Here is a 144,179-nt window from a genome sequence, read left to right on the forward strand (position 1 = left end):
GCAGAAACCGTCCATATTGTGCCTTTATCTGCACAAACCGGAGTGTGCTCTGAATAAGATAAGATAAGATGGTACTTTATTGATCTCACAGATCATCAGAATCATTCACAAATCTCTTATCAGTATGATGATTACGCTTAATCTTTCATGAAATATCGAAGGTTTTCATACCTAGACCAAGGCATTCAACTATTTCACGCCTTTCATCAGCAGAAAGACCCTTTTTCTTTCCCATATTGCTTCAAAATGATGATCTGCATAATAAAGTGGAACACCCTTTTTCAGTAGTTTTTCCCTTAACTGGGCTTAACCTGAAAAGGAATCATCCCAGGTCTCTGAGATTAATGTCAGTGATTCATAGAGCCCCAAGACACGATACCATCCATGGGTTTCATTATTATTGTTTTTTTTTTTACCTTTTTGACACAAAAATCCAATTTGCATAATAATTTGGAACGCAGTGTATATACATATAAGTTACAGCACAAAGCTCAACATGAAAGAATGATGCCAGGGAATCAAGCGAATGTATGAATAAAATAAAAAAAAGCATCTGGCTCTTTCCCACAGGTTGAAAAGGGGAGAAGAGATACAGTGGAGGAGTGGATAATTCATTACAAAAAGGGGAAGTATTATGTGAGGTCATTCACAAAACAGTCGTGGGAATGTTTCTGGTCAAACACCAAGCAACAGATACAGCCCAGTATGAGCTTTGGCCTTTATTCGTATTACTGTATTTTGAAGATTAAACCTAAATCAATATTTTGATTTTAACAGACTTAAACAACGTACACAAGTTGCAAAAAAGAGCTGCACAAAATTATGAAAATATTGGAGAAAATAAAAAAATATGAGTATGCAGTAAATGTCAGACTCTGTGAGGGACATCAGAAAACAACCTTCTGGAGAGAGCTCTTACAGCAAGAGTACGTTTTGTATCAAGCACAGCAGATAACATGAACTCAAGGCTTCTCCCTTTATCTGAAGTTCAAAACAACACCAGGAGCACTTGAGCAGTGAAGGACATTGCAATTACAGTGTTGAGACTCTGGGCCCAAAGGGAGTAACGGGACAGGCTCTCCGTCCAGTGTGAAAGCAACTGTTCATACGTGGGCTTCGTAACTTCACCCGAGCAGGAAGAAGACCTCAAGCTCCCTGTCGTACAAGTTAACTCTCCTGTTTGGGCTATCTGTCAGGGTATATAAACTACAATAGTATACCACTACCACTAGTACAACCCGTTTTTATCCTACTGATTTTACACCACACAAGGTCACCAAAGTCTGCAGAAGTGGAAAAATACCACCACCATCATCTGCTGACAATAAAACACGACCTAATAGATCCATTACATGACACAATACACAAGAGCGCTGATGTTTTGTCTGGAGAGGGGGCATGGCTGACCTTTATATCCAATTATTTCAAGTCACTGCAGATTTTACTTAGATCCAGATTTACAAAATAACACAGATTAGTTCTATAATTGCATTTTACTGGGCAAACTGGCTGGCATGGTATTTTTTATCCAAAGTGAAGTAAAAAAGGGAATTTCTTCAGGGCATTACACATCAATAAGGCCATTTAACTAACATTCAAAACACTCCTCACTGCAAGACAGTCCCAGGTTAGATGAGGAACTCTAGCTCAATGTCTGCAGATGGGTTCCCCAGTGGCACAGAGGGATGGGTCAAATGCAGAGGACAAATAACGTGTGCCTTACCTTATCTCACTTACAGCAGGCGGCAGACAATATTCAGCGGTGAAACAACACAAAAGGGGAGGCAGTGAAATGTACTTATTATCGTAATGTCCTTATCATTTTACTTTCCAATTAGAAGGTAAAACTCTGCTAAAACGTTAGAGAAATTTTGAGAGAAAGATAAAAGGAAATGCAGACTGGGCAAAAATAAACCGGACTAGGTAACAAGGCGAGAAGAAAAAAAAAAAAGACCACATCTCATGAGAAGACAGTCTCTTGATTATGACATGAGCGGGCAAATGGGATTCTTCATCAGAATAGTTTGAATGCAAATCTCCAATCAGCCCTCTCATCAAGTGGCTCTTTGACTAGCGCCTGGTAAAAAAAATAAAAATGCTGACATAATATTCAAGAGTCTGTGGAAACCTAAGAGGAAGGGGAGGATCATGCCTGAGACTGCAGCTGTTGCCACTGTCTGCGACAACAAAATGGAGGATTAAGAGTTGTTAACAGGAGCAGCTGACACGGCTAAACATCAACACTGCACATGATATGGATATTTATACTGTTGTCCGTGTTTAAGTGTGTGGCACTTTGGGATGGTCTATCCCAGGACATAATATGCTAGTGTTACAACTGTGTTATCGAACATTTTATAACTCATGAAAATACGCTGAATAAAATAATTAGCTTCAGTCAATGACAAAAGAGCATGTTGAACAGCTGCAGTATCCAGCGTATTGTAAGAGCCGGTAAGAAGATCACCCCTCTGCCCTCCATTCAGGACATTTACTCCACCCGTCTCACCTGCAAAGCACATCTCTTCAGTGTGCTTGTCCTTCTGCCTCCACCTGCATTCACTAAGACACTAAACTTGTTTTATCATGCAGCTCAGCCCTCTGCCTACTGTCAATGAAGGGTGGTGATCATCGCTAAAACAGAGTTGGCAGTAACCTGACCCCATGTCACCTGGCTGCCTCCGGACGGTGGCAAAAGCCGATTGGAAGGGGCACATTGTGGTTTGCTGCGTGAGCGCCATTCTGTCCGCGAGAGCTTAACGTGCACGCAACATCAGCACTTTCTCGCTCAGTGACAACATACGTTAGTGATCCACAGAAGCACGAGCGTCACGTTCGTCTCGACAGGATGGCGGAATGGGATACATGGCACAAATATGAGAGGGACAGCAATATCTGTGATGAAAAAAAATGCACAAAACCAAGGCATGAACTACAGAATAATGGTAAAAATGCAACTTGGGCCTGACTGAAAATGATTTGTTGTGCATCGTACGTCCTTTGAAGGATGGGAGAAATGCGGATGACTGAGTATGGTTCAATAACACTGCCAAACAAGGCCTAGACCAGAAACAAGATTCAAACCAAACCAGAATGTGAAAACAGGCATGAAGCCCGCGTACAACAGTTTGAGGACCACCGGCAAACGGGGTCTCCTGCCAGACTGTGAATGCTCCGGGGGGGTCTGTGGCAGTGTGTGCAGCAAACTGGCACTTTTCCATTGCGTCTTTTCCCCCCACGTGGCTTGTCACTCAAAACTGTCGCCATGGCGATGAGCTCAGCTTCTCTGGGTCTGCTGTGGTCACACACTCACACACCGCAGCGAGGAGCGGCAAAGCGAAGGCAAAAGACACATGCCAACACAACCTTTACCTCTTCAGTTCACATGCTAATTGGTCTGCATGAATGTTACTGGTTTGGACATAAAATGCATCACAGGAGAGGAAGGGGGGGGGGGGGGGGGGCTGCACTTAAAGGGCAACTGCCACTTCATCTTGAGGGTACCAAGGGGCGCATAAAATGCCACATGGAGCGCACCACAAATAACTGTGATAATGATATCCAATGGCATCTCAGCATCTCTGTGTTAAGCGCAATAAGCTGGCCAGCCAATCAGGCGGGCAGCTCATTAATATTGAGTGTGAGGGAATTTATCTTGCATGCTGTAAAACACAGATGGAAATACGTGACGCTTTGATTTGAAATTGGACATAATTGGCTGAGGAAATGTTATCCAGATTGCAATTTAGTTCGTAATCTTTACAATTTGAATCGCAGTTGTTACAAACTAGCAAGTGGAAGTGCTTCAAAAGTTTGGCTTGAATAATATAGGCAAAGGCTATATCTCCAGCCACATTTGGCAACAAGTTACAGACTGTTGTCTTACTGTGACATTTGGGGCTTCCTTTGTGGTCACTCGCAGGTAGGTCCACGAACTGTACCCGGTGTCCCGACATGTCCTGGTCCTGCGATGGGTCAGAGGCGCACACACACACAGAGTCGGCTGTATCGGAGAACAGTTAGATGGATGTTCGAAACTCTCTCCCAACTTCTCAAATCGACGCGCGTAATCAGCCAACCGGAGGCGGGCGGGTCTCAAGCGTTCTGCACGTGCTCTGCCTTCACTGACCCTCCGTTCCGTGTGTCATTGACTTCCCGAGTGCTCCTCCAGCTGCTGACTGCGTGCCAGTACTGCGGTGGTGAAGCTGCCCCCCCCCCTTCGCATCACATGCCCTCTGACCCTCACGTCTCATTGTATAGCGTCAGGATGAAGCGCGTGCACCCAGAGTAGCCACGTTTTTTTCTGTGACAACATACGAAAGAGAGAGGGGAAAAGTTTTGCCCATGTCCTCATGACTGCAGAGTGACGTCATCTCCATCATTCTATTGGGACAAATGCGCTCTACTGTTAAATTAGCCTGGGTTCAGTGTTCAGAAAGACAGTCATAGGGGGGAAACGCGTGCGCCCACCGTAATGCACCATATGTCACAGGCTTTTGATACATCAGTTCTACAACCTTTCAAGTAATATTGCTGTTTCAAAGGCAGTCAGACGCGCCTGAACTTTTGAAGCATTCTGTGGCGCCCCCTAATGGACTCAAATTAGGGAGAGACACTGCAGGCAAAACTGAACTCTTCATTTATTTATTTAGGCCATTTAATTTTTTAGATTTTGGGTCAGTTTGCTCTCTTAACATAGGCCAGTAGACTTTCACCAGGAAAAAGAATAAATTGCTCAATCTTTTCAATAAGGTGTGTGTTGCACTGACTGAATGTGCCTCTTTAGATTTATAAAAATGTAAGGGTCATTTTTTGTCGAAATGCACATATAGCGACAACACTTTGCAGCCATGTTAAACCAGTTATATTCAGAGACTAATAAACAAGGTGTCATCAAAACCAAATTAGGCCCCCAGGATAAGTTTGCCCACCTGTGCATTACACTCTATTTACACTTTCCCAGTATTTGTAAGTGATAGTGAATGACACATTGGTGCTCCAAACAGTAAATACCTGGATAAATACACACAAAAACGTTGCTTATGGTTTTGCAATTTTCCTCTACAGCATTTTTTTTTTTTTTTTTCATTTCATTCAAACATTTATCCCAGCTTGTCAAATCCTCGAACACATTTCTTCTTGGCTTGCTTCACATCTCATTCGCACAGTTTTCAGACGCTTTCTCAAAACAACTCGATGTTTTGCAATTACTTTTAGGATGGGAACAGCGCTATTGTTGAGGGTAGACGGTTTACAGGCCCCAAAGTGTATAAAATAATTAGGCTATTACAAGTCCCAGACACACAAATGAAACTACAGACTAATATGGTCATTTCATTCAAGACTGTGAAATCCTGTCTGAAAATATATGTAAAGAGCATGAGGGAAACTCCAGGCAGAATAGTTTAGTGTGAGCTTAGTCAGGAGCAAATAAGGCTAAACTAAGTAAACTGAACTATGCTGTAGGCGCCAGTTTCTGTTTCTTATAAATTCCTGACACAGTACATGAGACTAGTCAGTTGAGGGCGTGTGTGTGTGACTGCCTGATGAACTTAATGAAGGAAGTAAAAAGACAACCACATGTACGAATCACACATTGAACATGATCATTTTCCTTAAAAGTTTAATTTTGAAGCATTCACTCAAAGCAATTAACTAAATGAACAAAATACATTTGTGCAAAAGAAATGAGATCGGCATGTGGCACAAAAATCAAAGTTGCATATATCTTTTGCAAAGGCCTACAGTGTAGACAACATAAATATTTGGTCTGCCGACAAGAGAAAATAAATAATGAACAGCCCACAATGTAACAGACTATAAGAACGCAATCACCCCGTCAGACAATAGCCACTATTCTGGCCATGTTGTTTAGTAAAAAAAACAAAGTAAGTGCACTGCACATCCTTTTTGTATTCATAGAAATCTTATAAAAAAAAACTTATAGAAACTAAATCAGTGGTTCTGCTCTCTACAGTAAACTCTCATCATAACTTCATTTGGCACTGTCCCCATTCTGTTCAATGTACATTTTGGACAGGGAAACTGCCATAGACTTGGCCAGCTCCTCGTCTCGTTTCCTCTGCATCTGTGAGTGCTTGCACCACTCTTCATACTCTGGGTTGGGAACACACTTGTCCAGAAGAGCATCGTAATGACCATTGCAAAGCCAACTCAGCCAGATCTCCGGTTTGGAAGCATCCTCCTCTCCCAGATAATGCAGCATGGTGGAGACTGTGGGGCTCTCCAGGCTTCCCCCTGTGGTCAGCTGGATGTTTACGTTCAACATCTGGCTCATGGCCAGGAGCTCTGGGTATCCCGCCCAGGCTCCGTCCTGTGCTGCATTGATGAGAAACTCACCCACATCACCTTCTATGATGGGGTTAAACTCATCAAGGTGGTCCGCGATGTGGTGCACTGTCTGCTCTCTCAGTTCACTGTGCTTGGCCTGTTCTCCGTACACAGACTTACACACTGCTCTGTACAGGCAGTTTCCATCTGGTATGATGTGGTACCTGAACTTGTTGTGCTCTTCCAGATACTTGTTCTGGCAGTCTACCTCTGCTAGGTACCGCTGCACTTTACTGTTAATGTCCCCTTTCTGTGAGGAAGCTTCCTGTAGCACACTCAGCTCAAACTCCCCTTGGTCTTCCCCAGTTTGGTCCGGGTCACCGATCACCTGCTTTTGGGCTTTCTCAGATCTATCGGCCCTTGAGGTCACTGGCTCCTCTTCAGATGACACCCATCCATTGCTCCTACATGGTGCAGCAGTCTCACTGTCAGCTGCTCTACAGGCATGAACTTCCTCCTTTCGGGATTGACACACATTGGAATTAAAAATGTTGTTCATATCAAGCTCTGAGCACTCAGCTGAGAGCTGGTCTGCTCTGTTTCTCATATGATCTATAAGTTCCAGTACGTCACAGTCTCTGTAGTTAGTGCTGTCATTGTGCTGGACAACACCAGGAGACGGGGACTTGGCTTTAGATTCCCTCACAATATGGACAGGCACAGACCTCTCGACTCCATCAGGTCTCCGTATTAAGATCTCCGCAGTGGACGTGAAGTAAAAAGGCCTCATGGATGGAGCTTCAAAAGACGAGAAAGCAGGCATTTTGGCGGAAGACGCGCCCTCCTGGAGCAGTTCTCCGTTGGTCGCTGAACTTGAGGCTGGTTCTGGATATCCACTCGGGTCAACTTCAGAGGAAGAGGAAGTATTCCCAATCTGACGACCAGGCGCTGTTCTTAAAGTTATTGTAACTTTGCGAGTCGACTTTGGGTAGTGTGTCAGCACACTGTTGTACAACTGCATTTTGTAGCACTCCTTTATAGCGAACGCCTCCGCTGGGCTGTTACAGAACGATGACAACACCATCTAAAAATACACGGTATGTCACAGACAACAGTAAAGTTGTGGAAGCGTCTCCATGGTCCAGTGTCCCTTACCGATGACCCACACGAGCGCACGGTCCGCTTTAGCCTTCGTGCGTCATTTGCAGTCGGGGTGCCTCCCTAATTTTAGACTTAGGACGGTAACAGGACGCTTCACAACTGTCAAGAAACATAAACAAATTAAAACAGCTTCCGATGAGGAAGTCTTCTTTCAAAATAAGATGTGTACATGTTGCGCTTTAGAGACAACTTTGTAGCAGTGCAGGTACGGCTGTTTATCAACGACGTAACTAACAAGGTAATTACACTTGGCTGCTTTTAGGCCGTCAGTAGATTAGGCTATTTCACTACAGGGCTTATTTATCAAACCAAAATAATTATGATTGTCATTGATTAATCCTACTCATATTCTGCTATGTGCTGATGACTATATGCAAAAAGGCATGTTTTTTTTTTAATAGCTTCTAGTTACGGCTCTACGGCTTGGGAGGAATATTAGGCTGTGCCCTATCAGGTGATGTCCAGTGTGTGAGATTATGTACGGTTACGCACAGAGGATTCAGAGGACAGAGTCAGTGACACTTTTAGATATGAGCTCACTAAACAGCTGTGGCACAAATCCCTATGATAAACAGTCTGTTCATAGTTATGTATGTGATAGGATCAGACATATAGCATACTGGCCAGTTTAAGCCTAAATTGTTTTAAGGATAAAGTTAACAATATTGTATTTGAAGGTTGACAAAATTATCATTGTGAATAAACGCGGGTTATTAAAAGTGAGTAAAGGGTTTACTTACGCTGGGCAAACTGGGCTCTAGATATTATTGTGGAATATACCGAGTATGTTTTTGTTGCAATTTACGTCAGCCTCCAGCAGAGGGACACCAAGCGTTTTGTGTGGCCAAGAGAGAGTGCTGATTTCAGGTGAAGTATCGCAGCCAGACACAGGGGGGCGACATTTAGTCATCGGCGGAGGCATGGATGCCGTCTGGAACAAATGTATGCAAAGAGACGGCGCTACAGCAGCTGTCGCAAGGCTGTGCACGGCATACTAATGAAGACATTGATCGTTTCTCTTTGCCGTATACTTTTGTCTTGAGTAACCTGCGCTGGTGCAACCATGATGCGTAAAACAAGTCTTTACGCATGGTCCAGATTGCTTTCGGATAATTGGGCGCTTTCAACGTCTGTTAAAACAGGCAATAACATTAAGTCGCCAAGAGCGCGTTGTGTTAATAAAGAAAAAAAGTCCATAGCCTAAATAGTAGTCGATTGTTCTAGGGTATGAACGGGACGCAGTTGTTGGCTATAAACGTAACCAGATTGTAATAAGAGAAGAAGAAGCATTGGTGTCGCCTTAAAAAAGTTGAACTAGTGCTTTAAATTGGATTAGCGACGGTGCGTAATGGAAAGGATCAACTTTAGAGCCTTTAAATGTAGCGCCTGTAGCGATTGGTTACAATGTTGTTTTTGTCCGCAGCCATCGGGGCAGCCTGTTGTTTGTTTTCATTCCGACAGCGCGCCAAAACGGTTAGCTAAGTGTGCGTCCGAGCCCCCTACCGAACCATTTCTGCTTCCTTAGGTCTCTATTCGGGAGGCGTGCTACGGTTAAATCTCGTACCTATAGGCTACTGTATCCATGTCAGTGCTGCGGCCATGCTGATGTCAGATTTTTTTTTTCTTTTTTTTTTTCTTTCCCTGTGCCCTCCGCCGCGCTGGTGGGAGGATCTCTGTGCGTTGAGTCACGCAGCTGTCAAAGATAGCTGTCACCCAGTTTCAGGATCAAACACACAGTCAATGAGAAAAGGGCTCTGAGCCGAGGAGACGCACAGGGCTCAGGTAAAACCCCCCTCCTGTGTCCAGCGAGAAACGTCCCAGGGAAACAGGGGAAAAGGACACTTTGGATGAATACGGATTTTCGAATATTCGGATACACTTTGGGGGGGAAAGAAAGAAAACACTGCAATACAACACGAGACGGTTTTTTTTGCGCGTTCCAAAAGTGGGGATTTTCTTTTTTTTTTTTTAAACGGATATGAAGTCGAAAAAAGGTAAGATCGTGATTTTGATTACAACTTCTAACTGTAATGAAATCAAGATGAACGTAATGGGAGAAAAAAAACGACCCAAGAAAGCGATTTCCCCACATATGCAAGCCATGCAGTCTATTGTTTCCTTTCCAGACATGACAGGGGGCTTTCTGCCATGTGCTGGCGCGGGGCTAAACCGTCGAGAAAACAAGTTTAAAAATGTATTGGGCCAAACTTCAGACGTGTAAAAAAATCCATATTTGACACATTTTGGTTATTGTCAATCACACGGTTGTGTTTTCGAGAGTGAATGATGCCAGCTTGGTGTAAACTATAGAGTCAAAGTTCATTCTAAAAAGCTCACGGTTGTTCGCCAAAACTGATATTGTGCGTAAAGGGAGACATTTGAGGTCGAGTTGATGGAAGTTTGTGTCTGACGAGTTTTGGCTTTTGATGAGTCGCATAGTTTGTAAACGTTACACAGTTTCGGTTGCATTTCAAGCCTATGTGTGTATTCCGTGGCTTTGTTTGGCGTTTTGAAAAAACACTTCCCCGCGTCGTGGAAATGCGTCGAGGTCCAAACATAGGCTAACGTTCATCACCCTGACCTCATTGTGGGAAGTTGCCTGTTCGCCTTGTTACATTCGCGGACCTCGTGGTGCTCGGGCGCACACAATAGATCGCTCCTTACAAGTTGTTCAAACTGGGCGAAAAAACGTCGCGTATGTCACTCGCGGCGGCCCCCTTCTCCTACAACCGCGACGGCTGACGTTTCGGGGTGACTTTGCTCCAAAAAAAAGCAAAGATAGAATTTACGGAGATAAAACTTTTGAATCGCGCACAAAGAAGCACGCAGCCCCGGATTCTTTTGTTTAGTCTGGAGACGCTGATTTGCAACAGGTCTCCCCTCCCCCTTTCCCCTCTTCAGCCTACGTAATTACCTCATCCTGTGGGCTGTAGGAACTTTCGGACTCGTTTCCCACCACTGTTCATCTGATCTGAGTTTTATACAGTGAATCAACATTTCTGCCACCACCACGTATACAACTGCTTTGCATCCTGCGCGCTTCTTACTGTAAATTGGTGACGTGTGCAGCAAAAAGAATTACTCATCAGCAAGTCAATTTATGTTAAGTGGCAGTGGTAGTAACAGTAGTAGTAGTAATAGAAGTACTTGACATGAATGTGTAGTTTTTTCCCCCATTGCATGTCAGTGTTAAAGCTCTGGTGACATCAAAGGCTAATCTGCTGTGATCTTGATAACTTTGATTAGACATGCCTTAAACTTAAAAAGGTAGTCTGTAATCTCTGTAAACACGCTGTTGCTTCTTCAAAACAAAAATCCCCCCCCCTTTTCAGCTTGACTTCTTTTGTGGTTACCCCGGTGTGCTCAAGTTATTCAAGCATGCAAGGTGTGCTGTGCTCCAGACTTGGCCTGTATTTGTCCAGGCAGGTTTTATAACTGACACAGCATCAGACTAGCCTTTGTAATGCCCCCCTCCCGTCCACGTCCCTTCCTCTCCAACTCCCTCCCTCTTGTTCTCCTTTTATGAATCACATGGCTGGACTTGACAGCTTGCTTCTGACACATCAGCTGCCTCCTAGACGGATTGTGTTTGGTGAACGGCTTTGACAACAGGGCATGTGTCATAAAAGGCTCTTTATTTTTCCTTTTCATTGTCTCATGCACTGTGTTCCCCTCTTGTACACAGGCCTGATGATGTTGTCAGGGAGTGAGACAGACGATGAAGACAGCGTGGATGCTCCTCTGGATCTGTCATCCAGCGGAAGCAGTGCAAAGAGGAAACGCAGGGGCAATCTGCCCAAGGAGTCTGTGCAGATCCTCCGGGACTGGCTGTACGAGCACCGCTACAACGCCTACCCCTCTGAGCAGGAGAAAGCCCTCCTGTCCAAGCAGACTCAACTGTCCACTCTGCAGGTGAGAGCCAGAGCAAAACACATGAGCTTTATCAGAGGAAAACTCAGGAAGACTTGACTCATTTCCTGTCTCTATTATAAACTCAATATGACACACAAACAGTTGAAGGTCATCCAAAGCAGTGCTGTGTTGCAACATACAAGTATGAGACACCATGAGTAAAGTTTGTGCTGCTCAGGGCTCGGCGCACAGCACAGGCGCAGGAATTTCCCTCCCTCCAGCCCCTCTCCGTCCCAGCTGTCTGGGAACAATGCAGAGTCATTTACATAGAGGCTGAGCCAGTTACAACTAGCCTGCAGGAGGGAGCGAGAGAAGACAGGGCCTGATTACTTTGCTGACAAAGGAGATTACTTTTGTTTTAAATATTTAACCACACTATTAAGCCCTTTTTAAATCAAAGCTAATATGCACCTAATGAGCTTTGATGTTAGACTCACTTGTAGTAAACAGTTAATGATAAAGTTATGCAGCCTCTGGCCTCACCTCTTTGTTGGATAGGTGGCTTTTATTTTTGATTTCTCTATTGAAAAGCCAGGTGCAGGCTGCACCTGGAGATAAGTGTACCAGCAGACTGTGTAAACCGCAGTGCAAATGCAGAACAGTAGTGAGCATGTGTTTGTGTTTTGCAGGTGTGTAACTGGTTCATTAATGCACGGCGGCGACTTCTTCCGGAGATGCTGCGGAAAGACGGCAAAGATCCCAACCAATTCACAATATCCAGAAAAGGAAGCAAAGGAGGAGATGGCTTTTCTGATAGTTCGCAGTCTCCCAAACACAGCAGCCCTGCATCCTCTATAGATGAGAGCTACGACAAGAGAGCACTGCACCCCTCCAGCTTCGAACTGGCTGTGCCCAGTGTCCTGAGGAAGGCCATGTCACCAGCCACACCCCCTCCCACCTCAACGCCCCCTTCCCCGGTGCTCCTGCCCACACGGCCATCTGTCATCTGTCACACCACTGTCACTGGCAGCCCCACTATGGCAGCAGTGAACTGTGAGCGTGCTGCAGAGCTGCTGCAGTCTGTACAGGCCCAGGCACTGCTCCGGTGCCGTGACGAAGGGCCTGTCCCAGCAGCCACCACCATCCTCAGCAGCACCAGCATGGAGGGCAATATGAGCCCCCGCAGCGGGCTCTTCAACACCCCTCCCCCCACACCCCCAGACCTCACACAGGACTTCAGCGGCTTCCAGCTCCTTGTGGATGTGGCTCTCAAAAGGGCTGCAGAGATGGAGCTGCAAGCCAAACAGCTGGTTTCTTAAAGGGACACAGGGAGAGAAGGACAGGACTGACTGTGTCTCCATTGTCGAACTCTGTGGAGTTCGCTGACTCTTCTGCACGTAACAGAACAAAACCACATGAAAGCCTGATCATTTCTATTTTTGGTATACCAATCAAATTGAGGATGTTTTTTTATTGAAAAAAGAAAACTGTATCAAGGTGCCTTGGCTGTAAGATGTTTGTTTGTTCATTTCATAGACATTTGTATGTATTGACATGTGTATCTTTGCACAGGGACCAAAAATGTTATCAGAAAATGCTGCCTGTCTGGAGTCTTTCCATGTATCTGTATGTTGTTTTACAGAGCAAAGCAAGAGCTAGACTCAGCCCTTACCCACTGAAAGACCAACAGGGATTGTTTGTTCCACATGTTTACCGTTACATTTCAGAGACTGGTTCATGATTGGTCTGCCTGGTGCCTTTGCACACTAAGGCAGAAAAAGGTCATCTCAGTGTCTTAAAACATACTTTGCTCTTGGCATCAATGACAAAGTTATTCACTACTGTAGAAGATGTTATGTGTTTCATGAGTATAAGTATAGTTTTGATTTTGTACTTTACTTTTAGCTGTTTTAAAAAGAAAGAAAACTCTATCCTTTTTTTTACTCTTTTTTTTGTTTTTTTCCTTCTCCCCAATGGGGTATATTTCAGATGACCAATGTAGCAGGTTCTTAGTGTGAGCCTTCATGCCATCAACTCAGCGAACTAAATGGCCAGTGAATAAAACATTAACACTACAGATGTCTCTCCTGATGGAGACAGCATTTTGAAATCACCAAAAAGCAATTACCTGTATTATAGGACCATGTGTATAGTCAATGTGACACAATGCCCAATGATGTGATTTCATTTCATACTGTGCAATGTTTGTGGCAAGTTGGGGTCACATGGGATTCAAATAAAGTTTTGTTTTTTCTAAAACTGGAACTTTATTTTTTTTCTATACCACTGTAAAAAAAAAATACTGCTTTAAAGTATGTTTCAGTATACATACATGCATGTATGAATTACTAGAAGCTAAGTGTAAATAATAGAATTTTTAAGGTTCCAGGATATCTTTTACACTCTTTGAATTGAAATGCGCAAACTTCAATGATACTGTAATTGGTATAAAACTGTCATTATGAATCAGAAAATGTTTGGTTCAAATTATGTGAAGCAGTACTGAATCCCAGAAATAGTATGGCATCCAAGTCTTTCCACAGGCACAGAGACATTCCTGTGTGCAGGCGGTTTACAACGGCTCCTCCCCATTAGCATAATCCTGCATAAATTAACACAGGCAAATGGCAGACGTCAACAGTTTTCTCTCTTGCACCTTTTATGCGTGCGCGTCTGCCTCAGTGTGCGTAATGCGGGCAGCTTACAACAACCCAGTCTACTCATAGCTCATTTGAGGAAGGAACAACAGCTGCATTCCCCCCCCCCCCTGCTTCCTTTGAGGAGAAAAAGAAAAAAAGTTGCTCTAATTGAAAAGGAAGTTATCCAAAATGTGTGCACGAAAATCATTTCACCCTTTGTTTTGGTAAAAGAAAAGAAACAATAAACCCCTCACAATATATAGAGGGGTGTGAACGCTCCCTGAACCCACAGTATTTACTGGTGTACCTAATAATGTGGCCGCTGAGAGCTGAAGCCACCGCATTCCTCGGTCTGCTTTCTGGCATGCCCACCTTTTGGTTGCTTGTCAAAAAGTCGTTCCCTCCTCAGCAGCGCGTAATGACCAATAAGGATCTCACCGAGCCCCCCCCCCCCCCCCCCGGGCACTGGGGTTCTGCGGCCCACCATGCTAGAGCAATGTGGTCCTTGTAAAAGAAAGACAGTCCCACCCCCTCCTCCTCCTCCTCCCCCCCTTTAGTGAACCCTGGTCTGTGAGGTCAGCATGCCTCTAGTCACAATATGACTGATGAACGAATGACGAATCATCCGGCAGATCTTTGTGTAGGCCAAACAGGAGAGAGCGATAGAGGGAGAAGAGGAGGCTGAGCCAGGGCCTAGAAGTGCCGTCTAATTATGGGGACCCAGCCCTGCGGAAGGAACATGCCCCAAAAGCACACACCGCGCCGGCCTTGTAATCTGCTTAATTATATTCCAATTGGAAACACATGCCGGGGAAACAAACACAACACATGTATGGCAATGGTATATTTGTTTTAATGCTGATAAGAGCTCGTACACGTGCCATAACATCAACGGTGTAGTAACAGTACTTACAAAAAAAAAAATATGTATTATCTGCTTAACATGTAAATTCATTGGGCTTTTTAGTTTACATTTAAATAGGGAAACATTCATTTATATACAAATATTCATCTGTTTGTAATTCTACATCACAAGCTTTAGAATAGCCAGGAGGGTCATTCGGGTTTTGCGCAACCCTGTAACTCTGGTATCCAACTCCCTGCTATATCAGGAGCGTCATACTGATATGTCGATATAATAAACATAAATAATAAATTATCTTATTTGACAGACAATATTTCAGTACAATTTTGTAAAGTGTAAAATACTAAAATATCAATCTAGATAAATGGCATTTCAGGTTGAACTTCAGCTGAGTAAGTCTCTCTAAAATAGTCAATACCAACAAAGGACATTGAGATTACTTTGTCATGTTCCTCCACAGAGAATAAAAACAGCGTTCAAAAGGGACCAACAGTGGGAGTACAGTATATTATTGAGATATCTGATGGCACAAAGCTTCGACTGGCTCTAGATTGTCTCCACATTCAAGCAGCGGACAGAAATACCTTGTTACATTTGTGATGGTGTACTCGTGGACACTACTGTATTGAACGTCCATTGCGGTTATGGCCAGTCTTGGCGACGGCGGGGTGGGGGGCGGGGTGTTTGGGGTTATGTACAGGTAGAGGCAACGCCATATAGGTCACACACGGTCACATAACTTCTCGCACTCACACGTACACAAACAAACACGCTTCGTCCCCTGAGACTGCTGTTGTGCTCGACTATCGTATTAGAAATTAAGGCGGATCACTGGAACAGAAAGGACAAAGAAGTGCAAACATAAATAAGTCCAACAGAAGCACAGTATAAGGGCCATGTTGTCAGTGCATATTAATAATCCTAATCACAATGTCAATGAACAGTCATTGTGTTCATATCCATTAAGTTAAAGTCACACTGCGGAACATTGCAGGTCCAATGTCGCTACAAGAGAAGCTGAACTGCTGGAAAACTCACATCAAACTCAGACCAGCTGGACACCGGCAATAACACTTTGTCGACGGGTTTTCAAAATGAAAAAAGGACCTAAACCGTTTGTTTGGCTACCTGTAAACAATGCAAAGCAGCAGCATTTCCATGGAGACGAGCTTGGGATGTCCCGCACCCAGTTAAGTTACGAGTCAGGTCTGAGGCGAGGCGTGCCCGCTTACAGTATAGACGCATGTTTTATCTGGTATTTTTCATGAACGAAAACACATAGAATAAAATAAAAGGCTTACTAAATTCTACCTATTGTGTGAAATGTTACGCAGTGTGGCCTTGAATACAAAAGTGTATATATTATTATGACCAGTGAATTGCTTCATTTGGAGGCAGAGATAGTGCACACACAGTGAGGAGAATATAGTCCCTTCATACTCATACCACCTTGCTAGTCAACATGGCAACAGAATATGATACACTTCTTATACTGTAGCAAGTATGTTTGCCAGTAACAATTAAAGTAACATGAGGAGTGTCTGGTTACGCCAATAATGGACAAAACATTAGTGTTGGCATTCCATGATGTCAGAGTGTCCTGTACAAGTTGCTCAGTTTAAAAAATGGTGTTTTGTTTACAGTGTGTTGATAGAGCTACCGCATTGAGACGTCTAGGACTGTTCAGACCTAGGGAGAATGGGAAGCACTCTGGAGATGAATACTTCAATCACATGCACTCTTCTCTGGCCGGCACTCACAGAGATTAGGTTTGGGAGAGTTTCAAACACTGATTCTTTACGCAAACTGCACTCCAAATGCCAATGCAGGCTTATGAGTCACTCACCTGAAGGAGCGGAGTCCGACCCCTGACCTTTCCTACAAGCATGTCCTTCATAGGCCTAGTTTTAAACAGAAACCCATTTGTTCCTGTGATTGACACAATCATTTCCTTGTCTACTACCATAATTTCACTAAGAGTATGACAAGCTGCTATCTGCCAACTTAAGAGGTCAGTAACATTTCTGAAACTTTCATAAATATTACATAGAATAAATAGTTAATCCAAAGGACTGCCTCTGTGGATGTGTTCTGGCCATAAGCAGTCTGTGCATGTTGCATGTACTGTGTAAACACATGCAAGTTGCTCCCACCATTTCCCTCATGAACATCGAAACAACATGTGTCACACTGTGCTACAAGTTGCTTGGGAATATGAAGTCACTTAAAAGGGCCTTTATAACAGAGTATATCTTTGGGTGTGGGGCATCCAAAGACAGAAGGGAGTGCTACATCAATGCTGGGAAATAAATACTTAGGTGCTGTATAATTATATAAAAGAATATGGTACATACTGCAAATGTACATAATTGTTCAAATGACTTTCATGGTTTAAGAATCCACAGTGTCTGTAATCTGTAAAATGATGACAGTGCTAGCACCCTCCCCTTGTCAGAGCTACTCTGAGCATGTGTGGACAGTGTGTAATGAGGATACATGGATATAGTCTCATAGTCTGGTTTGAGCCTCAGGGATATAGATCTCAATACTGTCTGCACTTTCCGTGGCAGAACTCTGCCGGACTGAAGCAGCTCGTTTGGCAGCTAGCAGGCGTTTGCGAGCCTCCAGGCGCTGACGCTCAGAGCTTTCCAGAGAGCGGTCCCTAGCAAGGGCAGGGTGGCCCTTCGGGGGCTTCTTTGGCACAGGAGGGGGCATCCTTCTCTCCTGGATGGAATCATAAATAGTCTTAATGACACACCACAGACTCCATAATGGCAAGCTGCATACACAGTAAGGACACAGTGGCAGCCGCTGTGTACAGACGATAAGTGCTTTTAGCCGTCGCTGGCATTACATCAGAGCATGCAATTCTGAATGGCGTTATGGTGGCAGCCATTTGTGTGGGGTTAGCGAACACGTGGAGGCCTTGGTGTGACCACAGCAGATGGACAGACCTCAACGATGCATGGCAGGTACAGAAGCTTCTCACAAGCAGCTCACTGTCAGACAGACAAACACACAGATACAGTGGTGACGTCAGCAGGCAACATGAAAACAGCTAAAGCATGCCAAAGCCATGAACCTAAAAGATTCACAACATCTTTTATATACAACTATGAGAGCTGATAGCATGCAGATTAGTAAAGCATTCCAAAAACAACACCAGATGAAACTTTGTCATATTCATTTGCCATGTGTGTCTGCACCTGGACTTCCGGGGGACTCAGAGGTTTCCAGTTGTTGGCTTTAAGTTGGTGGAGCTCGTCAAACTTCAGGCTAATGTTCTCAATAGAGAGTTGGAGCATGTCCCAGAAACCTGCCAGGTCCTGGGAGATGGGCCGCGGGTTTGCATTGGGGTTCTATTATACACACATGTACATGGACACACACAAGCACACAATGATAAGAACTATGTTCCTGTTGCATGAAATAAAAAATCAAAACATATCAAAGCTCTGTTATTACATCTACTGAGCAGAAAATGAAAAAGAAGCAATGGAGAATTACTGAACTAGTCGATGTGACACATAGAATGTAAGCACCGTATGAAATAATAACATTATGTAGCAAATATTTGTAAGTGTCAATCAGCCATGCACATCTGAAACACATCTGAAAGTTCACTACCTTAATAAACTATCAAGAATATTATGAAAAGTTATTCCGGTATCTCATCTAATTTAATTTGTGTAGTAAAATATACTCTGAGCTTGTAATACTATCTTTTAATATCCATGCCCCATAATGGCTAGTAACGTGTAACTCCGTGTAAATTGCATAGTTAACAATAGAGCTTCTCCTACTTCTACTCCAGTCAGCAGTGCAGATACAGGCTGCTCTGGTGCATAGTAAATGAGCGGCGGGCCTCTGTCAGGATGATTTGTGCAGGATGATGTCAGTGTGTGAGCGGAGGGGGGCGTATGGGGGGGTGGGGGGGGGAACATGCAGAGGATGAGGTGACACATACCAGATTCTCTTCACACAGCTCCCGGAACTGCTGGAACTTCTGGGACATAAGCAGCTGGGCACTCCCCACTGCACTGCGGATCTTCCCCAGGACTGCAGACAGACACATGCATGATACACACACAGGCACACCCCCACACAGCGTTCACAACAAGGTTAGTCAGAGCGCCGCATCGAGCAGACGTGTTGATCCAATCAGAGAGCGGCTGAGGGAGGGAACAGCCGCAAGTGCAACAGCGCGCTAGGAGTGTTTATTACTATTGTACTTCATTATCAACATCGTCTCATGAAAGCTGTGTGAGCAGTTTGAATTCTTATCCAACAGTAATATAAAACAAGGTCAGGCGTAGTGTTTCAATGCTAATTGTTGCCAGAAGAGTGCGATCAAACATTTGCTGCATAACATAATTCCTCAGCAGAACGCTATTGGCTCATGGGTCCCAACGGAGCGCACCTGTCAGCACATACATTTCTCTATGTGAAGAGAATGGGATGAGAAAGTGGAGGGGGCGGGTGGTGGTGGAGGGGTGATGAATCTGCTCTACAGACACAAAGTCCCGCAGCCCTTCAGGACGTGTGCATGCTTTGCACAGTAGCGTGGGATCAGGGAAAACCTGACCTTGAGACGGTGCCCCTGCTCTGAACAGTATGTGAAAGCAACTATTGTCTGAACCCATAACAGATTCCCCTGGCAATCTGGTAATAATAATAATAAAATTGTCTTCTCTATTGACATACGATGAGGCGAAATTAACCTGAAAACATACCACTTACTTCATGCTACACATGCAATAATGTGCCATGTGTGACTAAATACTTGCACTGTACATGTTACTGTAGTCCCTCTCGACCTCTGCTTGTGAGTGACGGTATTTTGACATGTGTAGGGTATTCACCGCGGGCTGTATAAACTGGGTGAAGATCAAATAGCTGCCTTGAAGGAGTGTTTGTGCGAGCTCATTACAGCATGTGTCTAGAGGACAGATGTGTGGCTGCGCCCAGCACTGCCTTATTGATAAGTATGCTCGGTATGTCTGTGGAGGCCAGACGGCCCGGCGCAGGAACAAGCAGCTATTGTAGTTCCGTGCCCAAGATGCCACCCGAAAAAGACTGCGTTTATATGGTCCTGTATTACGCATTATTTAAACTTTGTAAACGGTATGTCACATGTAAACTGTAAATACTGAAGGGAGAACATACCAAAGTTAGGACTGATTTCTGAGCACACGAAATGCCAATGCTATAGTCTGGCACGTAGGGTGAGTGAAACAGTTTTGAAACAATAAGGGCTAGCTGTAAGTAATATGTTTAGTAAAGGAAGCAATTTATCAATGCAATGATAAGAATCTATGAGTAGAAAAAAAATCAGCTTTGCATCATGTGGATACTTAAACATGAAAACCAAAGCATTTTTCCACTCACTCTCATCAGGAAGCTCAACCTCGGTCTCATCCTGCTCCATCTGCCGGCACCAGCCCTCCATGCGCTCCGTCTCGGCCTGCAGCAGCTTCAGGAACCAGCGTCCGTCACGTGGGTAAACCGAGCGGCTGACGGCCTCCAGGTCCTGCGTGTCCGGCTCGGCCACACTGTCCATCCAGGGGTCGGGCGGGGGCAGGATGGAGGGGTCGAAGCCCGCCTCGCCGTAGTCGTCAGCCGCACAGGCGTGGTAGTGGTTGCCCGAGCCCTGGATGCTGACGGTGGAGGTTGCGGAGTCGCGGGAGTGCTGGCGCGGCATGGTTGCACAGTAACGCGGCAGGAGCACGTCCGGGCCGTCCGCGGGGTCATCCAGGTCTGCTTGCACCGCAGTGGTCACGCTGTTGGACCGCGTCAACCGCCGGTAACTGGTAGGAAAACACAAACAGAAGATATTTCATTCTCTTTCATTAGGGCTAGGATAGGAGCAGCAGCAGGGCCTGAAGCGGGTCAGTTAGTTACAAAGTGTAACTGACGTACGCATCTGTTTGGGTAATGTAATGTATTACATAACGTGGGGGTGTGTTTTCTATCGACTACATGTGCATTTATACACTATATAAATAAAGCAGATGTCAAAGTATTGATATTACATTTGTGATAAATCTTTTTCAAAATTCACATAGCACTGTGAGGAGACTGTGAAAAACATGGACGTAGCATTGCTATTAACTGCTGGACCCTATTAGGAAATGGGCTCCGGAGGTTCCTTTTTGTATTAAACTTTCCATTTAAACCTTTTTGCCTCTTTTTGAGTCGTTATTGAACACAGGCTAGTCATTCTTTGCACTACTGCGTCTTATTCTTTATAGTTTTGCTATTTCTATTTTCATATTCACTCTATACTAAAAAAAGGAGCTGGCTCAAAAAAAAACAACAACTTATTGACACATTTCAAACCACATGGAAATCATCAGAAACAGAAAGACCCAGAAAGACTGAACACTATGCTTCTGACATAAAACAACTCAGTAATCACAGATAAAGACGGGATGGTTTTCAGCGAGGAACTTGTTGTTGTGCGTTTTGTCACCTGCTTCATTCAGGAGCAGTGGAGTGTGCCCTCATCTGCTGTGCACGCTTGTTATTGCCCTGTGCACACGCATGCACACACACACACACCTGGCTACAGCGGGGCGTGTCCTATTTGGCCCAAAGGGGTTGTCCTGCTGCCCAACGGTTCGTGCCAAGTCTCTCCACACATTTGTAGCAGCAGACCCAGACATTTGGCCGTGTACTGAGGAGCTTCCAAGCACCCAAGTGATGAATGGTCGCTGGAGAGTGTGTGTTACAGATACTACCAGAGAAAGAAGTGGGGACTGGAATAATAACCCCTGACCGATGAGAGACCTAAATACTACAGGGGTATGATTTATTAAAACATTCAAAAGTGCATCAACTTACCGCCCACATTATCAAACTAACACGTTCCACTAAGGGAGAGGAAATGTACGTTAAAAAAAAACCAAATGATCGAGACCTGCCAGCAGAACGACAGACACAATAGCAGCACACTAGGCTGAGCTTTACTCCTACATGACTTTACTCCAGATGCTGAATGTTGTGAATTTCCCTCCTCCTCCCTCCCCTCCTGTCCATCTCTCCCGCTGCATGAAGAGAGTGAGAACAAGGGATTGGCCCGGACAGATCAAACATACTGAGGGCTTTGTGTGTACATACGAGCAGCCGGTAAGTGTTTGAGTGTGTGTAAAGAGCAGTTAAAAAGTAACTCCTCCGCGCAGGTGTTCACATCTAATGACCTCAGCGTGCTTTGGAGCAGCGGGCCGACTGCTTCCTGCAGGGGCAGAGGCGGGCAAGGCCAAACAGCCCCAGACAGACAGGCAGACATATATCAAAGGCCCCCAGAACAAGAAGAGGCATTACCATAAGAAAGCATTTGAGTGAGGACGGCGTGTAGAGGACATGTTCAAAGACAGGTATCTTGTACATATTAGATCCGTGTAACATACTGTACGTGAGAGGTAATAAATCACTGCAGCCTTATACATAAGCGCAGGCTAACACCTGACACTCTGCTGACAAGCTTCAAATAAAACTACAAAAAGAGCAACTGATCTCATCTTGGTACAATCAATGAGACCCAAATATAAAATAATAATTTATTTCTATGATGTTTTAAGTTATGTAACTTTATTACAGAACAAGAACACATTGTCCTTTTTTTTTTTTAAAGCTGGCAGTGCATATGGTTAAGTCACCAGATGCCCACGTTTGCCTGTGACTACAAAGCCACATGGTGACCACACACTCCATGGTTTTCCAAAAAGCTATCGCACATGGAAACTATGCGCTACTAGTGTTACACTCTCAGCATACATCCATTACAGCTGGGCTTCTTATGTTTAATAGCACAGTGAGGTTATGTCCAGTCACTGCTATGTACAGTATAAACAGACTTTTTCCCTCCACTCATAAAGTCACTGGGGTTGAGCAGAGTGTGGGGGGGTGGTGGCTTCAAATGGACTGAAGTCGTTTGAATCTGGCACTCTCACTGTCTGGGAATCTGACGCCGCGACCTCCTGCGTACGCGGACAAACACTTGATGCGCTGGTCGGTAAACAAACGGATCGCGCGGCAACAGAGACTCATTTATATCTTCAAATATTAACCAGCGTATGAACGAAACTACAGTGTTTTCTACATCCATCCACAGCTTACGAAAAGGTGTCTCCGGCCGAGAGTTAATATTTGGCTTGGCGACTCGCGGAATGCGGAGCTTGGTCAATCAGCTGAAACCTCTTCCTCCTCCTCCTCCTCCGGCAGAAAGTCCCTCATACTCCCTGACCTAACTCTGTGTCAAAAAAAGTGTCTCAAGTGCTTTGATCCAAAATAATGTTTCTGTGGATTCCTGAAGCGTGCCTTGGCTACAGCGAGAACACACCGACCGCGCTGAATCCATCCACTTCCCTCACCCAACAGAAGGCCGGTGTTTTCAGACCGAGAGAGAGCAGACAAAGGGACCATAAATGCCTTCTTGTACCGATAAGACTGGCCTGATGCACTGCGCTGAATGCAACAACATGCAACAAGTCTATTCGATTACACCTGAATGACAGAAAAACACTTTAAGCTCACATGTTTGAAATACAGGCCTAAAGTATGGCCCACATTGTCAGTCGGAGGAAGACGTTACAGAGTCTTTCAAAACCTTACGACTCCTCCTGCTCCTGTTTATTCCCCTCCTACACAGAGGCTGAATCACAATGACTGGGGCAACAGATGGCTGTCAACTCACCCCTCCGCCATTCCAGCCCCGAAGCACCGCATCCTCTGGCCCCAGCTGTCACTTGGGGCCCCCGTGGCTAAAGGGGGCTCTGACGCCACCCCTGTCCAGAGCAGTAGGGGCAGCTGCAGTCGCCAGTAGGCAAGTTGGAGCACAAAGAATGGGCGATACTTACTCCGCTGCACACAAACCCTCGCTCTGTTTGCACACCAGCCCTTTCAATCGCCTCCTGAATCATCTGGCCGCACTTATCCGGTTTCACTTTTAGAACCTGCCACCCTTCTTCCTATTATTCATTTTCTATTGTGGGGTATTTCTGTCTATCACCTCGACAGCAGAAGTTTGTGTGGCGCTGAATCATCTTCACAAAGAGGAATAGTAGCAGAAGTGTGACTGAGGCATAGGCAATTACTGAGAAAAATGGGCGAGATGGTGAGAATACCGTAAATGTGTGTGTTTATATTTCTTACAGTACATTGATATTACATTGAAGTAGCAATAGTTTTCTTCTCTTTCACTTTTCCTCCAAACGTTTCCTTCAAACAACAAACACTTCCGCCAGATAACTCAATGAAATAACTACATCTCCTATTTAGTCTTTAAAACTTGGATGCCTTTGTTTCGAGGCCAATAAATACCTTATCCTTTGAGCTTTGCTACTTCTGGGCTGGTGCTGCCTTTTGATTTCTCCAAAACTGCACAAAACTGCCTTTCTTGCCAAAGAATTTATCACAAACTATGAGCGAGTCCTTTGTAATGCCTGGCTAATCTACCTAAATGGGTCACAGGTGTAGCAAGGAACAGAGTAATACAAAGTACTGCAACTGCCGCCCCAAAATGAATTCATTTATAACATGATTTTACCATCTCTCATCCTCCACTTGAATTCCGATGGACTGGAATTTGGACTGCTCCTCAGTCGGCCCTTCTTCCTCAGGATCCACCTTAAAAAAAAAAAAAAAAAAAAACAGTATTGTTGTGATCTCCTTGACACACATAGTTTTCTAACAAAGGACAGTGCTTTCGTCTGAATAAATACAAAAAAACCTATAGAGCAGGGGTGTCCAAAGTGTGGTCTGCGGGCCAAACATGGTCAGTCAAGGAGTTTGATTTGGCCCTCTTAAGAAATGATTTTTGTGTCTACTTTGATTTTTGATTTGTGCACTAAACAGGCTGTCTAGACCAGCCAATAGTTAGAAAGAAGTACAAACTTGCCTGTCCTCCTTTTATATATATATATTAAATAAAAATCTTTATTTTCAGTATAAATCTAATGAATCTCTGTGCTGCCAAAATGTGTGGCCTTTGACCCTTTATCATGCTTTTCATTTTGGCAAAAGGTTTGAGCGCTCCTGCAGTACTATGTGCTAAATTTTGCAATCCATTTTTCCTTTAAGTTCCACTGCCCCACTCACCTGTATCCCTATGGAGAGGCACTTCCGGAGGGCGTCCCGTTGTGCCTTGGTATCAGCGGTGACGGAGGTGGTGGCGGTGGCAGTGATGGTGATGCTGTTGGTCACGTGCTGGCTTGCGGGGCCGTGCACCTGGGCGTTAGCTGCCTCTATGGCTGCCGTTAGGGCCTTCATGCTGTCGATGCTCTCGGTGGAGTTGGACAGGCCTGGCTGGGAGCTGATGCCCGTCCTGGCCCCCGTGCCCCCCTCCATGTAGGCGTCCTGGGCCGACTCGGTGCTGCTCTGGGCAGTTATGGAGATGAAGGGTTTGGACGGGGTAATCCGTGGCGGGACGGGGGGAGGCGTCTTCTTGTACGTGGTGATGCATGATGACACTGAAAGAAGAGGGGCAGGAGGATGTAGTGTCAAAAGTATATTTGCACATGTTTACGGAGCACACGTGAGCAAATGTGAATATTGCATAACAAAGAAGAGAAGTGAGTGCAAGTGAAAGGTTTATTTAGTTTGTTTTCAATTTTACAAGTACACATAACTTAAATGGTGTTACTCACAAACATTGGTGCAATCAGTTAACACTATAGACAGAGCTTCTTGAAGGGGCTGGAGTCACAGTATATTCAATAAATGACAATTACAAACTGTACTGTATAAAATGTAATGCCTCCTGATGAAACTTACGGTATACTGTATATCCAAGCTTGAAATTGGAGCAGTAACGTTCATAAGAAAAGTACAAATGCTTCAGACTTCTAATGGGTCGAGCAGTTGTGATAGCTTTGATGAATAACAGAATAAGTGCAATGAAAATAAGAACTGTGTGTAAATATGAATGAGTAGGCAATTTAGCATCATCTGAAGTGACTGTATGATTTGTTCCTGACAGTTGATGTCTTGCTTTACACTTAAGCACGGGAGTCAAAATGACCAATAGATTAGGGCCAACTTTAACGAATCACAGCCTTGTCTAGTAATAGGATTAGTATGTCAGCCAGTTGACCCACTGATCTAGATGGATAAGCCTGTCTATGCTTCTACTGTACACACGCTGAACCATTCCTTTGCTTTAAAAATAGCTGTGTGACTTCCTACGTGTTTAATTGGATAACGTTGCTTCAGACCAGTGCAGTTGTAAGCTTGCATTCACAAGAAGTGGTTGCTCATGGAAAAACCCAACAGGCCATTGGTCAGCCTAAAGATAGAAACAAAAACAAGTACAGCTCCTAACTACATTATGCCTTGGAATCTTCTTCCTGGCCCGGTGCTAATGTCAAAACTAGGTCGCTATGAGAGCACTGTGGAAAAAAAAAAAGTAGGACAGAGGGTTTCCTGGATGCTTTTAATCCCACCAAAAGACAAACATCCTACCGACGGGATGGCTGCTCTGTGTGTGGCACAGGCAGGCTAAGGTTGCCACACCCAGTTGGGGTAGCCATGTCTAAAACTATTATAGCGGGACTTTGTTTGCTTTGTGCCTCGCCATCTCAGTGACAGGTCTTCACACACTCAAGGCAGAGTGAGCCGTGACTTCATCCGCGGCAGAGTCATCCTCGGCGGATCTCTCCGCCCCTCCGTCCCACCCACGCTCCGCCCCCTCTGAGGCGCTCCTGGATGATCATAGGAGAGATTCTTCTGTCAGGTTTTGACAAGAGATGGAAAGTTCGGAGACAGGATGACTTTTATGTTTGGGAGATGAGATCACAGTGTTTAGCGGTGGTAAGCGGAGCCACATGAAAGACGAGTGAGAAAAAGGTTTAGTGTTTCCTGCAAATGCAGTAGTCATTAAAATATACTGTAAACGCAGGGATCTGAGCCAAATTATTCATATCAACATTTCAGGATTTTAAATAAAAAATGATGCACTGATGATGAGTTCTGTGTGTATTGTACACACATTATACCGTTTTGTTTTGATTATTTTTTTAATACAATATTGCAGTGGTCAATCACTTTTGCTCTTGATGGGCACCAGGGAGGATAGCAGCTCTCATGCAAGTGTGAGTGAAGGTTCTCTATTGAATACTAATAGTATGCCTTTTTTTTATATTATTGAATTTAACCTTCAATTAAATAAAAAGAACAATTATTTACAAACATGAAGTGGAAGTAGGTCATCATCATTTATGACCCGGGGTAGTAAACCATCTACTTTTCATAGATGTAAAGATGGATCCACAGACCTGCTTGGGACTGGGGAGGGGTGGGGGCATCCTTCAGAAAACCTACGTTTAATTACAAATCACTGCACACTAGAGAGAGAAGGTTATTTGCCGCGGTGACCTCTAAAGGAAAAAGCTGCAATGAAAGAAGTAGAACCCTAAAAGGTTACAGAGTACAGAGCCAAAGTAACACACATGTATAAAAGACAGGGAGTGAGGGTGAGGTCCCGGCCTATCAGTCGTGGAGGTTCAAAGGCTCGAATGTCAGCCCTTTCAAGGCTTCTATCCCCCGAAGTCATCTAAAAGTCACAAAGTGTGTTTGTGCATGAGAAATGGAGACTGCATTTGTCTGTGTGTGCATATCCCCCAAGTCCCAGAGCAGGCTCCAAGTACAGAGGATTTTCATCCGCTCAATGAAGCTACATATGAAACGGGAGACGCCATGCCGGGTCCCACCTAGCTGTCACTGAGAGAGCTCAGAGTACCAGGGTTTTGAATGGCGAGACAGGTTAAGTAAACACATCAAGAGTCCGAACATGCCTAAGTGCACACACACACCGCAACGCAGACATGCACACGCAGGCACCGAGGTCACACAAATAACATTGACACAAGCCAGCGCAATGATCCCACCTCTCCACATCAATGCACACCACACACTTCCTGCCACTGATATGTGCCGCATCAATCAGGCTGGAGCTGACAGTGACCCAGCCCAGCTCATACACAAAAGATCTAACATTATAACAAGGACAAGTATCGAATTTAATCCTGTTTTAAAGTGATTGGTGCAGAAAGCTGGTGTGTCTGTTTTTAGTATCCATAGAGAAGTAATAAAACATGAAGCTCACATGGCAGCGTGAGACACCTCAGCAGCCTTAGACCTCCCACACAGACAGTCAAGGACGCTGCGTTTGACAGAAGCAAGAATGTGACGCACATTCACCAGCCTCTTCAGGAGGAATGAGAGCTGTTGAGCAGGCGGACATAACATAACTGCACTGATACAATCTCAATTACCAAACACATAACGCAGTTAAACTCTGTCTGCACTAGTTTAAAAGCAGACCATATGTGGACACTGTCATTGTGAATAACAAAAACTGCGGGGGCCAAAGCCTTCTTTCGACAAATCCTTAAAAGTCCCATGCTGACAGGTTGGTGTGAATACCAGTTCCTCTGACTGAGCACTCCCCCGACCTCTGGGCCAGATTAAATCAAAGAGAGCTCCCTGCCCTCCCCCAAGACAATCTCATTCATTTCTTCAGCCTTTCAAACAAAAACAGAGCTCTGCCTCCCTAAAGCCCTGCTCATATGCGTGTCCTGTTTGTGTGTGAGCCTGCATAGGTGTACTCTGTTTCCTTTATTTAATCACCATGTTCATGCAGCAGACAGACTGAAGGCAGGCAGCTGCCTTCTAATCTCAAATCTGTGTGTCTGTGCGATAGGCCACTTCAAAGAGCAGACGCTTTGACTTAGAGGAGAGCCAACAGGAACGGGCTCCCCCGCGCGGGGGCCAAGGGCATGTCCAGCAGCGTCCAAACAAATACTGAGCAGAGAGGGGCGGGGCGGGGAGCACTGACAGCTGAGCCCAGCTGCACCATGTTTGGATGAGCCTCTGCCAAAGGGAGAGGGAGCAGAGCAGAGTTGCCGACTGGCCCCGTCTGCCCGCTCACTAACACACACAGTTGGAGTCCTTTGTGATAGCGTCACCATGGATACACACAGAAACATCAAGTTTGTGGAGGCTTGGCGCTTGACCAGGAGAAAGCTTCTGTTGGACATTTGTTTACCTTGAAAAGCTTACAGTGCAGCTGCACACCAGTGCACAATAAGTCAGAACAGAGCCATAATAAGCTCTCAAACATCCGGATATGAGTGTGTGGAAAACAATTAGGTGGCTCACAGTAAATAAATATCTGAGTCTTCTTAGCCTAAAGCAGTGCCATTGTGTGGATGAACACTAAACTCTACAAACCAGTTTGCCAGGGACTAATGTTTAAAGGCTTGTCACTTTTTTCTGGGACACCGGCACGAGATGACAATAAAGTGAAACGTTCACACCGGGTGACGTTTCACTGCTGTTGCGAAAACAATATCCAATACAAGGCACATCCCAAACGGCTCAACATGACAGTCGGTAAACAACAAGCATGACTGGACCAACTATTGACTTGGGGGAAATAACACAAGCTCCACTGGCCATAATAAAAGCCTGACACAGTCACAGCTCACACTAGTTTCAGCCACAACAGGCCATGTTCACATCACATACAATAGAGCTTTGAATGTTGTGAGCACTCTGAGTCACCTGAAGTCTCCAACAGAGCCTCATGTCTGTCTGCAGTTCTGAGCCTGCAGAGGTCAGGGGTCAGCCCAGAGGGTTTCTGCTCTCCAGATGCCTCCACTCCTCAGACACAATAGCTCCTGTGTGAGTGCAGCTAGTTAGTGGCCTTTAAAGGGGGTACATATATAGCCTGTGTGAGAGTGTGGCTTTGGATGTGTAGCCTTGATATATTCTAAACAAACAAACCGCAGTAAAAACAAGTAGTCTCCAGGATGTGAGCAGAAAACTGTTAAAGGTGTGCTCAGACCAACACATTATCAACAAAGCAGAGAGCTGAGCGCGGCCTCTTTGACAGAAAGCATGTCAACAGAGGGTGAGTGCTCTCATGGACTAGTGTCTCCTGAATCACCAGATAAGAGACTGTTTACAGCTGTCAGCCGCAGCTTAATCTGGCAGGCAGCTGCTCCCTGTTAGGCAATGCATTCACTTCACTTAACCCACTTTCCTGTGTTCCAAGTTCAAATAGACAGCCTGGTTACCTGCATTCCACTGTTATGGCGTGACGCTCAACTCGCCCTGTCAATCAGTGACAGGCGGGGAGAGGCAGGCTGGGACACTTTCCTTTGTTGGAAAATGATCAGGTTCTCTGCTGGCGTAAACATTTAGGGACTGTCAGTTGCACAGGCTCGATGATTTTGTTTTTGCTTATGCTGGGGAAAACAAGAGGATGTTATTTATTATTGGGTTTGTCCATAATTTCCGAAAATAAAAACATGCATGGCCTGCAAATGACTCAACACAGCTGCACAACTGATCACAATCTAAGTGACAAAACAATGAAATCCCAAACCGAAAAGTCTGCAGTCATTTGTATGAAAGATTCAGCTAATGACAGAATATCCTTGTAGTTCTTATTATAAATCTTGCAAAGATTGTTTCGCAGTTTATATTTCAGTACTGTGGGCTAAGTATTGCATCTAAAGCACACATCGCAGATCCAACACACACAACCCAACACACTAATCTTCAAGACTTTTATACGAGGCTTGTTCATTAGAGCTGCCTTGGTGGGCTGCAGGCTGCTTCTATTGTTCTCCGGTGCTTTTTGCCAAGGCTTTAGTCTGACAGGTCCACCACCACCAGAGGAGACTCATCACTCCTTTGTCTCAGCCAAAGTAGTTGCCTGCGGGGGTTAAAATGGAGCACAGTCACCCAACATGAGGACAGATGAGGGAGGGGGTAAAAGGAGAGACGAGTGAAGAGCCGTTTAGCCTGGGCTCTTTCCTTCAGTTCCTGTACATTCCTGCTGCTTTGCGGGGCATAAACTCCAGCCTTAGCACTAAGGCTAAAGCTAACACGCCCACACATCTCACGCATGCTTTCACTGCACTCATTTCCCACAACTTTGCTCAGCGGCTGACTGACTGAGTGACTGACTGCCGGTGTAGGAGCAGACCAGCTCACTGTGTGCGAGTGACACATCGCATTTGTCGACACTGACAGCATGGGCCGGGGAACAGGCCCGGGGAGCGCATAATTTACGGCACCCTCTCTGACAATATATGTAACTGTCAGTATGATTCAGCTACCACTTGGCCAATGAATCTTTAATCTGTTTCCTCGGTCAGTGGTTCGGAAACTTTACTCACTAAGGACCTCCAAATGCCAACAGATCTCACACCGTGGTCCATAAAAGAACCCTGCCAGGCTTAAACTATAACTAAATCAGGTCTGAAATAGGACTAAACATGACGACAGTAGTTCTAAACAATGACAAACCCCCGGAGATGACAGAAATGTGAATAAAATTGACCACCACGGGAAACAGAGAACCACTGACCCTGGAAAGAAGTGCAAAATGACCACTTCAAAATTGCTTCCCAGGCGAAAAAACACCCACAAAACAGGACAGCAATGTTGCCACCGCACTATCTCCAAGTTGTTCCACCACAGTTGCTTCCTGATAAAAACAAGACACACAAGAACTTCATGTGACTGAGGTCAAAACCGCGTGTAACAGAGGGGGGGTAAAAAAAAACAAAAAACACAACAACACAAACCAAGATAAATGAATAAACACACAATGCCCGTGTCCAGTCCTTGAAGGATCACTGCACATACTGCTATTACCATATAAATGCAACGTGTGGTCAAGAGTTCACCGCTCCACCGCTTTGCAAACAGGAATAGTCAAAGGAGGATTTCCACAATTAATTGCAATCAGAACGACGCTTAAGCGAATTGCATGTTATATCGCTTTCCCACAATACTTGTATGAAAAATTGCCATTAGATATGTATCCAGAGGCAGCACTGAACCCTGGTTAAAGGTTCCCAAAATTGAAATGACTCAACACAAAAATTAGCCCGGAAAATTAGCTTGCACTTTTTACAAGCCCTTCCAGGAATGCCTTAAAACACACAGCTCAAGTGCTTCACAGTCAGACGGTTTTTTTTTTCTTTTCTTCCTCCCCTCCCTCCTTCCTCGCTCCTCGCATTCCTTCCCCATTTTGCCTGTTTGACGTTCTTTGTTCTGACCACTTGCACATGGAGGGGAAAGGAGACACTGGCAAGGCCTTAATCCCGAGCTGGAAGCACGCTAAAGACATCTGTGGCTCGAAGAACCCCAAACGTCAGGCCTGTTTGAAAAAGTCTTCTGTACCACTACACGGGCGCGGAGTGGGTGTGAGCATCTCAGGGCCGGGGCAAATGAGAAAAGAGAGACATAAAGGTAGGAGGTGCAGGACTGGAGTGGGCTTTTGGAAGGTGGGTTGGGGGGGATTTGGAACGAGAACCAGGCTACACTGACGCACTGTCTTTTGTGGTTTCAAGTCCTGACCTCGTGACCCTATACATCCTGTCGGCGGAGGGGGGCGGGCCGAAAGATGAGATGGCAGCTATAGGCACTGTGTATAAGCATCTGTGGAAGGCCAGCTCGGTGCAGGACACTATGTAACAGGGCGCAAAGCTGCAAGAAGGAATCTAAAGACTATAATTTGGAAGCTGACTTGTGCATTACACTAAACCTCGCTTGACAGGGTGGCCACAGTCAAAGATTGCGTCTCCGAATGTGCAGTGATTTAAATGCTCGGTGTACATTTGTCCAGGCTTGGTGAGGACGACAAAAGTTTGAGGCGTTTCTTTGTGCTTCTTGTATGATCATAAATACATTTCTAAATAGCGTTCTTGAGTTCCGTCAGTGGTTGTAAGTGGTTGTACTCTTTCAATAAAACTTCTGTAAAAGTTCTGCGGGCGGCCTGTTTGGACAGACTCGTCCTATAACCGTCCCCTACAATGTGTGTCCCCCTCAGGTGCGACTTTTCACACCGCTCTCTGCTCCGTCTTCCCGTGTGTTTACATCCACTCGGCGCAGATTCTTACAGGGGGGAGGAACAATGGGCCCTGCCACATTCCCACTCTCCTGCTGAGCTCCCGTTTGTCTCCTGCATTCCTTTCCCCATTCATCTCTTTCTCTCGCACCCCTCCTGGACAGAGGGAGAGAGAGAGAGACAGAGGAAAAAAAAAAAAAAGCTCCTGCTACTTTTTAACCGGGGGAGGGGTCCGCAAAACCCTCTGAGTGGAATGATTCCTCCCGAACACAATCCTCAGCCCCCCCTCCTCCCCTTTCCTTTCGTTTTACTTGGTTAGTGAAGCAGCAAAGCTCAAAGAAAGAGGTTAGAATGAGGAGATGCATTCTTTCTCTGGTGCTTGGTGTCTCTCGGTGTGGACTAGGGGGTGAATTGTGGCTTATTTTTAATGACTGGTTTTGAAAAAAAGTGGGAGGGGAGAGGCTGGATGGCTTTTGGGAACATGCACACACATACACACCGTCTGGAGTGACTTGTGCGCATAGACACGCATTAGTGCAGCAGGGACTTTCACCGAGAAACAAGTCTTTAATTTGCAACGGGGCCCGGCCTCCCACACTGTACAGCCCAAACCACCCACTTATAGCTATCCAGTATGCACCATTCCAAAGTTAGGGAAGGGTGGGGGGGATACGTTACTCCCTCGCGTGCAGTGAAAGCAACCTGTCCGAATTTCACATTTCCACCCTCAAAAAATGCACATCATAAACTTACATTTCCGGACAGATTATTCCCCACAAAAGTCAAACTCCTTTCATGTTTTTCATTCCCCCGGGGCTTTGCTCTACGGGCCCAGCCCTGCCCAATGTCAGCACGCAGGAGCCGGAGGATCATCTACAGTCAACACTGAGGAAATCCTTTAGGGCATTTTCTTCTGTTCCCCTTTTTGCTCTCCCTCAAGCCCGAAACACAATCAGGAAGCAGACAAGGGAGACCGCCTACCTGACAGAGCTGCCATAGTGGTTTATAGGCCAAATAAAGCCCAAAATCTAATCGCAATATGAGAGAAGGCTGAATATGCCAGTAGACTCACACTTGTAAAGGTCTAAAGTACAGGGTTAGCAATCTTCGTTAATTATGAATCCCAATGGAAAAAGAATATTGTTTGTTTGTTGACATTACATTGCCTCCATGATAATTGCTGCCTTTGCGATTTGCCAATTGCGACCTTTATAACTGCGATTTTGAGAGAGATGTGTCGCGCAACCCTAGCCCACACTGAAAAGAGGCATCAATTCTGACATTCACCTCAGAAGGTATCACCAAGGGAGGAAAGCAGAAGAGGTAGGAGCAGTTCAGGACAGCAGGGGTGCACTGCCGCAGCCATTCTTTGTGTGTTGTGCTGTGCTCCTGTCAGCTCCTCCCTAAAAGCCCTTCTGAAATCCCCCCCCTCTCTCTCTCTCTCTCAGTCTCTCTCTCTCCCTCTTGTCTTCTCAATGACATTCTGATGCCTCGGCTTCCTGTGTCAAAAGATTTCCAAATGTTGCTCCTTCCTCCATAAAAAAGGGGGCCATAATCAAAGCAGCCCCCCGAGATCAAGCTGGGACCAATTTAGTCACGAGTAAACATACAGTAAACACATAGCAACCGCCGACTTGAGCCCTAAATCCTACGCAGAGCTCCCATTGACTGCTATTGTGGATTAGAGCGTGCACGGGCAGGAAATCGCAGCGAATTCAAACCCCCCAATTCAAGCGCACGGTAAACACAGGTGATTGATACCCATTCCGTGACAATTACAGTCAGAAAAAAAAAATATCAAGCATGTGCCTGCAGGTGAGATGCGAGTATCGCGTTGGACGGACGTGGGATTGGCGCCTTATATAATTAAGTCGGGAGACAGAAGGCGTTTGTGCATCAGCGCGTTTCCCAGACGCTACAGGGTTATGACGACACCTAGTGAAAGTTTTGAGACTGCAACGCATTTTTTTTTCCTGCCTGAATTTCATAGCTTGCATCTTACTCTCTCTCTCAAAAAAAATGACTCATCTTCTTGCCAGTTCGTGCAACCAAAAGTTAATTCGCGAGCTGGGAGGAAATACTTGAACGCAGGGAAAAAACAAACAAAAAACACGTCATGACGCCTGATCTGTCTCTCATCTTCCTAAGAGCAACTTTCATCAAAAATGCTGATTCCTCCGTTCTTAGCGCAAGTGGATAGCGACAGTACAAGTTCCCACTGGCTTGCATTCTCAGACAGTTGTGACAGGATGAAGTAATTACGGCCTGACGCACACGCGCGTACGCATGAACGAACGCGCACGCAAAACAAACGTGCCTCGGATTTATCTCCTTCAGGAAGAGAGGCGATCGCCAAATCATAGTTTTCCCACATGTTGTTCCCGGTCCGGGCGCACGCGCCACACACGTAGCCTTCAGTGACGCTTATACAATGCGCGCCCGCATGGATAGATACAGGCTCCGCTTTTATTTTCTACGGTTCTAGTGTGTCACCGCATGCCTAGACCCAGCCCTTCGCTTCCTGTCAAACACACGCACGCGCGCACACACACACACACACACTCCTGCTGCACGCTATCCCCATCAACTCGCGGGGTGACAACATTACGCAGGGCAGGTGTGCGCAAAAAAAAAAGAAAGAAAGAGAAAAAAGAAAGAAAGAAAAAGATGGACGAGCGAGAAATCGACTCATACACAAGGCGCGAGGCGGGTGCTGTTTCATTTACATCCTCCCCTTTGGATAATAATTCCAGCTGTATCCCCCGTGGTAGCTTTGATCAGATGACACACAGGTGCGGTTCGCATGCACGGGCCGAGATGGGAGCTTTATCTCGGCCCCTGTAATTAGAGCGAGGGTGGGGAGACCGAAGAAGAGAGAGGAGCGTGCGTGTGCGTGCGTGCGTGCTCGACAAAGCCCAGAGACGCATTCCGCGGGCACTGCGTCTTCAAAGGACGTCGTCTGATCCGCTCGTATATACATCAAGCGCGAATGTCAAGTCAGCACTCGAGGCTACAATATCTCTCGCACTTTTGACAGAATCGCTACATCCTGTGGTTTCCGTTCACGATGTTCTCAACACAAGTACCAGTAAAAAAAAAGAGTGAAAAAAGAAAGAAAATGCCTGGAAGTGATCAGCGGGATAATTTTAGAATGTTGCCCCAAATCCTAGACCTACTGCTGCTGAGGGTGAGACATCTGAAAACAATTAGGGTTACAAAACATGAGCGCAGGGCTCCATCTACTGGCGCAAAGCGAGAACCGCAGCTCCTCCACTGGTGGTGTGCGTTCAAAACGTTTGAAAAGACGGAGGGGGCAGGATAGCCATGATATTTTCACGAGTGGGTGGAGTAAATTAACTCTAGTAAAAGTAGAATGAATAAATAAATAAATTAGCCTGCTTGAGTACAGAGTTTGACAGTAAAAGTCTGAGTCGACGCATCATAAAGCAACATGAAAACATGAAAGTTCTGATACATACAAATATACACCGAGAATGAAGACAAAGGAAGTATTTCTTATGATGAGAATCAAGAATGTAACTATTGTGTTTTTATAGCCTATATGTCAACATCAAGCTCTTGGCACTTGCAGGTTTCTTCCCTTCCTGCTCTGAATATTATATTTCTATAGCTCTGGGCACATGGAGACTGTTCATGAGTGTATCGTTACAGCAACTTAAGTAAACAAGGGACACTTTGTAACTGCTCAAGTATTTGTGAGTGTGTCATCAGCTAAGACTTAATATGTTAATAGATTCTGAGGGAATTGAGGATGCTAGAGATTGTTGTCTTCTTGTTGTTGTTGTTGTTGTCTAAATGCAGCAATACTTTAAAAAAAAGAAGAAGAAAAAAAAGCACAAAAACAGAAATAACGTATCCTTGACATTTTACAAAGCTGGATCAGATCAAAATAATCATTTACTTCTCGCATAAATTAAAGTGTGGCGACGTGTTTCTAGCAGCTCGAAACAAATTGGGGCAGCAAATAAAACCAACCAAACAGAAAGCACCTTGTTCTTTCCGTATTACTTTGTTCTCCTTATGCTGACCTTGCCTTTTGGGAACTGCCATTTTGCAAAAACCTTTTATCGCTCTATCGGCTTAAATGCCAATACATTGAAACAGCTGCCACATCTGCTTGTGTAACCGTTCCCCGGAGAAAACACATTTAAAGCGTGCATTTTGAGCAGACTCTGATGGCCTGGAACAATTTGAGAAGGCACCCCTGGGAAACTAATGGAGCCCAGGGGTGGGCAAGGTAAAAACAGCGATGACTTTAAGCTGCGAAAGCTATTACAGGATGAGGACATATGCAGAATATTAAAAAGGCCAAATCAAAGTCCATGGCATCAAATAACGAAAAAGGAAATGTCCTGTGTAATTTGACTTTCTAACAGCCTTTACATGTGGATGTTTAGCTGCAGGTTTAAAGCTATAGCAGCAACAGGATAATGTGCCGGCCCCATTCCTTAATAAATGAATAATGTATAAAGATGAGCCTAAATGATTACAAAGGTAAACATTTTATCATATGGGCACAATTAACTGAATACTACTCTTTTCTTTCTCTAGAAAGAAGGAGACAAGAAGAAGATAATAATAATAATAATAATAATAATAATAATAATAATAATAATAATAATAATAATAATAATAATAATAATAATAATAATAATAATAACACCTGTACATATAGGGCATTTTTTACGATGAAAGCCTTTCACTTTGTACCTGGAAACCATGGATCAACAATCTAGTTGGACTGACGGATAGCACTGTGGGGTTTGGGGAAGGGGTGGGAGTTTTTTTTTCTTTTTTCTGAAGTCTGTTTTTTGAGGTGTTTTAGTCATGTTATGTGTTTGTACATGTAGTTTTTGTCTGAATATTGTGAGATTTATTTCTTTTTGTCTTTTTTTTTGTATTTTTGTCAAACGAAGCATTCAGTAACTTCAATAATGGTTAACCTGTAAAAAAGATTTGCTTCTCAATAAAAAAAAATTTGAATATTTTTACGATGAATTGATTAATCGCTTGGCTGCAAAGGGGGAATGAAAGTTTAATTTTGTCAAACCTTTTCTCACATAAAGCTAGAGTGGTGCAGCTTGAGGACATGAAAATGCAGTAAACTTAAAGTGAACGCTTGCAGGAGGCTCGTAGTGCTAATTCTGCTTCTGATTGGATGACACAGGGAAAGATATATTCATGAAATGTACCATGATACATACCCTAACTTTAAAAACAAAGCAATTGTATGTATTTACCAGAAAACGATGAATCGATTCCTAAAATAGTTAGGACTAGTTGTCAATTTATCGATTACTTGTCTCAGCCCTAAACACATAATTAAAACATTATGATATATAATATAAACTCTTGATTTCAGCACGCGAATGGGGGTAGAGTGACGCAGATGTCCAGGCTGGATCACCCAAAGCTCTGCGTGTACTGTACAAGCCAGAGCATTATGAATCTGGACCGTTCTAGGGCCTAAAAATAGCAGCTGGTAGGTGCACAGGCATCGCTGGCATGCAACAACTCAAGTGTGCATGACTCAAACACAGATGGCTGCTCAGAGATGTGTCATTGCTCTGTCTGTCACACTGTGGGGTGTAATGGAGCCCCCCCCCCCCCCCCCTCCTTCCTCTCTCTCAGCACACACTCCAGTTGTAAATAACGCCGGTGTGATCCTTGCTCCCAGAAAGGCCCAGCAAGTCGCCCCTCTCTGCCCTGTGGTTGCTCTTTCTAATGGGCCCCAAGTATATCTGACCTACATGCAAGGGGGTTAGAGCTGGGATGCTGAGCCAGACTTGTGCTGTGTGATGCTGGGCCACACCTGTCACTGCTGGGACTGACCCCTCAGACATATCATCCACAAATAGACTTGGAGCTGGGCCGGCTGTCAAAACAGTCCGGTAAGCATGAGTGAGACTGAGAAGTCATTAACTCAACGCCAAGTAGCATAAGTGTATATAGGGGATAATTAACACTTCATTGCAGTTGCTTCTAAAGAATAATCCATGACAATACAAAGTAAACCTTATTTATCAAGATCAGGTTGTTTTCCCCAAACTACCCTTTGATTGTGGTGCGTGAATAAGCAAAAAATCCGGGGACAGGCTGTTAATATATATATTTGTAAAGTGCGTCATAATATAAAGCGGACCCCGGTACACACTTCAATGTAAAACTGAAAAATTAAAATGATAAATCGGGAGCATATGTAATTTTGATTGCAGGATCAAATACGACAGAGAGCCTGCTTACCCTCCCCCCTGGGTTCACGTCTCAGGCCAAAACCTTATGTGCGTAATTTTTGTTAGGATTAAAAAACTCCATTCAAGTCTCTAGTTTATTTTGACGGCCGAACAGGCACATTTCCGGTGCGTGCCCTTCGGAGATCGCTGTTGCGCTTGACATGCTCTGTCTGTAAACAAGAACCGTGGCGGTACTCACTGAGGCGAACCAAGTAGTCCCACATGGCGAGCAGCGCGCTGGACACACGCTCTAGTATCGCCATGATAATAATAATGACGTGTCCCGGGACCGATGGCGCGAGTCTCTCCGAGCCTTTTCTCCTTTCACTCTGACGATATGAGATCTTAGGTCAGGATGTGGACGCGCCTCGATCATAACCCCCCGCCCCACAGTGTGCACGGAATAACTCGTTCGACTCTGGATGGGACAGTCCCGTTATAAAAATATAGGCTGGGCTAATTTGTTATGCACTGCGCAGCCTACGTGGCGTAAAACGTACAATTATTTGACTTTTGGACATTTTAATTGTTTATTTCTTGCAAATTCTAAAGTCTTAAGTCCTTAGTAAAGTAGCTCCATGACCTGATCATCTCATAGTAAAAAGTTGCCAACACAAATCTAGAAGAGAATTGTGATATCATTGCATTAAGCGCCCGAATTAATGTGTTAGAACCATTATTCGTTTGCCAGTTTTTTTTCCCTCGTGGGAGAAAAGCAACTACAAAAGCTGATATATAACAAAATACAGCATGTTTTTTCTTTCTACCATTGCTTTAAAATCCCGAATCAAGATCTAATTCCCTGTTTAAGACCTTATGCTTTTAGGCCACATGGCAAACGGTTAAATTAAGAGCCCATAGAAACACAATCAGATTAATTTTAATCACTGTGGTAAAAATACCTCTTGAAAACCTGCCAGTGAAATAGTAAAAGATTGGTGTAATTGGGTCAAGTAGTGGTTCTTCAATCCACCCACTCACACGTTCAGGAGTGTTGTGCGGCTGTGAGCCCCTGGGGGCAGTGTTGTACAGGCTTTGACTCTTTCAGCAGCCTGCATTTGCTCCACATGAAAAATATCCAAGCTGCAGTCCTGATTAATACAGGTTTGAATATATATATAGTTATCAATATGTAAGTTAGTTATTATTATTCTACAAAGAGGCCCAGTAATAGTCCTAGTATAATCAGCCATTCTTTCCAATGCTTAAAATTGGCCACGGATACGTCAACCTGTGACTTTCAGAGAACCATCTGTAGGTGAGCTGCATTGGGGGCCGACCAGCCCAGCAGCGAAATGAGGTCCAAGCATTTGATTATGAAGTGCCTTACTAAGCAAAAGCACAGTGTTTCCGAGGTACAGGAAAACCCCAGGCACTAAATTAAACATTGGGCCAACAACTATTACATGAGCGAGATGAGGAAAGCCGTTTTAGCCAATCTCTCAACACCTCAGTAAGAAGATATGAGAATTTGGAACTGAAAAAACGACAACTGGCCAAGAGAGGAAAAAACGATGGCACACTTCCCAGACATAAGATGCAATCTCTCTGGTAGCTTACTCTGGTAATTGGCCCAAACAAAAAGTTCTTCTATTACATCATAGGAAAACTAAGTTATGTCAAACCAGCGTAGGGAGGGAGTGGATTCAATTTAATATGGTAAATGAATATAGAATAATGTGCAGGAATATGTATGTAAAACAAGTCCACAAAACATGCACTTTTAGAAGGGCTGCTACACTGAGTTCTTTTCTTTTTTTACAAAACCATTTCAACACAAGACAAGATTTGAGGAATGAATGGTCTTTGAGACACAGATCAGTAGGGATGAGTAGTTTTGCTGTATTAGTATCAAATACTTCCTGAACACTTTAGAAACTGACCCTAAGCTGTGTCAATTTAAAAAGCCCTTTACTGTACATGGAGTTAAATCAAGGCGAAGGAGGGAAGGAGACCACCACTTGGCATTCAAAGAGACACCATCAAAGGACAGCTGTTTCCGAGGACTCAAAAGATCATCAATAATAATGAGCCAGGCAGCTCAGTCAGCGGGCAAACAGAAGCTCATAGGTCATACTGGAAGTGTGCCTGGTGTGAGATTTAGGAATTGGAAGGAGAAGTGGCAAAGAGAAGTGCCCGGACAGTTCTTCAAAAGCATCATGCAATATAACTACAACAATATCAAAACTTGGCACTTGGGCTCCTGTAGTGGTTCTCAACTGCATAAAGTGTGATGAAACGCAAGGTTCTGCCCTGAGAGGAATAAATCATTCAGTCAGTTTAGTTATCACATACAATAGTGTGTTCGCTATATTCACCAGTAGTGATCCAGCAGGTTTTTCTGTGGCTTTTTTGCTTACCTTTTTACTGCTTTGGTTAATGTAACTGTACAGATTATGATACCTGCATTCATCAAGCATGGTGGATTATCCCCATCGCCCGATCTCTAAAAGGTGGACCCGGTTAGCAGTGCAATCATGTCACCCAAGGCCAACCACAACCAAAAGCAAGTACTGTATGAAAACACATGTAACATTTTCTATTCACAACCCTATCAATATGTAAAGAAAAGGTTATGTAACATGCTCTGTGTATGATGTGCATTTGATGTCTTTCATGTCCCGACAGCACAGTTGTGTCACAGACCACTCGTCGAAGTACACATCTTCATTATGTGGACATAATAGCCCAGATACTTTTAATGCACCAAGGGTTTAATGTGTGAGCCTTGAAAGCCTTCATTTACTCTGTTTACTTTCATTTCAGGCTATTGGCTCAGCGACGAGCCGCACTCACATTTGTCCAAACAGAGGGAATGAAGAACCAAGATAAATGAACACAAAATGGAGACTGAAATTAACACACTTTTATGTAAATGATGGATTCTTTATAAACTCTTTTCATTATTCTGGGAATGAGCTGTGTGCGAGGTGTAAATATAACCACCCATACCCCATTTGCATATTAGTAGAGAAGATTATCATACCCTGAACAGATTTCTCCCATCAACCCAAGTCCAGGCTCAAGAAGTTCTGTTGAGTCACCCACTGGTTCTGACTGGTTACCCAGAGGTTGCAAAAATGAGAACAGAAACAGACTTCACCAGTGATTTTAAAATGATTGTTTACAGACTTAAGCTATAATTGTGGAAGATACTTACAAATAAACTTTTTTTTTTTTTTCAATCTTGTAAGAAACGGGTCAACACTGAATAACACAAATAAACAACATTGTAATAAAATAAATACAGGAAACATAGCCGAGATAGTACAGTCCTCAAAAGTTGGCACCATTTGACACCTTTGTGGTTAGTAGACTTCCGTTCCCATGTACTGTATTAAAACAGCCTGTTCCGTGATCTGCCTGAGGAGCAGACTTTGAGAAGGCAGTGAGCTATAGGTCAGAGACCACCTGGGATCATTGTCTCTCTAACACTGAGGGATGGATAAAGAAAAGTCCACAAGTTGTTAATTAGAGAAACTCCCCGCAGTGAGCAGTGCAGTGTTAAATCCCTATGCTGTACCCCCACACTCTTCCAGCCTCTATCACACCCTCCTCACAGGTACAGAGGCAGCTAATTAATTACTCTGACTGACGACTCTGTTGAAGATCTAAGGAGGTGACAAATTACACGATGGCCCTTCGATGACAGTAATCCATACATCGCTGCTAACCAGAGTACACTGCTCTGCACACGCTAATACAGTACAGTCGCGCTGCAAAAGGCAATAACGCAGGGATAGGAAGAGGTGAAAAGCTATAGAGAAAGGGATGGACTCATTTGGAAAGAGTGGCTGGACATTGTACAGTCAGATTAGTGATTCTACTATGTCCATTCATCATGTGACCAGCTGAGGCTACATATAAATGGTCACCGCTGAGAGGCTGCTGCTGAGAACATGCACATGCAGGGCTATTATAGAGAATGATGGGAAATGGATTTGCTCTTAATCAAGACCAATTACCGTATATAAAGATAGCCACAGAAAAAAATAGCTTCACCCCTGGAGTTTTAGACAAGGAATGCAATTGCGATCATGAAAAAGAATGAAATATGAGCAGCTAAATTAAAACAAGATCGCATTCCTGATAATGGTTTAAAATAAAGGGTTAGGTTTTATAAACAAGAAGCCATGGAGACAGCATATGTTTGTTCAGTAGATGTTTGAAATGGTGAAATATCTCCCAAAACTTGTGTCTTCGCTGTGCTCGCCTCTCCTCAGGCCTGACTTGCACCTTTTTGCCATCACGTTCCACAGCGAGGCTTTAATTGGGGACAATGTATTACTTCAGTAATTGCAACCACTCAAATGCGATTCTCCACGCAGCCCGAGCAGGCAGCGCTCCTTTCAAAACGAACGACCACAAAGCATTACGCAACTTTCGACAGTTCCTTTGTATTGCCTTTGAAAAATATAACTTGACTCGGTGCCATGTCAGACAGCAGCACTGCAGACCTTTAGTTGGTACAAATTGCTTTAATTTTCTAATGCAAATCCGCTTTGTATTCTTGCTTTCCGCAGACTTCTCTACAGCACGCAGCAGAACGGGGCGACTGTAGCCCGGAAAGTACAGTTTAGACTCCCGCACGGCTGCGCTGATAGATGGGCTTCATTACCTGCTCTTCCGCAGGGGAGACCGCTGCGATTGTCAGCGCCTTGATCGTATCTGTCTCTTTTATGGATCAATAAGTCGCCCCACACAATGGAAACGATCAGCCGGATCCTCTGCTCCCTTTAATTGTGTTGTTAGCCCGACAGTCAATAGCCCTGTAATGAGTAAATACTGCACTGCCGCTTCCTATTATTATCATCTCATTTTAAAACGTGTGGAAGGAGGTAGTCAATTAAAATCCCTTCCCCAAGCAGCGCGACGAATGTTTGTGCCGAGTCACTGCGAAGAACTTTGAATCGAAGTCGCTCCAATTTGCAGTAAAAATGGGCTTAATTAGCTGACTGTAGCATCTCCGCTGATGATTGGGGGGAGATCGCTGTTGTTTAATTGGCATAATTACAAAGAATGTACGAGTAAGCCAGAGCGCGTCATGCCGATGGTGACTCAGATAAGCACAATGTAAGGGAATGAGGGACACGTTTGCGGTAGACGTAGCCGGGGCGGGATGCCAGGACGACTCAGCGTCATGACTGCATGTAGTGACGCTGGGAAGCCAAATGCCCTGCACCAAGAGGCAAACAAGAGGGCTAAAATAAGAGCTTTACTGGCTGAATAAGCTCTGTTCTGCATTCGTCGTGCGCATTTGAGGAAACTGGGTCAGATGGATAATCACGAAGAGGGTTTAGGGTGGAAAAGTGAAACTACGCAGCGGTCAGCGAACCGAGGCCCTCCTGATAACGAGAGGAGAGATTTGGCAAAAAATGTTTTTGGCCAGATGTCAAATAGATTTCCAGATCTGTAAGAGTCTTACATGAGTCGATTTGCAATCCACAGCTAACAATACGTGGGAGCAAGGAGGAGCACTACAAATGTGCATTCAAGTAAAAAAGTAAGTCAAAACATTAAAACTTCAGGACAAACATACTGTAAGTAGTCAGAAATATCCCTTTAGACAACAATTTGGGCGTCTTTTTTGGACATTTACAGTGAATTTAACTTACTAATATTAATACCCCTTAACTTCCAGTGAGGAAAGGAACTGCACGTTGAATGTGCCTCCTCAGTTAGTGCATTTATCATGAAATCAAGAACAATCCTAAAGGGGCCGACCAGCTCTCTCCCCATGATTCTGGCCCAAAACATGACTCCGCCACCTCCTTACTGACGTCACAGCCTTGTTGGAACATTGTGGCCATTCAGCAACCATCCACTACTCCAAGTCTCTGTTGGGTCCTACACCTTGATGTTCTGGAGACTCCAGAGGCACCAGCAGCTTCAAATACCTATTCATCTGATGTGTTTGTCTGGCTGAAACCGTCCTTATTGTGCCTTTATCTGCACAAACCCGGGTGTGTCTGAATGAGCCACAAATCTCTTATCAGTATGATGATTACGCTTAATATTTCATGAAATATTGAAGGTTTTCATACCTAGACCAAGGCATTCAACTATTTCACGCTTCAGGAGAGAGATCCTTTTTCTTTCCCATATTGCTTGAAAATGATGATCTGCTTGATAATGTGGAATGTCCATTTTCAGTATTTTTTATCTTAACTGGCCTTAACCTGACAACTAATCATCCCTGGTCTCTGAGATTGATGCCAGTGATTCATAGAGCCCTGAGACACAATACCATCCATCAGTTTCATTGAAAAACTTTTCTTTTCTTTTTTTTTACCTTTTTGAGACTGAAATACAATTTGCATAATAATTTGGAACGTGGTGTATGTTACTACTACTACTGATTACCTCAATTACTACATCAACTGCAGGCTCAGTGTGAGAGTCACTAATGTAGAGAATGCAGCTGCATGCTACTCATCAGGGCCAAAACAGTTAGAATGCTGTACTTTCACTTTGCTTTCTCTAAGCATGTTCTAATTAACGTGAATCACTTTGTAAGCATTTCTTTACAATCCTCCACTGACCAAGCGCAGGAGCCGACAAACGTAACACACAGAATCCATAATGCATCCCTTCTGCCCACGCGCATGAATCTATAATGACCTATGGATTATGTATGCACACACACATGTTCACAAGTACGCAAGTCGCTGTGAGTTAAGCGTTCGCTGGCAATGTCACGATCATGACCGAAATGCGTCTTTAGAACGGCACTTCAACATGAACGGATCTCATTTGTGAGTAATATCCTTTACTTTCTGTTTTGTTGAGCAATTTTGTACAGACAGGCACTGAGCGAGGACAAGGAAAAGCATGACGTAACAGGTTCAAATCTTTTCATTATAAATTAAGGTGTAGCCTGTTGTTTGTTTGTGGTGCAGCGTTTGTTTGTGGTTTCTTCACATAATTGTATTTTAAAGTGTAACAACCATTCCCACTGAAAGCTTGGATGATTTTCAATCAAAACGTGTGCCTCTCAGTGATTAGTTCTCATGGAGAATTTGCTGTGGCTTCAGATTAAATTATTCATCTTCCATAGTGCAGACTTCAGTATATTAACCTCTTAACCACTGCCTTTACCGAGTGCATTTTCAGCAGTTCAGCTTTACCCAAATCTAAAAGCTTCTCGACTGGAGTTTACAGCCTATAGGCCAGTGTAATGCCTCATTTGAAAGCTAAGACCTACAAAACTGATCTAAGATTTTTCCTCTCTTCGTTGCTGTGTTGTTGTCACTTTTTTTGTCATATTTTTGGCGCATTTTTATTATGTTTTTTTCCTTTTTTTGGTAACTTTTCCGATGCGTTTTGTCATGTTGCTGTCACGTTGCTGTCACGTTTTTGCAACATTCTTGTTGCTAGTTTGACACTTTTCCTGGCCTTTTTTGTCATGTTTTTGTTGTTTTTAGTTTTTTGGTTTTTTGTAACTTTATGGTTAGTAAAAAAATGTTTATTTCAGTGTCAAAAAGGTAAAAAACAAAAGTTTTTCAATGAAACTCATGGCTGGTATTGTGTCTCAGGGCTCTTTGAATCACTGACATCTCAGAGACCTGGGATGATAGTTTTCAGGTTAAGCCCAGTTAAGGGAAAAACTAGACCAGACCATCATTTTCAAGCAATATGAGAAAGAAAACGGACCTCTCTGCTGATGAATAGTTGAATGCCTTGGTCTAGGTATGAAAACCTTAAGCGTAATCATCATACTGTTAAGAGATTTGTGGATGATTCAGAGCACACTTGGGTTTGTGCAGATAAAGGCACAATATGGACGGTTTCAGCCAGACAAATACATCAGATGAATAGAACAGCTGCTACAAAGCAGCAGACAGGTATCTGAAGCTGCTGGTGCCTCTGAAGTCTCCCGAACATCAAGGTGTAGGACCCTCCAGAGGTTTGCAGTTGTGCATAAACCTTCTATCCGGCCTCCCCTAAACTGTTAATTGAAGCTCATGAACAGAAACGGCTGCAGTGGCTCAGACATACATGAAGACTCATTTTCAAACAGTCTTGTTCACTGATGAGGCCGTGTAACCCTGGATGGTCAGATGGATGGAGTAGTTAGTGGATGGTTGGTGAATGACCACCATGTCCCAACAAGAGTGTCATGTCAGTAAGGAGGGGGTGGAGTCATGTTTTGGGGCAGAATCATGGGGAGAGCTGGTCGGCCCCTTTAAGATCCCTGAAGGTGTGAAAATGACCTCTGAAAAATATGTGGAGTTTCTGACTGACCACTTTCTTCCATGGTACAAAAACTGTGCTTTCCCTAACAAAATCATCTTCATGTATGACAACACACCATGTCATACTGTAAAGAATATCTCTGCATCATTGGCTTCTAAAAGTAGAGAAAATTATGTGGACCCCATCATACCCTGATCTCAACCTTATTGAGAAGTTGGAGCATCAACAAGCAAACAGCTTTCATCCAAACAGCAGCTCTGGGAGGCTATTCTGATATCCTGCAAGAAATCCAAGCAGAAACTGTCCAAAAACCCACAAGTTTAATGGATTTAAGAATTTTGAAGCTGCTATCACACAAGGGCTCCTATGGTAAAATATAACTTGACCTGTTAAGATGTTTTTGATAGAAGCTTTTGATTTGAGTAAAGATGACTTCCTAATGCTACAAATTCAACAAATGACCATTTTCAGTTACAAGTCTACCAGTTACAGACTTGATAATTATGCCGACTCTCATTTGAGTTGACAGTTTAGAAAATAAGAGAAAAATGTCATTTGCATAATAATTTGGAACTTGGTGTATGTTGCGTTTTTGGTGCCTGTTTTGTTGCATTTTAGTCACTCTTTGTGTTGCAGTTTTGTCATTTTTAGCTACAGGTTTTGTCACTAGTTTTGTTGCTTTTTCCATCATTATATTTGTCCCCTTTTTTAAGAAGCTGGGTAAAGCTGACCTGGAGAAAGTGTGCTCGGTTCAGGTGAGGGTGAAGAGATCAAGATGGTGTTTAAAAAAAAAAAAAAAACTAAAACAAGCTCTTTGAATTGATCTGCGCCCGAAGCTGCCATCAGTGGTCGTCTCCACTCACCGGTGCTGCTCTGGATGGTCCTCACAGTGGTGGTGGTGCGGGGAGGGGAGCTGGGGCCCCTGTTGGCCACCACCAGGACGCCCGCCTCCTCAGCCTCTTCCTGGGAGCAGCCCTTCTCGATGGCCCGGACATAACTGTGGCTGCGCATGCGGAAGCAGCTGGGCACGGGCAGGTCCAGTGCGTCCACAGCCTGGGACTCCATCTCGCTGAAGACGGACTCGCACACCGCCTCGATCTGCCCGTTCACCTCCACCTCACTCACCTGCCGCAGGACAAGGGCCAGAGTGAAGGAGAGTTTCAGAAATGTCCAACAGGCGCTAAACGGTATCAGTGAAAGTCAAGCGCTCAACATCAAAAGGGCAAGAAACATTTCAGTTTTACAAAGCAGGAACAAAACAATTCACACTATTCACAGTGGATAGAGTTCATAATAGGCTTTTATTTGAGGTTTAACTATTGTACCCAGAATGTGACTTATGCCCTTTTGATGCTGAGCACTCTAAATGTTTGCTCATTATCTACTGTGCTGCAGGAAGCAAGTTGTAAGAACACAGCCACAAACCAACACAATCAGAATACTGTGGAAATAATGTACAATTTTCATCACTGAACAAGTTTGTGCTCAGGGAAAATTCCATATGTATCAATTTATACTATGTTAAAGGTGCACTACGTAACTTTTTATGTGAAAAAGAAAAATAACCTTGATATTTGCGCATATTGACCTTTTAGTGACTCAGTGGCGTTATGGGTGCAGCATGGCACCTTTGCTTTCTCTCACAGTGGCCTTTATGACGCTACAGGATCAATTGTTTTTCGGGGTTCATACTAGAAACTTGCCAGAAACCCAAAAACAATTGGTTCTGGAGTATCATAGAGGCCACTGTGGGGAAAGCAAAGGTGCCATGCTGCACCTATAACGCCACTGAGTCGCTAAAAGGTCAAATATGCGCAAATATCAAGAGTTTTTTTTTCACATAAAAAGTTACATAGTGCACCTTTAAGGCATTCATTTCCATCAGCTGAATTTCGCACAGTATTTATATTGTACTGGCACTTATCAATATAAAACATCACTATTAATGAATGGAAAAATAGCATTCAGAGTGCAGAAGGGGAGGGATCACCACACGACACTAGCTTGAGTCTAAAGCTACGAGTGCCAAGTGCTAATTCTGGATCTTTTGAAGTGGTGAGAAAGTCAGTATGCTACTCTAAGCTCGAAATACCGTAGTGCTTGTGTATCTGCCGAAGTTCCATCCCACTTTAATCATAATTTTTGATTAAATTCTATTATCAGCAAAATATTCTTGGTGAATTCTTGGTCGGTGGAATGCAACTTCAGAGGCAGGTAAAAGTGGTTTTAAAAATGTGACACAGTGAGTGGAGTGCGAAGTGTGCATATTCTCTGTAGAGCTTGGAATCACAAAGCTTTGGCTCTCAGTCCTATTCTTGGTTGGTCTCTGCGACAGCCGGGCCAACAGCGCCTCCTACAGAGAGCTTCTTCACACACTCTGGTCCACTTTGTCAGTCTCCTCTGGGCTTACACCAAATCACGACTTGAAGGCAGGTCTCAGGAGGCTGTCACTCGGCTGGCAGAGTAAGGTATGGCCCCTGGGCTTTTTAAAGGAAGAAGCAAAACTCCTATTTCCCCAAGCAAGGATGTAAGTAAAGCTGTCTTACTCACACATATTTTAGAGAGTCTTGCAAAAGTTTAGTCAAATGTTAGAAGCATACTTTTCTTTCAGGGTTTTTCCGTCCTCGGGTCACCCCAGTAACACATCCACTTCTTGATTAGCATACTCTTTGTTCGACAACTTTTCATTGCAAATAAAAGACTGGCTTTCTGCTCCCTGTGCCCGTTAAGTGGTGCCATGTTTATAATAAACTACAAAGGTTTTATATAGTGCAATGCTGCATATGTGAACTTTTGCTTTACATTTGATGCAACCATCTCAGCTTGTCATTTGATTTCACAAAATATCGTCAGAGAGGCCAGAAGTTCGGATTTTCTTCTATCTTTCTGCAAGGCGACCGGATTGCTGATTCACACAGAAAACAGGGCATCTCCTCCCCTCTGCATCTCCTTGTGGGGCATGATAGATCTGGTACATATGTGGCACAACGGCACATGCCCGCGCTGCCACTGACCTGGCTGATGGTGCTCATGGCTCGCATGTAGCTCTCGTTTCGTGAGCGGAATTTAGGCGAGGCCAGCAGCCCTGCCGGGTCCAAGCTGTCCAGACTCCTATTGATGGAAACCTCACTCACCGCCCGCAGGTAGCTGTGGCTCCGGATCTGCAGCTTTGGCGAATGCTCTGCAGAGATCCTGCGGGGAGAGCATAAGACAGGAACAACAGTGGGGTTTAAGGTAGAAAGGCATAATTTGCTGTCTTTTTCCTTAATTGTCTACTTTTGGGACCCGTTGGCTTTATTTGAGTGGACAGTTCAGGATGACAGGGAGTGAAGAGTGAGGACCCACGTTGCTCAAGACAAAACCGTGTTTAACCACACGTGCAGCAACTTTAACCACTAGACTCTCAGCTGCACTTAAGCCAAAGGTCAAAAGTAAAAACAGTATTTGGACATAGATACAGTATATTCACCATATTTAAATATGTATTTTTATATAATTTTTGGCTGCTGTACCTCTATAGACATTACTTTCGAACTCTATTGAGCTACTGTGACCGCGCAATTTCCCTCATGGATCAATGAAGTTAGTCTAACTCCAAGTCTATAAAAAGCTCAGTCGTATTTTAGTCTTGGATATAATTCCTAAGATATGGATCAATGCACAACAGCTTCCGAAGGCACCTTTATCTAATCAAGTGCAGCGTGATTTAAGCACTATGGCAGCAGCTTAGGTATTCTGGTCTTAAAGCACCACTTTGTTAACAACATACATCCTTCAGATGACTTTGGTGCTGTTAAAAGCCACAAACAGAGGGATATACATTCAGATGTGAGCGTGCAAACGCTCTCAAAGGCGTCTCATTAGCGCTTACCTGCCTCCTCTCGCAGCTCAGCATGGCGCTGGCCTATGAGCATGTTTGTGCAACGCTGAGTGAGCGCAGGTTACACAGCAGCTGGAAGTCGGCAAAACAATTCATTCATCAGGAAGGTAAATGCAAAGAGCTGACTCGCGTTGCTTTTGATAAACGCCATGGCCTATTATACAGACTTAGAAAGAGCTGGGAGGAATGAATGCAGAAATAGAAAGGACATTTTTAACAAAATGTGAAGAGTACAGGGCCATTTTTATTGATGCACATGTGCACTGGCCCCGGCCTCTGCCAGGTCTGTTTTAATTATGCATTTCTGTCTTAAAATAGGCCGTCATTACTGCAGCAAAGGAACGTGTTCTCAATTCAAATGGAAGCCAAAGAGGACAGTGAAACAAGGCAGAAAAGGAAAATTACTGTCTGTTTATAAGCAAAAGTTGTGTTATAAGTTTTGCTGTGTCAAATTGTGTGTCTTCTTCTCCCCCTTTACAGCTTAAATGAATCAGTGAAATGGATAATTGTCAGAGTTAGCGGCATGTTTAGTTTCCAGATGCCGTCCTGTTGCAAACCACATGATTCACACAAGTTGGACCAGCCAATAATTAGAGGAGTTTGCATTTACAAATTGAGACCATTTTCCATTTATATCTAAAATAATCAGTATGTAATGTGTATAACAGAGAGTTAGTTACGTTCGCCACTCAATCCTTTACTGTTGCCTTGCCTTTTATTGCAGTTAGGAGAACCATCACATAAAAAGTCCCTACAATATTGACAAACCTCCACCTTAACTGCAGAATTTGACTCCTGGATCACCCTCCTAGTGACTCGATAGTACTAGCATGAAGCTAAATCACTGAATGGCATGCTTACCCCAGGGCCTGAGAGCCATCATCAGCATAAACCCACCTAGAATCTGCCTGGAGTGGATGCTACAAAAGAAAATCACGTCAAACGAAGGCTCTACCTGCGCCATTATCTCCCTCCACATCTCCGCTGATTTCCCTGTGGGGCTGATTATAGCGCAGCCGCAACAGCGCGTTGGCTTAACCTGACTGGTAGACTGGTCTGTAATCAGTAGCACCTTAGGGGGAGGTCACCGTGTCCCCGGGTGCCCCCCCTCCCCTATGGAACAAGTGGCATTAATGAACGTGTCTTCCTCTGCCGCTCACATATCAGGCTCTCCGCGGCTGAGCTCGGCTGCTACACTGTGCCTCTGCTTTCTCAGGACTTTTATCCGAACCGTCGCAGCTGCTTCAACGCTTCTTTTTCCAACTGCACACACAACCCCATTAAGGTGAAAGAGTCTCTGCTTTAGGCAAAACTTTTCACTTTTCCTTATTTTTCCTGTGCAGAAGGATATATATTAGACTAATATATGGTGATTTGTTTTTCTATTTGAATGCATTTACATTTTTAGAGTACATTATATTAAAACTAGTGATCATTATAGAATTGATCTGTAGGAATCTCTAATTAATTATTGATCATAACTCTTTTACTTGACAAGATTTTTGTGACTGTACCATGTCCACAATAGTTCTAGTTTCACCACAGCATTGATTTGCATTGGCATGTTCCTTTTTAAGTGTAAAGCACTTGTTGTATACATTATCACTTAAAAACTACTTGTCATTGTGTACGCACTTCTTTTTTGTTTTAGGCACTGAATATAAATCCCCAAATTGAAAAGCCTTGCAAGCCTTCTTGGTCAACACTCGGAGAAGCATATGAAACCCAAAGAAGATTACTGAATCATCACAGAGCGGAGAACAAAAAAACTTGCTCCAGCTCCAAAGCAATGTTGAGAAAACAAGACGTCAGCTGCTGCCTCCTCCTCTATCTTCACTACGCAGCGCCGCAGTGTGTTCCATTGGGTTCCATCAGACCATGATAGTGTTCCTCGGGCCAAATTTAAGTCATTAGTGGGCCCCAAGCTGCGCCACATGCTCTTACATAAGACTGAGCGCGCGTGTGTGTGAGCAGCAACAATGACAGAGCACCACTGCTGTCGTCTCATCTCTGCTTATTGCAAAGCCATCAGTCACTCACACCGCTCTGCAACACAAAGCTGGGCTCGGCTTCAAAGTCAACTACAAGGTGTAAAACGTGCCAGTTGTTTAGTTGTAAAATGTAGATATGTTTTTACACTGTTTAGACTAATGCAACCATCCAGACACCGCATGTTCCAACCTTTGGCCATTCATAATCTCCTTTGATAAATCTAATTAAGTCAAAGTCACACTGCAAAACTTTGAGACTTTGCCCACAGGTAATGCCAAAACCGCTAAGCTTTTTATCGCTCCAATCACAGATGCAAATGTGTCACTAGAAATTAAAATAGTGTAGTGACCTGTTGACTTGGCAGAAGATAGCAATTTTCAATGCGATATTTGTTGTTATATTAAATGTTTTCGCACTAAGTAAACCGTCATTTTGGATGGACCATGCTTTTCTCTGATTGGTTAATCTGCATGCCAATAACGCCCTCCAGAACTTATGGAAAAAACCCAGAGTACCAACACGTCTTTGTAAAGAATTGGAAAAGGATGTAGTGAGGCTCGCCAGTTCCACACACAAAACAAGATGTAAAATTGTAAAGTTAGGCTGTAATTTAGTGGTGTAAAAAGTAAATTCAACAAAAGAAAACACAAGGGCACAGCGCGAGCACTAAGTAGGTCCTGGATTCCAGGAATGTTCCACACTGTGGCTTTAAGTGAGTTAAGAGCGTCTGTCACATATACCGGTATAAGTGCCCCACTACACGTTCTAAGTGTCGCTGATGAGCTCCTATAACTCTTCATGACCATAAACCATTGATAATTAATGAATGACCGGCGGTAATGAACGGTACAGCACACACAGCAGCCGCACTTCCTCTCAAACATGAGAGGAAAAGCTGTTTTTCGTGCTGCGCTGCACAGTTAGCTGTGTCAAATTGAATCTATTTTGTGGACAACATTGTCATCTCTGTGTGCTCTGGGTTTTATTAATTCAGTATTATTTTTTTCCATTAGCACTAATGTGGTTTAATAGTTTATGAGCTCGCTGGAAAATACGCTTTTTCTGAGCCCAAACTGTCTTACGCAACAAGGAACATCTTCATGAAAAGAATGTAACGATAAAGCTTGTCTGTTAACCGCAGACGATTCAAAGAGAATGGCTTAGGGGGAAAGAAATATTTGATATTCTGGGCCCACAGTGTACTGGGGAACATGACATTTATTTTGAAGCAGCTGCTTGGCAAATAAAGTCACGATGTGTATTCTCAAACAGAGTTGACTCAGTCGACATGTTTTCATAAGTTTGTAAAATGTAGTTCAGGAGGAGAGCTTGACTGTTAGTCACTTTACAGAAAGTGTCGTACAGCAACACTGTCTTTCACTGCCAATTATTTGCCAAGCTCTAAGTACTTCTACAGTATTTAACATTGAACTGTTTCAGATGAACTAATTCCATGATAAAAAGAGTGCAGATGTATTTTAGAATGTTGTCGATATAGGTATAGTACTATTTCAGAAAATTAATTCCAACGATATACTGATATCTAGTAGGGCTGGGATGCTTTTGCCACAATACATATCATATTCATTCTCCACTACATTGGGGCCAATTCTTGTTGTGATTCTAATATTCTGTGATACAATGAAGGTCACTTACAAAGCATTTGCATATTTCTTACTCAGCATGTTCTTATTTCCATATCAGATTTAGGGCCCAAATACAGGAACACATGCAATTTCAAATTGTAATTTAGGTGCAACATGCCCACAAATAGCTTCATGCAATTTTCCAGCTGGCTCTTGGCATTTAGTACCTGTCTTGATAAATGACCCCCAGTAGGTATTATGATTCGATGGTGTAATTGCAATAATTAAAAAAGCCCTGGCTTCCTTCTCTGGTCCTGGCAGAATTCTAAACTACCTTTGACCAACTACTGAGAAGGATAGCAGTGTTATTCAAGCACAGCAACACGGGTTTTAGAAACAGCCCAATTCTGACAATAACAACACATCATGATACATCACAAGAAGAAGATTTTGCCCCAGTCCTGGTGCTTGTATAGTTAATGAAATTATTGCATGGGCTGTATTGAAGGGATCCCAAATGCACATTATATGTCTGTCCCAAACTTGCATTTGTACATGATATGTAATAAGTTATGTGAGTAATGAGTAGAAAATATGTTTATATTATTTGGTAAAATACTGAGAAGAAACAAAACTTTGTTGACAAAGGTTCTTAAACTAACGATTTTTAAATGTTGGAGATTCTGTTGTTGATGTTGGAGATAAACCTCCAGTGGGAGTTTTTTTCTCAATAATATTCAAACGTTTTCTTCACATGTGCCTGTACAGTAAAGTCAGCAACAGATGAGCACAACACTCACTTGAGCGTGGTCATCTCGGTGAGCGATGGCTGCGTGGCCTTCAGGTAGCTGGCTCGTCGCGTCTGGACTTTAGGAGAGGGTTTGGGGCTGCAGTCCGAGTCCCCGCTGTCCTCCTCCGCCATGGCCTTAATGTAACTGCCGCTGCGCATCCGCCGACATGGGATCTCATCGTCTTTTCCCAGTGGAGCAAATCCACCCCAGTCGTCCTGAGGCACCTGTTCACATCATACAAACACCATGAACTAACAAAACCACTTCTCATCAGTCACTTTGTAATACAGATACTACCATGGATTTTGTTTGACTGCTGAAGGCTATTTCTTGAGCTCCTTGCAGAATATCAATCGAAGGCATTTAATTGTTTTGACAAAACATTGCAGCAGTCTGGCCCCTGTCTGCCTTTTCCCAACTCTTCACACTCACTAATGAAGGTAAGAATAAAAACGCCTGAACCTCCTGGCTGTAATCTAAAAGGGGAGAGACCGAGAGAGGGATGGAAACGGGAAGAGCCGGGCAAAACAAAGGCGTTTTTGTTGAAGTGAACCGCTGTAGTCCCATCGTGAGAGGCTGTTAGGGCACCAGGCTCCGAACAGAAAGAAATAAGATACAGGCTTTAAAAAAAAAAAAAAAAAAAAAAGTGCACAAGGATCATTCACTAGGCGAGTGCGTAGCTAGGAGACCAACGTGACCTTGATGTTAGGGACAACTCCTCACACACCGTATCAGGACGCGTCTGACGTCATTCATTTGTTGTCAGAAGTGAGAGAAAAGAAAAATTGGGCTGATGTCTTGCTTGTTAATCTCAACCATCCTCCTTTTGACCTGTGTGCCGCCGGGTGCCCAATCATTCTCCTGTACTCTTGCCAGCACTGTGCTTTGGCTGAAAACATTTTAACCTGACTCCCCCACAACAAATGCCAACTTTTTAAAGCCAAGTCGGAGGAAATCCGGCTGGACCGCGCCACAAACCTCCGCCTCAAATCTGTTCTCCTCGTTTCCAGGATGTTAAAAATTCAGGGCCACACAGAACTTTCTAGGGACTAATGCGTCTGTCTTTGCCTCGGTCCACGCGCTGCCCCAGTTTGCTCTCTGTTGGTCCATTTCCGATAGTAAACATGCTTTTACACAACCTCCACTGTTTTCTCTCCAACCTGTCTCCTCATTTCTCTCTTGAGGGTTACGTCTGCAGCTGTGAGGGAAAGGTTTGCATCTAAAACATTCTTTCTCTTCTCGAAACAACAAGAAAAAGCACGGGAGGTAGGAGCATAAAGCCGGTTTGTGTGATAGCGCAATGCTTAGGGACTGGGGCCTTCTTTTTCTTCCTATCTATCTATCCGTTCTATCGCTTGCCTTTCTCGGATCTCAGAGCAGCAACACAGAACTCTACCGCTTCAGTTAACATGACAATACTGACACTGTACATATTTTACAGGCAACAATGATAGTTACATAAAAGCCCAAACTATGACTTTTATAGCCATTTAGAATGCAATCCCTTAATCCATGCATGCTTTCAGAGCCCAGACACCATCGTTTAAATGGCCTTTCTTGTCAATAGGTTGTAGGTATTTCAACAGTAAATGGTTTATAAAAATATAGAATGTAACGTATAAATGTGGGTCCAAAAGTAATGACATAATAAAGGACAAGATGAGACAACACAGCCATATTATAGCACATTAACATGCAGGCCAAGAATTAAGGTCGAAAAAGAAATCACTCATTTACTGATAATGATACAAGCGGTGACATGCTCCCTCATGCAGGAGGAGCAGATGACAGTGACCAATGATAATGAGCGGCAGGTGGAGGAGGCAAGTGGACAGGTCCCTCTCGCCTCTGCTCCACCTGACGACTCAGCACAAACACAAACACAAGCACACACATGGACATGCAGAGGCAAATGGAGCAGCTGGCAGCTGATGAAGCATGAAAGCGTGACATGCCAGAGGTGGGATCCCCACGGGACGGCCTACCTGTAGGAAGTGGCAGGTGCGCCCCTGCTCGGCTTTCACTAGGGCTTTATCTAGGTTGACCGAGGCCTTCTGGTAGACCTCCCTGGCTCTGCTCACCGTCAGAGTGGATGACCAAGAGCTCTTCTTCACCTGAACTGGGCCGTCCAGCGCGGGGACCAGGGGCAGAGCGGAGCCGCCCCCGGAGCACGTCGAGCACTTCACGTCGTTGTTGCTGCGGGACGTCTTCAGCGAGTGGGCGCTTATGGTGTTGTAGGACTCCATAAAGTACTGGGACTGGGACTTGTCCGGGTGCCGTCCCATCGTCATGACCCCGGATGGGATGCCCCCGTTGCCCCCGTGGTGATGGTGGTACAGGCACATCTCGCGATCCAGAGTGTCGTCTGAGCTCCAGTACCCCGATATCGCCGTCCGCATTTTCGGCTCCGACTTTGAGCGGTCTTTGCTTTTGCTCCTCTTGCTGTGCTTCAGGGTTCCGGAGGAAGATGGGGGCTCATCGGGGCTGGATTTGCTGCCGTTCATTTTCCCGCTGCCGCCCGCCCCGGACCCTGGCCCTTCCAGGGAGTGCGACTTGGTGAAGAGCTTCTGGACAGAGTGGACCAGATGACGGATTCTCCCGGGGCTGTCGCTGCGCTGGTGCTCTATGGCCGTCCTCTTGTACTGCAGCGTGTGGTAGCCTTCCCTCCGCATTGGGCCCTGGTTCTCAAACTGCTCCAGCGCGTTCGAGCGGTTGTTAATGATGCCTCCGACATTCCCCTTACTCCCGGTCGGCCCCGTGTAAGGCACCACGGCATTGCACTCCTCTTTCAGCTCATGGTGCGAGCTGTAGTGGCGGCGGGGGAAGGTGCAGCTGGCCAGGTCGGGGTAGGCGGCGCAGTCGGGCCCAAAGGAGTTCCTCTGGGAGAAGCAGGAGTGGTCCGATGGGTGGGGTTCAGGAGAGGTGAGGAAGTAGGAGCGCCGGTCGCCGTGGCCCAGCGTCATGGAGTCGTAGGAGGGGTCACAGGTCACGGCGTGGGGGTGACTGCGGCTGGTGGACAGTCCTTTCATAGTCATTATGGCCGAGGGCTCGGAGTGCACATCCAAGACTGCGCAGGCCCCACGACAAGCTCTGCAAACACACACCAAAGCATTAGTATAATCAGCCAACCACAAATATTAATGATGTTTTAGCACTGTAGGAGGGAAAAGGACTACTCTTTCACAAATGGCTCTACCACTACTTTACAAATGCTGAATTTGTTCGTATATAAAATGGAATGCTAACTATAACTACAGTATATTGCTGTGTCAACACATCCACATGGACTTGATTTTACTTTATTTGTGGGTGCTAAATATGTTTATACTCTGCCCTTTCGCTTGGCCACACCCCCTAGTATGACGCGTAAACATCTGTATCTATTATTAGCATTATTAGCCCGTCAGCCTTAGTCCGGATCTTGGCATTATGTTTAGTATAAATAGTACAGAGGTCATCCATAATGTCTTCCAAGTTGTATTTAGGGATATTCAGTGGCTTCTTGTTTGTGGGAAGGAAGTATGGTGCGTCCATGGGAACTGGGGAAAATCTTTTCCCAGGAAAAGCACCCAGACTTCCCCACCTCCTCATGGAAATCTACTAATTTGTTCACTTACCCTTCAATCAATTCATAAAAATATGCTCTTAGCTTTGAGTCAGCAAAGCCTTACTGGAAACTATGGAATATATCAGTCAACAACCAACAAAGGCAGCGACAGAATTATAAATATCTCCTATTATTTGCTTGGATTCAAAGTGTGACGGGCCTGTCTGCCTTAATTTGAAGACTATGCTTTTTGGCACTCCTTTCACACATGAGAAAACTTGCCGATGCTGACGAGCTCTCTTCTCTGCCAGTATTTTTGTCCTTCAAAACTTCAAAAAGGCCGCATCTAAATATAGCGACTCAGCATGCGATCTCTGACATCCAAATCTGTCCTCCAGCTACGGTATCTCTATCCCTTCTCCATTTGCGTGAGTGGATTTCAGTGAAAAGGTGACACAGGATCGGGGGAAGGAGGAGAGAAACAAAGGATGGAAGAGGAAGACGCTTGGATCTATTTTTGAGCTCAAATGCGCACTGTAAAAAGCATTAAAATATGACAAGATGCGGTGGAGCGTCTATCGGCGAGCGTCTCCCCAAACAATGTGTCCCCAAGGTCCAGAACACCCTTCCGGGGCAGTGATGGGCTCGCCGCTAAACCTACTGACTGGAGGTGCAGCTAATAGGATGATAATAGGAGACCATGCGCGCTGGAGCAGTGCTGTTGCTGAGGAATTCATTACCGCGATTTACAATACCCAAGCAAAGGCCAGGGCGGTAAATAAAAGAAGGGACAGACATAACAGCGGGAAATGAGGGAGACTGCACGGTGCAATGAAATGTCTTGTCACTACATTGCTTATACAGCACCCAATGTACACAATTCATTTATTTACATGCGAGAGGAAGCCGAGGTAGTAATTCTTTTGAAGGGGGAGGGCATATGAGGGGAGGCGGTGGGCGGCTGTAGTTAATTGAAAACCGGGGAGATAATTCATGCGTTTACCTTCGCAGAAAAATACCAAGCCATTCCAGAAAGTAAAAATGAAAAGCAAGACGGAAAAATGAGCCATGTTTTTGAGGTCTGTCATATGGCATTGAGGGATTCCACAGTACAACTTCAGAAATGTTTCAGATTTTATATGTAATTTCATCAATGTCATTGTGTGGAAGTTTGATAGAAACACAGAAAATATTAATCTTAACCTCTTGACCCCTACTTGCGAAAATTAGCAACAAAAAGGAATCAAAATCCAAGAAAAGAGTGAGAAAAACATGCTGGAAAAGCAACAATAACACAATAAAAAAAAGCGACAAAAATACAACAAAAAAGTGACAAAAACACAACAAAAAAAGCAGCAAAAACATAAAAAACACCAAAAAATCAACGAAAAGGCAACATAAAATCGCAAAATATGAAATGAAAACAGACACACAAAAAAACAACAAAAGGCGAAAAAAAAGTTATAGCTCTGCATTGCAACTATTATTTTGGTAGTCGATTAATGTACTGATTATTTTTTATGATTAATCGCTTGGCTGTGAATGAAAATTCAATTTTTTGATTTTTTTTTACCACATAAAGCTAAAGTGAGACACTTGAGGACATGTTGATGGAGTAAACTTAAAGTTAAGGCAGGTGGGTAAGAGGTTAAACTTTCTGAGAAGGTACTGTTTATGAAATGAAAAACAAACATTTAATTGTGACATAGTAAATAAAGTCAATGCTATGCTGTTTGCAATAATTCCATCACAAATCTAGGTTTTATTCACTTTAGTTTCCCTTATATCCGAAATCTGTAACTCTTTTGACTCTTTTACAGTACTTTCGGTATTCAACTCCAGAAAACACACTGCCACTGTGCGAATAAAAGGCCCGCATCGCTCCTCTCCCTCGCTCGGGCTCTCAAAAGCAGACAGCGTCAGACTAAAGGTATTCATGGGCTCGGACAGAGATCCCTTGTGTTGGCCGCTCCGGCTCCAATATGTGACCTAAATAAAAGGCCCTCGCGGTGATCCCCGGCGTCGCGTTTGTGCCACAGCTGTCTGCGGCCCCGGCTCTAAAGCTGAAAACGCTGAAAAAGCCAAAGTTGGGTCACGCTGGCTTTGTGCCTAATAGTCCCGCGCACGTACTGTATGCATAGTGTAGCTGACAGGAGGCGACCCGTGATGAATTGTGATTGTGGGAGCTTGTAAAGTGCAGTTTAAAGGCCCCATATTATGCTTTATTCAGGCTTTTTTCAAATACTTTGGACACCTTTGCACTGCCCCTTTCTTGGAGTGTGACTTTATGAATAATGTACATGCCTTGAATACCTTTGCCTAATACAAACATTGCATTTTGACAGTGGTAGAGGGAATAACAAAAAAATTTAGAAAAAATTTAGAGTAAAATGAGACATCACTCTGCTTATATTTTTGACTTCATCACCTGCATAAAAGCTTTATATTATGCTTTATACAAACTCCTTTTAGCCTTGGTAGTATAGCTTAAAACAAGGTACATAAGCAGGATTATTTTTGACAAGGATGTACGTGAGATTATATGATGTTGTTTATGAGACAAGGAGGAGGTTGTGCTGGTTCAGTTGTGTCTGTCAGCTCGAGCCTCCGGTCGCCGCCGAAAAGGGAGAGCTCATAGACAGCGATGCTCATGTATATGTGTCCACCACAGCAGCTACTGGCCCAGATACGTCCTTACCTGCCTGTTCTAGTGAGCTTCAAGACTGTACCAAGCACAGAAGCTCTATTGGCTCATTTATAATCTCCATAAACTTGCTTATTAAAACTGCAAGGCCCGCGGACAGGCTGCATTGATGTTGATGCATAAAGGATCACTAAATATGGCAGCTGTTGTAAATATTGCATGGATTTGGGCTTGCAGGTGTCCAAACAAACTAGCAAACAAAAAAGAGCAATCACATTTAAATAGACCATTAAAGCCACAGTGGGAAAATGGTGATAAGAACACAAAGTAATAGTGTCTTGAGCAGGTCGATTGTAATTCAATAACTTCCCTGTTAAACTGGCGCTGGTGTTTTGTTATTCAGTCAACATGAAATGCTAGCTTCAAGGTAAAGCTAAAGGCATATACAGGCAGCTTATAACAAGGCTACGGTCTGCTCAAGCAACTATGATTTCACACTGCGTACAAAGCACGATCAATCTCTTCTCTGCGGGGAATGAAACTTCACCTAAGTCCAATTTGTGTATAGCACACTGTCAGGCAGAGATTTAGCTTTAAACTTGTCGTCAAGTAAACTTGCCAGATGTAAGGGTAAAAGGAGAGATGTCACACTGCCACCTATACTACTTCCATGAATAGAAACAATAACACTATGATAATGAGCAGGTGGCACAACGCTCACGCTATTGAGAATGGAAACATATGCTGTGCGAATAACTGCATTTCCCACTTTGCACAAACAGACCAACAACTAAACAAGATTTCACTGAGCTGATACAAATCACAAGACTGAAAGTTAAAAAAAAATGGTAAAATTTCCAGTGTGTTGTCACAAAAATCCACCAAAAGCTTCACACTAATAGTTACAGCTGGCGTCAGTGGACTGGCCCATATATGGTCATGTTTGAAGCAGTTGAGGGGGAAAACAAAGAGGAGAAAAATATAAACTTCCAACAATTATAAACTTTAACAACTGCTGAATTATGAATATAGTTTTCTACCCAATAAAGATGCAAAGACATGGAGAGGAGCAAAAAGCGTTCAACAGCCCATAACACATAAATAATGGAGAATGCTAACATGATGCTTCAAGTTAGCTTCATGCTTTATGTGTGTGATAAATAAGTTTATATTTTGCCAGAAAACTGCTAAAAAGAGTAAAAATAGTGCTTCCCAAAAGATACTTCCTTCCCACTCAGCGAGGCCACGCCCCCTTGTATGACACGTTGCCGTCTGTATCGATGGCGTAAAAGTAAGGGAACACACTATAAAGAAATGATCTCATGAATATTTCACATTTAGCACAGAAGCCAGGAGCAGTGCCGAATCGGAAGAAGCAGTGACACTGACGAAAAGGATGTCTCGCAATGTCAGAGTGTGAAAAGTGCCTTTAGAGGGATTCTCTGGGGACGAGTGTGGCGAACAGTTCAGATCCTGCCAGGGGCTACGGGGCCGTTAAGGGATTGGCTAATTTCCTTGTGTTTTCAGGATTAGGTTGAAGTGGCTTTCATGAAAGTCAGCGGAGGCTCACAGGTTTTAGTCGTGCTGCAAAAATGACTCTCATGATGGATGGTCGCTTGATTTCTCCGGCAAGAAAGAGCAAGAGGAACTGGCAGTAGCTTTGGAGGATATACTCGTTTTACATTTGACAAGTCAATGTTCAAAGTTACAAAGGTGAAATACTGGAGTTATTATTTGGACACTGGCATCTTGTTGCAGCTTTTTTTTCAGCTTTTTTTGCTACAGTTAATTTAAGGACCTCCTAAATGGGCAGATCTCTATGGTAACACTCAATTTATAACATTCAGTCCTTTGCCAAAATCTGTATGGGTGTCTGTGTGGAACAAGATGGCAGGCCCATCCAATTTTCAAGGGCAGGTCAGTCTGCCTCGCTTGAGCTATAAAAAAAAGAACAACAATCATAAGTATAACAATTTCTAGCAACTCTAGTGACACCAGAGAAGAAGAAACAACTGGAAAGACTTTTTCAAAACACATTAAATATGGAATAAGTTTATATACTTATTGACTATGTCAATAAGTGTGTATATAACATAGCCAAACGTACTTAGCATTTAAATCATTATTGGCACTTGAAGTGGAATCAACAAAGAACATAGGACAATAGAGAAAGGTTTGTGCAGAAATAGATACAACACTAATCTACAAGCCTGTTTCCTTTCATTGTTGTTGTGATAGGAGTGGCTTCATCAAACCTGTTTTACGTTGTAGCTTCTTTTACCTTATTGGACCCAAATGTACAAGTGCGTATCCAAACAAAGGCGTGCGCATTTGGATTGATGCTCCCAGGTCCCCACAGACAGCTCTTTTGTCACAACCAAACTAATTACACCGACTGTCAGCGCTTTACTCAGACAAATGGAGAGGCTGCGCTGAGTTATAGCAGGGGACGCGCTCAACATGTTCTGGGGGAGAAATCCTCCGGTGATGGGCTCTATTTGATCAAGGTAAACAAATTAACTGCAGCATTAAGGCGTCACAAACGCAGTGCTGTTTGTCAGGGGGCTGAGCTGTCGCTGGAAAAAAGTATGGTGGGTTTGTTAAAAGAACTTCACAGACTAGAGGGCAACAGTAATGCAGCAAAACCAGCCGAGCACGGACTTGGGGGGCCTTATTTTTGAAACCAGGAACAGATACTCCTGAAAGAAAAAGAAAACTCGCTAGTAAAAGTAAATGGGGCCCCTTTGCTGACACACTTTAGGTGTAATAATCAAGAGTGAAAGTAATTTGACCCAAGTGCCGTCATTAATTATTTGCTTCACATGTGAAACATGTATCGAGAGATATCATTTAACAGTGCTCCATGTCAGATGTAAGCGTAGGCTGAAAATACAGGCACAGAGGTTTGGCTTTGATCTCCCCGGCTCAGCTCCAGATGAACTGACAGATCGGACGTGCGCCTTTCTCTACACTGCAAAGGTCACTCTGCACTTTTTATTGTACCATGTACTTCTGAGGCCGCTATCAAATGTACTGATAAGGACGAATAGGAAATCAGCCAGTTTTCTACAAAGAAGGGGAGGAAAGAGGGAAACGGGTAATGGACTAAAAGTTGCTGGGGTTAAAAACTGTTCAATGGAGTTTGTAATGTTTTGAATATAAACACGCTTTACAAGCTTCGATTACAACAAAAACAAATAGTATGGACAGTTATTTATTAGTAAAGTAAGCCTGGGTCAAAGAGTATCTCTTTTATCATAGGTTTAGGAAATGTTTGGCAGAAAGCAAGTCAATTTGTCCTCTGCATTTAACCCATGCTCTAAAGCTGCTGGATGGGGTAACCAGTCAGAAGCAGTGAGCGACCCCAGTGCTGTCCCCAAGGACCATCTCCAGATCTTGAGCTATGGGTTCATGGTGAGGTTGCCGAGATGGAGGACAGCCTATTAGCTTATTCTCCAGAGAGAACAAGCTCTGCACAATAAGGCTCCACCCAAACCAGGAACTGAACCCATGACTGATATGCTGTGAGGCAAGACTGCACAGAAAACTTAGCATGGCACACAACAATAAAAAGAACCAATTGAATATCATTAGTGGGCAACAGTAAAACATTATTTTGTTTACTTTGACATCTATTTAAATTCTTCCAATTATTTCAGACTACACTGTACTGTTTACTGTTCTGCCCTGAGGCTTTTTCTGTGAAATTACTTTGCTCTAGGACATAAAGATATGAAGCTTCGCAGCAGTCTTTTATAATGCAATTAAACTCTACAGTGGCTTGCTGTATATTACATTGTGCTCTGTTAGACTATGTCACCAGTGAGTTTACACATCTACAGTGTTTAAAAGGGGCTCCTCGTCAAAGTAGTATACATTTCTTAAACATGTCATGAATAAACCATGATTCAAGTGTTGTCAAGTGTAAAAAAATTCCCAGTCCCTCATCCCTCTTTTATAATCTTCAATAAAAGTATCCATAAAAAGGAAAGGAAATTGGACGAGGGAGACTGCATCACTATGGAAACTAATGGGTTTTCTGGTGGAAAACAATGTGTTTTCAGCTCATCTAATGAGAACTCATACGTGGCAGTGCACTGGGATCATGAGCGGACAGCACTTCCTATTCTTCCTGCTTTATATCTTTATATTAACTGCAGGCCAAATAACACAGGAGCTGGGTCAAATCTATCCAATCGCAATGTGGACATGTACTTGATTCTATATAATAGCAAATAATGCACTGAGCTGGGCAACTCATGGAACAATTGGCGCACAATAGAATATAAACAACATCTGGAGAGCGGCATCAGCTCCTTTTGAATAGGTTGGGTTCAATTTCAAGAATCTGGATTGGTTCAAAATCTTATGTTAAATATTTGTTTCATTTCACCTTAATCTAACCAGGAAAGTCCCACTGAGATTAGGAATTACTCTCATTACTCTCATTACCAGGGGAGTCCTTGCTGTATAGGGGAACCTATTGTACACATTCTTCATGGTAGGGGAAACCGAAGAACCCAGAGGACCTGGAGAGAACATGTGTCGCCCATGTGGAGCAACATCTTAAAGCATAAAAATGGCTATAATACGGAGTATTTTGCCTAACATTCAAACATGATTAGCAAATGTGATTAGCTTAGAGGTCTATCATGATGCAATACAAAAAGACTAATAGAAAGATAGAAAGATGTCGTGAAAAAAAAACAAAAAAACTTTTAGATATAGATACTGATCAGTTTCTGCCTACTTTAAATCCATGGGAAGCTGTCTGTTTTCCACCAGTAGGGCGGCGACTGTCCTGTGTTACCATGGAGATTAGCTGCAATACGTCACTTTTAATAGAGTGATAGAATACATGGAGCAAGTTAGACAGCGGGGATACAAACATGCATTATCATTTATGTTGGGGATTGAGTCGGCACACCTGCCATAGTAATGTTATGGCTTAAAGTACTTTCAACATACTTGAATTCTATCACCACCTTTTGACATTATCTCGATTAAATAATTAGACTTAATTTATTCAAACAGAGTACACTTTAAACGTTGTAACTGTAGAGGTATAGGTAACACTATTATGGCAAGGGAACAAAAGCTATTATGGAAACAATCAGGCAACACATTTCACTTTCCAGTGAGGTAACAAAAAGGAGGAAACGAAGATCTACTATTTATTCAACATTGTGTTCAATTAATTTCCGGCAGTACTAATGCGTAATTTGTCCACATAATTCCAAGCTCTTATTCCGTGGTAAATGTATTCATTGTGTGACAGTGTAGTTGGTATAAAAATACATGCTTCCTTAATATGCATTTTACCAAGCTCTCTCACAAAAATGGGGCACGGCTGTATTCTCCGAGCTATTCTGGGTCTGCCAACAGACTCATAATGCGGCAGGTAAAAGCACCGGTGGCGCTTTGATATGAGGATACACTGAATAATAAGCTTCCTGTTTATGTGAGGTGTGAAACCTGGGGTGAATAATACGGGACTATCGTGTGCGGAGGAGACTTGGAGTAATACGGTGACGCTGATAACTACATCACACCCAATAGAGACAGCCTGGTGGGATCCTGTTAGCCTCTGCATGTTATTCACAGCTTCCTCCATCAATGGCAGACAGTATATACAGCACGATCCACCCATGAACAACAAATGCTGCCTATGCTGGCTTAGATTTCATTTTATAGCATCCTTTTACTTGAGCTTGCAACGAAATGTGTTGCATGGACTTGATAAGAGGTCTCTGAGGTGGGAATATGAGTCATAGCAGTAGTAGGAAGCAGTGGTTGTAGTAGTAGTGGTGGAGGTTGTTGTTGTGGTAATAGTTAAAGAGAAAAAAAACAACCCCACGTCTATGTAGCGCACTTATGGTTGCCTTTGTTATTCCTGGCATTCATTTGCAGATGGTGACTAACAGGGCTCGGGCTGTAGCAGCTGTGGACTTTGCAGTATAACATCTGGAAAATGCCAACATAGTACACCTGCAATGGGACGAACTTCACTTTGCTTCGCTTCTGTAGGCATCACTCGTCTAAGATCTTTAGGTGAAGTCCTGCATTGCCTGGTTATGATGCAGTGGCTCCTCTCCTTCTGGAGTTCACCTGCCAAGAAGAAGCGATTCTTCAGCAAACAACAGCCTGATGGAGTCAATTGTGAGGCAAAGCTTTCTTTCTCACTGAGATACTCTGGGTTTAGATCCTAAAACAGTAGCAGTCATAGTACTAGCAAATATTAGTTGTAGTGTATCGTATATAGGCTGCGCAATTAGCAATAACGGTAGACATTGCAAGATGAAGTACAACAAAAATAGTATCCCAATTAACTCATAACCATACACATTCTACTAAAACAACTATTGCTGGCTACTCTTTCAGCTGTAGATGCACCTGACGATGAACAAAAAGTGCAAGATCCAAAGTCAACCCTCGCTTCTATTCGCAGTAGCACTGAGGGAAATTAGCTACTGAGTCAACCTTTGTGCTAGTCAAGCGAAAGATAAATGTGGCTTTAGAGACACATTAAATATGGAATAAGTGCGTATATGAATCACAACACTAATAATGTATGACTCAAAGGTGAAGTGTCAAAAATAAAGTTCACCCTTATTTTTCACTTGTGTTTAATCATGTTTTCAATCGCAGAGCTTCTACAGTTACCGAAGTCTGTTCCCAGCACATAAGGCGTTTACATGATTGAGATACTATATATACTCCCTGTTTTTTCAATCTTATGTAGATGTGATAATACAGTCCAACACGCTATGTCACATGCTGCTGTCAGGGCAGGTTAGTGTCACAGCCAGGCCACAGGCAGCGCAGGAGTCAGGTGATTTCATGCGACTCATCCGCAGTTAATGATGTGTCAAACAACAGAGCTGCCCCTAACCCCCCACATGTACGCAAGGCCTTTATGGGTGAAGTAAAGTATGTCCTTAAATGTCCCAAGTAGACTCTGTGGAAACTGTACAAATAAATCTACTGACATGAATGAATTATACATTTTGGTTGCTTTTATGATCCAAGTATATATATATTTAAAAAAATGATAAATCACACAACAATCTGTATTCAGAAAAGCAGAACAAACCATGTAGCTGTAATGTTATGTTTGAATAGACATTTAAGTGTCTCTAACCTCATAATAGTTCAATGTTACAATAGCTGCCGTAGGATCAACAGATGTGGCACCAGTAGGATGTGGCCATTTTAGTTCAAGCATCTTCTTAAAGCAACTAACATTTACAGTGCAGTTCAGAGCATTCCAAGGAAGCAGAACTAAATAGATTTTACATTGGTAATTTAAGTGATATAAACCTATAATACTGATATAATCAATAAAACTATAATTCAACAAAAAATAAAAGCGAAAGTTATCCATTGCCTGTTACAAATTTAAATCCTGATGCACTCCCCACTATTAAGGTCATTGTGTACCTTTGTATTTATATTTTCAAAAGTTTAAGCTGCATCAACTTTGTGAAATGAATGTCCCCTTTGGGTACGGCTCATAACTGTATTGTTTTCTTGTCATGAGCCTATTTTTGGGCAACCCAAAGCTGGCGTTCGACCAACGTGAAGCCTTTTGATGAGATTACATAGACTCTCTAATGCCGGGCTATCTGCTTAAGTTCCTGGGTCAAGGGTCAGAGGCGTGTAGTGGAAGGTATTTCAGTTTGGGGGGGGAAGGAGAGACAGATTTGTTCATCTCCATCTCTGTGGGAGTCCTGTCACATCGCGGGCGCGTCAGCAGATGGTTGACAAATCTAAGAGTTCGAACCGACCGCGCGGAACGAGTGGGGTGTCTGACCCGCTGTCTATTCGCATAAGCGCCGCTGCATGTACATCTACGGCGACATACGCAAGACTGTACTGTACACACACGCACACACACACAGTATTTGCTCTTGTAATGTTTCTAATGTGTTCTGTGAAAGAGAGATTAAACATACATTTGATTGGAACTGCAATAGACGAATTGGACTTACAGTATATTGTTCAGCTCTACATCTGATCTCTAAAACAACCCCCCCGCCCCAAAAAAGGTTTGCGTCCCCACATGACCTGGTAATCATGTACGCACACAAACACACCCATACTGGGCTGGAGGCACTGGTCCAGAGCAGGAGGAACGCTGCGGAGACTGAGGGCCACAACATGCTACACACAGAGCAGGTGTCGCATCAGGTAAGATCTGCGGCCGGCAGCCAAAGTGCGAGCTCCCGGCTAACTCTGGGCTGAAGGAAATGGAATCAGTAAGGGTTATGTCATCAGAATGGACGCAATTATGTCTCCTGTCAACCCACGCTTAGCCACTGTCTGTCAACGGCTCGAAGAGGTACAGTTACTCAAGTAGCTATCAACACTGAATTTAAATCCAACAAGGTATCGCTTATGTGTCATTAGCTAAATGTCATTTTCCAGCCACAAAAAAGTGACTGACAGAATTCATCTTCTGTCTGGGCTTTGATTCAGTAAATGTAAATGTTCCTGAGCATGTTTCACAGCTTTAAGGGGACAAAGTGATTTTTAATGCTAACAACTCCCGGCCTGCTAACGGAACATTACTCCTAGGTTCTCGATGATTAAAAAAAGGGCTTTCAAACGGCGCACAGGTCTGTTTTCTTAACAATTGTCTGCTTTTACATCACGTTGTCAAGGGGCAAAAAAGCTCTACCAACTGGCGGCCATACTTCTGTGATAGCACAGCCACTTTGTAATTGTTGATGATGTAGAGCGTATGCGCAAACGTTGGAATCAGGGACAAGGCTTTACAGTTTAGGTGATGTGCTCTCTTAATAAACAACTAAATGAAGCGTGAAATGTGCTGCTCGCTGAACAAGTTCAATTAGCTACAACTTTATGAAGCGACAGGTAATGAAAGCAACGAGGTATGTATAAACACAGCTTTTGATTTTTGTCTTTGGAGATAGCGACCTGTGGAAATTTGGCCCATGTTTATGTCCTGATTCACCCAAATGGCTGGCATGGCACAAGGTGTACGCCTGACTTATGGCTTGCATTTTCCATATTGCGATGTGATTTACTTTCTCACGGATTTGATAAAACATGTGCAGGAATCTCAAAACTAAACCATAACAGTAGGACAGGGATTTCATCTCAAGTGTCCCTGGGAGTAAAATGGATGGACACACTCGAAGATAAGCGGAGGCAGAGCGAGTGCTCCCGCTGTGCTAACAATAATGGCTTATTTAACGTGGAGATGATAAAAGTACTTTAATACTCAGAGTCATTTGTGCAGATTCATCATTGGGGGATTAATGACCAGCTGTGATTACGGCGCTCCATCATCTTCAGAGCTGCGCGCAAATGAGTTAAGCAGCCTCATACTTTGGCTTCTGCCTCAATCAGTGGCAGCATTTCATTATGGTATCCTAATTTACCTGCATCATACTAGATATTTAACTTCAACCCTTAATTATCTGCTCAAAGTAGTGGATGCCTTTTTAGGAGGAGATTACAAAAAGAAGATTGAGTCAACATCCAGTCAAGTCAGTTCAAGTATTAGCTGATTCTAACTCAAAAGTCCATTAGTTCAAGGGAAACACGGAGCCACACACAATATGTCTCCTTTTGCTGAGGAATATCATTACTTTTCTACTGTGGACTGAAATTAGCATCTTTGTTCTGTATTGAAGTCCACAAATATAAAACAAACTTCCGTAAATGCGCTGTTTGCCTAAAATGGCGGTATTTTAGACAATTTGTCCCTCTCTTGTTAAGGACATCCATTGTGCTTTCTTATATCTGCCAGGTTCAGCTGTGGCTCTACTCCCGCTGGCCAAGATTGACTTAATCTTGATTGTCTCTAATTAGACTCACGTTCAGAGCCTAATCTCCTCAAACACACTTCTCGCGATCATTTATGTCGGAGTGCCCAAATGTTGTTTTCTCTGGATAACATCTATTTCCTCCAATTTAAAATGTTCGGTTCCACAGCAGGGGCTCTGCGGTATCAAGGCGTTCATCTTGCTTCTCGCTAAATCCTTCCTCTTACACCGCGCACTGGCTCAGGGTAAGTCAGTGTAAACCACATTGCCTTTTTAAACAGCCTTTGAAGTGGATGACCCAAGTCAGTGCAATGATATGTTTTAGGAGCTCGACTTTGGCCGCTGCAAATCCCGCTTCTTGGCACAAGCGCAGCAGGGTTTTAGAGCTGGCTCGTCTACAAGTGCTGAGCCACAAAAAGGATCCCAGGCCTGATTATACATTAAACACGTGTGGTAATGACAAGGCAATAAACTCCCAAGTGTCTGGAGAGATGTCGGAACAACACTATATGGGTTAGTGATGCTGAATAATGCAGAGTGACTAAAAGACCAAACACGAGTCAATTAAAAAGCCCGACACCTGTTTGCTTTGTCTTGCAGTATCTTAAAAAAAAAAAAAAAGCCTTACATCTTACGTGCACAGTGTATCTAATTCTAAGGCCTTATTAACCAATTAACGCACTCCACTCCAGCACCATTTAACACAATAGTTTCCACATTATTTGGCTTTTACAGACACAGGATTTGACTATAAGCCTGTCATTCATAAACAGAACCGAGCTGATAATCAAAATTCATCATAGAGTCCAACAGTTTACAGTACTTATATAAGTATATGGTTCAATCTGTACCAACACAATAATATATAACAATGTTGAGACCATGTTTTTAGCAGTACATAATTAATTTGCCGTCTAGCTAATGTGGTAAGCACTGTATATGCTACACTGTTTGTGTAAATAAACTATGTACACCATGTCTAGTTAGCTTACACACTGATCTCTGCCAATTGTCAAACCGGTTGTGTTACCGGTTGTCACAATACCTCCTCCCTGATTCTACAATTAGTGAATGAATTTCAAGAGAAAACTGTCAGCATATCTTATACTTGGATGACAACACCACCTCAAAGAGCGTACACTTGGTATTGCTCACACTTTTGGACCTTGTTGTGTGTAGCTCCATCTGCTGTGTCACCGCTCATCAGAGCAGAAACGGGACAGTTTGGACCAGGCGACTGCTCGAGCGAGACCGTGTGTTGTCACACGCATGCTCATCTGTCCACCTCCTCTGCTCCACAGCGGCTCTGCGCGCTCTGTTTGTCTCACTCTGCCTGTGCCTGCCTGCCTGTCACCCCCATGACAAATGCGTCCCCATAAAAGGTGCACATAAAGTTGTCGCTGACGCACGGGGGGCGCAAACTAAAGGTTGCAGGTGAACTGTGAGTGTGAGGAAATTGACAGGTAAAAGTATGTGACGTTAGCGGAAGGCTGTTCTTAATGCACTTTTACTTTGGTCAAGTTAAAGCAAGATTTGGAGGAAAGAAAGTGTTTTTACTAACTCCCTGGGAAACAAAGCCTAGCGGGCCAAGGTTACAGCTGGATATTGGGGGATGCAGAGGGAAAATAGATTTGTTTTTCAAAGGTTTTATGGGCCAACTCATAATTGCTCTTGTTTGGTCCTTTCTGGCAGCTGGCATCTCCGATGGCCACTGATTTTCCTGCAACAAACAAAGTCTACCGCACTAAGAACACTCTTTTGTACTGCATCAAATTTGAAGTAAAAGCCAAATTCATTCACATTAGCCTCCTATTATGATAAATTATGAACAACCAGAGTGGTTTTGGCAACTGGCAATCAATCGACTTAATGAATGCAATGCAGAAGCCTCATTAGAGAACATTAGCAAGTTTATTACTTTATTTAATAGAGCATTTTACACCTTGACAACCCTGCCTATTATTTTTCTCTCGATTTAAATCAATATTATCATTGTATGTATGTGGACAGCAAGGCTCTAGGGATGCAAATTCAAACACATAGTCCAGTACTATTGCACTAATTGATGACAAAAACGTCATAAGGACCTCAGGAAGACTAGCTGGCTGTAAAGCACAGCTAATGGGGATCCTAATAATAAAATAAATGAAATAACCGGGGTGAAGCAATTATTAACACTAAAATTGTAAAGTGTTAAATACGCTGATAGCAAGGCATGTAAAGAGTGATTTCTTCAATAAAAAGCTTCTTAACATCCTGAATCTCAGTTGTCCATTGACACTGCATCGTGAACAAACACAGGAGACAGGAAACTACGCTCCTGGCTCCTCCTTTGGTTTCACACAGTTATCATGTCAGCCTTGGTGGCCACTAACAGCAGCGTTAGAGTTATATAATAAGTATATACTAAGATTCTATACCTTGACACGCTATTTAAAGCCAACCATCCGCAGAGCGCCTCACCTTTCTTATTGTCTCATCTTGTCTTCCTCCTGCGCTTAGTTCCACAGCTCTGGTCTTCCATGCGTGCACATTTTTCCACCTACAAACACATCAAAAACAGGAAGACTTGGTTGGTATAAGTCATCACAACTTTTCGGGGGTAGCTTCATCACTGGTCCAGTCGCCATGTGGTCCTGCTGTGCTGCGAGCTCCCTTTGGCGCAATCACCAGTGACAGGCGGAGAAATGGTGCACAACAAAAAACAGGCTCAAACACAATAGAAACCAGAAGACTGACAGATCACAAAGCGGCGCAATGGCTCTATTTCACAGCAATAAATTCAACTGTTCAAACACTTTGTCTTGCTTACTAACCTTACAAGTATTCTTAGTGTAAATCAAAACAAATGCATGTTGGTTTCAAAAATAGCACAAAAGAGGGAGGGGATGTGTGGAGAATTATTTGCCGCGAGGAAAGGGGAGAAGAGAGAAGGGGTGGAAATTCATTTTAAGCCTATTTGCATTTCTTTAAATCTAGTGTGCGCTAATTCCTAGAGGGGTTTCTGATGCGAGGTGAAGCCAAGCTTTCTCAGGGCAATGACTCACTCCCGACGAAGAGCTTCCCTTAAGAGCATCCTTGTCAACTTACGGGGGATTCGAGTTTTTATTAACGCGCTTACGCAACAGCTCCACATGCTTTGTAAAAGAAATCGAACCACCCAAGGAGTGTTGAGCGTCCAAAAGTGGCGGGTCGAGCAGCACGGGGCACTGGGCAGATGGTGGTCTGTCCAGAACACACCAGGCGGGTCGACGTGCACGTGTGGGGGCTGGCACCAGAAAAACAAAACAAGTCGGAGGGAGGGCACAAAGATCCCAGGGGGCGACATTTCATATGACAACAGGACAGGCACAACAAAGGTACTAAAAGCCAAACAGTGTGTCGGTGTAGGACTTTGCATAAACTAGTTTGTGTTTGTCATGAGCTGCAACTTTTTTCATTTAAAGGGGCTAGATACAAGTTGGCCATTTTATACTCACTACTGCCACCACAGGCCATACGTGTAACTGCACCTTCTATATTAAGCTTGTGCATGATTTTTGAGTGGCAGTGCAGGATTTTAGAGACAGTTGTGGTGAACGGGTCTGGGCTCATTCTACACATTAGGACATGGCTGGAACACATGGGGGAGGAAAATACTTAATTTTAACATTTTTAATCAGGCTCAAAGATAAGAGCAATTTACAGTTAGTATCAGGTCAGACTTACTGTATTTACTAGTCACACTATTGTGTCATACAAGGGGGAAGGAAGTAGTTTTGGGAAGCACCATTTTTCATTCTTTGCAGCCGTTTTCTGGCAGAATCTAAACTTATTCATCACACACCAACAAAGTCAAGTCTAAATCGAGTCCATATGGATGTTTTTTTCCCGCAGATTGTCCAGTAGAAGCTCTCTCTAGCGTTAGCATGTAGCACGATGCCAACAAAGTGTCATGTTAGCATTCTGTTATTTAGGTATTTTTGGGCTGTTGAACTACTTTGCTCCTCTTCATGTCTTTGTAGCTTTGTTGGGTATAAATAATTCAGCAATTCAGCATTTGATAAAGGGACTATACGGAGTTTAAAAATGTTAAAATTATGTATTTTCCTCCCCCTACATGTTCCAACAATGTCCTAATGTGTAGAATGTGCTCAGACCTGTTCACCACAACTGCCTCTAAAATCCTGCACTGTCACTTAAAAAGGTGTTACTTCGGGTCCGAATTGCCGTCATACACAAGCTTAATATAGAAGGTGCAGTTACACGTATGACCTGAGGTGGCAGTAGTCAGTATAAAATGGTGAACTTGCATCTAGCCCCTTTAAAGTAGTCTTAACTGCTTCTAACATGACCATATATGGGCCATTCCAGTGATGCCGTCTGCATCTATATCGCAAATCATGACATTTCTAATTATCTTTATGAAACAAAAGCCAGTTGGAGGTTATAAGTAGACAAATCTACAAACCAGAAAAATGGTGTGACTATGCCTAAAAGGATGTTTATATTTCATACAAAAACCAGACTTGTTCAAAGTGGCAAGTGAGGGAACGTTTTAGCCAAATAATGTCAAGCCGTGGTTACTGGTAAAGTATACACCAATCACATTTTAAAGAATGGTTAGTAATAGGTGTAAAATGTATTTCCAATAACTTTTATGAGACCAAATGGTCATAAAACAAAACAAGATTATATTGTTATTGAACACTTAACGTTAGCGTCCTTGCCTTGCCAGTAGGCCCGTGCCTGAGCTTACAACTTTCTAATTATGAATTCTGTTTTCCTCACAGTGCTCATATTTTCACAGCCGCCTTCATCTATTGTGATTTTATGGGTGACATCAAAGCGTTGAAATTCCGGGAGTGGTAATGGGCCGGAAAATGCATTTAATCTCAGTGTCATATGAGGTGAGGTCAGGAAGCGCGCGGCTAATGTAAACATGTTGACAAGTATAGCATAATGTAATACTATCAGGAGAGATGAAAGTGTCTGGAAATAAACTGCCTTGGAGTCAGCAGGGGAAAGTGGTAACAACTTGAGTAACAGATGAGATTTCACATCTCTCTGCTGTGTCCTGTCCTCTCCTCTCTGTCAATCACGCCACCTCTGCAGGGGAGAATTTCAATTTCACACTTGGCTGGGGTGCATAACACACATCACTTAAACACCAATGCCGTCCTGTGGGGGGCGACTTCAAAATGGATCAACATATGTATTCATAAACAACCCAGGGTGGAGCACCAATGACTGCCAGGTGATAATACATTTTGCTATTAACAATGTTGCACAGAGACGTTGAAGAAGACTTCCCAGTGCATGTTATCACAGATGACAGTGCTTGATTATTACAGGCGAGAAACTGCAGACAAAACTCTTAGGGTTTTGGGATATTTGCCATTTTAACATATAAACCTAAAAACAAAAACGAAATGCCTTATTTACACAATAAGCTCTCGGATTGTTGCAGAATTTCAACCATTTCTCCATATGGGCAGCACGGTAGCAGCAGCTAGCGGCGCTTGTGCTTCACAGCAAGATGGTGTTCATCTGGACAGGGCCTTTTTGTGTTTGCATGTTCTCCCTGTGTCTGCGTAGATTTTCTCCAGGTACTCTGGTTCCCCCTACCACTAAAAACAAGTACAACAGGTGAATCCTCCAGCCTGGCTCCACATCTGGAGATGGGTCCCCAGGCACGGCACTGCCATTGCCCACTGTTCCTGACGGGTTGCCCCAGCAACATCGAAGGATGGGTTAAATGCAGAGGATAAATTTCCCTACAGGAACCATGAAGTATACCTTATAGGGCTGCAACTAAGAATTATTATCAATTAATCGCTTGGCTGTGAAAGGTGGATTAAAAATGTATGTGTCAAACTTTTTCCCACACAAAGCTTAAGTGGTGCAGCTTGAGGACATGTTGATGCAGTAAACTCAAAGTGAATGTTTGTAGGAGGCTCTTTGTGTCTCATCCAATCAGAAGCAGAAGTAGCACAGACTATCTTTAAAAACAAAGTAGTTTTTTTCCATACTGAGAAATGTTCTTACTTGAGCTTAGACGAGTTGATGTGTACCTGTCTGGTCTTTTGCATGCCCTCAGTCCTAAAGAATTCTGAAGATATTACCGCGCGGACGTCAAAGTGCTCCTAAGGTGTTATTAGGCCTTACAATATAGTACCCCTTTTATCTGCTTAGAAAATCAACATGTTTAATTTTGTGTAACTATATTTGGATCGTGCAACTACTCACGTACCGTATTTAAATAGGGAAAATGTGGGAGAGCTTGGTCGCTTCTAACTTCACCCCGTTTGGCCCCATAGAGGAGAAGAGTAGAGGCTAAATGTTAACAACATTTTCTTTTTGCATGACTGAGCGCACGTGTAAAGACCAGACAGCTACGCATCCACACATCTAAGCTCAGGTAAGGACATATCTCATTATGGAAAAACGGGGGCCAGTTCCTGACCCAATTTATATGAGGGATTACAGTTTTTCCTTGTGATTTCTATGGATATTTATGGCTGGACTGCACAATTGCATTATCAAAATTACAAACAAATCTAAATTGCGATCACAATGGTCGTGTTTGTCAATGGCGGCATTTAAATAAATACAATGTCTTCAATCTGCAGTGATGCAAATGTTGTAGCATCTTCATGTGGTCTTGGTATGTAAACAAAAACCTGCTAACCGTGTACTTCAGACCTCCACAAAATATGTTCTGAAATGTATATTACTCTTGTGTTACACTGGTCATAAAATCTTTCATTTCTAATGTTTGGTTTTGTCACCACAGCAAAATAAATGACTGCCTCCTAGTAGTGTACAGCGATTTGCAAATCGTTTTCGCATAGATGTTGCAATGCCCCTCCGGTGGCACTTCTCTCTACTCGCTGGACTGTTATGCTATAACACAGTTACAGTACAGTATATCAATCTCAAACCGTGACTCATATCTAATGGCTTTTTGTGAGTCAACTTATATTATGCAGGTCCTATATTTACCGTAGACAATTCACTTTGCCCCAAACACAGTGAACTGGGAACAGATAAGGGTCCCTGTCTCAAGAGAAAACGATTGTGGCGTTCAATGTAATAAAGGTTCAGAGTGATTGAGAGATGAGTTTCAGGTTCAGATGAAAAGAAGCGTCACAGCATAAAATGAAAGGGGGAAAATAACAACAGGAGAGCCTATTGTTACACGGGTGTGGAAAACATTATTCAGATAATGAAGCTACAAACAGGGTGACTAAAAACCGCTTACAATGACAGGAAAAGGTACAAAAACATGAATTACATGGTTCAGCTTGCTAAAAATGCAATAATAAGTGTAAGCAAAAGTAAGTCATTTATTCAGAGTCATTTTCAAAACTGTTCTGAACTGAAATATTAATGTTAATCATAAGCTCCTTTATAGTGTGACAATAGTGCTAATCACTACATTCAGCAAAGAAAAACAAACACACAAGGTCATTACACAAATCCAACAGATTTCAAGTAGCAAGTATAATGTGACATGAATAGAACAAGCATTCAGATCAAAAGCTTTATACCTAAAATAAAAAATACAACGTCTGTCAACAATCTGTCCCTCTGCCTGGCGGTGGATGAGCCCCTCTGCGCGCATGAATCTGCCACGATGCAATCAGTGAAAGTATACATAAAGAATGAGGCTGGCGTGACCTCTGTGGGGAGGGGCTGTCTTGCGTGGAGCAGGGACTTGGGAGATGGCCGTTTAGACCCTGTCAGGGGCCGCTTTGAAGTGTTGGCAGATGAGGAAGATGAGGAAGGGCCGCGGATCAGCCAGTGGCCCGCCGCATTAACCCCCACAAGAGCAGAGCGGAGCTAGGACTGAGTCAGCAGCGGCAGCAGCAGTGGGCCCGCCTGTCTGCCCGTGCCATCCATAATGTGCACAGTGGAGGCGCACACAGCCGTCGGTACGGACCCATTATTCAGCGGCGCTCTGATGATGATGTGATGCGTTATTGGCTTCTCAAAACAGCAGGACGTCGCAGCAGTCAATGCGAGTCGAACGCTTTGGACAGAGATGGGGATAGTGGAGCAAAAGATAATGTGAAGAATAAACTTGTTCTCAATTTGCTCACCTAGTTACCCACATGTGAGCTCATAAGGAGGTGAATTTGGGCTTAAGAGAGCTGGCTTACTGCACGCTGCTGAACACCTCTAGTGACTAAACAGCATAATCTCATACGCACACAAGAATGAATCACATTATCCAAATACTGGCCGGAACAGCAGTTATATTTGAACGAGGGCAATCATTTGAATTTCCATGTGCGTAAACACAGAGAACAATGATGTGTGAGGATGTTGGTGTTGGAGGCCTGCATCTCTAAGCCAGACAAGACGAGAGCTTCTGTAAAACACAGCATTTCCCATACTGACCGCGTGACACTGGTTTACACATTACGGGACAGTGTCTCAGATTTCCACGGACAGACTGTACATTTACTGTCGAGCAACATCCTTTTGCTGCCGGTCCCGTCTCACACAGCAAAATCCATGGAAAACTTGCAGGCCACAGCACTCTTATCCATAATGCATGAGGAAAAGACAGGGACAGAAGCCCTTTTTTTTCTTTTGCTGTAATCCTGTTCAAAATGCACCTTACATCTCTTTGTGATTAAAATCATTCCAGGCTTTGTAACGTACAGGCTGCTTAGATTGCAACTGTAGAGATCATTCATGTCCACAAACATCCGCACACTCGGACCAACAGCAATACAAGTATGTTAGAAAAGGCTGTGAGATAAGGAGGGCTAAACCGAATGGAGGAGCACTTCCGAATGTTTGTGCGCGTTTTTATTTCAAGGGCACCGAGACCCGAGGAGGAGTATTTGCAATTGAAATGCGTGATCCAGAGGTGGAGCGCGCTGACGGCACCCCACCTGGTTAGTGAGGCTTCCAAAGGGCACACGTAATGAATTCACAGCGCCATAATCACAGTAACCGCACGCACATGACAGGTAGGCATTTATTAAAACACAGGCGGGCAAAAACAATGACCAAGTTTAATCTGTAATGAGTACAGATTTTGCAGTGAGAGGCGCACTTGAATACAGACCTCCACCGAGCACCGGAGCCAGAGTCTAGGAGACATACAGTACACATATCAAGCTTGTGATTGTGATGGCATTCATGGAAGTCAGCAACGTTTCAATTACTGTACTGTACTGTAGACACTCAGAGATCAAGTATTTTTTTACTGAGAACTCCTTTCTTTTACTCCACAATGTTTGAAAGACAATTACACGGGTCAATAAACTAAGCCACAAAGAACGCACTGGATTACGAACACGTTTTAAAGGGGATTTTACCATGACATGAGGATGGCCCGTCACGATATTTACTACATCGACATATCGTTCAATAAATAACAGATAAACGACATTTTTGGGTTCAATATTTATTGTCTGTAGATTTATTAGCATTTTCCTCTTATTTTTCCTTGTTAAACTTTGATTTCAAACAGAAGCTAGCTAGAGTTACATTATATTTCATGTTAATTGCAGCTTGTGTGGTATTTTAGGATGTGACAGGCCTTACTGCACACCCCAAAACCACACATATTGAAATAATATCCGGGAGAGGCAGGAGGGAAAGGGAAAACGCTGCGGTTTGCGTCAAGTGTCAGAGAAAGGCATAGGCTAGCAAAACATTGTCACCAAAGTACAAAGAAAGAATCGGGAACCAATTGTCATTCAAATCTTAGTGCTTTTGCAGAGACAGAAGATAGATGTATTTTCACAAGCCAAACCTTGGAAGCACCAAAGTCTATGGATTTGACCAAAAAGGCTGACTCGGATCACAGCCTATATCAAAAGCATGCGTCACAATAGAATAGAGTGCTGTAGTCACACCCCAAAAGAGACATATGTTGCTTCCTTTCAAACTAAAACCCTATTTTGTTACTGGCTCACAAAGCTCTTGACACATATAATCATACAGCAGAGTGTCTTGCCCAGAGAGAGTGGGGATTGAACTCACATTACTGACTGTTACTGGTCCATCAGCCATCTTTGCCAGCGACCTGTTGAGAGGGCTATAGACCGAGAAAGCCACGATAACCGTCATTGTCTCTCCACGCACACATGCCGCTCTGACGCTGCTGTCACTTCACATTAGCACAGGGTGCGGGCTAAATCCTGGAATACATAACAAGAGCAGCCAAAGCAATCAGATCTAAGCCTAACATTTGGCACGGGCTGCAGAGGCCTGTGGAGCGGGTGTAGTGGAAGAGTAAAGGAGACATATGGCACATTAGGACCCACTGTGTGAATGCACTGGGCCCAAGACCTCAGCTGAATACCAATATGATCGGCACTATTGTATTGAGAAAGCGTATGCCGTATAGACTTCAGTACTTGATAGAGAAGAGTCTGAACAAGCCTTTACACTCTGCCAGTCTTTCAGCAGATGTACTACTGACATTTACCAAGCTTTTCTCTCACACATCACATTTTGAGCCCTAATACAGTAACACACATCATTTCAAATAACAGCGTAAGGTTACAACCCTGACCTAACTTTTCCAAACAGTTAGAGCACATGTGTCACAAGAGATGATTTAATGTGGCCTTAGAGGAGCATGAATTCCTGAGCATGTCAAAAAAAAAAAAAAGTGAGTCTCTAGCCCATTCTTGTGCCACTAGGGGACAGCTTAAATTTAAAAAAGGAAAGAATTCTACACGTGTCCAGCAGGGGGCACTGACATAATAAGAGATCAGGATATAAACAGCATATTATAGCCACGTGGCAAATGGTCAGTCTGCCCCAGGATGGTTGTGGCTACAATAGTAACTTACTGCCATGGAATGTGGAGTGAATGAATAATGACTTCATGTAGCACTTTGTGACACAGGCTGATGAAGCACAGTAAGTGTAAGATGTTGTTATTCATGAGGCCACAGTCCTTTACAATATATGCGGCCCACGATCCACCGTGGGGACTGAACGACTTCGACACCCCAGAGTTAGAGCTTACTAAAACATTTATTTCATGGCTGGGTTACACTTGCGTATGAAGTTCAAGTTAGTAACTGTCTTAATTCAGATAAGTAGGATAGAATTGAAGCCACATCAATGCTTCCCAAACTCCCTGTATTTGTAAAAAAAATAAAGTCTGATTTAATCCATACGTTGGCTCAATTGCGGTGGACAAATGGCTGAAATAGGACATTCACCGAGCCCGCTCTTTTGCCGTCTAAATTGTCAGTGTGTGTGTACCTGGAACACATAGATTACCTGGTGTCAGAAATAATAAGGCCCATCAATGTCAATGGGCTGGTGGCACGGGCTGAATGCGTGGACAAAGAGCGCTCTCCACCATGAAGACCGCGGCCACACTCATGGGTCACGTGCTTGGCTTCTATATCCACTCCAAGAGCTTTATGTGCCAACAAAGGGGAACAGCCTCGGCTCCACTATGAGAGGACAACCCTGCTAAGATGGAAAACTCCAGAACGAATGACATACTTTGTTTGTTGTTTTAGTAATAAACCAGAAAACACCAAATGGAGAGCACAGTGTAGTAAACCATTTCTTTTGTCAGTGGAACCCATTTTCTGCCTGAAACAAAACACATACACTAATGAAACACTCTGATTAATCGCCAGCGTTGCCGCCGTGTGAAAATCTGTTTCATAATAATGCTATAATAGCTGCATGTTCTGCTCAAGGGGGGGGGAACAAGGCTCGACTGTTCCTTTCCAAGCTTGTAATAGCAAAATTCGTAGAAACGGCTGCAGACACGACTTCCTCTCCACCACTTATTTTCCCATGCTAATGCAATAACCCTGAATGTACAGCGCGGCGTCTCCAGCACAAACCGTTTTATAGTCATTCCTGTCACAGCTCTAGTCTATACCCCCCTCGTTCATACAGTAGCCGCCCCGTCTTATCTGCTCCCTCTGCCTGCACGCTGCTCCCACAACCATATTGGTGATCTCTGCTCTCTCTCTCCCCCTCTCTTTTGTTCTCCTCCGTGCATAATCTTGTGTTCGTTCCTGTCCTCCGCTTTATTCCCCCTGGAGACAATCGCTCCCCATCGCTCTCCGCTCTTCAGTCAGAGTAACAGCGGCCATCTATCACGGCGATGTGTGTAACCCCGGGGCCATTCTGAAAGGGCTGGCACGGCCTCGGCTTTTGCGCCGCCGTAACCAAGACACTGTAGTAGTAATAACACAGAGAAATCCCATTAAAACGCCATTCGAGGGGTTCCATGCTGCACTAAGAACAGGGATAGCCAAGTCTATAATCGCATGCACAGGAAGAGCGAAAAGATGAATTAGCAAAGGTGACAGTATGGAAGTGCAATGTCCCCTTTGTGAAGGAAGGTTCTGAAATACTTATGATTCCAGCATAAGTTGAGTCGTTCTTGACATGAGAGCGTCCAATGCCAGAGATAGCGATGTCACCCATAGAATCTACATCATGTGCCGTCCAACTACGAAGGGCAGAGGCATTATTTCGGGAGTCAGCAGCAAGTTTAATTCAGGTTATGTGAAGAATATAGTAATTACGCTCAAACAGGCACAAGTAAGCACAATCTAGTAAATTTAGGTGTTAAATTATCTATTCAAATTTAGTTTGAAGCCTTAAAGGGGCTAGATGTAAGTTAGCCATTTTATACTCACTACTGCCACCTCAGGTCATACCTGTAACTGCACCTTCTATATTAAGCTCGTGCATAATGGCAATTTGGACCCGAAGTGACACTGTTTTGAGTGACAGTGCAGGATTTTAGAAGCAGTTGTGGTGAACAGGTCTGAGCTCATTCTACACATTAGGACATTGTTGGAACATGTAGGGGGAGGAAAATACTTAATTCTGACATTTTTAAACTCTGTATAGTCCCTTTAAAGACGGAGAATGAGGTCAATATAAGCATTGAGTAAGCTAAAATAAGCTCCTCCCATTCCCGCAGCCACTTGCTCCCCTTTGCTACACAGCTGTGTCAATAAAGAGGAAAAAAGGAAAACGGCTCGGCTCATGTGGCTGATGAAGCTTAGCAAGAGATCGAGATGTATGGAAAGCATTTCCTGGATACAAAGGACCTCAGGATGAGCTTTTAGGGCAAAGGAGAAGTTTTTTTGGAGCTGTTGCCACTGGAGAAGATTCAAGGATTACTCAAAGATGCACAAGCTCAAAACATGGCTCCAAGTAATCGATTTTGATTCAAAAAGAAAATATGACAATTCCAATCCAAAGAAAAACACAAATAGATATTTTCTCGTCGGTTTTCTGAGTGACATGCAAACAGCGGTCGGAGAGGCGAGGGCGCGCTGTGATTAAGCGGTAACACAAGCACACGGCTCCAATCAGGACAAATCAATGTGAACTAATCCGGTGCCAATTAAGAAACTGCATGCGCTCCAGCGGCCAGAGCCTAATTTAATTTATGCGCAAGTTGTAGCTGTGAAGGGATTGATTGAGAGTTCTGGTTGCAGGCCACACAGATGACAGAATTGACCCAAGTGGAGGATTCCTGTAAATCAGCAGTTTAAGCATTTTTGCAATGATTCAAGAGTTTTACTAAATAAGGGGGAAAACATGCCTCAAAATGGTTCATGCTACTTTTTATAAATGATAAATAAATATTTGATTATTACCCCAATGTGTCATGACGGTGAATGTGAGGGGAGTAAGAGCCTTCCTATCCGTCTCAGATGAAGTGAGCGCGACACATAAATGAATGAGCCTGATGCATGAGTGAAGGAGAGAAGTGTCCATCATGTCTGCTGTAGCCTCTTTAATAACAAGCAGCGATACATTATTCACAATCCGCGGCCTCGTCTGACCACAAGGCATTATGGGAAAATTAATTAAGGTGGTGCAAGGGCGCCCAGGGTTATCCACGAGAACGAGGCAAACAAACAGTTCTCACTAAGCATGCGACCACTCAAGGACAAAGAGCAAATCGCTTTTGGAAATATCAATATTGTAGAGATGTCAAGTCATTTTTATAACTCTGAGTATGTTTATTCTGTCATGAGCAGCAGAATAACCATGACTGCTCTGACCAGTGCTTGCTATAGCGCAGATGGGCAGCCGTGCCGTGGCCACTAGGGCTCGGACAATATATCTTTCTGTGACTTATTGTGATACGTCTTATAGGGAATGCACCGATCCGATATGTAAAGCATAAGTTACAATGATCAGATCACTTCATGTGAGCTGTTAATGTAAATTCGCTTGTCCCAAGGATAGTGTCAAAGATCCACTGATCCTTGTTAAATGTTATCCATTACTTATTTACTGTTTATTAATAGACATAATTCATAATTGATCTGTAACATCATGACAAGAAAATACTTTATTGATCTCACACTGGAGATAGGACAATTCACTTTTTCACTCAGAAAAAGCCACTTTTAAGAAAGTCTCTTGGTATCGGTTAATATCGGATATCGGCAGATACTCAAATCCCCAGTATCGATATCGGAAGCAAAAAAGTTGTATCGGTGCATCTCTAGTCTTTGGCATATTGTATAATTTCAATACCCCATGCTTTCTATGTGCAATTATATGATGGTGACTGACGCAAAATTTAAATCAAATGCTTATTACTTTAAAGCCACACCGCATAACATTTCACCAAATACAAGCATTTATCTTTTCACAAATATTTTGTAATTGAAAAATATCTTTAAAAAATTAACAAGCTCCATGGAGATCTAGACTAAAAACAGTCAAATATGATAATTAAATAAGTTAGGTTCTCATCCAAATCCATTCTTTGATTACAATCTGCAAAGAAAAATCAATTCTCTGTGTCTCATTAGGAGAATGTTTTGTATTGATGGCAACAGTATAATCAAAAGTGTTCCGTTCAGGGTTAGTGTTGTTAATAGCAGCTTATAAAGTGAAGAGAAGTGACAAGGGCTTGTATTACAACCACAGACATACTTTTAGTCTGGGTTGAGCTATTTATTTTTTATTTTCTAAAATTTAAGCATTAAAATTTCTTATCAAACTCAATATGAATTCTATTGGCCCCGCGGCACATAGGGCATTGAGACAAAAGCGTATTGTGAGTGTTTGGAAAAGCACAGAATTAGACTAATGCACTGTTTTAGTAGTAGTGGTTAGAGTGACACTACTACTAGAAACTATAATAGCAGAGCTGTATTCATAGCAGCAGCAGATGTAGAAACGCCGGCCATTTTCCGATTGGCAGTAATAGTAGTACTTGAGAACAGTATAGCCTACCTCCACTGTACACCTTTGTAGCGTTTGAAAGTGGGGATTGCATTGCATTAGGTATCAAAAGCAGATTGTTGGGAGCAGGGAGATGGAGAGGAAGCATATATCCCATTACCTCTGCAGTAAGTGTGGAACTCTCCTGTGCAGAGCGTAATAAACACTAGTCCTCCTCAGCCCCAGCTACAGGCCTGGGACTGGACTAGCTTCAGCTGAGACAGATGCTTTGTGCTGCTATCAAAGGAACCAACAGATTAGGTGAAGGGGGGGAGAAAAACTGAACATGCTGGAAAGAGAATAAGGATTGTGCGGAAGTCACCAGAGAGCTGTAGTCTACATTTCTCCAAAGCCTGATGCTCTTTTAATCCTTTTCATAAAATTGGAAGGACGTAAGACAATAAATAAAGGATTGGAAGGGCGCTTACAGCAGGCAGACAAGCCAGCACTGCTTTGCATTGTGATCAAAAGCCAAAAGCCCAAAACAATCAGCCAAGTTAATACCTACAATCTTCTGATCAAACAATCAAAGGCAATGGATTATTTGTTTGTAGTGCAGACCTTTTTAAAGAACAGAAAATACTGTATAATAGCAAGAACCATCACGCACAAATGTACATCAAACGGTCCAGAGCAGGGGTTCTCAACTGTAAATCAAAAGGTCCGAAAAAGTCAAAAGGTCCGAAAACTGTATTATTTTACAAAATCAAAAGTGCATGATGGGAAGGAGGGCGTTCGAATCCCAGCTCCCACAGGTTGTTGAGTCCTTGGGCAAGACACTTCACCCACCTTGCCTCCAGTATCTGCTAACATTGGCGTGTGAATGAGAGAGTGTGTGTGGGCCTATTAATAAGTAAGTAATACAAGTAATAAAATAAGTCCATTTACCATTTAAATAGTAAAAATGTAAAATGCATTTGTGAATATAATAATTGAATCAGCGGTGCATTTTAACATGAGCGAAAAATGCCTAATATTGAAATTTATTTAAGAGCAAAAAGCAGCCGTATGAGGAGACACTGTCTGTTGTCAGTGAGCTCATAAAACGTGGCACAAAGGATGTTGTAGCAAGATGAAGGGCAGATCTAAATGTACTTTCTTTAGAACGTTCATTCACTATGATTAAGTTTATCCAGAATTACTTTTTCTTCACATTTTCATTTAGATTTTCCCAGATCATTGCTATATTTTCTTATTATGAACATACTTCAGACTCTAAAGTATGTTCATAGTCAGTCTGGCCTCAAATGACCGAATGCACTCTGTGACATACTAGTTGGCCACTTCAATCTATTAAAGAGGCCGACATGAGATATGCAGTGATTACTTAGAGCTCCTGGGACAGTCACCAATAATTGTCTATCCTTCTGTTACCCTGGCAACGATATTGTCCATTTTTATGGATGAAACCACTTTGCTATTACAACAAAATAGGCAGTCTCAGAAAAACGCATGACCAAACCACAGTTGACGTCAGCATTTTCCCCCCGTCTCGGCCCGTCTGGGGAAAAGAACATGACTAAATCATAGACTTTTTTTTTTTTATTCACAAATATGAATCAGTCATTTATGCCATGTAGCCTTCCTGTCGCCACTAGCTCTGTTACTGGACGGTGCAATGGGGGACACAATACGTCGGCAGGTGCTGTTCCTGAAGCTACACCAGTCGCCAACAAGCAGACTAATTTGTCCTGGACAGCTTTGTACATTTGGAGAACTGCAAAGAAACTGTTAAGACCAAAGACAGCCACAAAATCACAGGTCCAAACTCTAGCTCAGGGGCTCCCAGCAGTTCTCCAGCACTTGGGTAAACCTAGTATTAAGGCGAACTATATTAATTTTCTCTCTTTGTGTTGAAATAACCGTGATAGACACTCTTAAAGTGCAGATGATCCCCAGTACCACCTGAAGAATGTTAGAGCCCCTTCTACGTGCTTGAGAAACGCATTGAGGCTGCGTGGCTAATTTGTGTAGCTCTCTAATAGAATATAAAGCCGTGATGACGAGTAACGTAGCGGTCAGCAGTAGTGAAGGTGTTCCAGCCGCCACCAGATAATAGGATAACACTGGTGGAGGAGGCTTTGAAAGTGCATCACACGCTGCTATCAGTGTAAGCAGATTAATTTAACATTAGCTCCTTCTCGCGCCATCGTAAACTGCCATTATCATGCTACACTGTTTGCATAATTCCGCTGCTCCGCGCTCGTACATGTACAGTCGCTCAGTGGCCCCGGGCGCTTGTTCATATACTCCAAAGAACTCCAAGATCCTGCTTCTTGCATTTCATTAAACTTGAGTGAACTTTATAAAAAGGGGGTAAACAATCTTAGTGTGCACTCCGAGTGGCACTGTACTGTCCACTGTACCATGGATAATGCATGGGATATGAATATAATGATGAGAATGCAAGATAAAAGTGCAGGGCATCAAACAAAGTGGAGCAGACACATTAGTCGGTCTGTATTTAAAGTGCATATATGTTTGATTGTGCCTTAAAAATAACATTCTATAGGGTACCTCAGCTTGACATTTACCGTTTTACAAGCTAGAATAAAGTCTATGTTTGGTACCACTATGGTATCGTAAAAAAGTTTAGGTACTACTGGTATTGAAAAAAATCGATCCTCTTTAGATCCAAGTTAGATGCTGTTAGCACAGGGACAGCATTAAAGGAAGTGACTTTTTTTTTTTTTAAAGCAGTACTAAGTAACTCATGCCCCTAGAGGCCATAAGCGCCACTGCAGGTGTCGTAGCATCTTACGGATTTTTACTTTTTGTTTATTTGTTTATGAGAGTAAAGACTACGCTGAGGGAGAGAGGGATATTGTACATCCAATTGCACAATGGAGATTACTCAAACTTGGCTGTAAATACTGTTTAAGTGGCGCTAGCCCACAGTTAGCTTTGCCCGTTAGCCTGTTAGCTTCTTCTTTGTGATTCCATTAGTGTGTGTTGGTGACTCTTACCCGGAGGCAGCAAAGTTGAGATTGTGGTTTTCTGGCCAGAGACACCAGGGGGAGATGAAAGACCCCCCAATTATCCCATCAAGTATTGATATTACCCCCAGTATTACCCCCAGAGGGACTACGCAAAAGATTTATTAAGTTTAACAAGTTACTTAGTACTGCTTTAAACTAAAAATAAATGATTTGCCAATTCCTATTTTTTTTTATTTTTCTTTTTTGGCCAATGTTAGGCAATATTTCTTATTTTTGCCCCAATTTTATCTAATTTTCCGCCTCATTTTTTGCTCATTTTCATTATCATGATTTTTTTACACAATGTTTCCTTATTTAATCAAAATAATACTAATAATACTAATACTACTACTACTACTACTACTACTACTACTACTAATAATAATAATAATAATAATAATAATAATTCATAAGTCTTATATAGCGCTTTTCCAGATGCTCAAAGTCGCTTTACAATTTCGTGCATTATTCAATCACTCCATACGTGGTGGTGGTAAGCCTCAATTTCTCTCAGTTTTCCCTCAAATTATTCCCCATTTCATTCACATCTTTCCTGACATTGGAGACAAACCCGATATTGTAAATCTGCAGATCTTCCACACATCATTGTTCTATTTTCTGGTTCTAGATGCAAAAAGTTCACATATCGGTATCGAAAGAAGAGTCTTTTCTCGCGTGGAGGTCCCTCTGATGGTAGCAGGGGGAAATACACACGATAAAAACAAAACAGGAGCCATCATTTTCAGCTGCTGACAAGCAGATGTTATGGACACTTCAGCATTCTTTTTTACACATCAAACAAAGTCGTAGGAGTTTAAGCTATGTCAACAGGATCACTCAAAACTGTGTAGGAATACCATGTTATAACACGGCAGAGAGGGAGAATAATCAGTTTAAACAGAGATGTCCTCACTCAGAAGTAAAAGGGTAATGGGAAGACTCTTTGTACACTTGCATACGATTATCCACATTGCACGATTTGCGGGGACAGTACAGCCTAAACAGTACATGCTCCATCTGGCTTCCCTCTCTCTTTCGCGTCCCCAAAGATGAACATACTGCCGTCCCATCAGCCTGTCCACACAATGTTGGCTGACATGAACTTGTTACCTCGTGCGTAATTGTCCACAACAGACTGTGGGTATATGATTAATGTGGCGTGGGAGGGAGGTCTGGAACGGAACGAGTGCTAAGTTGATGGTAAAGATACACCATCATTGGCCTAAATGTTTCTATAATACAATAAGCCACTTTAGACTGCTAGACAGATGCTTACGGATAATCATGTGAACGCATACAGTGGGCTGGGGAAATTTTCATAACCTTCACATTCAGAATTCATATTTATTTCATCAAAAAGTAAAACAAAATGTGTATTGAAACAGCACATAGTCAAACAGAAAGAATCGAAAGAAGTCTGAGCTCACAGTACATGCAGGGTGACCATAAGGAAGAATCATATCTATGATGTCACACCTCACATAGATCTTTACTTCACTGTTGACTGTGTTCCTCTTCAAGTTGTCCTTCACCGGCGATAGAGAGAAGAACTGGCCCTGATCTGCACCTCGGGCTAATCGGAAGTGAAGGAGGTCGGGATATCAGAGGGGAATTTAAAGGGGATTATAAAGCTGAAGAAAATGAGGCTTAGGAGGAGGAGCGCGACACAGCAGTGCACAGTGAAACACAAGCAAAGGTATAGGGCCTGTGTCTACAATAATTAGTTTAAGAGCATGACCTTTTGACTATCTGGTTTGCCATCGCACAAACAGCTGCATCAGGGACAAAGCGAGTCTTAAACGTAGGGTACATATTCACACTTACTTTGTTTGTTAAGAAATGTATGCCCAAATACTGATCAATACTAAGTAGACACTTAAGAACAAGAAGGGATAGACTGTCAGAAAAAGTTTAAACCCCATGATAACGATAACATTACAATGATTTTGCTTTAAGAACTACAACAGGGTATCAAGAGTTAATATTCAAATTGAGTTTTATCCTTTGTATTGCAATTGACATGATATCATAAGATTCAATATAAAACATTAACAAGCTGAAACCCTCATTTCCACACAGCGGTCTCTTAATAATTCCTTTTGACATGTGCTTGGGGCAATCACAAGATGTTGACGCATCACACAGCCACGGTCTAGTTCCTACTGGCCTGCTGGATAGATCAATAGACACACATTGATTGTTGCCGCTCCTGTACTATATATACACGTATAACCAGGGGCAGTTTTAACAGGTCAACATAAAGGGAGATGGATAGGTCATCGTCATGTTTTGAATCAATAGGCTTTGGGTCTTTATTATGCTGTATTACACTGCTTTTCTGATTGGCTCCATCTGTTAAGCGTTAGCACAAAGATGTTTGGTAGCCAGAGAAGTGCATGATTAGATGCCCGAATGCTTGCTGTAATTTTTTTAGGGATGTGCTCCAAGTTTTTTGTTCCATTTATTGTCTGGCCCCAGAAAGAATGATCACTTCCAAGGCTGGCATTTGGAAACATGATAGACGTCAGAAGCCAAGCCAAAAAGTAAAGGTCAAGTAGGAAATCACCGAGTTTGGATCACGGAAGAAACATGGCTGCAACTGGTTGCATAACCTTCCAAGTTGAAATAGTGCTACACAAATCACCTGGGATTTCTATGTTAATACTGGGTTCATTTGAGAGTTAGAATTCTAATCCCTTACCCTAGAAATATATATCTTATTTAATGTTGCCAAAATCCACTTTTTTATGAAATGCCACATTGTTGGTTGTTGTATAAGAATAATAATGTGACTGTACAAATTATAAATTATTCTGACTCCGATTAACCCTGCACCCTTACTTTTTGCAGTCAACGTCATTACACTTTGGCAGTGACGTCACTCAATCCGCACCCAAATACTCGTGACGTTGCCTCCATGCATCCCCTCCTACACTCAGCATCACTATGACAGGGACTGCTCATCCCGCTGCCGGCTCATTCGTCAACACTGGCCCAGATTCCTGCAGATTATACAAATGACCTCATCGTGTGCGTTTGCCGCTTTGGTGTGCGTTTGTTTTTGTTAGCAAATCATGCTGTGTGCTCTGCTCTCAATAATCCAGCACTCCGCACTGAAAAGAAATGGCAAACTGGTGGGAAAAGTTCTGTGGCCGTAAGAGGTCAAAGCAGTGACTCTTCAAGTAGACGAGGCGCATGTGTAACTGTGCAGGCCAGTGAGTATGTGCACACCTCCAGAGATAAGGAACAGCGCAGGGGAAACAGCACTCTCATGCGAGGAATTTAGAGCAGTCTACTGGAAATAATCAGCGGGTTTTCCTTTTTAGTAGAAACTACCCACAGACGAACATGAGCTAAAACAATTTGGAAAAGCACTCTGTTGACTGCTATAAAGCAATTTTATCCTCAACAGTCACATTTCACAAATCTGTCTTGTAATGTCAACCATCCAGTGAAACAATTCACATTAATCCTTCACCCAAGGATCGTTTGATCACCATTTGATCGGATTGCTTTACTGTAGTAATTGCTTGTGTATCTCTCCAGCTCATGATAATTAACAGAGGACATATGGATAACCCAGAAACACAAACCCTATGGCCACAGCTGTCACACCACCCGAGCTTCTATCACATATAAATTATAGAACAGCCTGGGTCAGTCTATCTGTCAACAAACATACAGTAGTTAAGAGACAATGTTATGCTTTATTCTGGCTTTTTAAACTACTTGGGTATTTTTGGTAGAGTAGTTTCACTTAAAAACACCAGTGCAGGTTTGTTTTTGTTGAAGATATAACATTGTGACATGGGGAAAAGCTCAAAAGTGATTATTTTGTATAATATAAACCCCTTCACAACAATGAGAACACGAAAGCGTCTCTCGAAAATCAAATTTACGGAGGATGATAAGGAGCGTGAGAAAAGCCTTTGCTGGAGTGTGGCCCGCAGACGATCTTTTCTCACTTCGCTTATTGGAGCCTGAGAAAATGCCCCGGTTCGACACAGCTATCCGGAGCTATTGGCTGCTGATGACCCTGACTAAGCCGTTTTCTGCTGCCTGTGCACCCGTCTCTCTGCCAGACCAGTGGAGGAGATTTGGATGTTCGTGCGGCTGCCAGTATTTCATGCATGTCTGTCTGTCTAGAGCAAAGCACCCGCTTCCCGCAGCTACTTGCTAATTGTTGCATAAAAACTCGCCTTCCGTCCATAATGCATTAGATCCATCGCATTGTGAAGGGACAATGCAATTAAATTCCCTGCTTTTGGCTCTGCTAAATAAGTGAGGAGAATATGTGCCTCTTTGCATTTTCCACTTCCACTTTTTTTTAGGCTTCTAAAAGTATGACCCCAGCCAAAGCCCATTTTATTCAAGTGCAATGAAACGCCTGTCTGGAAGGAAACATGGAAGTGAGTGAGATGGAAATAAATATTCTACTGAAGGGCAGAAGAAACTTGTTGAAGACGAGTCTCACATGGGACATGGCAACGGTCTTTCAGCTGCGTGACTGCTTTCTCTCGCTCTCCTTCTCTCCATCTTGCCAGTCGGTCCATTTCCAACTTTCTGATCAAAAGCAGGAGCATCTGGCCCAGCTTAAAGCTCATTTCTACCACAAGTTTGGTTTCCTTCCTATCACAAACTCTTATTTTCAACATGTCGCTCAAATGTGGAAGTCGCTTGAAAATGTCTTGTATCATTCCAAACAAACTTTATAACTTCTCTTACGTTCTTCTGCGTGATGAACCATGCGTTTCTTTGATTGGTTAATCTGCCTGTCAATCATGTCCACAGTATAGGAGAATTGTGTACAGTAGCTATTCCCCCCCCCGTTCTTATCTTTCTTTCTCTCGCTCCCTTCTTTCTCTATTGTTGACGCAAGATCTGACGTCTCACTCACGTAGCCTCGTGTTACGACAGAGAAGAAGGCACCGGCTGCAGTGAATGACTGGCCTTCAACAGAACAACATTCCTTTGATGTTGAAATGCATTCAATCATTTGAAGGATGTTGATGGTAATATGTGGCATTGTGACAATATAGGTCGGCATGTGGAGTATTTGTGCAAAGACAGTATGGGCTGGAAATTAGATAAAAATATTAGATAGATGGTAAAGGCGTATATTTTTAAACTGTGGCATAGGATCATGGGAACATCAAAGGCTACTGTGAAAATGATTATATTTTTTTTATGGACTGCTTAATTATTGCAACCTCAATCTTTAACATTTCAATTGTCCTTTTACTAGAAGAGTGTCAAGCAAATGCCTCGACCTTACAGCGTGACGTGTGTGCAGTTCAGGTGCTGTCCGTGGTGCTGAAGCCATTCTTCCATTCTTTCATAACCGCCTTTTAGTCTGGGCCATTCATCTTATTTCCAGATTCTATCTCAACAGTAGTCACTTCAGCCCGCACAGATTTTGATTCCTCTGCAAATCTGCCACCCCGATTTCAACCCCCTAACCACTTTTATTCTGTGCAATTAGATTATCTATACTGAATATGGGCAGTCTCTGGAAAGGCTCAGCATGGTGTGTGAATGTTGACCAATAACGGGCAGGGAGCGTCCCGTGCTGCTCACAGGAGCAGACTGACGCCTGACCTCCAGCTGTCGGGCCGTTTTGTGCTCAATTAGCAAAACCACTTTCTCTCACTCTTTGCCAAATGTGTGACCTTTTCCCCTGCACTAATTCAATAACTAATATATCCTGACACAGAATTTTGCATGTCACCAAAGAGTGTGAGGCTGGGTGATAACAGGAGGCAAAGAGGACCATCATTGATTGTAAGCATCAGTCCACTTTACAAAACTAAATTTTTCATGTCTAATATGTGCAGGAAATATATACCAATGGCTGAAATGTATTGTGTCATGACTATTTCTTCATGCAAAACACTAACAGACAGCACAGCAACGAGAAACAGATGTCTGGTGAGCAGTATAGCAACCAAACTAGCCATTACTTTCTTATTTAATGTTTGTATTGGCTATAATGTATTTATTGAAAGGTGGATGGATATGAAGAGAAAGCATGAATGTACATATTTTTATCTTGGGAAAAAATATCTCCATTGAAATGAATGACATAACCTTAGAATAGCCAGGATGGCAACAGAACAGAAAAGAAAACTGAGAAACCTGATCAGTGAAGTGGCACAAACGGCCCTAGCAACATGTTTCAAAGCAACTGTAATGCCCAAAACAACAAACTTGCTAATTCACGATTGATAAAAATGCTTCATAATTAAAAGCACAGTCTGTAACCGTAGCCAATTAGTAAAAGTTGGCTGTGGTAATGAGGATTGTTCTTGGTTAAAATGTCAATAGAGGTTAAACCACTGTGAAAAGCCGAAGGGCCAGATGGAGATGTAGAACACACAACTCACTACTACTTACTACTCTTTTACAGAACTAAATGACAGTATTAAGGGTGGATTCATTTAACAATGCTTTCACATTGTGAAAATATGCTTAACTAATCCCCACTGTGTTGTTTATTTAGCACAAGATGAAATTACTGTGGATTTGGTCGAAAGGCGAAACAACACTTTGCTTCAGCATGTTCTTGTTTTTAAGCAAAACATGGCACCAAACGTTGACTGGTTCACACGCTGACACACACAGCCATCTGTCACTGCGCTCAGCCTGGCCGTCCCATCGAGACACACGCTCACTTATCATTCCACGACTTAGTTACCGCCTCGTTACGCCGGTTACTAAGTGTCGCGGCCGGGCTCACACCTTTATAATGGAGTGGAGGTTCGGGCTCGCCGGAGGGACAGGCGCGATCGATCTGCCGGGGATGGGACCGACGCACCGTTCGAGACGTGGCCCCGCTTGCCTTTACAGTCACAGTCTCCATCTGCCTGCGCTGAATCGCACTATATGGTGTTTACAGGATAAGGATGAAATGATCTGGCTTACAAGCTGCCGATTGAAACCGTCCTCCCTGTGCTAATCAGCATGTTTACCGGTACATAGTATACCATTTTTTAAGCTACATTTTAAACACTGTTACCCTGGTTAACAGAGCAATCCAGAGGAAGAAGTGCCCCCTCTGCTGGCATGTTGCATGACTACATTTCATAACATCCAGAAAACTAGGGGTATTTTACAGACACTTTTATTAGTTGAAGTTATATTACTAGAAAACACCAAGGCAAAGGTGTCCAAAGTAGTCACATCAGATACCTTAAAAAAAAGAAAAATAAACAAGTTAAAAATAAACCTGTACAAATCGACAGTTCCCACAAAATGCCAGACCAAAACACTGTAGTAGCCCTCAGTTGTACGCGACTTAGGAGTAAACTCCATGTTGTGGGTGAACTTTTGACACGAGGGCAGTGGCAGTGGACCAGGAGAGCCAATCACATTAGAGAAGGTGTACGGCCGACATTCAAAGTAGCCAGGTGACCTTTTGGTTGTGAGATGACCATGAGTACTTTGCGACAGATAATCCCGGGGAAAGCTGGTTACAGTCTGGACAATGGCCTCCTCCCCCCACCCATAGCCAATACTACAGCTCTGCATGTCATAGTGACATCATCAAACCGTTGCCCTCCCCAAAGGTGTTTCATATGATGTGCTGCTTCACTCATACAACAGTTACAGCTTACGGTTACTGCCACATATTAAGAAACGGGTGAGAGAATTACGAGGACTCTAGTTTTAGAACCAGTCCCATTGACTTTCTCAGAACTTGGCCCTGGAGAGCGGGCAGCAGTAGCGGAGCAGTAGAGGAGCCTTGGTGCAGCCTATTAGCCCTCTCCTTGTTCCCCCCCGCTCTCACTGCCTCTTCATTCATTGGCCCTTGTGCCTGATTTAGCCGGAGCCCTGGGCCTGCAGCACTGGCAGCGGTATAGAGGGCCATGTAAATGTCACCGTCTCAAAGGCTGTGCGCCGCGGAGCGTGAAATGAAATCTGGCAGAGTTTTAGGGCTTGCCTTTTCCTCACACGGGTTTTCCACTGTGGATCAGCCTATGTAACACTCCAGCGCATGTTATGATTACATCTATGTCCATAGTGTTGGTCTTTATCCATTAGTGGGAGGTCAACAGTTTTGTTTTTATACGAGCATAAATGAAGCAAAATGGCGCCCGACGTTTGTACAATACATTGAAGTGCCAATCAATTTATTTAGGTTATTATAAATTGGAGGATTATTATTGCGGTATTAAACTGTTATTTTGTCGTAATCCGCACTAATCCTATGGCTATAACTGTAAGAGGCTACAGAATATTTATCTCTGCACCGCACAAAACAGAGCAATGAAAAGTTGATTGACTTTTAAATGAAAAAGTAAATATTCATCCAAACAGTGCTCATTGTCCTCTGTATCTTTTCACTGGAAGGTCAAAACATAGACTGACTGTCCTGGTGTTGGCAGTGCAATACCTGACGGCAACGAGAAAGTAACGAGAAAGTTCCCCATGTTTGCGGACTGCGTTAAAAAAATTATACAGTGACTACAAAGAGGATCAGGCATTCACTCTCCATCCAAAAAGTACAAAGTTTGTCCTCCCTGAGCGTGGATTTGAAACAGTTTCAACGCATTTCCGTAAACGAGGTGAAAAGACACAGTGGGATGAAGAATTGACGGGTTAATGTGTATTTGTGGTGTGACCTAGTTGTCATTGTAAGTGTGACTTTAGCTGGAGCGACAGCTGTGTGCCGGAGCTCAATAAAACACATATCGCACTCGATTCAAAAGTGATGAGACCAATTAAAGGCTGTCAGCAGTAAATATGGCTCTTATTGTGTCCTTATCAGGGCTATTCATCTGCCGGGCAGCTGCTAAAGCCAGCCTCATGTGGACATTTACAAATAGCCTGCACTCTTCTATGTAAAGCTGCAGGCAACCTATGCAGCTTATCTTGTGTAACGGCCTCTTAAATAAATCTCCTGGCTTTAAATAAACAGGTGCTGCGCTTACGGAGGCTTTCTTCAATGGACAGTCACATGACCAGAGCTCCCTGGGAGATACTGACGGGCATGTGACATGGTCATGCCCCATCCGAGCTACTTCTACTTTTGTATTCAAATGACTTTAGTGGTTCAGTTCACGCAACGTCGCAGCCATCCCAACAGCCTACAGTTTAAAAATGAGGTGGAGGACAGGCCAGAATTCTATGTAGAATTTTTTAATTTATTTTTTACCTTCAAAATACAGGTTTTTAAAACAGGTGTCAGGTTAATATCTTTGTGATTATAACTCCAAGGCAACCTTTTGATTCATGAGAGCCAATTTCCCCTCAAAAAGTACTAAAATCATATCTGTAAAGACTAAAGAGTCGCATCAAGTTTTAGTTTATCTGGTTACTGAAAATGTAAGCCTTAACAAGGATGAAGCTACATCTGAACAAACTCATAACAGGGTCTAAACAAGCACCAGCTCCAGAGTAGACTAGTGCTAAAGCATATGAGACCCAGAACTACCACAACTAAACTAGAGCTGCAGGACATTAAGGGCCACACTCAGAGCGACCAGAGCGGCTAAAGCAACCAGTTCCCATTATTATCCCAAGCTGGAATCAGAAGGGCAACTTCTGCGTGTTACCTTCCTGCAGGCCTCCATAGGAAATGATTGGGAACAATAGTCGCTGCAGTCACTGCCAGTGTGAGTGGTGTGAGTGCACCCTTATACTTCATCAGACTCTGAAACAGATATGGGCACATCGGCACATTGGGGGGGTGGGGTGGAGGGGGACTGTAAAAGAAAGAATTGACCGTAATCTATCAAAATGCATGTAAAAAAGAAGGACTGCATTAAATATGTATTTATATTAGGATAAATATGAAATATTTATTATCATTTAGTGTTTGTTCTAAGGTGTTGGTCGGGTTTAGATGATTTTCATGCTGAGATAAAAAGCCAAATGGGCTTCATTTGCCCCGAGGTTTTTTTTGTCCATCTCTGTTCCAAAACCATAGGTTGCCCATTGCTGTATTAGATCTATCTACAAGAAACAAAAACTAGCACAAATGTCATGATCCTCTCCTTCACTGAAAGAAATGACAAGATTATTATGGGGCACTTTTAAGAGAGTAAAATGTAAGTGAGAGCACACATGCTGAGTTTGTGACTGTCTGGTGCTCCTACTCTGATTCATCCTCCTCAGAACCAGACCAGCTGCTCCAGGCCACAGCTCTAGTCCAGACCCACTGCAGTGGGCCAACGCTCTCCGGCCACTGGGGCCAACAAGCTGCCACTTGGTCAATTACTGTCCATCCAGATCAAAAGTACACTAAAGAACATAGGTGTTGTATGAGTTTTCATTTTCAGCTTCAGACGCCAGGGCACTCTGGAACAGAGCTGATAAATGGACACTGTGATTAATGATGACAAGAAGGTCAAAGGGTAAGATAGCAGTGATAGTGGCTTCTTCCTATGAACTCAATCATAACATCTCTCGAAACAGCTATATTCTTAGTCAGACAGTCTTTACTAGTGCTAACTAATCATGGGTTTAAAGATTGTTAATTAGCTATCACCTTCTACTAAAGGCATGGTAAATGTAAAAAGAGAATCTGGATGCAATAAGAGTGCCTTTCATACGTTTATGCTACTTAAACACAAAAGAGCCCTTTCAATACAGAACAATTACAATATCTTACAAAAACATCTCGAGCACTTCACAATTACAGTCTTTAGGCAATACATTATTCTCTGCTAACAACAAAATATCTCTTGGAGTCTATAACCTACTACCCGTGTAGTTGTTTGGACTTTTTAAACATTTCCTGAAATGCATGTGATTCTTGTACGAGCAGTTCACATTGTAGCCTTCTCTCAAATGTTAATTCTCCTGGACATGTTTACAATACTTCAAATATATATATATATATATATATATATATATATATATATATATATATATATATATATATATATATATATATATATATATATATATATTTCCCCAAATGGCACAGTCCACTATATAACTCGAATGGAAACTCTTCTTGTGCTAAAATGACTGTAAACATTATAGCCACACATAAACGAACATATAACTGCAATGGAACTCAATGCAAACTTATAAAAATAAGTTGATGTACAGCGGCCCCACAGCTCAACCTGTATAGGCCCATTGCAGTGTTTGCGTGGGGACTAGCGCCTCAATAAGGAGAAATAGTGTTTAGATTTATTAGATGACGGGATATCTGATAGCAGAGCACACTCTTTAATCTATTATGAGCTGCTGATAGCACAGTGCAATTTCATTTCTCCCGGTTATTGCCTGCACTTCTCAGGTGACCATAAGCACCACTGTACACACACACACACACACACACACACACACACACACTCACGCACACGCCACACTTCATTAAAAGTAGCACAGATACCACAGTTATCTCCAGAATGCTTCCCATACCAGATGAGACTCTTCGCCTCCGAGCCAATAGCGGAAGATGGCAAAATATAGCAAACGGTATCTGCAGGAATGCTTGAACAAGGCGGGCAGCACCGAAGGGCCAGTGTTTAGAATAACCCAATGTGAGCACAATGCCCAAACATGTACGTTCGGAAATACTGTGAGCTGTTTAAGGATTCAAAGCAGGCGAAAGTGATACCGTACAGAGTGAAGCTCAGGCAGAGGAGTGAGTGTGAGTGGATCGTCCAGCCCGATGTCTAGCCATAGGCCTCCCTGGTGGATTGTGTTACCCAACAATGGCAGTGGCCTTTCACAGACTGAGTATTGCTCCAAATAGCTGGAAGCCATACAAACATGCATCACTCTTACCCCCCCGACCCCCCCCCAACCCGACACTAGCTCTACCACGAGAATTGACATTGTCCCGGTGGCAAACGCGGGTCCGCAGCATGTCTTTATATCAACAAATGTGTGCCCTAGTTTCTGGCAGAAGGCGCGTAAAAGCAAGCCTTCGCACCATATAGTTCAGCAGAGCATGAAGCGGACTACATACAGAAAGGGCAGCCAGGTTTGAAATGACAATAAGGCAGGGGTAGAAGGATGTGTCTTCTGGATGAAAGATGGACAAGGGCCGAGGTTTGACGGGACAGAGACAGTGATGAGGCGAGACATATTGTATAACTGTAAGCACGCGTGGCCCCCAGGCAAAGACAGAGAGACCTGCCGGCGTCACGGAGCATGAAGAGGAACGCCGCTAAGCATCGCAAATTCAACTGCACTTATTCACTTCACCCTGAAAATCAGTAATCACACATAGATTGGAAAATGACTGCACGGCGAGAGCAATGCAATTTATCCAATTTGTTTATTTACACCCACTTTTATCACTATTATTACACAGTCAAAAGCAAAACACTTTTAAGTACAAGATGATGTGATTAAAGCCACACTACCGAACGCATCCCCCAATAAATAGAATCAAATGGGAGCATTTATTTTCATGATGGGTTTTGTTTTGTTTGCGTGCCTCTTTCCGTGTGTAGGAATCTACTCTTGACTCAGCGCGTTGCCACTTTGCTTCGTTCAAATTTGATTAAATTGATAATCCACTGGAGAAAAAAACAAAGCATTGTCTACGCCTGGCTGATTATTAGGAGCATGCTTTGTATCGCTGGGATGTTTGTTTTAGTCAAAACTTCTTAAGTATGGGGATTTGATTCATAAGATACTATCCTATAGCACTGTTGTCACGTGATAAGCTAGCAAGGCAAGCACAACTTCAGGACGCTAATAAATAAAACCGCTCTGAAACTGCTTTGCGATGCATATTACGCTTTCTGATGCATATTTTAACATGGCTGTACAATTGTGTGAACACTGACAGCAATTCCTGCAACGTAAATCGTATTCAACTTCGCACAATAGCATGCCAGTCCATGTCTCTATATGTGAAGCGTTATTTCTATAGGTGGTGGTTCGATCTTATTTGTACGGGCTCCGTAAAAAAAAAAAAAAAAGGTGTCTATAAAGCTTAACACACAGGACTCCACTAATCACCCCGGGGGTAGCTTGTTCTCTGCGCTTTAAAAACAATTACACCAGAGAGGAGCCAAAGAAATTACATTGGCATGCTGACACATCCTGAGCCGGGAGGGCAGGGAGAGCGGCAGGTTAAGATTAGACTTGAAGAGCCGCCTCAAGTCGAGCTAGTGAGGCGTCACCGGCGCCCGAGAGAAACATGCTGGCAATTGAAAAATCTCCTGTGTGGTCGTTTATTTTGGCACCATATGCAACTGAACCGATTTGTTTGAGCACCCATCCGTCCCCTCGTCTCCTTATAGCCAGGGCTTTAAGTATGTTAAAAAGCCCCCATATGGGACCTTTAAGAGAGGGCAGACTGACGCTACGGCACGGCAGGAACATGGGGAACAGTGGATGAGCTGACTCACCACTGCTGTCCACCTCAGACACCATCACTACTCCACTCACACTGCAGTAGCCTCTCCTCTGTGATCAGACCTCCGGCTAGTTATTAGTAACAGCCATGTCGTCACGCTCCACTGTCGTCATGCCCTTTGTTACTGTAAAGCCCAGCGGGTTAGTAGCGATATTTCGACCACTACTATTTTGCCTGCAGTTTATGTTTCTTCTCTCGTGTGTTTGACATATCGCTGTCCAGATATATACATCAAGTGATTTGAGGGAAAACGTGATATTGTGTGTGTGAGAACGCTGAATTATGAACTGAACTAATAAAGTATACCTTAACCCTTAACCTTAAACGCGATTTTCTCATATTAACATTTCTCACACTGGGCCCTTAAACAAGCTGAGATGCCCAAAAGAAATGGTAAAAGCCACAATCATACATGACATTACTACTTTACATGAGTCTATTAGGATTGAAAATGAACTGAAGCAATGTTTACAGCTTATCCTCATTTGAACTTCATTGACAACACACAAAAAAAGAAGCGTTCAGCACTAATTAAGCGGCAGAGGCTGATACAGCATATGGAATGACTTTATCTTCTATAACCGTGAGCAGAATTATCATACAGCACGGGAGTCCACACATCTGATGACAGCACTGAGACAAAGCAGAAGCTAACGAAGCGTGGGGGGGACAAGGTTAAGAGCTCAGCCCAGACCCCATCATTATGTGACAGGCAAAGAGAAAAGCCAGCTAATGATCATTGGAACATATAGGAGACTGCAAGTTTTATGCACAATGAGTTGGAAAGGGGACGCTTCACAGAGGGAAATGGCCATGTTTGGAAGGTTTGGAGCAGAGGAGAGAGGAAGGATCAACAGATTGCCGTTCTGGTCTGTGCTTTCTGACGATAAGGCTTGTAGAAAAAAGAAACAGATTTGCCTTGCAGTGCGGCTCACAGAAGAAAAGTAAAATATTATCGGCCATTATAGTTTCTTTTTCTTTGGATCAGAGAATCTAGAAGAGCTATGTTAACATATTAAGAAGGCAGAGGTTCACAGTCTAAGCTGAGTTGCACAATTTATGTGTCGTTTCATGGCAATATGAAAAGCTATAGTCACCAGTATATATGTAAAACTGCAGAATTATCATGCCTACAGACAATACTCAATACTGATTTATTTGAGTACTTCATTCAATCTGAAACTTTTAATGACCGCTTGGAACTCTGACAACCTTTAACCTTCTTCCTGAATCTAGTAGATGATTTTTTTTTTTTTTGCTGTTGGCTTTGTGCCCTGGTCACATACAGCTGCAATAATAGAGTGTGCTCTAATAGCATATAATTTTCATCCACACCAGGAGCTGTTAACCCCGTTTTTAATCTCGTATATTGAGCTGGTGGTGCATTTTCATCAGGCAAGTCATCCATTCATAGAACAGCTGGAGAAAGTGCAGGGAGTCATTTAGCTACAGATGTAATGCCATTTTGCCAGTTGATTTTTTTTCCCACACAGCCAGTCCGGGGCACTTGAGCCTGCTCAGACCACATGCCAATTTACAGGGACCTATAAATGAAAGAATATCGACTTCACGCATAGGGCTCCACTATACCAATAAAACAGCCGTCTACAGCCAACTGGGCAAAAATGCAGGAAAGACGTGTCCATACTGACACCTCAAAAATCTATTAGCAATTTGAAGCACATGCTCCATTGCAAATCAGTCACAACAAATGCACAAGCCACGAGTAGCGTAGTTTGTGTAAATAAATGCCGCAAAATCGCACTCTGCGCGTCCTAAACGGTGACATGCCATTAACGCAATTGCAGACGCGGCTGTTCGTCAAGGTGCACGGATGGGTTGACTGGATACTATTCCCAAAGCCTCATGATGCAGCGCGACATCGAATTAAACGCAGCCACTCAAGTTGAAGCAATTTACATAGTTGGTCAAGCAAATCTATTTCCGTGAGAAACTTATGATTGTCCATTTGTAAGTGCAGTGTAGTATTGGTTACGCAGTTCGTTATTACGCACAAATCTTCATGACAGAACACTGGCTGATGGGATTCTACGTGTTATCAAAATGGGAAAAAGTTGACATTTACTGTAAGGGGAATTATGGAGTGCAACAAAGGCAAAAGCAGTCACAGGAGAATGAATAAAAGAATCATTTTACGCATTTCAGGCTTACCTTATGAGCGCAGTAGACCCGACAGTCCAACGGTCGCCTTTAGGAGCAATGCGCACACTTTCGATGAAATAAGCCTCTGTTGTTATGGCAAATGCAAGTCAGAATCGGCCATGTAGGCTGTCACTTTGATGGTAAGGTCCCGTACACTGTAGTGTCCTCCTGCATCGCTCCGTCTGTGGGCTGCATCACTGAACGTATGAACCAGCGCTTCACATGAACGGCGAGAGGGAAAGTCCGGGATGGAGTAGATGGCCCTGAGTGGATTCTCCGACGAGCTGCAACTCTGAGTTTGAGAGGTATGTTATTTTATGGTGTGAGAGGCAATGGTCCCTAAACTTTAGTCTAAACACAGAAAAGGAGACGTTAATGTCAATATTGGCGCCCACGCAAAAGACCCCGGTGTTAATTCGGTGTAATTAAATTTAAATACTTGTGCTGTATGTAGCCAACTCACCACCACTAACCACGTTTTAGCTTCAAAACTTACTTATATATATGTTTTGTTCATCCAAAACGGCACATAAAAGTTGGTTATTCCCAATTTACAGGAAGTTAATTTGCACGTGGTTCGTTCGTAGCCCTCACTGCGCATGCCAAAAAGTAATGTTGTATTAATTGAAAAGTTAAATTTTCCTTTTTTATGTACAATAAACATATAGGAAAGAATGAATGTAGAATATAATTAGTCAAAATTGAAGGGACATTTTACAAATTAATCTCAATATTATTAATAATGAAGAATCTTGTGATTAGCTTCTATCCTCATTCTCTTACATGATTAGACACATTCTTCTCACATAACCACCTTAAATAACCCCATTCCAAACAGCAGAATGAGAGCATATTGATGTTTTTCTCCTCTCTGTGCAGAAAGGGCAGCTGTCTCCAGCTGCACAGCACATTCTCAGTGCTGCCTTTTGTGATGCTGTTAATTTTAACACAAGTTGTGCACCAGAGGGACAGCTGTGCAGCACATCGGCCTGTGTCTGCATCACTCAGAGCACAGAGCTGAGTGACTGGAGGCAGTCTTCAGGGAGAGAGCAGAACCAGCAGCTTTGTGCCTGCAGGCTGCCTCCATCTAAAAACTAAGGGTGCACACTTCAAAAGAATAACCCTGGCAACAGCAGCGCGGAACAAAACTTTGGCTGTCAGCTACCAGCATGTATTATCCTGGACTTAAAACCATTAGAGTTGTACCGGTCCTTAAAGAACAATGATTTTAGACATTCAAAGAGGGCCGCATGTGGTATGCAAAGGAAAGGTTTCGTGCCTGGTGATATGATAGGGGGGATTTACTGTACCCGGTAGCCTTTTCATCAAGCTGCGATCAACAATTTATCAGTGGCAGCCAGTCGATAAAGGCGTTCCCTGGAAGTGCCAGTGAAATCAATATTCCCAGGCTGTGACACAACACGCAGGCTTCAGTGAGGGAGATGGATGTGTGGGGAAAAACTGAAGCTGTAATGAGTTGCCGCATTTGCACTGTATGTAAATAGGATTGATTAGCTGTGCAGGCAGTGAGACATTAAGAATCACCTAAAAAGAAATGAATTTGTCCTTATTGCTCTGCATCATGCTAATTCCATATGGCGGCTTGTTGGACTTCCCCTGTCAGTGTGATGCTCTGGTTCGCTTTGATTGGAGCATGTTGTGGCTGTTTTTCTTGAGGCGTGACTTGGTGGTTGTCTCAAAAATCTGACCTCAGTAAATCTTTTTGGAGTTGTCCCTGAAGGACACAGCTTGGTAACATTCTCATATAACTTTTTGATCTTATAGGTTCATCTGGCTCAAAACCTTTTCCTAACTTCAACCATTCCTTACAGATGTGTCATTAATACATTAGTAGGGCAGCTTTATAAATGTTTTAAAAATGATTAATACTTACCAATGTTGTATCAATGTTGTACAAATGCTTTATATTGTTGAGATATATTGTTGTGAGGTGAGGTCACTAACCACTGGTGTTACCAGGGCTTCTTCAATGGTAGTCAGGGTCATCTGCAATTTTAGCTTTAGACATAATTGATGTCTATTTTAGACACTTTTTAAAACCTGGTTAAGTCCTCATTTGATCTTGATCTAAAATACTTTTAGATGTCATTCAAACTGAAGGTGGAAACATTTTAAAATGGGGTTGCAATGTTTCCTATAGAACCAGGCTTGAGGTGAACTTTTTTATGTTGGTGTCAGGAGTTTGAGAACCAGTGCTCTAAAGCACTTGTTCCCAACGTGGGGGTCGGGAACCCTTGGGGGGTCACAAGGACTTGGGTGGGGGTCCCCAGATGATTTCAGGATGAAATGAAAATACTATTATAAAATACTACTACTATTTTTAGTATTTTTTTTAGTGTAAAACAGCATATTTACTTTAGTTAAGTTTATTTCAAACAACTTAAAAACAATAATAAAGCATGTAATGCATAACAATATAAAGCATTTGTTCAAAAAAGAGTTCTTTAGACCTTATTTAGTCCCACCCCCTTTCTATTCAGTATGATTTGTGAAATCCTTTCAAATATCATAAATCAACCTGTTGAAATACATATAACTTGATTTTAAAATGTTTTTTTTCTGCCCGTTGCATAAGAGGGAATAGCTTTCCTGAGTCCCGAGTTGTTTACGTGTCGAATTGTTGGGGTCCCAGCCAAACAAAGTTTTGGACCCAGTGCTCTAGAGTATGCAGCAAAATGCCGCTTTGTGAGTCCAGGCACTTTAAAGGGACTCGTAGCGCTGTGGAGATTCCCTCAGGAGGCATGGCGTGTATTCATGTCACATAATGTTTTAAGTATATGAGGCTGGCTTGCACATCAAAGTCTATCAAACAGCCAGACTGTGACAACATGTGTAGAGGCAAGTACATGCCTAGACTGTCACAAAATGAAAGGTCCCCAGAGTATTGGCAAAGATATGTGAATTTAAAACAGTCAACATCCCAGCCCCCATGTGAGTAGAGTAGTGGAGAGCAGGCAATCCCTTCCAGCCAACTCCAGGCCATGTTTTAAATCCCGTCGGAGGCACAGCATGCAACAGCCAGCGATTTATCAATAATTCATGCCAAAGGAGGCAGTTGCAAACATATGAAAGATGACACACAGTGCAAAGTAACTATTAAAATATTTGCCTGGTGTATTTACTGGTAAATCATAGATGAAATGAGCAAAGTGAGTGCTGTTTACTAATTCAGAGCTGCTCACTGTCTTAATGATGTCCAACTTGGCGCTTGCAAGTAAACACCAGAGGCATGTTGTGGTTAGTTACATCAGAGTCTATGTAATTAATCAGATTTGGGACACTGGCACATGAAGCCTTATCAATGTGAATTATTAATCATTCTGCATCAGTAAACATTCGGCTGATGCTGCCACTGACTGCCTCGTGCAGCCTAATGAGTGCGGTCAGCTAAACAAACTTCTAGTCAAAATATTGGAGAGACAATGGAGCAGTTAATTTGAAGTAGAGACTCTGAGAGGCATGATGAACATTATGCTGCCGTTTGCACAGTTTCATATTACAATATTTTGTGTTTTACACATAATGTATCATATCTCAACATTTTGCAAGTTTGCAAGTTAGGTGTTAGCTCTATGATTAGGCAAGTTAGGCTCCTTGTTTCACAGTCCTTTAAAGGAACAGGCCACCGTTTTTCCATTCTGAGATATGTTCTTACCTGAGCTTAGGCGACTTGAAACCTACCTGTCTGGACTTTGTGCGTGCCCATGGAAGAGAGTGGCAGCTTCCAACTTCACCCCCGTTTGGAGCTATAGGAATAGGCTGGGAGAGGCCAAATGCTAACAACATGACTGAGCGCACGCACAAAGACCAAACAGGTATTATTATTATCATTATTTATTGAAACAGGGACAATGTACAGAACCATTAGTCTTTACAAGAGGAGATGGTTTGTACCAGATTCAGCTCAGCAGCTATTTTCCATCCGCAGTCCCCGGACAGGTGAGAACACAAAGCATTACATAGGTACATATCAACTCGTCTAAGCTCAGGTAAGAACATATCTCAGTATGTAAAAACGGTGGCCTGTTCCTTTAAAGACTGTATCAGGAAAATATTTTCTAAAATGAAGACAAAAAAGGCGCTTCAGCTTGCATGATTTCTCTTGTCAAGATTTCTCAACTTATTGTCACAAGGTGATATTTATTTATATTTCAGCATGTTAATCATAGAAGTCCGGACTAGTGAAGTATAGACCACCTCATACATAAAATGATTTTTAATTTTGTTTGAACAAAATTAGAACAGAATGTGATATAATGTTGCGAAATAAAATTGTTTAATGTTTCCCAAATATACACACCTAGATTCTGCTTTACAAATAGGTTATGGTATACTTGATTGATTCGTTCTCTGCATTTGACACATCCTCAATGTCGCTAGAGCACCCTGCAGGATCAGTGAGCAGCCGCAGCAGGCGCCTGGGGAACTGAGGACGTAAGAGAAGCATTAGTTCAGATTCACCTGGCTGAAACGTCAACCTTTTGTACATGTTTTAGTGGAGTACCCTGAGGAAACCTTCACAGACATGGGGAGAACATGCAAACTCCACAGAGAAAGGCACACTAACCACTGCATTACCGACCCATTAAAACAACAGTTAAAGCAATAGCAATAAACTTTGGTACCTTAGAATATTGTTTCAGTTTACTTTAATATTGATGTACAGTAGTGGTATCTGAACTGTACTTTTTTGCCGTACATAAGCAGTATCATGCATTGACTAGAGATTCATCTAAAATGTCGAAGTTTAGAAAGTATATTAGATCATTTTTTTGTGCAAAATAATTTTTTGTTTGAGCTCAGGCAACCACTTTCTTGGTGTCTCGGACCACCAGGCAACTCGGAATAATTTTTGTTCTGTCCATTACCCATATCTTAGCTTTTTTCCCTATCATTCTAATTCCAAGGTATATAATAAATGTATATAATTAATGCTGCAACTCTAAAGCCTGCTGCTGAAGTTACACTATACTGCCACCACATTGTGTCACAACCCAAACAATAAAAATGTCCAGTTTTGCCCAGCTGTGTGAAACTGTTGCACTGTTGCAGTGCACAAGAGACTGTATGTTCCCGCCCTCCATTTTGGATCAATGAAAGAGCCCAGGGGGACATGTGCAAACCTTTGATCCTCTTTTGAAGACCGCATGACTCGATTTAATTGAGACCTTCTTTGTATCGAAGGAAATAAATTGAACCCTGAACATTAACGTGGAAAAGTGTTTCTCTACAGCTTCTCAGGAGAACTATATCAAGAGCACAATATTATGTATACTTGACTCTAACTGTTTGAAAGTGTCTAACGTTACTTTGTCTAACGTTACCCCCAGCTGTTTTAACAAATTTCTGTTTACATAGGTTGGCAAAGCGTTCTCATGTAAAAGTTAACGAGGTGAGGCTAATGAACGGTTAAAACTCCTGGCGAGGTTTCTCCTGGGACCTTGTAGCATGTTATCTCTTTCTTCAGCAGCCAACCAAACAGTCGTAGAAGCACTAAGAATAGAAATGGCAATGAAGCTGAATAATTTAAACACAGGGGGTGGAATACACAAGTTTATTCCCCACAAGTGCTCAGAAAAGTGGGGTCTAAACTGTGCTTTCAAGGACCGAGCAAGCACCTCTTCATTTTTGGAGAAGGCGCAATAGGCGGTTGTGGTTGAAAAATACTTTGAGCTCAAGTTATTTCACTTTCTAACCACATCCTGCGCATTGTATTCTCTCACGGCCACTAACTTCACGTTGTACTATCTCCATCTGTCTCCTTTTTCATGATTCTCTGGCAGCTCTATCCTGTGACTGTCAGAGGCGTCACAATAGGGGAGGCAAACCAAGAAACTGATCATTTGATGATGCTCCATCTTAGGCTAGATGTGGGATATGGACTTTTAGTTTGTTGCATGTATAGTCCCAACATTCCCGTTTGCCTTGGACCCCTTCAGACGGCTTATACAGGGTGACCAGATTTCCTTTTCCGTGACACAAAAGGACTTGAACGGTATTGTAATGTCAATTAAATGGACCATACCAAGACTTTTAAGCTTTTATATTTTTAAAATTCAAACAAATCATTAAGTGTAGGCTAAAAAACACTGCTTCTGGCATGGCACTGGTGAAAAACTGGGACAACTGGGACAGAGTTATATACAACTGGGACAAATCAATGGTTTTGGAGGAACTCTAGGGGATTTAGTGAAGAGTCTGGTCACCCTAGGTTTAGGTATGTATTTAGCATGGACAAACTATACCTAATCTGGTCTATTTATCTCCAAAAAAGTAGCATTAGCTGTTGTACTGCAGAATTAATCATTATTTTATTGCACTGAATGTTTTTGGATAACTTCCTGTTGGTCAGTGTAGGGTAAAGACTACTTCCTGTCAATATTTTAACTTAGGGTTTAAAAAGAGACGGAATCTGAAATAAACTTCATACCGAGTGTGTTTCTTAAAAAGTAGTTCAGAATGTGGTGCTATTTTTATATGTTTAGCCTTAAATTAGAGCAGTACTAAGTCTTGTTTATCTTAATAAATCCTTTTCGTAGTCCCTCTGGGGGTCATGCAAGTGTTGATGGGCTGATTGGAGGGACTTTCATCTCTGCCTGGTGTCTCAGAAAACCACAATTGCAGCTTTGCCTGCACCGTGTCGGAGCCACCAATACTGTAAATCACGAAGAAGAAGCTAACAGGCTAACGGGCAAAGCTAACTCCGGGCTAGCGCCACTTTAAACAGTATCAGCCAAGTTTGAGTGAAAAAAATTATCTCCATTGTGTAATTGGATGTACAATATCCCTCTCTCCCTTTGTCGTTTCTGTCAGCGTAGTATTTACTCTCACAGACAATTAATGAGTAAAAAATCGCAACATGCTACAATCCCTGCAATGGTGCTTATGGCCTCTAGGGGGATGAGTTACTTGTGGCTGGCGCAAAGACAGCACAAACTCTAAATGCAATGTTTTTTTTCTTAGTGGTGCTGCTGTTGGGTTATGTGCCTGCGTCACTTGCGAGAGGGTGTCGCTTATGAAAAGAGAAGAGGTTGACATGGGACATGGTTTATTACAAGCAGCACTGAGAGCGGTGCTCTGATGGCAGCCTCACATTTATTTCCTTGTTTACATCGCCTTGTGTTCTTCCTTAAGCATTAAAGGCTCTCATTGGTCAAACTCAAAACTTTATTAACCTCAGCGTGAGCTAAACAATTTTCGTGTCTCGAAAGAAAGAGATGTAGCTACAGCCAGTCCCAGTGTGGTGCAGGTCGGCACTCACTCAGCCGTAATTGTGTTAACGCGACCAAAACAAAAGCACATGTTCACCACCAATAGCTGCATTTTTCTGTCATGTACTGTTTAACAATATAGATTTATTTGAGTTAACCTTCCATAGGAATAAAACACTTTAAACAGTCATTACCCTAAGTTAGCATCTTGTTTCTATTCAACATTGAATGCATAAAGCCTATTAGTAAATTGTAGTGACATGACCTTCATGACTGAACCAGCTCTGCTGAACGGCTCTTTAAGGTTAACAGCTGCAACAAAACCTCGATTGTGAAATTCACTCTAAACAAACTTACAAACCAGCACAGCATTAAAGCAGGCTTCAGTGAAAGAAAAGTGAAAGTGAAAGTGAAAGAAAAAAACGTTATTTGGCAGGCACTTGAAGACTATCTTCATTAACTGTGGCAAAAAAATCTATTCACTTGCAGAATGAAATGAATGAAAGAAGAATGAATGAAATATTAAAATCAGTCCCATTGTAATTTTGGATAATTTGAAAAAAAGGCCTCATTAAAGTTTTTATATGAAATTGAGCCAGTATTTCAAAAGGCTCTTTTAAATGAATGGATCAAGTCTCAACTCCCATCTGTAGTTAATCACAAAGACTGTATTGATAGGTTGTAAAATATTTCAGACAACAAAACATCATCACACTGTGGGGATATGTCTTCGCTGTAATGATGATGCTCCTGTAGAGTTTCAGTTCTGCACAGTGAACAGAATCTTGATTTTTCACCTTTTAATTCTCTATCCTAAAGACATTACTGATTAAAAATGTAGGGAAACGTGTGAGACTGAATTTGAATTGTCGCGTATGCGCAGCTAAAACAGTCGTCCTGGCTTACAAAACGTTGATGTGCGCTTCGAGCTGTATCCCCTTATGACCCTTTAACGCCCTGCGCTGGGAGTTGTACTTTTTTACACTTCCTTAAACTGCACCGAAGAAAATCTCTGAGAGCCATAAAATATTGACGGGGCTAGGTCAGAAAGTACGCGGCGGACAAAGAGTGGGGATTTGAGTCTAGCCACAACCGTTGTTATAATAAATCCTTCTCCTGCTATGAGTTATAGAGTGCTTTGTTTGTTTTATTTTGTTGCAGCGTGCACAGTGTGTGAATGAAGGATGCAGTTATTAAAACGTGTAAGAGCATTACTGCATTCTTATGTTCAATGGTACATGTACTTTTGAGGTGCATGCATGTTTAGGGATCAGATAATGCTGTCGAGCTATTGTTACAGCCTCAGATTCAAAGCTAGGTGTCACACAAGAGCTACCAATCATCTGGGTACAAAACAACAACATTGTGTCGTGAAGCTTTTGTGATGGCACGGCTGAATGCACTGAGAGAAATGAATGAGGTAAGATGAAGAGCAGAGGCGGGTGAGAAGAAACTGGACTACTTTTATCACACATTCTTTTTACTTCTACTTGAATAAGGGCATTTTTTAAGTAAATGTCACCTTACTTGAAAAATCCCACTATGAGTAAATTAAGTGGGAGAAAAAATGATTTTCTCTGAGGTAGTCAAATAGTTTTCTTGTGGAGGAAACCTTTTGGCACCATAGATCTATATGTAAGCCTCCATTGCGAATCAGGAAGTACGATGCTAAGTTAGCACAGTATTAGCATTGGCGGTCCACCCTGAGACAAGTGAACAACCGGGATGTGTGGAAGGTCATTTAGGCATTTACTCAACTACCAATGACTCATTTAGGTAGTGTAGCTTTAATAGAATAATGAAATTTAGAGGTCGGACGATTTATCAGCCAATATTATAAAACATTCAAATATTAATTTTTCTCCCTAGGCTTCAGGGGAACTGAGAAACATTGCGGTGAATATCGGTCGCAGGTTTGTACACCTCAGATTATATTTTATATATTTTTAGGATTTTTGGAATCTGCTGATTTTTGTCTTTCAAACAAACTCCCTCTGAAGTACCTACTAAATATAAATATATCAGCTCTATGCCCCAATAAAGCGCCCCCTGCTGTCACAGTTCAACACTGACACATTTTACAGTTTAGAAGCATCTTACAGGATTATAGCCCAGATATTTTGAAAAAATTAGCCAAAAACATCGGCCGTGCATATCGGCAACGGCCAATAAAAATCCCTCAAAATCGGCATCGGCCCCAGAAAAACCCATATCGGTCGACCTCTAATAAAAATAATATGAATAAAATAAAGGAAACTTTGTTACTCTGTACTCAAGTAGCATTGTCACCAAGTACCTTTTACCTTTTACTTGAGAAATCATTTGGGTCACAAAAATACATGTATAGACACTTCTTATGTAATAATATTGGTTTATACCTCTTTCTTTATATCTGTCCTCCCACATAAAGTATTAGCTTTCATGATGCAAATAAAATGTCATTTACTTTTGAAGCCTTAGAACCCTGTTATTGATACGTCAGAGCAAAATGAACCCTCTTAGAAACTGCAACAAAACTTGATTTCTCCTTCTCCATATCAGTGAGTTATGTGTCACTCTACAATACATATTCATGCAGTTATGTAATTTTAACATACACGCTCCGTCCGCTTGTTCCCCGCAGACGCTGACATGTGACTGTTTATGGGTGTAGAAATGAAAGCATTGACCTTCAAACAGTTGGAGCGGAGTGTTCCCTCCCTCAGAAACGACTTCTTTATCTGCGCGCTGCATTATTTAAACATTTCAGCCTTTGATCACTCGAATTTGCCGCGGGCCCTCGGGGGGGGGGGATCGGAGTTATGTGGTTATTGTGTGTCACTGTGTCTTTCTCTGACATGTCTTTTTACAGAATTTTACCGCCGAGGTGTTGGAGCTGACAGGTAGAAGGTGAAGGCTGTGTGACTGTGCATTACCGCTGCCTCGCCGCTCCTCTCGCTCTGCACCCTTAACTCACTGTACCCCCACTGCAGTGACACGTGTCAGGAAGGTCTGCCCCGAATCCGCTAAAGAGGACAGGTCAGGTGGATATTGCACTCATTTTGACATCTTCGTTTCCATCATGAGCACTGTACAAAGTCAGAGTGTCAATGTCTTAAGTCTAAAAATCTACCTATCCTACAAGGGGTCAGTAAAAGAACAAGTCGTTGCTTTTCATTGTGGACCACCATAAATAAAGCGTCTACTTAGCCAGTTCATTTGTGCCTTCTCCTCGGAAATGGGAACACACAGTGACTCATTTTACTTTCGAAATACCGCAGCGTACTGTGCAGGTAAAAAAAAAGAAAGAAAGGAACTTCTGTCAAATATTAGTCTCTTTGAAAAGCTAATATGACTTCCAAAGGATTTTCGCAAAATGGAAAATGCCTGGTTCTGGGGAAAAAAACACACACAAAAAACAGTGAAGAATAGCTTTATCTTCCAAAACTTGAATATGCAGTGGACAACTAGCTTTACCAGTACAAGCTAATTTGATAGCAAGGAAGAGGTTCATAACAGTCAAAATAGTGGGTTTCGCAAAGCACTTTGAGGTACAGCCGCCGTTTGAACAAAGTGCCTAAATCTACATCAGAGGGAATCTTAACAATAGAACTAAAGCAGTGTTTCTTCAGATGCTGTGAGGCTATAGAATTGGCTGGAGTGGATTGAGAGATCAAAGAGTGGGGCCGGATATAATACTGAGGCATTAGGGAGAGTCTGGCATTGAAAGATATGGCGTCTGGACACATACACTCAACATTTTCAGTGCAAATCTACCAGATGCACATTTATTTGCATAAATATACACACACACACCCCCACCCCCCCCCCCCCCCCCCCCCCCCACACACACACACACACACACACATGTTTACATTTGTCGTCAATATTATGCTTAATTAAGTTTGTTATTAGATACCTGGAGTTGTATTATGGATTAATAGATGGAATCCTAAAGCGTCTTCCACATCTTCCAAACCATCAAGGGCATTTATTACGGAGCCATCGATTTGCCAGCATGCCGTTGGGTAAAAATTGAAGCTCGTTTTTTGTCTTTAGCATGTATAATTCTTCCTGCCACAACCAAACTTTAAGACACAAAACAATATAGACCTTGGTGATACAGTCTCCTTTCCTCAAACACACTTTATTTCAAGTTGTAATACATAAGAAATCGACACCTATGCAAAGCTGAGTGGTGTTTGACAGTTCATATTTTTGTTCTCTCTCTGCGCACAGCCGACCGCTCCACATATGAAGTCCTCAAAGTCATCACAATAGTACAAAGAGAAGACTGCTTGATATTTTTATTTCACCGAATGTAGAGCAAAAGGACGAAGTGCTGAACCTGGTTTCTTACTAATTCTGGATGCTGTGTCCAAACCAAAGACCACAGCAACTTTTGGATTGATAAATGTGTTGTTTTATATTGCTGAAGTAATGCAATAGTGTTCATTTTTATCTTTAACCCATAGGATCCCATGTTTGCAACCAGGCCCGGGCCCTTTATCTAATGCCTTGGTGGATGTTTGCACAGTCAAGCGCTCACCGTTTCTATATGGGATGTAACTGCGGTTCAATGACTGCGGGTGTGCTGACTTAATATGTGAAGTAAACCTCATGTCCTCGTTCTTCTGTTCTGACGAGCTTCTCGGGCCTTCACTGACCAATTGAAGCAGCCAGGAGTGAGAACGAAGTCACAGTGTGTGCTGTGCTGGATCTCTATGTATTGTGTGTATTCCAATAGAGACACAACGGCAGCACGTAATCCAAGGCCATACGCTCATCCTTTGGCGGAAGCATAATATTACTTTGACAGCCTCCCCTGGACCAGATCGGTTTCATGTGTGGAGGCTTATCTGTGGTGATGGCTTGTCATGGGTTGAGGGGCTGTGGATAGGAGCGAGTCAAATTGGATGTGATCCTTGGGACATTTTCATCAGAGCTGAAGATATGGCTGCTGCTGCGACTCCGCACACCTGACTCATTTTGGTTTTCACAACAAGCTTTGCAAACTGCTTTGTTGAGTGTAAACTTTAAACTTTGGCACTGATATTTCAACCTGGATAGACTCAAACAGACAAAAGCAGCGATTAGGAAGATTTACTGATATGTATATTAGATTTGGCGATCAGACCCCGGCGGTGGACATCGATGTACGAAAGTCAGTATGGATGAACAGCTTGTAGTTAGGGATGTCTTCCCCGGGATCCTGGACACTGGTGGTGGTATGGAAGACCCGTGAAGATGCAGCAGGTAGAAGCCGTGGGCAGAGGCGGTGCGGAGGTGGGTCGCAGTGCAGCTGGGAAGCGAACGAACCATGATTGCTGGGGCTTAAAAGCGGGACCGAGGGTGATGATTGGCTGCTACGGAGGTGTGGCTCTTACGCTGATGACTTCCTTCTCACTCCTGGCTGCTTCAAGTGGACAGTGAAAGCCTGAGAAGGTGGAGGTGTGGCCCTCTCGGAAGCGGGCATTGGCTGGAGGTATGTGATGCTGAAATTAGTCTCCCAGGTTGAATTAACGCCAAGCCTTCATTTGTATGAAGCAAGGGAGTTTACAGATTTCCTTGTCAAGACCAATAATGTACTGAAGTAGTCCTGAATGAGTGTAAGATCATCTATGAATTGTTCCAAACTTGCTCAAAGTGATTCTTGTGTCCAATTTAAGTTGTCTTTTCGATGGTCTCAGACTCTCTCGCTTCTAAATTCCCATCTCCAGATTACCTGCTGCTTCCCTGCCCGCACTCCTCTTAGCCGTAATGTGTTACTGTAGAGACACCGTGGGGCATTAATGATTTTCTTTTAAGGAGGAATTGAATGGTTAGTTTTATCGCTGCCAATGGACTAACGGGAGAACAAGGAGCAACTGCCTTACAGTGGCAAGTCCTTGCATCAGCTTTGTATTGTAAAAGCACTGCCTCTTGCCCAACACCCCCAGGCATTTTCAATTGATCTGTAAGCAGCGCTCTTTTGGTTAAGCATTATGCACACGTCCCGTGCAAATTGCTGCTAAACGGTCCCCGCGTGGAGCTATGTTTTGGAGTATTTTTTTAAGTGAATTGTGTTATCAGTGCCCTACAATTGCAGCCATGGGACTTGGAGAAAGGGTTGATTGCATTTAGAAGTTAATATCCTCCGTGCTCACCTTTCGCCGTCCTTTGCCATTCTCATTTGTTAATCTAGTTTGGCCCATCGCCGCGATTGGTCACGGCGGCGTAATTGCGACATTAGGAGGCGACTCGGTTCTTTAGGGGATCCCAAAATGTCGTCGGCGCAAAATGTGGCATGAAAGTCGCTCAGCCCGGGCCCCGCTTTACGGAAGGAAGCAGACCAAATACGCAGAGCTTGTTAGTCATGCTTCTTAATTACCCGACGCTTCGTGTAGGAACGTCCCAATTGTCCAATCGAGTCTGTGCAGGAGCGATGCCAGGGAGGCTGCCGGCTCGAATTTTAATTTCAGATGCTCGCTAATATTTTTTGACATCGTTTCTCACAAGTGATTTGTCCTCCGTGATAGCTTTATCAGTTCAAATTAAGTGTGTTTCTTCTACATATTTTGGGATGTGATGACTTTTTTCTCTGAGATTTGTAGTTGTCTGTAAATGAGTTACTGATTATGCCACATAATCAGTAAGAAAATGACAATGCTAGTTGCGGTCCAAACTCATTCCTAACTCCATCCAACCATTTTCTTCCACTTTTCCGTTTCCGGGTCGTGGCTTATGGAGCTGCCCATATCACATTGCACCAGCCCTTTATGGCTCCTCCTGCAGGTGGTGGGTCCACAGAAGGACGGCCTCACAATTGACCGGGCCTGTTGGTCTCTCATAAGGGACTCTTTGTCTGACCCGTCACCTAGGACCTGTTTGCCCTGGGAGATCTTACCAGGGGTACGAAGCCCCCGACAACAGAGCCCCCAGGATCATTCGGGTGCTCAAACCCCTCCACCATGTTAAGGTGGCGGTTCCAGGAGGGGTCATTCCTAACTTTCCTAGCATATTTGTAGCATCCCAATTCTTCACAGGGATGAGTTTATGTGCACATTTCACAACTAGCAGGGTCACCTTTCAGGGTCACTTTCACTGCAAGTTCATACAATTGTTCCAAATGCTTTACAATTAGATGCACAGTGTTTTCCCCCACAAATGTCAATATACTAAAGGAGGACAAAGCAAATGTTGTTCCAATAGGCTCTTGGTTCAAACATGGACACTTTTCCCCGCTCACTCCTCCTATTGGTCAGCCTCCGTCATGTTCGAAGTGAGTAACAGGTGGAGTGTGAACTGTCAGAAGCAATATTGCGATTTAGGCTCTAACTAAACCATGATTTATTTATTTATTTTTTTCATTTACACAGCAGCTTTGCAAGATGGTGTCAAATCATGTCTCTTGATGTGAATATTAGAGAACAGTACTGTAAAGTGACATGAAAGAAAAGCTATATTTCAGCCCTTAGTGAATGGTGCATATAGTTACTAGTGATCAGAGCGCGGGGGGGATAAAACTTGCAAAGACTTTCATGTCACAAGGGGGGGATCATAATTCATTTGCAGAGTGACACTGATCCTGTCTAATACCAACCAGCGCATATCTTTCATAATGCACGCGATCAGAGATGTCGAGCGTGTAATTGGATATAATTCCATTCATTAAGTGATGAGCAGCCAACAAATTGTGGCTTGTCCTCTGTCGCAGTTTGGGTCATAGCAATCAATCTCTAAAAAAAAAAAGAAGTCAGGACTACTACGTTGAACTGAGCTAAAACTAGTACGGGTGCTGTGTTCGAAGTGCAGAGAGTTCTTGTGTAAATTTAGCTTTGCAGGAGCTCGTTGACTTCAGGGTCAGGGAGAATTGCTCTTATTGCTGAACAACACCACATGTATCAGGCCATGTGAGTCATCAGTCACTCTACACAATAACATGCGCGCAAGGCCTTAATCCATGAGTGCATTAGCATTAATTATTACGGTGGGTTAATGAGAAGACAAACCGGGCAACATCTGGCCCCTGCAAATGGGAAATGTCAAGTGCACGGCTCCCCGGGTCGACTCCTTCCTTCAGAGATGCTAGACCTGAGTGCGTCGCAAGCGCACACGCAGAATAATCAGATCATATGCTACACATTTGGAAGCAGGATCTGTGGTTGATTTTGTTCTATTATTATTCATATAGATAAATAAATGTTTCACAGATACAACAGAGTCAAGGTTAAAGTATTAGTAGTAGTGCTCTCTTTTGCACCTCAAGCGTAGATTCGAGGGACAGGGGGGCTGTTTGTCACATAGCTTTTAATAGCCACTCTAGGGGGCGCTGTGGTTTTACATTCTCATTGAACGTCAAGTTTGACATCCTGAGCTATAGATTATCGCTTTGAACTGAACGAGTTGGGGCTGGTTGTCTCAGGTAGGTCAGGGGTTAGTTGTCACATGGAGTTTAAATGATGGAGAACATTTGTCATTGGGTCTCTGTGCTTTTATGATTGGTTTCATTTTTATCATTAGCATTTGTTGAGCACACAAATACTGCATTGGGTGATTTCTTGCATTTTTCTGCTCATTGTTGAGATATTTGTTGATAACAAACAATTACTTCAAATTAGTGGGAGAAACACATCTGCCGTTGATCGGTGAGTATTAAAACTCAAAAAAAACTATGTCTTTTCATTTTTACAAACCATTTTTTTTTTGTCTAAATTCATGTTGAGTCTTAAAACACCATTGACAACAATAGGGATAAGGAGACACCACCACTCATTTTGACAACAAACCCCCTATATGGCGCACATTGTGTCAGCCAATGTTCTTGTCTTTGTATTTCATGCAATAAGATACTGGTTATTTAATAGAACGTTGTGTTGATGTGCTTGGACTCGACAAACATAACTGTGACAACCAGCCCCGGTCACCCCTATATTGGCTGGTAGTTGGTACAAATGAGCACAAATCTGTTTTGAAAGCTTTTTTGCAGTCGTTGATGTTGTGTGTGAGTGTGTGTGAGAGAGTGAGTGCTGATCGGAGGGACAGATGGCATCTATTGCCACACTTTGGTCAGTCCACCCCTGGTACCACAATAAAAGTTTAGCATCACAGAGAATGGTGTGAATAAATAGAGCAATGTAGTATGCAGAGCGCCTTTGAGAGTCCATATAGTGCAAAACCGATGCATTATTACGCTGCTTGATCATTTTATTTGTGAACAAAATCACTGGGAGAGAGTCTGTATGCAAAACAAACTATTTGTGTATGTGTGTTTTATGGGTTGAGGACATTAAGGAAGCAGACTCGTCTCCCCACTTTATGTCAACATGCAACACCGCCCCCGTGTGTTGGACTGTTGCAAACACAGAATGTTCATAGTGTCTACTTCATTGTATTTTCTGGGTATATCCACGGATAATTTGCAAACACAATAAAGGGCATTCATTTTATAATTTTAAACAGTAAAAGGTTTTCTGACTCATATATATTCAAAAAGATAATAACAAATAAAGATGCCCATTAAAGAACTTCATACTTAGCCAGTTATATATATAAACATGTCAACTTTCTGGAGTGACATCATAAAGTTTGTGTCATGTGATTTCTCTATAGGACTATCTATCGCTATAGGACTGTGGACCAACCTACCAAAAGGAAAAACTAGCTCAGCCCATACAGCCAAGTCGCTCGCTGGACAAAATATAAGATGAGGTCAGCTGCAAGAAACATAGTCCAGAGATGTTGATTTTCACATTAACGACTCATCTTAGCAGTTTCTCTACATGTTTCTTGGCATGTTGCCCGTTCACCCTGTTCGAAAAGGTAAACAGTACATTCTTTATGACCACTGATAAGAGATTCTCTGTCCAGGCCCATAAAAGGATGACACAATCCATCACGCAGTTATGACGGGCCAGGGCTATCTGATCACCACGGATACGCTCACAGGTGAAGGGAAAAAACGAAAAAACGAAACTTCTGTGCAAAAAGGAACAAAAAAAACCTTCCGTGGACCTTTAACCCTTTCCCAGTCATCACCATGCCTCAATGCAAGTCGTGCCGCGCTGTGCTTATGCTCGTTGGATTTTTCACATTTTTAGCTGCAATAACTTTTAATACGTTGTCAGGTTTTGGTGCTGAATCCGGTGAGCATTGAATATGTCGAGCTGTGACTTGTGCTGCGGCTGTTGTTGTAGTAACGGTTGTGATTTTGGCAGGTATTTTCACACAGAGCACAGAGGATGTGATTCTGAAGTACAACACACCGTTCACCCCGGCACAGTGGACATTCTTTGTGTGGGACTTTACATACATTTGGGTTCTTGCCATGTTTATTTATTTCATAAGTGGACTTTGCAGAAGGTGATGTTTGATCATTTTATTATTGCTATTGATGATTATGATTGGACTTGTACAATTAATATGATCAATATGAGGTTTTACAAATACGAGTAGATTTGTGAGGGATGTTTTCAAATTGTAAAGAGTTTGGATCATTTGTGCACAAGACTGAGATGAGAAGTGTCAACCTCTTAAAGAGACTAGATGCAAGTTGGTCATTTTATGCTACCTACTGCCAACCTCAGGTCATACGTGGTAACTGCAGCTTCTATATTAAGCTCGTGCTTGACGACACTTCGGACCCAAATTAACAACTTTTTGAGTGACAGTGCAGGATTTTAGAGGCAGTTGTGGTGAACAGGTCTGGGCTCATTGTACACATTAGGACATGGATGGAGCATGTAGGGGGAGGAAATAATACATAATTTTAACATTTTTAAACTCTGTATAGTCAATTTATCTCCCACCTAAACCAAGCACATTTTTTCTAAATTAGCATTGCCCAAATCTAAAAGCTTTGGAAAAAAATTAACAAAATCAAAATTAGTGTGTCAAAAGTGTCAAACATGAGAAGAAAACAAGGGTGAAAATGCAACACTATAGTGTCAAACAAAAGCCACAACAGTCCAACAAAAAAATATCAAAAGAGGAACATAAATGTGACATAAATGCAACCAAAAAGTTACCCAAAAAAGCTACAAAAAGTGACAAAAACTTAACAAAAAAGTGGCAAAAATGAGCTCAAAAATATTGTGGAAAAAGTGACGACGACAACACGGCAACAACGCAAGAAAAAAAGATCTGTTCAGAGTTTTGTAGGTCTTAGCTTTCAAATGAGCTGTGACCCTGGCCTATAGGTTGTGTCCGATAGTACTGCGGCTGTTTCAGTTAAGAAGTTGTGTGTTTGCTCTAAAACAGAAAGTGCATAAATAAATTCTTCTTCTTAAGTTTACATTTTCGAGTTCATCAGTATTGAATGCTTTGTCTTGAAACAGGACGGCCTATGACTGGATGCACAGCACCCCTGCTGCGCTCCCCTATGGATTTCACATATCCATTATAGTAAATCTGTGCCTCAACATCACCTTTTTGTTCCTTTTCAACAGAGAGTAAGTAAACTGCACTTGCGCCGTACGCCAAACATCTTTTTCCAACAGTTTCCTCTATGTTCTTAGGGCGCTGTTCTCTGTCCTGCTCATCTCTGGGCTCATGACCATCACGGACTACACCCTCCTGTTCTTCTCCTGCCGCGGACTGAAGACCTACGGCGCCTGGCTGAACAAGTATCACAGGACAGACCTCTGGCTCTACAGGATACTGGTAAACATCACTTTTGCGTGGACTTTGGAATAGACAGACTTGTAAAATGTGCAAAAGAGGAAATATAGATCATGTGTGGAGTAACAAACAGGCTATAAATTTCAAATGAATGCGCAAGACTTGCAGAATAGTTTGTTGAACTTTCTCAGAAAAAAAGATTCCAAAATGTAGAAAGGTTTGAAAAATGTAGAAAAGGAAACATTTCACAAAGACCAATGCCACGCTTTGTCCCATTCAGTCTTTTTCTATTACCATTTGGAGATAGTTGACAGGTTGCACTGCAGCGTTTGTATGCAATGTAATTTAACAGTCATTCTTTCAAACAAATACAAAAAGAATGGGTTGATAGGCCAAGGTAGAAGCAAAATCTCAACATTGTATTGTAGCTCATTGCTGATACCTAGTGGTGACATTGGAGAATGCGGTTTCAAGTCTTCACAATTACCTTCCCAAAGCACAAAGATGAAGAGACTACATTTGGCATACAGGATATACAATTTGGAGAAGTTGCGATTATCATCCATTTCAAAAAAGAAAAAAAAATCTAATACACAAACTGTTGCTAAGGCTGCTGTGCTGTCTACTCCATAGTGAAACCAACTAGTGCATATCTCCAGCTCCCACACTCACTGGTGAGCGTGACCTGAGATTATGGAGCTGAAGGCGCCGTGTTGAATCATTACCCAAAAAATGCTCAGATTGCTTTCCCTTCTGCTTCTGGACTCGAAGCTTTCATAAACTTAGAGCAACAGATAAGGTCACGGAGCAGACGATTTCCCGGGGGACAATTTGCACATAGGAAATGCTTTTGGAGTGGATTATTGCCAATTGGAAAACACTTAGAGCTGCTCCTCTAAACGCTAACATTTGGCTGGCTTTGCGAGAGTCGTTTTTTCTCATAAATTTTAAGAGCTGCTAAGGAAAAAACATTAAATTAGATGTTTGGTGATAATGTTTTATCGTAGGGGGTTACTGCGCCCTCAATAAGCTCAGCTGTGGTGATGGATAATAATAACGTACATTGAGCAGCTATCGCAATCTTATATCAATGACCTTTCTAAGGACTATGAATCAACTCTTAAATACCATATGTACTACTTATATTGTAAACAATTATAGGTGGAGCTAAATGAAAGAGTGAATAAGCAAAATGTGAATAAGCAAACTCATAAAATCGTTGTTTATCTATCAAGTTTCCATAGGAGCTGCCTCAGAGCACTGCACCAACAACAAAACCGTGAAATAAATAACCAGTAAGCACCTGGCAAAAGATAATGAAATCTCAATGCGCTAAATCCCGTGCACTATTTCCTGAACATATTGAGGTTTGCTCCACTTTTTATCGCGTGACTGAGAGATCATTTGCATCCACGTTAACTCCATCCATTGTAACCGTGACGTGAGGAGTGTGTGCACCGTGTTCGTCTTGCTCTGTGATCGTAGCAGAGACGCAGCAGGGGATGTGACGGCGATGGAATCATTCCAACACAGTCACAACAGGATTTATTTGTGAAGGGGACCTGCACCTGCAATTGATTTTGCTCATTTGTGCCCATTCAGCTATTCAGAGGCTAATCTATTCAGTGTCAAAAGGTTTTTTTTTCCCTGCAAATTTCAGCCACTCTACAAATGAAATGAGTCATCGCAACTATTACCCACATGAATGACAGTTTAAAAAGCTCACCCACCACCTTACCTGAGCACATTTTCTCCAGTTTTACCCAAATCTAAAAGCTTTTGGACTGGAGTTTACAACCTATGCACCAGCATTTGAAAGCTAAGACCAACAGAACTCATCTAAGCGTCTTCCTCGTCAATCGTTTTTGCGGCTTTATCATGTTTTCATTGCTTAGATGTCGCATATTTGGCCCATCTTTGTCACTTTTGGTCACACTTTTGTCATTTTTTGTCAAATTTTTTCATGTTTTTGTCTATTTTTTGTCATTTTTTGTCACATTTTTGTCATTTTTTTGGTCTCATTTTTACATTTTTTTTTTTCATTTCTTCTTTTGTCACATTTTTTTCTTGTTTTTCTCACATTTTTGTCACATTTTTTGTCACATTTTTGTCATGTTTTTGTCACGTTTTCACTGCTTTTTTGTAGTGTTTTCGCCGCATTTCTTTTTCATGTTTAGTGTAAGGTAACCTTGATTTTCAAATGAGGCGTTGCACTGTAAAGCTGGATAAACTGCTTGGTTAAGGCGGGAGTTAGGAGGTTCAATGGTGCTGTTCCACTACTAATGATGGCGTTACTCCCTGTTGTGTCGTCTCAGGTGCAGAATGGAGTTGCGGTTTACGCCACGTGGGGGACTCTCTCCACTCTGCTCAACCTGACCATGTACCTGCAGCACCAGACTGGGACGTCCCGCTGCGACTGTGCCACCGTGGCCCAGCTGCTGCTGCTCACGGGGATCTTTGTGTGGTAACTCTCTCCGCCATCAATTTCAAAGAGTATCAGGCAACGCAAAATAAATGTAGAATTTTGAAAATGCACACTCTTGTCCTTAAGGTTTTTATTTGAGAACTTCTACTTCGATGAGCACGTGCGCTACATCTTAACGATATACCCCGTCGTCATCCTGTGGTTAAGCGGAAACGTCGCCAATTTGCATCCTGGCACCCACAACTTTTTCTTTGGAGGTAAACATCAGCACTGAATCCCATCTGTTCGAGTGTGATATAAACATTTTTCTTTTTTTCAGTTTTCATCCTTTTGATCAGCTGCGTCTTGTTTTTGGCCCGTGTCGTCCTCGTCTCATGGAGGCACCACAAAAGACCCTTGTACAGCGACAGTGAACCCAGCAGGTCCCCGGTGGAAATAGCACTGTCGCAAAGCAAGCTCTTTCTATAAGCGTTGCATAGTTACAATTGTGTTTTATAAATGAGTGTAAATAGATTGATCTATGAAGTATTTGTAGCTGACATTAATTGTGTTCTTGCGCAAATGTATGTTTGTTGGTAACTGCACAATAGTAAAATAAACTGTATATAATTCAACATGAATGACTAATGGAAAGCACTTCAGACGGAATCAAAGTGACAAAATTAAAAAGAGGTTGTACAGTTGTGTTTTAAATACCCTGGCAGACTGTTTTTCAAAGAATATGAAAGATGACACAATAAGTTGTTTTTCACTCATAGTTAGTGGTTCTGTGAAGCCATTTATGGTCAAACAACTGAGTTTATTCTTTTTAAAATATAATGAAAAAAGAAAGTGCCAAAATGACCCTGATTAAAAGTTACACCGTGTATTGCCGTCTTTAACAACAATGACAGCTTAGATTATTTTGTGGTAGTTGTGGATGTGGTTCTTTATTTATTTTTTTATGGTGCAGTTCCTGTAAATCCCGGGGCTGTTCTGCATGAACTGCACGTTTGAGATCTCCCCAGAGTGGATGATATTGAGGTCAGGAAACTGAGCTGGCCACTCCAGAACCTTCACTTCATTCTGCTGTAGCCAATGAGAGGTCGACATGGCCTTGTGTTAGGGATCGTTGTCATGTTGGAACGTCATATTGTAAGCGGATACTTGTGGCATTTGTGAAGTAATGGCTTTCTTCTGGCGACTCGACTATGCAGCCCATGTTTCTTCAAGTGCCTCCTTATTGTGCATCTTGAAACCGCTTCACAACTTTTTTTCAGAGAGTCCTGTATTTCAGCTGAAGTTACTTGTGGGTTTTCACAAACAATTTTCCTGGCAGTCGTTGCTGAAATTTTTGTTGGTCGGCGTGACCATGGTTTGGTTTCAACAGAATCCCTAATTTTTCACTTCTTAATTACAGTTTGAACACTGCTGATTGGCATTCAAAGTGCTCTCTGACAATTCTGTTGCTTTCCCCATGACTCCGAAACCAGAAACGTCAGTGCAGCACTGGATGAAAAATACACGGGTCTGTCAGGAGACCAAAAACTCACTGACCTTTTATACACACACACTGATTACAGGCAAACAGGTCACAGGTGAGAATGCTTACCTTTGGTGGCCATTCAAACCCATTTGTGTCAACTTGTGTGCATTTTATCAGGCCGAGATCACCAGGGTATGTAAACGTTTGATCGGGGTCATTTTAGATGTTTGTTTTTTCATTATGAAACTCGGTTGTTTCACCATAAATGGCTTCACATAACAGCAACTCTTTCAAATTCTTTTTTTTTCAAAAAAAATAATAATCAAAAATCTTATGTAATCTTTTGAGCACTATATGTTTCATTCATGGAAGGGAGCAGGTCTGTCACACATATTATGCCCAGGAGTCAAAATCACAGTTTTGCTGACTTAAAGGTGCAAAATGCAACTTTTTATGTGGTTAAAAAAAAAAGTTGATATTTGCGCATATTTTACCTTTTAGTGACCCAGTGGCTGTATGAGTGGTCAGCACCTTTACTTTCCATTACAGCGGGCTCTATAATGCTCCAGGATCGATTGTGTTGTAGGTGTTCAGGTGAGAGGCTCCGTCAGCAGTGAAAACCTTTCAAACATTTGATCCTGGAGCGTCCAAGAGACCACTGTGATTGAAAGTAAATTCGTCATGCTGACCCCTCATACAGCCACAATATTAACTACTTTTTTTTCCCCACATAAAAAGGTACATAATGCACCTTTAAATTAGATTAGGCTTAAACTCAATAAAAGTAATTAGTGATGATTAAACCTATGACTGAAGTTCTGTTGGCAAATAAAGAAAAATGGACAAAAAAGATGATCACAGAAAGTTTGAAAGATCCTCACATCATTCACCTTCAATGTCAAACACACAAGGCTGATTTAGGCTGACATTTATAGTTCCATGAAGTCGTGCAATTTGATTCAATAAGATAATATAAATGTTAAGTTTATACAACTTAATATTGATTTAGTTGATTTTAACTAAACGACTATATTCAAAAATGTTGTCAAAATTAACTCTTACTGGAATTCAATACAAACCACCCATAGACTGAAACCCCCCTCCCCCTTTTCATTGTTATTAGTCATTTGATTTGTTTTACCATAGTGCATAATGGGTAATTTTGGCAACAAATGACACCCAGATGTACCCTTGGAAATGAGCCACTTGCTGAGGTTAAAGTGAAGGTATACTTTATGAATTAATGCTAACTTCATATTCGTGCAGGTCATCCACTGCCATAAACCAGTGATAAGATCATTGCAGGTCAGGTCAACAAATCAGATGTTGCTAAGATGCCATAAACACGCATCCAAAGTACACAATTAGAGTACAGGAGTGCTGGGACGACTGTTGGCCTGGCAGTGTGATCCAGAGCGAGAGTGTCCCCATGTCCACCCTCTCAGACAAGGGCCCCGGCCATGGGCTGCTCCATGCTGGGACAGTGGCCATGGCTATCATCACGCAGATTTGTGCAGCGGTCTTCCATGGTCTGGCCCAGGAGCACAACATCCCCAACGGTGAGTGACATCTTCACAGTTTGATCATGAAGCTGATGAAGGATAAGGTGCTTTGCAAATACTTGAGTAACTATGAGACTTAAGTGAGGTCCAGTTATTAGTTTTGCCTGCAGATTGTGATTAACATGTTCTTCTTCATTTGATGCTCAAAGAGAAAATTCCGTGAGAAATGCCTGACTTGGTGAGGTAACACCAAGACATGAATAAAATCTGACAACTCAGTTTTATGTAGAAATGTAGAAATCCTTTGGAGAGCTGCTTGGAAAAGGCTAGTGAGCTACTGGCAGCTGCCGAGCTTCTGGAGGTTCAAGACACCCCCACTACTTAAGGGGAAATTTGCATCTGCAGATCATTAGCCAGGTTGGATCAGGAATACCGTGATGGAGGATTGGAATATGGGAGTAAGTCATAAAAAATAAAAATTAGATTCAGCTGCTTTTAAAACGAATGAGATGACTACACTGACACAGCTGTTGTTCTCAAATGCTCACGTTGTAATGTTGCTGTAATTGAAATCCGGAGCTTACAGTCCGACACTGTCCCTTCGTGTGCTCGCAGCGGTGTTTCCGACCTCATATCTGAATGTGTCGGAGACGCTGAGCCTGGAGGTGAGCATGGACAGCTGGGCTCAGAACAACTGGCTGATGATCGACACCTGGTCTCTGGCCTGGCTGGTGGAGGCCGTGTACCGGCTGTGCAAAAGGTCAGAGAGAAAGCAGTGATTTGATTGAGATGTATACGTTGATGCTTTATGTTCTCACTATTTTATCATTTACTAATGAAATCAAATAGATGGTTTTCAGTCACTTTTAAGGACCTTTCAGGTGTTGAACAGATAGATCATTTTGCTTTTAAATCGTAATTCTTCATTCAGCTCCTAAATTTCATCGCTCTGATCCTTTTGGTGACGAATCGACAACAATAGGCAACATAAAAATGTGGGTATGTTATAAATTCCATTCATTGCCGATGATACATAAAGTTCCAGCCTCTATGCAAGAAAAAGAACATTTCCGTATCAGCCTTAAACTCAATCACATTGACACATAAAGAGAGGGATATGGACACTGGCTGAACCCACTGTGTCTCCTCTATAGAAATGTGTTTGGACCCGAAGCTTGTAACCCGGAGCTGCACACTCCGCTCTTCTACCTCATGTGGGCCTCAGTCAACAGTGCTCGCATCTGCAGCATGCTCCTTTGGTACAGGCAGTAAGTTAACGCTGCTTCTTACTTTGCTGAAAGTGTGAGGATATTAATGAACTGTTGCCTTTCCCGTCAGCGATGTCTACATTTATCCGAGCTTAGAATCTTTAGAGGGTCAAATGTAGTAGCCATAATATAAATATATACATGCAATCACTGAACATAAACCTGGCAGGAACTAATATTGCAATGCTCAATGTAAAAACATAATTATGAAATAGTATGCAATAATTGTGAGCCAAAATATGATGATCTCTTCAATTTAGGGAGCAGTAAAATGACTTAAAATATCAAATTATTCAGAAAACCTTGCCATCCATAGAAGCTTTTTCTTATAAAACATCTTATTTTCATTTAAAAGAAGTAAACTTAGGGTGTTTTAACATCATTTATCACTGGCAAAAAGTAATAATGCTTTCCTCTTGTAGTGAAATCCTAGCAGCCTTCATAGTGTCTGCAATGCAACCAGCTTTCAGCTTCTACATGCTCTACACATCATACTACAACCTCAACAAGCACAGGACCTGGCTCGCCATTAACAACCCCAATGCCCTGTGGTGGATACGTTATCTGGTGAGGCGATTTATCAAGATGATGTTCAGTCTAATCACGTCTTGCTCAACGGTGTTTATGATTTGATTGGCGGCAGACTCAGAGCGGCGTGGCCCTGTTTGCCTGGTGGACTCTCCTGACTGCAGCGCTCGCCTTTGGCGTAGTGCTCAAGTACAAGGCGGGAGTGGAGGATGCCGTCGCCAGCACCATCGTCCTCACTGTCATTTTACTCTCTGCTGTCGTCTGGTAAGAGCGATGTTTCAATACCGCTAAGGCGAGACACTGTGGGTGGATAGGAAGACAGTACATTTTGAGATATAAATTTGAAACTTTTGCTGTAGATTATAAAATAAAGTGTGTTGACATGCGGTCAAGTAACCTGGTTATTAGGCATATCCTGGTTATGAAAGTATTCTGGATATGATGTTTAAATGCGTCCGAGAAAACAGGACACTCATATCTCTGTTTACATGAGCGACTACCAACCAGAAAAAATGGCTGTAGGAAATATTTTGCTCCTGCCGTATCTGTTTCAAAAGTTTGCACATGCTCAGAATGTCAGCAATGGTGAAGAACCAGGATATTGCGTTTACATGGTACAGTATCCTGGAAACTGTGGGAATATCCTAGTGAGAATATTCTTGTTTCTAATAACCCACATAATGGCTTACCCACCAGGATTCTGTGTTTACATGAACCAGACAAAACCAGGAAACTTCCCCATTAGTAACTTGAGTGCAAATATGCTCATACGTATGTTTTTTAAATTTCATTTCAGGTTTTTTTTACAGAGTGTCTTTTACCTCAAGTACATTCGCTACACCTTCACGGTGTACGCCATTTTGATCTTGGGTCTGGGCGCGATGTTCACCAAGAACTTCCAAGTCAACAACTGGACCACCAACACTGTGTACTGTGGTAAGACAAACATTACAACTTCACATTCCCCTGATTAAACACTCATAATTATCACATAATATGCCATGATGTTAATACTAGCTCATACTGGTCCACAGGTTTGTTGATGCTTGTGATCACCATCATGTCCACCATGCACCTGATGGCTGCGTGCGTGTACAAAGGCGGCTCCCGCAAGCCTCCCCCAGTTCAGCCTGATCTCACACTGGAGAACTGCGCGACTGTGTACCATCCACAGGGCCAATGCTGCACACAAAAACAACCATGGAACATCTAAAAGTGGGAAATAGAACCTATGTACTGTATGTAAGACTTGCTTTTATCTTACCACCAGGGAGCAGCATTTCTCCGCTCCACACCATAAAGTCATCCCAAAGATGTAGCACATAACGGCACAGATGGTCAAATATGCATAAAAACAACCTTATCATAATGATTACCACTTCTGAGAAATTATTTGTGAGATTAATGTCTGCTTTAGCCCATTATGAAGTGGATTTTTATTCCAAATCTGATCACCACATTTGCATTTGTTTCTCACTGTCTGACATGAAACCAGAATTTACTTTTACTTTTTTTTTTTAATTGAATCAATTAGAATTTTTAAAATTATTTCTATTTGCTAAATTCCAGAAGAATGAGAGAAAGAATTTTCTCCATGGATTTATATTACTTTTTACAAAGCCAAATGTTTAAATACTTTTCATTCATATTTGGTAGAATCACCTTTAGACTGTATAACTTGGGTCAGATGTTTTGGATTTCCTTCCACAAGCTTCTCACAATAGTTGGCAGGAATTTTGGTTCATTCATCCAAACAGAACTAGTGAAACTGAGCCAAATTTGTAGGCCACCTTGTGTGCACATGCCTTTTCAGCTCTGCCCATACATTTTCAACTGGATTGAGATCAGGACTTTGTGATGACAACTTCAAAACATTGACGTTGTAACCAGTTTGACAGTTTGCTTTGGGTCATTGTCCATTTTAAAGACCCATCTGTGTCTCAAGACATCAACCTTCCTGGCTGATGTCTTGAGATGTTGCTCCAATATTTCCACATAATGTTCTTTCTTCATGATGTCATCTATTTTGTGAAGTGCACCAGTCCCCCCCACAGCAGAACAACCCCACAGCATGATACTGCCACCCCCGTATTTCACAGTTGGGATTATGTTCTCAGCCTTGCAAGATTCACCCTTTTTCCTCCAAATGTGTCAATAGTCATTTTTTCCCCATCAGACCATTAAAGTCTTTATCCTTTTTTTATTTACTACCTCCTGGCAGGGATGTACTGACATGGTACAGTGATAATGAGTCACTGTGGATAATGACAAACTCATTAGTTTCCGCATCTTCACTAGGCCTTTTGCATTTGTTCTTGGGTTGATATTCACAATTCAGACCACAGCACGTTCATCTCTGGGATACAGAACCCGCCTTCTTTCTGATCTGTATAATGGCTAGATATTTCCATCTTTTTAATACTAATATAATTGTTTTAACCAAGGTACTTTCAGGCATCTTGAAATTGCACCCAAGGATGAGCCAGACGTGTGCATGCTTCCAGGGTCATCTGGGCTTTCCCAAATTGTTAAAAGGTCTTGTAATTTTAGTGTACTAACTAACTAACTAACTAACTTCTGACTTTGTAAAAAGTAACAAAAAAAATCCCCCAAAAAATCTGTCTCTCATTTTTCTGGATTTAGCAAATATACATTTTTTTTTAATTATTCTAATTGATCTAGAAAAGTAAAACATTCTGATTACCTATCAAGCCATTTTTAAAGGTGTATTATGCAACATTTTATTCGAAAAAACACAGTTGATATTTTGTGCGTATTTGACCTTGTTGTGGCCCAGCGGCTGTATGAGTGGTCAGCATGGCCCCTTTACTTTTGACCACAGAGGTCTCTACAATGCTCCAGGATCAATTGTTTAGTAGATATCCAGGTGAGAGGGTCCATCACAAATAAAAAACTTCCAAACAATTGAGCCTCACCACTGTGACAGAAAGTAAAGCCGCCATGCTGAGTGTTCCGTTCAGTTCTGTTGCCCAATCAATTATGCGTTAATCCCTGAACTAGATGAGCAACACAGAGCGAACACATGACCTTTTGTAGAAATATCTAAATTTGAGTCAAAAATAATACTAGAATCTTTGCACAACATTAACTATAGTTTGTATGCAAATTGAATTCACCAACAAACTCGAAAGAACTCATGAAAATAAATCCCCCCCGGGGGCGCAATGCCAGCCACAATAAGTTTTTAATGTTATTAACAGTACAGCCGCTTTACAAATAAGCCTGTATTTATGCATGGGAAGTGACAGCCACCACAATGGATTTCAAATGAATGCCTTTCTACAATAAACACTGTGCCAACAGAAATGATTACGACAAAATGTACCTCAATTATTGTCAATGTAGTTGTCGATATCTAAATGTTAAAGCCATAATTTACACAGCAACATTTTTCCCAATCAATAGAATAAACTGTGACAAACTTCTCCAGAGCCAAACATGCGGTTTAAACATATGAATACAAGAGGTCCTTTTCCAAATGCTTTATATTTCATGTGTATGTATTTTGCTGGCATGTTTTGTTCATGTACCAGAGTTTAGTTGCTCCTACAGTATGACATAGCAATGTTTCACAGTGTAGCTTTAAAGCATGAAGACATCCACCTTTGTGACAATGTACTGCAAACAAAATCAACATATTCCTTTACTCTGCTGCTTTCCTAAATATTTCAGAAGATAATTGTCTCACTTATTGCCACTTCATAAAACTTAATGGCTGCACGCTCCGCTTCTTCGGGAGGGAAAAGTTGTCTAGCGTCGTAAATAAGTATGACATATTAACGAATAATCAAAACGTTTGAAGAAAAATGTATTTGTGCGTATTGTGCTTCCCACTGCGGCTTAGCTCTGATTGCATTTACGGAAGGCAATATAAAGTTGGATGGATAATAACATGGTGCACAATTTTCTGCAAATGAGAGCGGTGTGGATTAATGCGTGAGGTCACAGACACCCGCCCACTGCAATAGAAGCAATTTCCAGTCCGCAATAACAAAATATGGACACAATATCGTCCACCGACAAACATCCCTATTGTCTCCATGTTTTCACTGTTGGGTCTGCTCCCGATCGGCTCAGCCTCCTCATCAAAGGTTGAGTTGTTGTTGTTCCCCACAGCGGGGCCATCATGTCTGTTCTCCCATTCTTTAAGCTGAAAGAGGAACAAGGACACTTACATGGTACTATGTTTACCACATCCACCTTTCATCAGGTAACAGGGGTCACAAGAGGTCCAGACAAATGCATGAATACACATAAGGGGCTTTAGTCAGGATTTTTTCTGTCATGTTTTATAACTTGTTATGTGTTTAGAGAAAAAATAAAAAGTACCGTAATTCACTTCTAATGTTAGATTTGGATCGTCCGCTTTTATAGGCGGGACTGTGGCAAAGCAGAAACACAGTACTTACCAGCTATCAGATTCTAACAATTGGTAATGGAGGTAATTTAAGAGAAATGACTTTGAATACCTCACTTCATGCTGTCAGAAAGTGGGGTGAGTATTTCAAAGTGTACATGAGAGTTTAGACAACCCATTTCACCAGAACTGGTAACACAACTATAGATTTTGTTTTCATTCGACATTTATTTTATTTATTTTGACAAGTGGTGGAATTTTCCTCTTGACATGCATCTATACTGTACCAATGGGCCATGAGCAACTGTAAGTTTGATGGAACTTTGCCCATTTCAATGTCACTGATTTTCAAAAACTGCAACCGTTTTTCAACTCTTTTTTGCATGCAATTGCCATTTCTCATGTGTAATACGATGACTAGTACAATACTTACCACAGGCATTAAAGTGATAGTCTGTACGTTTGCAGAGTGAAGAGAGATCGAGTGAAATCAGAAACAATCAGATTCCTCCCCCCTCTTGAACCAGAAGGCCCTTCTTAGTTTGCAAAATGAGGAGAGCAGGAACAGAATTTTCAGAAGTAAACGATCAAGCTCCTCCCCCTCCCCTCCTGATTGGACCTGACAGGCGTCTCATTGGTCAGTGTGGGAGGATATTTGGCTCCGATTAGTTGCTGAGATCCGGGAAGGAGGGACTTAACAATTTTTTAACATATATTATTACTTACTTTACATCAAAATGCAAGACCAGGTGCTTGATTGTGCACATTTTATAAACATTTGAATACATTTGGACTTCCGGACAATCACTTTAACCTTTCAAATGAAGTCATTATTAGAAACAGATTGAAACCTGATACTTGCAAATGTTTGAATGTACGTATATGAAGAACACATGTAAACTGTCCATCACAAGCGCTTGTTTTAGAGGTGAAAACTACTCCTGTAAGACTGAATTAAATCTATATATGTATATAAAAGGTTTTGGTCCACACAAATGGACTACTCAGCGCCGCCGAGCCATTTCCCTTCATTTACACCGGCCCTTATTAAGAAAGAAATAGGCTGTTCTAACTTCTCATTACCCGAAGCCCCCGGAGATAGAGGATAAAACAGCATCACCTTGTCTTTGCACTAAAGAATATATTCCCATTTAGCCACCAGTCTGGTTTGTTATTTGCTGATTTGGGCTCGTGATGTTTGCTCCCAGGGAGAAAAATGCTCCCTGTAACACTCGCCGACACGACTAACTTTGGCTCAAAATGTCATTCCCTCTGTCGCCTTCACCACCTGGATCATTCCGCCCTGGTCCAATTGCAATCAACAGCCTCATTTCAAGCCTGTTGCCTTTTATAAATACCCCACATATCAAATACTCAGTGATAGAAGCTCACGAGGCCATGTGCTTTTATCACACATTCTTTCGGGAGCATTGGAGGACACATACCCCAAAGAGAGCCGCTTTGCCCAAGGAGGAATCGGAAGTGTTTCACTGTCTGGCGCTCCTGTAATTGTTTCCAGTCTCTATAGAAATCTTTAAAACATATTCTATCCGTACAAGTGAAATAGACAACAAATGCAAATGCGTGGAGCAGCCATATAATTATGCACCTGATTGGAAGTGTTACCTTGTGCCAAGCTGTGATTCTTCCTCTAACAGCGGGGTGAAATCAGGTTGAGTATTGATTCACAGTGACATTTTTTCATGAATAACCAGATTATAGTCTTATCATCAACAGCGTGATCAAATTAGTCGATGCGAGACGCAGGTTTAGTGAGAATAACATACCGGTTTATGTTATGTGAGCTCAGTTGGAGACGTGCGCCTGAAGCTGTCGGTTCAGTCACTGCAGTTACATGAACGGGGGGAAAGTCGGATCTCCTGCCCAGTCAGACTAGAACAGGATTACCCAATATAAACCAAGATGGATACACCCGGAAACTAGCTGTCCAGCTGCGTGTTACCTTCTTCAGAGATGCCAAGGATGACAGGAGCCAACTTTAGTGGCTGGATCAGCGCAGAGAATGAAGAAGACAGAAGATTCCAATCAAACCCAGCTCCGATCGATATTGAAAACAAGAAATAAGCACACACTTTACCCTCTGTCAATCAGCTCCAGGTCTGCTATGGTTACAGTTGTAGATAAATTATAAAAGCACAACAGATAAAGTGACTTTGAGTGCTCTAAAATGTGCATTTGATGAAAACATGTTTCCGCAGGCTCTCAGGGATCAAGGTTTTCCATTTGTTTTAGTTGGTGGTAGTAAAATTAGCTTAATATGCACTTGCCAAATCCGTTTCTGTGGAAGTAATAGTGAAATTGTCCCTGCAGAGAAACTTGTCCTCTATATTTTAAACCAAGAGGAAGCTCACTCAAGCATAGGGAGAACATGCAAACTCCAGTCCTCACTGGAATCGAAAACCGGGACCTCTTTGCTGTGAAGCAAGAGCAAGACTGTCGTGCCAAATAGTCGTAGATATTAAACATCTACAGTGGGCTTAGTAAAAAATTGAAGAAGAAGAGATTTAATTGGAATAGAAAGCTAATAATATTATACAGTTTTGGTATAACTACAATAACTTAAAGGTCCTATATCATGCACAGTCGACATTTTGGAGCTTTTAACCATGTTGTTAAGCTATTTCTTTATCAAAAACACCCCCAGAGTGGTTTTTGGCTTCATTCACGCAGTTCTCAGCAATCCTGCTGCTGCTCCGCCCTCTGCTGGAAAACCACTGAGTGTGACACTCTGACGTTTTTTACGTCATAGAGATGTCATGCTTTCACTGAAAGTTGTGAAGAAGGAGCTCTTTCTAACCTGTTCTTTTTTCTTACCTAATGATAATGTCACGGAGAAAAAATAGTGTTTTTTTGTGACTTGTCAATGGTACAGTGTCAGTGATACAATATATCATATAAATGCCTATAGTTTACTTTGGGATGGCCAAAATAGCATGATACAGATCCTTTAAAATCACAAGTTGGCTTAAATGTTTAAAGCTTTAACTCAAAATATGTGTACTCATTTATTTATCGAGCTCCTGATGAGGCTGAAGGACTGCGTTTTTATTAATCAACAGCAAACTAAACTTGAGCGTCGGTGTAAATAAAAACCACACTTTTCACAGTGACTGAACGAGACGAGAGCATTTGACAACCCGGCGACAGCTGAAAGGCAAACGAGCTCCCTTACAGTAGCTACGTGAACAAGTCCGCCGCACTCGCGCCAATTAGTCGAGTCAGGGAATTTGAATATATGCAAATGCTCTGATATAATTGATCCCCGGACACGGTTAGACTAATTAGGCGGTAATCCCTCACTCAGGCTTCTCTTTATTCAAACCTGCACTGTCTAAAGGCTTTAAATAATTTTTTCATGACTTGTGACTAATTAGCGGTCTTAGGTCTTACGACAGAAGCAAGGAGCAATCCATAAATTACCATGTTTGTGTGTATTAACCTAATCATATGTATTTTCTTTAACTTAATTAGGAGCGAGTGATGTTGTTATAAGCTTTTTTTCCCCCTACATGTGTACTTGCCGTCAATACTAGAGAGCAAGAGTGTGAAACAGCTGGGCGTTTAGTTCAGTTCAGGTTAGGACAAGGATTTGGACTGAGCTCCTTTCACCCCAAATCAACAAAAGATTGAGTGAATCGATTGGAAACTTGTCTTGATTGAAATTCTTTTTGAAAACCTACTCGCTCTCCTCTTAGAATCGTCATCGAGGCACCTTGGAAACTTCGCTGGCTTGTGTTATTCGTTGGGCTTTCACACATTGTCTTCACAAAGTCTTTGATAGCACTGAAAGACTGCCCCACTTCTCCAGTGTTAATTAGGGTTGGTAATTGCAAATCGTTTCACATAAGGATCTTTCAGGCGGCTGAGGAAGTTTGCAGCAAATTCCAGCCATCATGATTTGGAGACATTTTGAAACCAATAGTCTTTATTTTTCTTTTTTTGGAAACGGTTGCCAGCTCTGAACATTCGTCACCGTAGCCTCATTTGCCAAATGATGTTTGATGATACTGCCAAAGAGAGGAATCAATGACAAAATGTAATTGGCCTGGATGAGCTGGAAACGTAATGAAAGAATGATCTGTTCTGCGAGAAAATCTAGTTATCTGGATATGTTAGTTTACTACTGAGGTTTTGCGGAATTGGAAGTACCACATTAGTGCAGCTATTTCAGCGCAGTCATGTAAAATGTCTTAGTAAAACATAGGAAAGGAAACTCGACAGAAGGTTATGGAGGAGAGCCAGCAGGCCGCACAGCTCCTCTGACTATGGCTGCAAATGTATGAAGTTATGAGTATTTCAAAAATCATCAGATAAGGCCTGACTCCAAGCAGGGAGGGCTTCAAGAGATGAGGACAATTGGGGGAAACGGTAAATAAATGTCCTTCAGAGACTCATAATAAGAAATGTAATGTCATAATGAAAGTAATTAATGTGAGCTGAAAGACATGGTTACTGCACGCGCTATGATAAAGTACTGTAATGAATTCACATGTGAAGTTATCATTCTCCTCCATACAGCACCCATAGGACTCCATGAATCATTAAGGGCGAGCCAAGGACACTGTTAACCCCACACCAGCAGCATACATCATATATGGGACTGTACTATCAGGAGGCTCTGTGTGCAATATGACATACACACTCTGCCCCAGTGTTTGTTATTTGTAGAGTGCTCTGTCATCGCCTGCTGCATGTGTGCTCGACGCCGAAGCTCATCTCCGTCATATAGAGCAGGAACGTAATTGAATGGTGTAATAAAAATATAATGACAGTTACAGCGCTTTAGCTATGAAAAAAAAAAAAAAGGTTTAATGTAATGGAGTGTGCTGGCTAATCTCAGCCATTTCCGCTAATGACGTGCTGAAGCTTTCACCTCTCTAGATTATCATTATGATTATACAGCTAATATGAGCTGGAATAGAGCTTTGTAAGCTGCAGTAGAGAGAAGGTGACACCTTGATATTGGAACATTCCTGTGACTCGCGGCCACTCTTTTTTTTTTATCTCTGTAAGTGCAGGCAATCAAATGAGATCATTTTGCGCTAAACAAGAATCTGCACAAATCACTTTTGTGACAATGGCTTCACAAAGGTGCACAGAAAGAGCTAAAACTGGGTCGGGAAGTTTGTCTTCTGTACTGAGGTGGATTTTTATTTCAAGCTTGTACAAGAAAATGAATGACGACGTCTTCAAATAGCAGATAATGAAAAGCTGTCAGCATTAGCTGTGGGAGGCAGCAGAAGACGGGCGCAGTGCAGAGGTGGAATCAGGTAAACAACACTTATGAGTATAAATTCATACTGTGATATAATACTGTGGAGTTTAGAAAGTGCGTAAGGTGCAACTTTAAGGAATGTGGGATTTTTCATTTTATACATATGAAAATGAGCACATTTTCAACATTTAGATTAGCTCTGTACGACCGAATTAGAGAAAAGAGGACAAAGAAGGCAGGACTGGATGGATGCAGTTCACCCCTTATGGCGTCCCCTACAAAATGACATGCACAAATACACAGTATGTATTTTTGTTCCCAGAAAGAACAGTCTGTACAATGCGGACACAAAACAAAACAAACTAAAGACAAGCAAAAGTGAATCAATTTATCCCAAATTATGTCTATAAAACAAACTCATTTCACCCTCATTTTCTTTGTGAGGATCGCAGTTTCACAGTCTCTCGGTGCACATGTCTTAGTTTGCTGTTGACTGGGTCTTTGAGCCCGGGGTGAGCCTGGTGTTACATGTGCTGTGCGCAGATAACAGAGGTGGCTTTTCTGGGGAGTGCAAATGGCCCCCGTCTCTCAGAGAGCCGTTCCATGCGCCTGCAGATGCATCTTTGCCCGTTCCATAGTTCCCCTGTGAGTTGTGTCGGGTTGCTCCCCCTTTAGAAGCTCGGATACGCAACACAGGTAAACAGAGAAGTCGTATCTAATTCAGAAACCTGGAGTTTGATATTCCACTTTAAAAATAGCACTAGTGTCGAGCTGATCGTAAGGAGCATGTCTGGTAGGCCTTGTTGCCGTGTTTGTTTACACTTTGGTGGGTCATTTAATTTGATATGTAAATGAGAGAAGTCAAAAGTGTCAAAAGTGCACAAATGACTCTTGGTAAATGCCCCCTTTGACTTTATAGCTGATCTTGTAATGTCGAAACATGGAAAATGAAATGTTTGGCACGGTGGCTGGCAATTCACGCAGATTTTATACTCCCTCCTTTCCGTCTTGGTGTTAACACTGAATGCCCTTCCTGTCGCAGCCAGCCTTACTACTGTGACAGGAGCGCGTGTTGGGGAGAGAAATGTCCTTACCTGCAATCCCCAGACGAATGCTCAGACCATTACACTGACTACAAGGAAGTGCATTTCTGTGTAGCCTCAAAATCAATACGCAGCAGTGTGCAGTAGTTTGTCTTTGTATATCGGCAAATACAGCACACCTCATTTCAGCCTGGAGCTTGCAAATAGCAGGGAGTGTTTATGTGAGATGGGGGTTGAGCAATGAGACTTTCAGAAAGTTTCTTGGGCATTACTTTTGTGGACAGTACCCATGTTGTTTATTCAAACTCTCCTACCTGATTCTACTTCACGGTGTTAAAGTTTATTGTGTTGTTTTGAGATTTTAATGTGGACTTTGTGTTATACCTTATTAAAAAAAAAGATGTGAATCATGGACATGCTGCTGAAGGTGGTGTTTGTTGCTGCATCGGCTGTCTTGGTCTCATGGGTCATGCTTATTATTCACACTCACTGTACAGGTGTTTATGAAGAGGGGGGCTATCAATAATGCAATGACTTTACGTGAGCCATATGCTGTTGTCAAACATCCAAAGCTTCCGTACTTTTACAAAGTGAACTCTGATCTTGTGGGTATTCAATTCGATCGAGTTAGTTATTTGGATTGAGTTCATTTTGCTCTCATTGCCATTGGGAGAATAGTTGAGTAAAGCTCTGAGTACTGGCCCTCCATGAAAACAGCATGCTCTACCACTGGAAATACACTGAAGGCTTAGGCTATTGGCTAATTTGCAGCTTTTGTATATTCTTAATTACAATATTCCACAAGGCACTATTTCTTATGTCTAAGGGAGAGTGTTGGAGGCAGAAAACATTAGAACACATTAGATTTCAGTTGTTTAGGACCATTTGCAGTAGAATAGCCATTATGAGAATAATACCTAGTTTAAAATATAGAGCCAAGTTTGGGTAACACTTTACATTACGGGCCGGTAAGTCCATGGTACTTACAGTGGTAATTACTAGTATTGACAGTGGTACTTATTGTGGCACTAAAAATGGTAATTACTAGTAATTGGGGTTAGGGTTAGGGAGTCACAGAGTAACCACTGTATCTCTCATTACTAAGAGATACAGGGGTAACTCTTAGTAATGAAGGTTGTACTTCTATTTACTATGGTACTTTCTGGTAATTCAAGGATACGACAGCAGCAATTCATAGGTAGTAAATGAGGTTCTTCTACAAACAGAAGTAATTTCTAGGATTGTGTGACTATAAAACAACATAAAGCATTAGGGAAAACAAGAAGTACAACATTCATCACTAAGAGTTACCACAAGTACATACCTTGTAATTCTCACTATAGTATCCTTTAACTACCACAATAAGTAACTAGAAGTACCACTATTATTACTAGTATTTACCACTGTAAGTACCACCATAAGTATCTAGAATTACCACTGTAAGTACCAAGGACTTACCGTTCCGTAATGTAAAGTGTTATCCAAGTTTGTTTTCCGTCCAAAATCATGCTTAAAATTGTTCAACCTGACTGTGCGACATGGTATTGTAGCACCCCTGGCACAACAAAAGATTGTTACCATAGCCACAACTGGAAACACTGAACTTAAGGTGAAATATCCACTCAGGCTAGCTGCTAAAAGATATGTTAGACAACTCCAAAAGAAATAAAAACTGACATTAAAAGGTGAGTGTGACTATACACAGTGAGCTAAAGCTGGCTTTTAAATGTTTCATAGATTTACGGGGCTTTATACACAGCAACACATCACTTCACTAGTGCTTTTTCTGAGTCAGGTCAGGTCTTCTTTCTGATGTGAAACAAAACGAGTGAAACTGAGTAAACAGTGCTTCAGACAGTGCAGAAATGCTCACCGGCTAGCCTTGCCAACACGCTACTGTTTTGACCCCCAAGAATGTCACGTGAAAATCATCTTTAGAAATTGTTTTTTCCCTTGTTTTCCACACGTATATACAATATTCTCCGTTGAAAAGGCAATAAATGACTAAAAGTAGTAGAAGACCGAGGGCAGCGCTGGTTCGGCACACGCCTCCATGGACTGATCAGAAAGGCTGGACCAGCAGCCAGTGGAGCATGTCCGGCCCCGCAGACGGGCGAGAATAAAGGAACGGCGCGGGCCCATCGTTAGGTGTGTCGCGATGGGATCACTTTCAAGCGAGTGACTCATTGGACCCCAAAGGTTCCCTGATTGCAGCGCATTATAGATTAGAGGGCCCTTCATGGCGTTACACAATCGGCCGCTAACACAGTGTCGGAGTGCAGAAGAGGGTGGCGTGCGTGTGTGTGTGTGGGGAGGGAAGTGGCGGGGGAGGAGGGGGGTGGCTGATAGCTCGCTCTTGTCCTTCTTGTTAGAGGGTGTTATATGCTTTTTTTTTTCATTGAGAAAGAGAGGGAGCGGAGGGAGGATGATTTGAGGTGTCAGACGCATTGAGCACAAGGGATTCATAACAGAAAGGCAAACATGACTCTGGCCTG

At 42.6% G+C, this 144,179-nt stretch overlaps 3 protein-coding genes across 6 annotated transcripts; 1 reads left to right on the plus strand and 2 right to left on the minus strand.

The window, feature by feature from the left end:
• Positions 1-5,682: 5,682 nt before the first annotated feature.
• On the minus strand, positions 5,683-7,555 carry otud1 (OTU deubiquitinase 1). The gene has a single exon (XM_079576014.1). The coding sequence runs from the start codon at positions 7,373-7,375 to the stop codon at positions 5,996-5,998; it is 1,380 nt and encodes a 459-aa protein (XP_079432140.1). The 5' UTR covers positions 7,376-7,555; the 3' UTR covers positions 5,683-5,995.
• A 1,849-nt stretch (positions 7,556-9,404) lies between these two features.
• On the plus strand, positions 9,405-15,257 carry tgif1 (TGFB-induced factor homeobox 1). The gene is made up of 3 exons (XM_079576059.1): positions 9,405-9,446; positions 11,138-11,364; positions 11,994-15,257. Exons 1-3 carry the CDS (start codon positions 9,431-9,433, stop codon positions 12,621-12,623), a joined length of 873 nt encoding a protein of 290 aa, XP_079432185.1. The 5' UTR covers positions 9,405-9,430; the 3' UTR covers positions 12,624-15,257.
• Positions 15,258-15,439: 182 nt separating this feature from the next.
• On the minus strand, positions 15,440-105,244 carry dlgap1b (discs, large homolog-associated protein 1b). 4 transcript variants are annotated; one of them, XM_079576053.1, is made up of 12 exons: positions 105,040-105,243; positions 73,822-73,900; positions 57,359-58,463; positions 55,383-55,597; positions 50,139-50,316; positions 47,988-48,249; positions 24,907-25,277; positions 24,356-24,435; positions 20,197-20,615; positions 18,776-18,867; positions 18,015-18,167; positions 15,440-17,532 (listed from the first exon to the last, which is right to left on the minus strand). In XM_079576053.1, exons 3-12 carry the CDS (start codon positions 58,406-58,408, stop codon positions 17,317-17,319), a joined length of 3,036 nt encoding a protein of 1,011 aa, XP_079432179.1. In that variant the 5' UTR covers positions 58,409-58,463; positions 73,822-73,900; positions 105,040-105,243; the 3' UTR covers positions 15,440-17,316. The 4 variants fall into 4 exon arrangements, with proteins under 4 accessions (XP_079432179.1, XP_079432180.1, XP_079432181.1 ...); XM_079576054.1 differs by lacking the exon at positions 105,040-105,243 and adding an exon at positions 96,123-96,132 and having other exon boundaries at positions 73,822-73,842; XM_079576056.1 differs by lacking the exon at positions 15,440-17,532 and adding an exon at positions 17,568-17,807 and having other exon boundaries at positions 105,040-105,244.
• Between the last annotated feature and the right edge of the window lie 38,935 nt (positions 105,245-144,179).

This window comes from Gobius niger (genome assembly GCF_951799975.1).
Source record: "Gobius niger genome assembly, chromosome: 18".
Lineage (NCBI taxonomy): Eukaryota > Metazoa > Chordata > Actinopteri > Gobiiformes > Gobiidae > Gobius > Gobius niger.

Coding starts and splice junctions, on each gene's coding strand:
- otud1 (XM_079576014.1), bottom strand. CDS start 7,375: ATGGTGTTGTCATCGTTCTGTAACAGCCCAGCGGAGGCGTTCGCTATA.
- tgif1 (XM_079576059.1), top strand. Junction 11,365..11,993: donor CTCAACTGTCCACTCTGCAG/GTGAGAGCCAGA, acceptor TGTGTTTTGCAG/GTGTGTAACTGGTTCATTAA.
- dlgap1b (XM_079576053.1), bottom strand. CDS start 58,408: ATGACTATGAAAGGACTGTCCACCAGCCGCAGTCACCCCCACGCCGTG. Junction 25,278..47,987: donor GACCATCCAGAGCAGCACCG/GTGAGTGGAGAC, acceptor CTCTTCTTTCAG/TGTCATCATGCATCACCACG. Junction 18,168..18,775: donor AGCTGTGTGAAGAGAATCTG/GTATGTGTCACC, acceptor TGTGTATAATAG/AACCCCAATGCAAACCCGCG.